The sequence below is a fragment of the Buteo buteo genome, chromosome 2 (genome assembly GCF_964188355.1).
Source record: "Buteo buteo chromosome 2, bButBut1.hap1.1, whole genome shotgun sequence".
In the NCBI taxonomy this organism is placed as follows: Eukaryota; Metazoa; Chordata; class Aves; order Accipitriformes; family Accipitridae; genus Buteo; species Buteo buteo.
This window is the reverse complement of record NC_134172.1, coordinates 28641235-28785413: the sequence shown is the minus strand read 5'-3', so window position 1 is coordinate 28785413 and position 144179 is coordinate 28641235. Positions and strand designations below refer to the sequence as shown.

The window sequence follows — 144179 nt, the reverse complement described above, 5'->3', positions numbered from 1 at the left end:
CTCCTTTCTAGTCGGCCAGAGACTGTTCTAGGAACCGCAACACCCAGCTTTTTTCACATCTCTTCTGTGCCTCCTTGGTGCATAAACAATAAGTGGGCTGTGGGCTCTGAAGAGAACATGCATCTTGTCCATGAACAAAGACAGGAGAAGAGGTGATGAGAGAGACACCTTGATAATCCTCATTGACAGCAGGGTTTGCAAGCTTTTCTCCTGAAGTTCTCCCTGATGTTCAGGAGAGAGCCCCGGGTGATGATGTGGCCCATCAGAGTGACAATAACCAAAACATGCCTTGCAAGGACTTGTCTGAAACCTAACGCCGCCAAAAGCTGCTCCTGCCTCGGGTTATTCTGCACAGCCCTGGGCAGGCCACTGCCATTCACATTGGTGAAACTGGTGTAGTAATACGTATTTTTCACTACTTTGGGTTATCTCGTCCAGCCATAAATCTCTTTGGCTTCCCAGGGGCCCAAGTCAAGGAGATCTGTGTCTCCACTGAGAAAAAACAAAACAACAACAAAAGCAGAGAGGCATAGAAAACTAAAAAAGAAAAAGTAGTTCTACCAGGATGCCCTAAACCTCTTGTTTAGAAAACCAAAGCATCTTAGTGCATCACATTTTATTTTAGTGTGAAGAAACAAAGAAAATTGAGTTTAATGCCAAGCCTGTATTTGTATATCCCCCTGTCACTCAGGAGACTGTTCCTATGCTGTGCACATCAGGGGGGATCAGTTTTGTCCAATAAGCCTCCTTCAGGCAGCATGTCTCTAGTGCACATGAATAATGTAAAGGAAACAAACTCCAATCTGTGCAGCTTTTTATTAAATACATATCTTAGAGCCAAAATGCCCAAACAGCCTGAAATCACATTGCTTTTGCCTAGAGTTGTACTCAAGTGTTCAGTACCCTGCCTTGCCATTCACTAGCAGAGCACATTGCAGTGCCTAGCATCCTCCAGAACCTGCTCCAAAGTGTTTAACTACAATGGCTGAAAAATAAAATAAGGAGGAGGCCTGAAAAGCAGATAGAGATAGAAGGGTGCCTTTGAAGGCATGGAGTAACTCATCAGGGAAGCACAACATGAAAAGCAGGTTATTAAGCAGAAAAGCAGCTTATTAAGATCAATACATGTCCTTGACTGTTGTTTAGAGATCTGCTCTTTCTGCAGAAGTCTTCAGTGTACCAGGACTGAAGCTCATGAGATGCTCAGAGCCACTAACTCAAAGATGATAGGACAAAGTTTTCCATTTTAAGACGGAAATAACAACAGCAAACAAAATTGTTGTAACAACAGTAACTGTGTATCTGTGTTTCAATAGATGTCCACAAACCCAGAAAGGGATCTGATCCTTAAAGTGTGCCATCACTATGGTGTTTCAGTCTGTTTCGCACTATGTTTAAATCTCCTGAAGCTCAGTGTTATAGGGAGGATGCATCCTAGTCACACTGTTGTGTGGGATGCTCCCTATTCATTCACCTAAGGGATCTGGAGGCTCTGTCGCTACTGGCAAACTTATTTTAGCTGTAGGAATGCATGATCACAAGCAAGGTATCAGCCATGTGGAAGCGATGGGGTCAAATCTAGCAGAGCCAGATTTGTTCACAGTCAGTGAGTATAGAAGGCACTTTACCATGACATGCATTGGAGAGGCAAACTGCTTACTGCCCCCAGGAGCACTTGTTTCACTCCACGTGATCTCCCTTCAGCACATTCTACACCTGCAAGAATAAACAGAAACTGTGCTTGTATTTTTAAAAAGTAAAAGTTGTTGACAGTTGTAACACAGTAAAGGGAGATGACTGAGAAGCAGGCTAGGAACGGCAAGGGGAAAACGGGACAAAATGTGTTTACGCCCCTCCTGTTTCATGTGATCACCTCTCTGACACAAAGAGCCCAAATGTACAAGGAGTTTAGAGATAAGGAGACTCTTTAGCAACCTTGACTTCTTAATGTACTGAGAAGCTGCTACAACTGGCTGCATCCATGGTTTTACTTCTCAGTGCTGAAAAGAACTGTTTGTGGGTGCATTTAGTCCCTGGAGGCTAGTTCTTCTTTTTCCCTTTCCCTGCCTAGGTGCTAACTGGCTGTCCTTCCTTGCCTGATGCCCAAAGCTAGAAGCTAAATTAAATCTCTGAGGTCTAAGAAAGTTTGGCAAACACAGCTTCTGTTTTGTCACGGTCATGTTTCTGTCCTCTTTCTGCAAAATTGTGTCACTGTATCAGCACAGTGGATATCAGCCAATGCATCACTAGGGATTGTTTACCTTTGAAGTATCTTCTCTGTATTCCTTTTTAGACCTGAAACCTCAAAGGAATCACTCTCACTCATTGTACCCAGGTGTTCATTGGCTAAAAAGAGCACAACATTCAATCAGTGATATGTACTATTTTTCTTGCTGTGGAAAAGATCACCAGAACTGAAATAGAGTGATAAGGAAGAGAGCTGAAACCTTGTGAAGCTTTGGGAGCCCTGGACCGCATGTGAGCTTTGGCTCATGCTCTGGATCAGAAGCAGGGGAAAGGAGGGAGAATGCATTTCCATGGATATGCTCACAAGGTCTTTGTGTAAAAAAGGTCTCTCTGCAGCACTTCTGGTTAGATCGATGCAGCTAATGCCAGGGGAAACTCACTGCAGAGCTGCTGTAGCCCCCCTGCCAGGTTCCTCTCTCCCAGTTGCCTCCCTACTGCTGGTCCTCCATAGCCTCATCCCTCTACCAGGGCATCTCCTGCCTGGATTTGGTTATTCTCATCTGAGGATTTATTTTCAAGCATCAATAGTTCAGAAAGGAGACACACTGACTGAGGGAAGAGTTGTGCAAGTGAGAGTGTAGTAACTGAAGCCCAGGGCTGAGCTGCAGGCAGCTCCCTGAGATGACGACCTCAGAGCAGGACATTTCACTAGTGCTGTTTTCAGGAGACGATGTGCTCTTTGTCACCACCTGTGTGGGTATCATGACATGAGCAGGATATCCTGACTTTTGGCTGCCAGTACTAAGCTGTTCTGGTTTCAGCTGGGATAGAGTTAACTGTCTTCCTAGTAGCTGGTACAGTGCTATGTTTTGAGTTCGGTATGAGAAGAATGTTGATAACACTGATGTTTTCAGTTGTTGTTAAGTAGTGTTTAGTCTAAAGTCAAGGATTTTTCAGCTTCTCATGCCCAGCCAGCGAAAAAGCTGGAGGGGCACAAGAAGTTGGCACAGGACACAGCCAGGGCAGCTGAGCCAAACTGGCCAACAGGGTATTCCATACCATGGGACCTCACGCCTAGTATAGGAACTGGGAAGTGGGCTCCGGGAATCACCACTCGGGGACTGGCTGGGTGTTGGTCGGCGGGTGGTGAGCAATTGCCCTGCGCATCATTTGTACATTCCAATCCTTTTATTACTACTGTTGTCATTTTATTAGTGTTATCATTATCATTATTAGTTTCTTCTTTTCTGTTCTATTAAACCATTCTTATCTCAACCCAGGAGTTTTACTTCTTTTTCCCGATTTTCTCCCCCATCCCACTGGATGGGGGGGGAGTGAGTGAGCGGCTGCGTGGTGCTTAGTTGCTGGTTGGGGTTAAACCACGACATAAGCTATAATGAACGTATCTCTCTTCTGCAGGTGATGACTTTTTAGGGCAACAATAAACAGTTCAATCTCTGTATTGTTTCCAATCAAATACATCAAAGGACAGACTTTCAGAACACATTTTACGGAAATAAATAAAAATCCCAGCCATAAGGAAATCAAACAAAATAATTTCTTAATACATTAAATTCTTAACTTTCCTTTCTTCCAAAGGTTTCTTTTCAGTGAATATCAAATGAGGATCCCAGCAAGGATGTATTTCAGGCTGACGTCCTCAGAAGTGAAAAATGATTAGTGAACTTTGAAGCAGAGCTAGAGTATCCTCTGTGCTCAGTATGCTACTTTATTTCTTCCAAAGCCTTTGCCTCCTCTAACACGTCACAGGAGGTGGCCTTATTCATTGTTTCAAACTATGAGAAAAGAATTAAATTTATTTAGCTGAAATCCTGACATTCTCTCTAATTTCTGTTCATCACCTAATTTCAGATTACGCTTTACTTTCAGCACTTTATTAACTGGTGTAAGTAATCACTTTTCATTGCCAGCCTAGTGTCAGAAGGCACAAAATTATTTGAATCAATACTGCAAAGAGCTTTTTCTCCTAACAGTTTCCTGGGCACAGAAAACACTTTGAATGAACTTATGAGGGGAACAGTTGGCTATGAAAATATCCTCATTGATTTCCTTTTCACCACAGAGCAGTATTCACTGAGGATTTTGAACCTATACGGAACAAAACATGAAATTGTGGTATTTGGATATCCTCTGTTGATAAGCAGGCAATGTGCATCCAGCAGATCTTTTTCTGCTATCCCTGCCTGGGAGTCTGTGGGTAATTAACTCTTAGATATACTCTGCTAAATGGGATATTTTCACACTGTTCCAGAAATTATTTTAAATTTCAATAGTGCCACATGGTGACAGTCTACAAAACTAATACACTTCTATAAAATGGAGAGTATAAATTCAAATTACAGAAGACCAAAAAGTGGGAGAAGGTACTATTGTGTATCAATACGTTTGTACTTGTCCTCTCTTCTGTTCCTGTGCCTATCCTTGTGCAACAGAGTCCCAGTCCTGGTTGGAGCCTTTAATAACACCAGGATGTAAAGGAGCAGGCTGAGAAGTAAAGTGCATTAGCGACAGGAGCTAGGGTAGTATAGAAAATGAGGGGTGGCCACAGAAGACCTTGAGAAATATGGTTCTTTCTCGCAAAAGGCAGAGGAACCTAAGCAGATGATGTATAGATGTTGCATGCCTGTGATCCAGGCTATTAATTCAAAACCTCTCACCAGCTCTAGCTGTCACTGCTCCTCTTGCATATCTTCATTTTATTGTGTATTCCTTACCAACACCATATCAGTCCCTTTTATGTTCTCACTACTCCTTGTTTTTGTGCTGATTTTGCTACGCAGAAGTCCTGTGGATGACTTGATGAAGGTAAAATGCTGTCCCAGAAGACGTTTATTTTCCTTACTTTCTAAGTCCCAGCCCATGTAAAGAAAGAGAGACAGAAGATGTTAACACAGCATTCATAATGTTCTTCACTGTTTTTTCTCCAAGTCTCCCTGGCTGCCTCTCCCCTGTCAGGAAAGTATACCACTACCTGGTGATCAGACCTGAAATTCAGACCAAAGTCAAAAGAAGACTCATTGTTTTCTCTCTGACTTTCAGCTCTTGCTCTGGAGCTCCTTTCCAAAAGGTTGTCTGCAAGATAACACAAGGCTTCATGGCTGCCAAGGACTATCCATCCTTTGAGATGTGCAGGTACAAATATTATGCTGAATGCCCTTTAATCTGTTTCAGTGAAAACACCAAATTAGCACACACCTAGTAACTGAAGTTTCAGTTTTTATTATTCCTTTTCTCATTGCTGATACAAATATTTTTCAGTGAAACGTAACTGAGTGAATACTGAATATGTATGAAGCGCAGGCAACTTTGGAAGTGCAATGAGTGACGTATCTGTTAGGCATATATCCCTTATAATTGTGGAGCTGTCGTACCTACAATAGTCCCTGGGTTTTGTCTGCAAGATGCCTTTGGGAACACCCTAGCACATGGCAGACATGAGCTGCTTGCAAATCTCTCCTCTAGACCATGGCTACTTTTCACTGGAAAAACAAAAACACTTTAACTGGGTAGAAAACTACTTATCTCACTAACTGGGATGAACCAAGCCTGTTTCAATCTTTTGGACTTCAAAAGGCATTTTCATAATAGGTCTTGTCAAAACACACTATAATTAACAGATTTACAGACCAAATGTACATTGGCCACACTTTTAAGTCACAAGATAATGGAAGTAAGGTAAAAATTAAAAAAAAAAATGTTGAGGAAACCAGGTTTGTAAAATCTGACTGTGATTTTACCACTGTAAGAAGAAATTTACAGATAGTATAAAAATGTATTTAAGATAGATACTTCACTAACTCTGTTCCTCGAGATCTCAGGAGCAACAGAGCCAAGGGGGTTAGAAGGTAACAAGCAATCCTGGCTGCCTAATGTTCCTCACTTTTTCTTTCCCAAAAGCCTTTCTTCTCTAGACAATGCAAACAGTTTTTCCAACCAATATCCCATCAAGACCTCCTGCTGCGTTAAATGTGTCTCACCCTGAGATTCACACTTTGGTGCTATGTAGCAAAGTAATGCCATCACTTCGCTGAATCAAAAGTCTTTCATTGTTCAAAGGGGTTGTCACCTCTTTGACAATGTCAAAATTAACTGCTTCACAGCAGGGGAGGTCTTAGAAATAATGAAAGTTCCTGCCATCGCTTAAGTATAAGCAAGATAACAGGCACTTAAGACGTGGAACTGTTAATACCTGACCATTTTTATGAGGATTTTCACCTGTAAGAAAAAAAAATACAAAAATTACCGCTGAGATGAGGGAACAAATGTTCTTTAAAAAACTATCTGCTCTTCTTTCTTAATGCATAATAGCCTGTATTATTTCAAATATAATGTCTCTGATATTTAACAGTTGCCTTCTTCCTGCATATTGGGGCCCAGCAGGACCTACATGCCAGAGAACAGCACAGTAAAAAGTGATTGAGCTGTTACAAGCAACTGCCTCTGAGCAAAGAAAGGAGCATGCTGCGGAAACTAGCTTCCTTTTTTTTCTCATGGAAAACATGTGGTTTCCCACTTGATATTAGTTAAGAAGAGAAATACTACAAAAATGGTATGGATGCAGCATAAACTCCCATTTTGGAAAGGGGATGTGTATGTAGATTCAGTGACCCAGCAACCACCCTTCCATAGTCTTAAGCAAAGTTTATTTAGTTTGCAAAACTGAGATTTTTGCTGCAGAAAACAGGCTTATTTTTTTGAGCTCATCTGTGACATCTAACTTATGATGTTTTGCTCATAAAAGGAAATGGGACAGAAGTAGAAGAGAAAATAAGAACACTTTGAACCACTGAGGGCTGGGGGTTTTTTTCTGCTAGGCTAAGCAACAGATATATTACCATGGTGTTGCTAACAGCTGGTACAATTTAAACCATTCTCCCTGTTCTGTATACTCAGCGAGTGCCAAACAAAAAAGCATCTATTCTGCAAACAGCACTGAGCAAAGTCAGCACAGGATAACACACTCTCCTGCTAGGACAAAATGGGCTGTCTTCAGAAATACACAGTATAAAGGACTCTCAAGGCACCAGCAAAATTGCAATTATATTTGGATCCAGCTTTCCACGTTCAAAATGCCTTTTTATGGACTTACATTGCAGAAATCTGATGTTCCCTTGATAATGACTGTTTGTGCAGGGCATGCATACTTGCTTTTTAGCATGGGTTCTTACTGTGACCATGCTTGTACCGGCAAAAGAGCTTCAATCATTCTGAAAGCCAGGCCTCCGGTCCCCATCTGAGCACACTCACTTCTCTTCACTTTTGTCTCAGCAGTTCCACATCCCCAGCATAAAAAAATGCACAAGGGGAACATCGGCTACAGCTGCAGATGATCCCAGCCCTGTGTGTATGTGTTCAAAATAGAGATACACATAGACATTTACGTATGTACGTGACCAGAGTTTTCTGGGGCCTCCGTTTTTTATATATCAGGTTCACTTGGTACATTTCTAGCACAATAAATTTAACATGAAAACCGAGAACAGTTTAAAAAAAAAAATCTTTTTACTTCATTTTTGCCTTGACTGTTTGGTAATATTAGCTATTTTTGTAGGTGTTTAAAATTATCCCCTTTTGTTAAAAACCATAGATAGGTAAAGAGATCAGCACAGTTGCCTGACAATCCATGTGACTTAAAATAAATATCAATTATGAAAATAGATATACCCAGACATAGGTATATATACCCAGAAATAGATATAGCGCACATATATATATATATATATATATGTATGACGTGGCCATTGCTGACACACTCACGGCATGACTGGGAGTAGCAAGAGAAAGCTGTTGGGTTTTTTCAGAAGAATGGTGGTGAAAAGCAGCATGACATTTTCTCTGCAATCTCTGTTTCTGTTTGAAAGGGACGGTGGTACCTGGCCAAAGGAGCCAACCTGCCAGCGCCAGCACCCACGAGGTGGTTTGGGGATGGTGCAGAGGGAGCGTCGCCCTGATGCTACCCCTGGGCTGAAATCACCACTACATCTGAGGATAAAAAGTCAGTTGTTCTTTGGGTGCTGATCAGTTTTCTGTATTGCCAGGAAAAATCTATTTATAGTACACTACAGGCATGTTTATCAAGTATAAGGAGGAGACAACAGAAAATTATCTAATCCGCTACGGTAAAATAAGATATTGTTCTTGCGTCCAATCAGAGGGAACAAAAGGAAGGCAAGTAGATAAGGAGGGAAAGGAAGGTTTCCTTCCATCCTGGGCTAGGGGAGGATGGGTCACCACCTTTGGCAATAGGCACAGCCCACCAGCCAGCTGAGATGAATTTCCCTTGTTAAGTGTAACCATAAGAACACATTTTGCTGTTTTGTATTTTCCTATCTCTGCACCTCTGCGTTTACAGCTGACCCCAGATCTCATCATGAGTTGCACGGTGTGCACGATGCTCCCTTCCTCGGGGAGGCACCATCCATCCATTTATGCATGTCCCGTTCCAGCGTTGGTATTACATGGGGCTCATGTCAGCGAGACACCCCTGAGCACAAGTGGGTCCCTGGCAAAAAGCAGAGGGGACAGGGGCTCCTGGGGGGCAGCGGCGAGGTCTGTGCTGACACTCAGCAGAGCAAGGGGTCACCCCGCCTCACCCATAGGCACCGTCGGGGGTACGCACCCGTGTATCCCTCTCGGTGGCACTGATGAAAAAGGCATGTTGCTTGTAATCTTGAGCTGTTTATAGTTTCGTGCTAGTCCTTCAGGTCAGGGGCTGTAATTAAAAAATTAAGGAAGAAAAAAAAACCCTACCATTTTTCTGAACAAAACTGCTCTTCTAATGCTCATTAGGCTCATTTGTGAAGCAAAACATCCCCAGGGGACAATTCTGCACTTATAAAATAAACATTTTCCATGCATGTGGTTAAGGACCCTCATAAAATATGTAACGAGGCATTTCTGTTCTGAATATGCCTAGCTTCCTGGCATGAAAGCACTTGCAGAGAATTGAATGCAACTGTGGAAAGATAGGCGAAAGAGATTATAAAACATCTACGGATTAAAGCCAGAGATTGGCAGGGAATCCAACAAGAGGTTTCTCTTCTATTGGTATACATTTCCACTGGGAACCAAGCTCTGAAAAGGATACAGGTTGTTTTCTCCAATCTATAAGTCAGAGGAGAGCAAATCTCAGCAGATCATTACTTAAAATTTCTCTATCTTTTGACTCGCTATAGAAATCAGAATATAAACAGTGTATGCTTTCATTTTTGGAGTTTTTCCCCACAAGCGCTCTCTCTTCTGCAGGCTTTGGGGAGTCTTCCCTATAGCATAAGCCCCTCCGAGCACATTAAATTCCTCTGTTTCAGGATGCCTTCTCCTCTGCTCCTCAGAGCTGCAGCTTGCATTTTGTGGAAGAACAGAGCTGAGTCAGCCTGCTGGCATTTTCAAAAAATCAATGGCACTTGTCGAAAGAATTGCCTTGGACTGACAGCAGGAATATCAGTGAGAGCAGCTCCCAGCTTCACAGATGCTGAAGTGCTCCTTCACCACGATTACAAGGCAGAACTCTCCTGTTTTATCATACAGCACTTTTAATTACTTGTACTCTCCTTTACAGATCTGTGGCACACCACATTGTTAGACAAATATTATTATGGTATCAAATGTGATGAACCTGTATTATCTTTCACAGAATTGCAGTCTTTTTTTCTCCATTTTTGCTGTCTGCCTGATGTGAAGCTGAAACACCAGGGCAATACTAAATAATTGATACATTGTATTTAAGCTGTATGAATAATTTATTTTTATGTCTTGTAAAAGGCAGCATCCTCCCTGTCTCTACAAGTCTTGTCCAAGTTGAAGAAACAGTTTGTTCAACCTCAAATTGAATGGTTTTTTTTCAATTTTGAGGTGGAATTTTTAAAATAAATTTAGATACCTTGGGAACAAAAAATCAAACTGCCTTATCTGAAAATTATTAAATAAATGTTCTGACTTTTATAGTGCTGCTGCTTGTATTTTCATGTACAATTTGATATTAATTCAGGAATACTTTTAAAACTTAAATAGTTCTGAAATAGAAATTTTTACTGACTTGTGAAGAAAATGTTTTTTCCAAAACAGTGCTCTCACTTCCAACATTACTGTATGTCCCTTTGTGAGTACAGCATATCTGATACAAATGACCTGGCAAACCCAGTATTTTATCATATGGTACAACTTAAATCTGTTCCAAAAAGTGCTGAAGACTTTGTGCCCCTCCACAGAAGGCTCCCTGTAGAAGGCTTCCACAGCCCAGGTGAAAGCATTACCCTGTACAGTAAAAGGAAATGCATTTTTGACCTAATAATCTGGATTTTTAGTATTTTTAGTATTAACTATAGGGGAATGTTATAGAGTCCATGGCAAAATACATTACCAGCATAGAGATGGTGTCTTCCTTTATGAAAGATGTATTTTTGTGTTCGTCGAAGAGGTCTAAAACAGCGGTAAGGTTGCAGAGGCAGAATGCCACTTGAAAGAATCCCAGCTGGGACACCAGTCAGAAAACTTTTTCCTTTTCCAGTGATTGCTTCCTTAAGCAAAAAGTAAACAGCTTCATCTTTTTTAAATGCGATACAAAATGCTTTGTCTTTTCCTAGCTTTTCCTACTTTTCGTTCAGTTCTTCCTTTTTTTCTGGATGAATCAAAGTGAGAAATACCAGCTGAATTTGCAAATTAACCTATCTCAATTTCCATTTTTGGTCAATAGGGTGCTCAAGCAAAACAAACCAAAAAGCATGCTGCTCTGTCGGAAGGGATTGTCTGGGATCCCTTTCCCATATTCATTTTCACTTTCTTTCAAAACCCAAATGTGCATGGCTATTTAGCCATATCTTCTTGCTAATTCTCATGTAAAAGGAGCTGATACAGCTCCTCGTCAAGGTACTTTGGGTCAGGCTTTCTGCTCTGCTTTCTGAAACTTCCCTAGGAGAGGCTTTGGATGAAGTATTAAGGTCAATTCCATAAAATCTACCCCAGCAGAACTATATCACTCTAATTGTACAGCAAAACACACAGAAATTAGAGAATGTCAGCTAAGGATGCTGATATAACTCAAAAGCTGGACTCATTTGAACACATCATGATATGACTTTTCATTACCTGAGTACAACATCTTTTCCACAAACTGCTGCCTTCAGCTCTGCTGCGTACCGCTCACGGTGGCGTAGACCATGCTTCGTGGAAAAGCCAGCCATGCTTCCTGGCTTGCAGCCTGCATCCCTCCCAACGGAGTGCTCCTTTGGGCATGGGACCTGCCTTGCTGCTCTGCCCTGGAGAGAATGCTTGGGCAAGAACTCGAGCCACTGGTGCACAATGGAGAAAAACTGTCAACTTGTCCATCTGCCCAAGCCTTTTCGCAGCACTCTATCCATAATGTCTGAGTGTCTTGTGGGCAAAATTCTGGAAATTGTTATAGTGAGAATCCTTGAGTGCGAAAGATGTTAATTTTCAAACTCTATTAATATATATATATATGTATATGTGTTGAAAGCATTTAGGCAGTGCGTGGGTTTCCAAGAGTACTAAGTGCTTCTAAAAACTGACACTTCTCTGTCAGTTTTTGTTTCACAAAAGCCCTTTAAAGCCCTTTCATAAGTAATTAAAATATATTTTAATAATTATTATATGTTTTAGAGAAGCAGTTTGCTTTTGATCAAGCTGACACAAAATGCAGCACTCCCCCATGGCAGGCATTTCGCCCTCTCACTTTATTAGTATCTTGCCCTGCCTCTACAGTAGGTTTGAGCAGACAGAGTTCAAGATTTCAGATCACAAATTCAATAGAGCTGCCTGCATAAGAAAGAGATAAAGGAGGAATCAGGACCACAGGACCAAAACACACCTGCTGTGGATGAACTAATATTGAGGAAACCAGAACATATTCTTTACTTCTTTCTTGTTGTGAATATTGCAGCCATCATTTTGCATTGGCTTGTCTTTCTTTAGTTTCTCATGGCAGAAACCCAGTGACGCCAAGTGATGCCAGCAGGATTTGGCACTTTGCTGGAAGGAAAAGGCAAAATGGTGAGAGATGAAAAATACCTGTGGAAATGCGCTAGTTCCCTGATAAGTGCAGCGTTATTTATGGTGGAAATAATTTCTGTTCATCTAGGGCCCCGAGCTTTGCTCACTTATGCAGCTTTGATATGCAAGGGCTGAAATTGCTTTAACAAAGCAAAGGAAAGAGATATTTTAATGTAATATTTCATATCTACATGCTTCTTATTCTGTACAGATGCGGCTTTGCCAACCCACCAAATGGAGTCCTTCGAAGTGCCTGTCTTCTAGATAGATGGAACTGCTAGAATATCACGACTGCTAAAATTGCTTCAACATTAGCTTCAACTAATATTGCCAGTGCTCAGAGATCATATTCAGAGGAAAACAGCAGATAGATGTTAATACCCTGCCTTTCTCAAGAACTTCAAGATTTTACAGTAAGGATGCCATGTCATTTGTTTGTTTACCTATGAAGGTCTAATCGATATTAGATTTGAAAAGCAGCATGAATATGAATAGCAGGCAGGAAGCAGAATACCATCCATGCAGCACCTGACTCCTGAAGCTCTTTGCTGTGGGAAGACCTCATTTTGCCCTCCTAAACCTAATTGTGAGAGGTGCCCCTGCTCACAGCCAGGCTTATCAGCCAAAGCCAAAGTGATGTGACGTGGGCTATAGCTTGGGTGCCCCACAGCATCCCAGCCTCTCTTCTAGTCTGCCCTGGCTTGCATTGTACCACCCATGTAGCTGTGCAGACTCACACAGTATCAGGGAGCTGTGTAATGCCTGAAGAGAGTCCTAAGAAGACTCCTAAAAGAAAAACCCCATGAATAAGCCAAGTCCCAGCCCCTGAGAGCCTGGTCAAGCACACTGGAAAGATGATGCACCACTGAGCAGCAGGAGAAAAAAACGCCCTTCAGACTCATGGACTGGGGACATCCTCCCTGCATCTCACAAGGAGGGAGAAGAGCTGCTGTTTCTCCTGATTTTGTTGTCATAACAAATTGGAGGAGTACTTCAGTTACCTCCCCTGACCCATCTTTTGACCAAAATTGACACTGCAGCTGAAGTGGTACAATTTAATTTTAATATACACAAGCTGGGAACATAGTAAAAGCTAGTAATTGAAATTAACTGAGCCTTCGTCTCCATTTCTGAGGTCTTCAGTGTATAACAAAGACAATACATGCCCATCTATATCTTTCTGAAATGGTTGGCTTCAGCCACCAGCACCATCTTTCATCTTTGATGAATTTAGATACATAAAGGGTATCTAGATTCAGAGCTCCTAAAGTTTCAGAAGCATCATCTCAGTTCCAGCAAAATAATGGCTGCCTGTAGCTAGTGGCTGGAAGAGTTTTAGAAATCCAGCACTTGCCTCTGAATTCATAATTTTTGGAGATGTGAACTGTGTCGAGGGAAAAAAAGGAAAAGAGAGAATATTTTATGAAACAATTATGCAGTTTGGTGCTCCCCAGTAGAAGACATCAACATACTGGAGAGAGTCCTAAGGATGGCCACCAAAACGATTAGGGGCCTGGAGCATGTGATAGATAAGGAGACACTGAGAGATTTGGTTTTGCTTTTCCTTAAAAGGGAAGGCTAAATAGAGATTTTACTGCTCTTTTCAGCTGCCTAATGGGAAATCATAGAGAAGATGAAGCCATACTGCTCTGAGAGCTGCACAGTGAAAGGAAAAGAGGCAACAGCCACAAGCTTAAGAAAGGGAAAGGTCAACTGCATACAGGAAAAAAGATTTCATCATAAGGGTGGTCAAGAACAAGAACAGGTGTCCAGAAGTTGTGGCGTCTCCATCCTTGGAGAAATCCAAAGACAGACTGGACACAGCCTGAGCAACCTTGACCTTGGTTAGAGCAGGGGCTTGGAGAGGATGGCCTCCCTTTCAGCCTACACGCTTCTGTGACTCTAAAAACCAATAAAGAAAAGATTTGCTTTTTGCCTAATATATTCTGATACCCAGCAAAAGGCTTTTAAAATTATAAATATAACATTAGGTAAATTGACCTTCTTCAGCTTTTCTGCTGCTTATTCAACAACAATAAATCTGTTAAATGCTATTTTTCATTGGAAGACCATGAATCAATGTCCTTGAAAATAACCTATCCGTTTTGTCAACAAACCTTAGTCCATCTGGTTTATGTTAGATACGCTGATTTTATTAAATTAAAGCTTGGATATGCTATCTATCCAGCAACAAAGAAAAACATTGCTAAAGACAATTGGTCCAGTCTGATCTCTCTGTGCTGTGTAAGTGAAGAGGAACTTCACTGAAGTCAAATGAATTTATGCTGGTATAATAGTGGTTCCTAGGGGAGCAGAATTAATCTTGGCTGCCCAAGGCTGTTTGACAATAGAGGAGAGCAGCTCAGCAGAAGCTAATGGTTTTATAGTGTTTACTTCTGTAATCCCTGGGAAGGCAGAATACCTCTGCAATTCAAGATTTCATGCATAGCTACATTGGGTCAACGGCACAAAATCACTTCTGGCAGAAAAAAGACCTGTTCACCAGGTGGTGATGGGAATTGCTGTCATAAATGGGCAAAGCATTCAGAGTGTTTGGTGTAGGGTTACAGTAATAAACAAGGGCTCAGGAAACAATCTAGAATTCATCTATCTTTATTTTATTTTCATTTTTGAGTCTGTAGAAGAGTGAATTAGCTCTACTACTACCTGAGCCAATAGAAATGCATAAATGCAACACACACCTGCGACCACCACAGTGATCTTTGAGGACACCAGAAAGAAAGCAGATTCTGGGAGCTTGTTCCATTTTGTAGGTGAAGTTTAATGAAGAATCTGCTTGCAGCCTGTTGATTAATTGCTTTTCTTAATATGAAGGGAAGGATTACTTGTGTTATATTTTTAGGGGGGCAGCAACAGGAGAGATGTAAGGACACAAGTATGTGATATGTTTCTGGATTGGTTTGAGTTTTCTGCAAACATTAAGTCTGGTCTTAGTTTATGTACTCATTATAGTCATTATAAATCTAATCAACACACTAGAATCAATGAGAGGAAAGGCAATTTAAGGAGATAAAAAAATTTTCTGGTAAATGAGAGCTGAAGCAGAATGCAGTTCATTTCCAAGCTGATATAGACAAAAAAGTTTAAGACTAGAGCATTGGTAGTATGCATACAGCCTCAAGAAAGCAGAAGAAAATGCTTTTATTATAGAAAATAAAAGAACTTTGCCATTTATTAAGATTTCACCTGAAATGTAAAACCTTCTATCAATTTAAGTTCAAGAAATGCACTGCTCTGAAACTTCTGTAAGCCTTCATAAGGAAAAGAAAATATGTAATGACTTCAGAAAACACAGCTGAAAATAACCATTTTGAAGATTTGTAAAAGCTTATTTGGAGGAGGGAAGAGGGCTGTAGAAGATTGCCTCCATGAAAATTAGCCTTAGAAAAATAATCTGCGTTTCTTAAATTAAATCAGCTGAAGTTTTGTGTGCCTTTAAGAAAAGAATCCAAGCCCAGTCTTTTTAAAATATATGCTCTTTCAACCATATTCAGACTAATTTAAATTACAAAAGGTCCTTTCTGGTTGAACAACAGCTTTCAGTCTCGAATATCACCTTTGGTTCAATAGACTTTTGTACAATTCAAGGTGGGTTTTTTGTGGGGTCCAGAACTAGGTTAAGTCATTACTGGACCTTGCAGAATGAATCATGATGGTATATAGAAAACATAGGTAAAAATATATATAAATATATATATATATATTCTTCCCACTTCTGGTAGAAGTTCTAGAACTCTCTTTTTTTGTTTAAATTGTGTCTTTTGTTATTGCCTCACATTACACCTGATATTTTTCTGCTTCTGTGCTCCTTCAATATTCAGTGTGTAAGAAGAGATGAATCACCACCATGAGTGAGAGGGTGGCAGATGGAGGGGGTCTGGCCCATGCAATTCTGCCTGGGTTTTGCCCCATATCCCATGAGGGGCTGGTTTTAGGGCACGAGCAGGGGCAGGATGGGTTCCAGAGCCATTTACCCAATCCAGCTGTTAACACGCTGAGTGGGTACAAAGAAAGGGACATCACTGGCATTCATCTGCCAACAGCGTTTTCCTTCCTCACAACACCATGGAGCTGGCAGGGATGAGTGGCAGGAACACTGCCCTTGAAGCTGGGGGTCTGTTTGTTGCAATGGTCTATAGCTGAAAGCACCCTCTGCCCCCTTAAACTTTGCATTCATCTACAGGTGAATGGTAAAGTTAGCAAAGTACTGGTTAACCTCGTTCAAAACAATCCAGTTAAAAGCAAAAGCTGAATGGCAGCATTTGCATAGAACACCTCAGATCTCTTTTTAACAATAAGGTACTTTTTAGAAAAACAATAGCATCTTTGAAGTAATTCTTGAGTGCTATAACAATGCACAGGGAAGTGGAAGAGCAATTAAAGTAGGGATCCATTTGAGACTGAGTAACGCAACTGTGCTGCTGACAGTGTCAGGGAGCCATGGAGAGCACGGAAATGGACATGTTTTCTGTCTTCATAAAGGAGAGACAAGAGAGCCTTGATTTCCAAAAATAGAAGGAAGTTTACTGACATCAGGAGCTAATATGGGATTATTGACCAGCGTAGGACCAATTACTGATCAATGTTCCCCTCCATCCCTATTGATGTAGTAGCTGGAAACCTGCCTTTGAAGTTCTCCAATGCCCTCCATTATAAACAGTCCAGTTTCAGCCATTGGCATCTTAGCCTCACCCAGACTATTTCATCTAAAAGGTTGCAAGGCTCTTACAGGCAGGAGGAGGGGAGAAATTGTAATGAAAATGATACGGCCATTCCTGAGAGCTGGTTTGCCTGTTCTGAGAATTCAGGCAACTTTTCCTTTTGGATTTGGCTGGATATTGTATGTGGCAAGGATGGCTCTCCTCCCATCCCCTAAAAGATCTGCTCAGGTTCACCCACAGTTGAGAAGCTTTGGTTGACAGAAGTTATGCCATATGAAGTGTGGCATTGTAACTTAAAATTAGACATATCACGTAGCCAAATGGGAACTCATTGCAGTTGCATAGGCATTTCCTACCTTGGTGGCTGGTGCTCTGCACCTCTCTGAGGGAACCTGTTACGAATCTGAGCAGCAGTAGCAGCTAACGCTGTAGCTTTGCTTTCCTGCATTCTGTTCCATTGTCCCCGACTCCCTGCTCAGACAGAGAGTCCGGCGGAAGCCGATCTCCATCCTGGGGCACAGCAGGGAAAAGCACAGCCAGCAGCAGTGTGAAAGCCCCACAGCTGTGTCAGTAGGGTGCCATGCTCCCTCCAGCACCCCCTGACTCCCAGCACAGCCCAGTCACTTGAGCACATGGTCACCAATTTCTGGGTTGGAGCTCAGGCTCAGAGCTCAAAAATTTCCTCGATCAACTATCCTCTAGCTTCCTAAAAAGCAAAGATGGTCTCTGAGCTCACACCGGTCTGGAAAAAGTTTCAGTCTCAAAGTAGGTTTTACTCTTCCCAAGTTACACAGTCCTGTGATTTGAGAGTAGCTGATGTTTTGTATGCAATCTTAGCCTGCTCTGTGAATGCCATTATAGCTAGAAACAATCCTACACAACCGATAAAATAAGACACTAATTGTTGTATTTATTCCCCTGTGAAGACACACTCTGGCACTATTAATTGTACTTAGTCACAATCTGTTCATCATCTAATTGTTCTCCACAGAGCTGAAGAGAACCAAATATTTACCCCCATGAATTTATTAATAACTAGTCATGAATCATAACCGCTCTACAATGATATTTTTTTAGAGGCAAGAAAAAACTGCAGAAAAGGAAACGTGCAAGGTTGAACAGAGTTTGGATGTCGGGGTTCCACGTGGCGGGGGGGGGGTCCCTGCGGACCAGGAGCCATGGGGGCTCTCCGGATATCCAGGGTCCATCCCATCACCCTGGCCAGGAGTGGGGCAGCCCCATCCCCAGGCATCACTGTGGGTGCTGCAGCCAGCGGGCATGGGGGGAAGGGGCTCCATGCCCCACCATGGGGGCACCAGGAGGGGCTGCAGGGACCTCTCCAGCCTGTCGGAGCTGCGGGTCGAAGACCTTCTCTGAGGATGCAAGTCTGGCCTCAGCTGGCATCTCTTCCAGACCTTGCTTTGCCCTCTCTGCATTCTCAGGATATTTCTTTAATGCAGAATAAGCTTTTCAGTGGCGCTGCTGGAGACACACCTTCTTTAAGACTAGCCTGAATTAAACACATGAGCTGGCACTGCACTAATCAACCAGTAGGACTAACTGACTTTCTCAGCGTGTCCTAGAAGAAATGTACCAATGTACTTTCCTGATACTATACTGGATACTTTCAAACTCTGAAAGCAGAGTCCTCAAGTCCCCCAGAGAACTGCCTTTGTGGCAAAGGTCAGGGGTGTGAGGTGGGCTAGCGGCTCACATTAATCCTTGTTTCTTCCAGATAGATTTGCCCCTTTAAAATGTAAATTATTGTGAGCATAGATGTGATGGGTTATTTGATCATCTTGTAGGGAGAAAAAATATCTGACTTTTCTTTTAGTGGAAAGGGATAGTTACCTTTCAACACACTGTAAAATATGTAAAAACAATGTGGTTTTGGTCACTCTGTATTTTTCAAAGGATTATAAGAGTCAATTTCATGTTAAGAATTACAGGGGTGTTACAACTTTTAGGTCAAAAATAATGCAAATTCTTTCTCCACCTGAACAAAAGTCAAGTTCAAAGTCAGAAAATTGGTACAGTGGTATCTGTCTGTACTACAAACTGAGTCTTATCAAGGCACATGTACATCACCATCATGAGATGGGATCCTCACTGTGGTTCCACCACACATTTCATAAGAGACCTGAGCATACAAAATGATGCCTGCAATGCGGGGTGTGACTGCGGAGACCAGGATCTACAATGATCTCCCTGAGATCCCCGTGGACCCAGACTCCACGGCGATATCCAAGGAGGGCTGCAGTGCCTGATCTGGCTGTATGAGAGCAACACTTTTTTCCACCTTTCAACTGGAATGACTGAGGCTTTGAACATTTTAACACCCTTTTTTATTGCTGCTACAGTTTCGGAATACAAATATGTGATTGCCAATTGAGTATTTAACCTCTGGGTCTAATGAAGTTCAAGACAATGGTAGACATAAAATATTTGGTATGAAACCAAAGGATTCTGCTCCTCTTCAGTAGCATTTAATGGCTAGTCTAAGATTCATGCTCCAGTCAGATGGGTTGGCACTAAATGTCTCCTTTTGAAAGTAAACCAGACTTAATGAATATGCAATGAATCCTATTTACCATTATTTCTGCCACTTAGTAAAATTTTTCACTACGTTTCAAGAGAATATTATCACCACAGAAAGCGTCTTTTAAAGTAAAGCTCTTACAGCCTTATTTATTAGGGGATTAGTCTTCATTTACTCAACCCATGGCATATTTTACAAAATAAAACCACATTCCTATACACAGCGTGGAATATAAATGTCCTGTGTGAGTTTAAATTTGGTAATTCAAGCTCTCCCTTAGTCCCTTGGAAGCTATGCAGCTAGCATGGAAAGAAATGTCAAGATTCTCCTGTGGAAAATATCTTCCCCCTTGTCCTGGTGTTTGATAGCCAAAATTACAGATCTAAACATGCCTAGGAATATTTTTTCTATAAATCAAAGTTAAATTTATCTTGTTAAATTACTTAAAACACAAAGCACTATAAAGTTGATTGTGGATCCGTGAGAAGTCCAGAAGATGAAGTACCTTGCTTGGGAAGCTTGAAAGCATGAAGACTGGTAGCTTTATAGTCTGATGATACTTCAGAGAGACTGCCTCCCCAGAAGCAGATGAACTCCAGAACACAAATTTATATTTGTAAAGACTGGAATCACCTCATTAACAATGTACTCCTTGGGACAGTATCTCAAAGCATCACTAAATATATTGAAATACAGTTTTCTTTCACCACTGGCTGTGGCCAGTTGTGTAGGATGTCTGGATAGAATTGCTACCACACTACACTTGACGACAAGAATGTATCACCAAAATAAAATTTCCTGGCAGTAAAAGCTCACTGTAACAATAAAAATCATTATCTTAACAAGTGATATCCTCATAAAAAGGGGGGAAAAGTACACTGATAGCTTTGAGGATAATTTGGAAGATACTATAAAATCGGGGTGCTGGCATATCCAAATGATTGCACACCTCGTTCACATATTTTTGTTGCATATTCCTTGCTATGTTACTAGAATACTGGTTGACTGAATAGTCCAGCAAAAAGAACAAAGCATGAATAGCATCCACAGAGCCAGTGGACATCTCCCTCTGTTAGGGGTCTGTGCTCTCAGCTGGTTGCTTGATCTGGATCCTGCTGAATGCCATGGTATAATTATCACTCATTACAGTGGACACAGAATTGCAATTGTATTTCCACATTCACATCCAGAGACATAGCCATGAGCCACAGCTTCATTCTGTATGTGACAAGTATGAAAGAATAGAATTTGGCTGTGAAAGTGTAAAACCTGCAAGGATTTATACCATGTTATAAAAACAAGCACACTACACAAACAATTTAAGAATTTCATGCTTGAAATAAAGACAAAGGATTCACACTCCTGGGCAAACTGGAATAACAGGAAAAGCAGTTGTTCAAGATCATACTACATCTCTCAGTTGAGGGCTGCCTAGCTCTTCTGACTTGCAGAGGGTTCACAAATCCTTCCACATGCCCTCACCCACCGTCTCTCAATGTAATAACAGCAGAAGTCATTTGTGAAGCAGACGTTCTGCTGTGACAGTGACATTTCTGACATGATGTACAGTCCCCCACTCGACCTAAAAAGCACTTTATCACTGTGCCCTGTGTGGTCTGTGCTGGACCACATTCTGGTGATCAACGACTGATTCTTTCTCTAAACCTCAGTGAGAGTTTTTGTTGTGAACAGTATTGAGCTAGACAGAGAGCCTAAACACAAAATGTGCGCCCCCCCCCCCACCCCCGAGAATTCAGGTTAGACTTGAAATCAGATCTTCAGATCAGACCAGTGCAATCTGATTATGCCATCTTCTTTCACCTCCTTTTTTTTGTTTTTTTCATAACACCAAATGGTATATTCGAGGATTTATTTAAAGATATTATTCTCTCTGAATAAATCCTCTATTACTGCCACCAAGAACTGAGCCAATCACTGTTCTCTAATTCAGTGTTGACATCCATTTACTGAACTGTGTATGAGATGAGGAAGCTGGAAGATAAGTGAGAATTTTTGCTAACTTATGTTATTAAGTGGATTCCATTAGGCCTTGCATCTTTTCCTTCAGGGACGTCGATTAGATTCTTCTGAAATGCAAAGAATCATACTTCAAGACAGGAGCCATTTAAATGTGAAAATTGTTTGCTGCTGAGAGAAGCCAGAGGCAATGAAGAATACAAATTGTCACAGCACATGACACAGATAAATCCTTCGTAAGATTCCTCTGTGTTGCCTTCACCTGGATCAAAACCACATACTGGGTATGTAAGTTATCAAGACATCTCTGCTTTTTAATAAAATACTAAATCATCTGGTAAAAAACCAGATACACCTTAAAGACTCCTGATAATGAGAAGGCAGTTGAAATGCACAGGTAATGCATGTTGGCAAAAGAGAAAAAAAACAGCAAGACATATTCAGGTGCTAGGGTGGTAACAGGGAAAGCGGGCACAATGTGGAATAATGCTCTTTAAGATCAATAAGTATGCTCCAGTTTCGCCCTCTAGGAAAATAATTCAGCATCTGGTCTAGACTTGTTGGATCTGCGGTCTGGGCTAGTTTTGCTTCCCAGTGCTGTTCAGGAATTGCTGTGACAAGCTGTGTAACCAGAGCATCAGTGCAACTAGAGCAGACTCAGGGCAGCAGTCTGAGTGGAGACTGGGAGCGGAAAGCCAGACTGTCCAGCTCAAACCTGACAGTTTAATGAATCTAATCGAGTCCCAGTGTGCATTTACTTTGATAAAATGTAAATTTCTTTTTTTTTTTTCCAAAAATCAAGGGCTAAAATTTTTACATTCTCTGCTTTTTTTTTTCATGATATTGTATATTACAGTAGTCTCTATAGTTTACAATTTATTCAGAGTATGCCTAGTACCTTCAAACTGAGGCAGGCTGTTTCATTAGTAAGCAGCATTGCTAATGAGATTAGCTTCTTTCTCAATTCTTATCATTGTTCTTATTGGAAATGCCAAATTTTAATGTCTAGAGCCAAAAATAATCAATTTGTATTTAACAATGTTCTTTTTTGTCCTGTCATGTTTGCAAAATATGGCTTTTCTTGGGTGTTTCCTTTTTCACTGTGGACCTGCGATGCCAAATGAACTGCAGAGTTTCCAGTAGGTTCCATGGTTTCAGTAGCTTGTGATCCTGTATAGAGGTTTCAACAATGTTTCAAAGGTGGAAGAAGAGAACAGAGTTTTTCTAGATGTCAGATAAAGCTGATTTTTTTCCTGAATACCTAGCCTTTAAAAATAAGTATTCCAGAAAATTGCTACCTTTCGATATTTATTTGAAAAACTGTCATATATGAGTAATGGCTGGGTTCATGATCCTATACCCAGGCTTGGCAGGATGCCACAGAGCACCAGAGTTGCATGCTTGACCACACCTTCTCTGAGAAGGAAACCAGAGGGAATTTGTAGGGAGCCACCTTGTTAATACTATTGTCTTGCATCAGACAGTTCAGTGTTGTGACCTGTTTGGGTAATTTCTACACCTGAACGAACAGGGCAATGAAAGATGAAACCTCCATGCAGCACCAGCTAACACCTAAACTCCTCTGATCCTGTCTGCCTTGTCTGCGGCATTGCTTCTTCCCTGCACAGGTACCCGACAACCACAAAACTTCTTAAAATTGATATGCTAATGTGGAAGGTAAAGTCCATCAGCTCCCGAAAGGTATCAAAATAATCACAGTGACGCATGCAATAAACCGCAGTAACTTTGATGTGGGCACAGTGCTGTTGTTGTAGCATCCTCACGGATCAGGTCAGTCATGATCCACTGCCCCCGTCCTGAGTGCTCAGAATAAGGCTATGCCCCTACCATTGATAGGGAAGCAAATAGTGGCAAACCAGCATTCAGCACAGGTTTCATTGTTCCTGGCATTTTCCAGGCTAAGCTTTGTTAAAGGCTATTAGAAGATGGCACTGAACTGCAAAGATGAGATTTCACTGTGCTATGAAACTCCCACAAAAGAGTGGTAATTGAATTTGCAGGTTTGCATGGAGGCCTATTTGTTAAGATGCTTGGCTCCATTCAGAGGCACGCCTTGCAAGAGAGGACTGTTGTCAAAAAATGACCCTCCCTCCCTTTCAGCTGCAGCAATTTAGGGAATTCAATCCGCTGGAAACTTCTGAAGATTTGGGGTTCTTCATGCATGTAGCAGATGGTGGATACTTGAGTGGGTGCTGCATAGACGGGAAGTTTGATGGAACTTTGCGTGGAAGAAGGGCAGGAGCTAGAAATTAAGCAATTGTAACTCTAAGGAAATTTATTGTTCTGTGGTTGACTTGGGAAACATTTGTGGAAAGTGAAAAACCAGGGTGGTTCCACGGGTAGGCTGTGGGCATCACCCAGCTCATGGAATTTGTCCATCCATGATGACCCCTTCGCTCTGAGGAGATGAGAACCATTTGTGAGGGCAGCAGGTAAAACCCAAAAAGCCCTTTGTAACTGTCTATAACTGAGTGTTTAAAACCTATAAATCACAGTCCCCACAACTGGCATCCCTCCACTAGCCCTGAGTAAGGTTGGACGACCCTGAGTCAAGAACAAAAGAAATAGATCATGGCCCGAATCCAGCATCCTTTCTCTGGGCCCCACTCAGCTAGCCACAGGAGACGAGTATGGAAACCAAAATCACTGCAAGGCTCCTTCTCCGCTTCTTTCTCTGAGCTGGGATTTTTACATCTCCTGTTACAGCTTGCTTGCATGGAGGTACTATAACCTGGTGACCACACTTTGGCACCTAAGTAACAATTCTGGTCAGAAAACAAGGGAACAGAAATAAGTAATCTGAATGTTTCTATGTTTTTATTCCTTAAAAAAAAGGAAACACTCTACCACAATGACAGCATTCCTTCCAAAATCCTTGAGACACAAACCCACAACAGTGGGTTGTTCCCATTAGGCAAGCTCCATATATTTCCATAAATCCGTATTTCAGTAACTGTGCCAAGCCACAGGCAATGGCAGAAAAAACATGAGCATCTCCACCGCCTTCAGCAACCTACCTGTTCTCTGCAACTTCGGATCCCTTGGAGCTTCATTAATCAAACCATTTACTTCTCCAGATAAATGAAGTTCCTGGAACCCCCATAACAGGGGAATTTCTACCTTTGAAGGCATTTTGTGGAAGTTTAGTGTAGCCTTACGCTTTTTTTGTTAAAGAGAGACCTCAGAGTTTTCTCAATAGAAGTGAGGTGCTTCAACAGAATGCTTATAAACTGTTTTATAAAAGAAGGGAAAACATTAAAAGTGTAAAATTAAGGAAGTGAAAAAAAGCTGGGGAAAACTGAGCTAAACCCTGAGCCCACCAAAGTCCAGAGCAGACCCAACTGACTCATTTCAACCAAGTCATACTCATCAAAACACCACATCAGAAATGTCAAACATGACTATGTAATGAACACCTTAAACAGTTTTGCGTTACCTTATAAAACAGCGTGTGAATCTGTTAATGACTCTTTAGCTCTTTTCCTTTCCTTTCTCCCTCATTGTTAAACCGTGCATAATAAGCTTTGATTCTGGGAATGTCTGAAGTTATTTCCATAAGGCTACAAGTGTCTTCAGTTTGTAAGCTGCACGATTCTCCACTGCAGAACAGCAGCCTGTAGCCTGCCTTTTGCTTCTGCACCTTTTCAGATCATCTCCTTCTTAGTGTGGGTGTCTCATCACCTTGTAAATGGAAAAGATGTTCTATCATTTCAAAACTTAAAGTACTCGCACCTCTACCTGCTGTCATGAGATGGGGTTTACGTGGCACGGGAAGTCCTACAACTATTTGAAAAATAAAATTATAAGAGACTTCGGAAAGCAGCATTTGCAGTAGGACTTCCCAAGAGATGGGGGTGTACAGATGTTTTGGACCAACAGCCAGACAAATATGGGAGTAAACAAGCACTAGCAGCCTGTTGGAGGATTTCAAGAGTACTGTGGCGTGTAGGTTGCAAGAGTGGCACACTTATTATTTTCTATGTTAACAAGTAATTGAAGTATTGATTAAAATCTTGAGTGGCAGCATACCAGGGTGACTCAGACATCTTCATTAACTCATTGGCTTTTTCTGCATGCTGAAGATTAGCTGCTAGCTTTGTCCCTCCATTGCATGGCTAGTTGTAGTAGGCTCATTTGTGCCACATGGGAACAGTGGGCTCAGCTGCCCTGCATCCCCCCACGAGAAATCCCTTAGGCACAGAGTCTCCCAAGGCTCCCAGTGGGACCATGCAAAGGGAATGGACAGTCTCAGGTCTTCCATTCCCTTTGGAAGAGCCAGGTCACACCACTGAAGCATGCCTCTTATTAAGGACTATATGCGGGTTAGGCACTTTCGCTCTATCCTCTTGTCCTTTTTCTCTGTTCAGAGATGCTGTGCAGCACTTCAGCAAAGGACAATCCGGCAAAGATGTGGTACCTGATCACTAAAACTGTTAATATCAACATGGTTACTGTCTCCAGCTGGAACACAGTAATGCATTTATTAGTTACAGGAGCCTAGTTAATGACTCACAAATATTTCCCACTTTCAAAATATAACCCAGAAAGAAAAATTTTACAGATCAATGACAATTTTTAGTTTTCTGGTTTTTTTCCCTGATTTCCTTCCCCTTTTCTCCCAAGAAAATAGGTTGTGGTAGATGGTCACGTTTTTCACGTTCATCAAAGCAAGTAAGAAAATGAGACATGAGTTGACAAATGTTGTACAGAAGGTAAGTGACTGGTATTTTGCAGCTAAATATATTTTATGGAAGACATTAATTTACATTGTAGGAGATGCAAAACTCTCCAGCTTTTAAGGGAAATGAAATTATATACATTTCCAAGTCAGTACAGAGAATTCAGAACCTTTTATTCTTTGTTTAAATTGTGAAGAATGAGAGGCCATCAAAAGAGATTTATGTTAAATATAGAGAACAATCTACATTCCCTGATTAAGTCTGACCTTTAACTAACAGGGGAGAAAAACAATAGATTGAAAACATATTTCAATGGAGACATCTCCACTCAGGTTTTCTTTTCCTTTTAAGAGCTTCATCTACAAACCTTTGAAGGCCCAGAAGTCTTAATTCATTGCCATTAAGGAACACAAGAAACTTCAGAAGGATCCAGAGATAAATAATTAGTCATTGTGTGACTGAGGAGAGACTTTTTTACTTGAATATAAGAGTTTAAATGTGTTATGTTCAAAGAAAGCATGGCATAGCACCGAACAATTCATATTATATTCCAAAACCACGGCATTTTTTTCTCCTGATTTACATAATCTGTTGTAGTTCTCCCAAACTTTCCGAAAATACAAGCCTTTCATCAAGATTTTGGTTTTGTTCTTTTAATCTCAAGTGACTTCTGCAAGGTTTAAAAGACAATACATGTCCTTGTCACATTGTATATCAGTTCTGATATTGCACTGAGCCCTTTTTAGGACACATGGGAAAAAAACCCAGCCTGTGCTGAGGAAATTATTGTGACTTCTAGCTCTGCCACTCACAGTTGGGAAAAGGGTTTAATCTGCCTTGCCACAGACTGCTCATGTTTTGGTACTTCCAGATCTACTGACTCTTTACACATACTGTTATAACCTCTTACAGCACACAACTTAGTAACTTTTTCGTGGTCAACTTCTATGTGTTGTTCAGGAGAAAGGGGAAGACCCTGTCTCATTATCACTTTAGTGCTCCATCACCGGAGGGAGTTGTCTTCCCTTTCTCTTGGGATGTCTCCCCATCCCACGTTTGATTGCTACAACTCTATATGGGTTGGGAGCTACCATTGTAAAAGCTGGAGACATAATCCTACTTTTCAGAAGGAACTAAGAAGTTCAAATCTGGACATGACTCTACAAAACCTAACTTCAAACTCAGCCTGAGCTTGTTCTAAGTTGTGAAAGGGCTGGGGTCTTTTTATTATTACAAAATGTTTCCATCTCTGAATTTCTGAGTTCAAATTAAGCCATAAAAAATGTAATCTTTCAAGGTAAGCTACTCTTTCCAGATTTCTAGAATATTGTGAAGGACCAAAAATCTTGAGATGGTTTGGCTAAGGATTAGCTGCAGAAAATCATGATTTTGTGTGTGTCTTGTCTTACTGTCACTCTAAATGTTTCTTGCCAGGAGCAGGAATCATCTCATAGAGCTGGAATCTGAAATATTTCCTCAGTGAGAAAAGGTCTTGACCTATTGGGTGGAGACATTTCTGTCATTTGAAGAATGTTATCAGAGTCTGCCTTAACCCACCAGGACTCTGTGTTTGACAAAGATGGTTAGACTTAGTTCAAGACAAGGTTCAAGTCAATGAGTTGTAACAAAAAAATGTCATGGAAACCAGTGGCACCACTGGAGAAAATAAGCAGTATTCACCAGGTGAAAGAGTTTCTTTCTCAGACCATTAGGTAGGCAGAAATGCTCAAGTAAACCTCATTACATCACTTGGTGATGTAATCCATGTGCTAACCAAAATGCTTCAGTGGTGATGTAAAGGTAATTGAACTATATTAATTGGGAGTTTACTTGTTATGTGATGTCTTTATATAATTTTACTGTATAGTGGTAAGAAAACAGAATTTAATTTACCTACACACAATACAATGATGCTTATTAGCTGTAATCACAACTACTGATGAATACACACTATAGCACATTAATGAATACTAAGGGAAATACCAAAAGCCAAACAATTTGCAGTTATGGAAACATCCTATTTTACAGCAAGGCCATAATAATTCATACAATACTTTTCCATGCTGCACAGAGGAAGAAGGCAGTGTTATTCAACTGACATGCAATCACAAATGAACTACATGGGGTTTTTTTTCTGTTAATATTCAGTACCTTCCTGTTGTCTACTCCCATAGTACCAACGTATCTCCCAAAGTTTTATGAGCCCATCTCCCAGAGAAAACTGATTTCTAGAAAGACTTACATCCACATATCTTAGCCTCTCATCTTTGGGGAGGAGCCCTCTGAAGGTGCCTGCCTCTTCTCAAAAACCATGCCGAGAGGGGAGATAGCTGACTTATGCTAGTGCCCTACGTACATGACAAAGTCAGGCAACAGGACTCCCTCTCTGACATTTCCTCAATCACCTCATACCCACATCTTCCCTTCTCCACTCTCTAGATGCATCGCAATGAGGAATGCTGTGAATGAGGTACAGCTGTTTAAGCTGCAAATGATGCTATGTTTCTTCCTGGAAAAAACTTTTCTTCCAGTTTCTTTGAATTGCAATCAAAAGCTTAGGCAAAAAATCCTTTCTTCCTCTAGGAATGAAAATGACAACCCTTTGAAAAGTCTCATAAAAGCTGTGTTAAACAATTTCCTTTATACTTCACACTACATACTATAATTCTGAGGATCCCACACTGCGTATATCTATGTATGGGGAAAGCCATTTACCACATGCCTGCAAAAAAACCCCAAAGATCCTGGAAAGAGAGAGATTGTAATTTGCGATGGATACTGTGGTCAGGCTGGGCATTGTATTGGACCTTCTTTTCTGCTGCTGTTTTCTTGCTCTTTGCTCTTAGCATTTATTTTTGAATCAACTCTTCAGGATATATATTTAGTGTACTTTGTTGGGGCTGTTGTCTGAAAAAAGAAACCTGGATGTGAATTTTGCTGAAAGCTGATCTGCTTAAGCAAAGAATTTATCCCATGCCATTTTCTTAAACTTCTGTGAAAAAAAGATATGAGTGTATTGCAAAATCTATGCACTCTTAAGGTCTCCCTGCACTAGTTTATAGGGAGCACAGAACAGGTCTGTAGAGCATAACAAATTCTTCCCTTCACACTTGCAGTTCTGGTTGTCACCAAACAGTTTATTAAAGGTCAAGCTCCTGAGTAGTTTCAGCTCTGCATTTTGTCATGTGAGCTAGGTTCCTAATGGCGTTGAAAAAAGATACATCTCTTACTTCCGTTCAGTCCCTTCCTCTGCCTGCAGAGATGTAGATGTGCATCTTCCCTCAGGGTGCTCCTGCGTTGTTGCAGGAGAAATAAGGAGCTCTCAGTTCCTCCTCTTAATGTCTGACTTTGGATAAATATCTGAACGATGACTGAGACAATATCAGGAGTCACATTTCCAAACATGCTGCCCAGCCTGAAGAACCCTTCCCTTGTCCTGACACGAGAGGACACTGTCCCAGTGTGCCTGAGGGCACTCACTTCAGCATTGGGAGATCAGGTCTACCCTACTTAACCCAAGCAAGGATCTTAACCAGGAGCAACTGCTTTTCAGCCACCATTTTATGTGGAGGAGGGCTTTCCCAACAAGCCTTTCTCATGAGCTTGGTCTACATTATGTAAAGTAAGCCTTCACTAAGACATGGAGTGAGACCAACCCTTTAGGCTGCTGGCTCGGGCAGGCACTCTGAAGAGGCGAGCACCTGGTTTTCACCCTGGGTACGTGAATGCTGCCTTTACGCAAGGACAGTCAGGACGGAGGTGGATACATTTCTCAGCACCTCAGCTAACCTTTCATGAATGGCTAAGGCTCTCTTCTTCATGACGTGAGGTGTGAACGCAGTCTGTACAGAAGCAAAATGGTCTCCCAAGGTTTCGGTGAGCGTTATAACCACTTTTTCTCCAATTTACTTTTTGGTCCCTTTCAGTTTGTCCTGTTAAGAAACAAAGTGCAAGACCTCATTTGAAAAAAAAAAAAAAGATTAAAAATTCATCTTTTCATTTTTTGAAAAATATATAATTTTGCTTTGAATTGAGGAGCAGAAGGCAAGAGTACTTCATAGTGCCATAGTTGTAAGCTGAATATAACTTATTTTATCATGTACCACTGGACTGCCAGTTGCGTCAGGGCTAGATGTTTCACCCCAGAGTTTTAGGTTGTTGCTCTCACTGAACTCTTTTATACAAAGGTTGAACTTACCACCTGCTGTCATGCCATTAGTGATACTGTTTGACTTTTTCTCTCTGCTGCTCTGTTACCTTGCAAGGTAATAATTACAGATACTTTTCCTTCTGTGAGTCTCAATCTATAAGGGCTTTTGTACCGAAGACAGTCCTGTTTTCATGGAGCTTCCTGTGCTTCACCGGAATAAAATCTTCTGGACCCAGTATGGGGGAGAAAAGTGAAGTGCGTGAAGATCTGCTTCAAAATTTGTTCAGACCTCTAAGTTTGCAATGCAAGTTCCACAGACTGTAAATTAGACCTTTCAATGTAAGTGTTCCTTTTATTAGTTTTAAAGGCAGTTGAATTTGCTGCTTTGAAAAATCTTTAAAAATAAATCTTCTGAAAGAAAGACTCAAGCCGATGCTTGGTCTGTGTCTAATGATCTGGAAAATTGCTGGTTCAGAACCACTCTCTCCGTGCATACCAGTGAAAGAGATGCTTGGCCAGGCTGGTGAGAGAGGCGATATGTTAGTTCATAGCAGAGAGAAAGGCTGTCCAAGTGCATCTTTGACTTCTTTGGTGTGAAATACATTTTACTGTCACACTTTCCATGACATATACAAATGGGGTCACAGGTCTCACAAGTTATTTCACTACGCTGATATTCAATCTATATAACACATTGGATTGAAGGGATTGCTTTTCACTTCTGATTCTTAAAAAATGCACAAAGATAGGGTTTTTTTCCCTCACTTAAGTGTTTTTGTCTAGTTTTACTTTCACTGGGTTTGCTCACATAGAGCTGACATCTCAGGAAAGGGTGGGTGGGGAAGATCTGAATCTGTGGCAACGATACTAGCAAAATCCGCACCTTATGTAAAGTAAGCAAGGGGGAGGCAGGTGAAGTAAAAACAGGTCCATATAGATGACTGAGATTCAGGATATTCTGGTTTTGCTCTCGGCTTAACCACAAAATTCATATCTGATGTGAGGTACTTTTCCTCATCATCTTTTTCCCCATTAATGCAAGATATTAATTCTATTAATTGTTCCATATAAGAAGAAACAAGAAAAAGATTTCAGAAACCAGACTAATGAATACCAAGGAATCACCTGCTATTAAAATAAATGTAAATTAGTATATCAGAGTTGGAAGAACTACTTCCAGCAAGAACCAAAAATACACATCAGTACCACAGTCATACTCAAGGGAGGTACCTAAGGATGGGTTGCAAACCATCCCTATTCAGATGTAAATGCATGTTTCACGTGAAGCACTGATTTTAATCCCACTTAATTCGGTGGGTCTTTATCTGAATGAGATCTTACAGTTAAAATTGGTAGTTGCCAGTGATTAATATCCAGTGCTTATTGATATCAGCTTAAGTATGTGCAATTAAGGATCCTAATATATAGCAGCCTCCTGTCCTTGTCTGTAAATTGTGCCTGGAGTCATCTAAAATGTAGCTGTCTATTAAAGACTAAGATAATACTGCTTCTCATGATAGCATAAACCACCGTTTCCCATGGAAAATCTGAGTTGAAGAGGCTGGGTACAGGAACAGCAACAAAATACCAGAAAGATTTTGTAACTCAGACCATAATATTTCAAAGATTTTTTTATGAAAGCCTTTTTTAAATGTTCTTTTTAAGTCACTTATATAGTACTCTCTGGCAGTAGAAAACAACACTCTTCTGCGTGTTAAGTATCAAAATGCATGAGGTTAAAAGGGCATGTGCCATTTTCAGTAGCTACCATTTGCTTAGAAATTGGATAAAGAAATAATTTTAATAACTCTTCTTTATTCAAGAGTAACCTCTCATAAAAGGTCTATTATTTATTTCTTCAGACTGTATTAAATATAAAGCATCGCTTGCATCCTGCAGGTTACTTACTACAGCTCATGATTAGTGAGAAATGCAATTATCTTTAAAAAAAATTGATACATATATACATTTTTGGAGCATATAATCATTGTTGTTGTGCTGGAAAGCAGAATTAATCACAGGTTCTTCAAAACAGAACTGCCCAGAGATAATCACTTTAAAAACTGATGGCAGCTTGACTTCGCTCACTGACTTTAAGCCAGTAAATAAATGTAGCTAGAACTGTCTGTTTAAGTACACCTTTGGGTGGTGGGCATGAATGGCCACGTTGCAAGGGCTTTGGTATGTTTAGACTCTTGCGTTATTAAGAAAATAAAAAAAAACAAGACTGAAAAAAATCTGGGTCAAACTGCGAATCAGTGGGTCTTCTTTCCTTTGCAGCAAAAACTGAGTAAAGATTTCTAGATATTGCTTAAATGATTAATATTTAAGACTGTAGGTAACTGACTCATCTCTCTAGATCAGAGCAAGTTGTGTTCTGGTGTCGGATGCCTGGCTCCGCACACCAGTTTTCCAAGGATCATTACATGCCTGCAACTGTTACAAGTAATTTCCACAGTGGGATAAGTTTTTCACTCTTATGCCAGTGATAAATTTCCTGAAATACCTGTTCCTGTAAAACTCTAATTTAGTGAAGTCGTTTATCAATGGCAGACGAGGTCCCTCTATATCAGACTTCGCTATGAGCAAGTTCCACTGTGTACATTTATCTTGCAGCTTCATTTCATGTTATCGATTTTAGAGTAACCATAACTGTTTCATCCAGCCAAGGTATGCCACGGTACCTCTCACCTCCCTGTCTCTGCATCAGTCTGAATGCTCAGGAGACTTCTCCCTTTCTCTCATTTATAAACTCAGCTATAAAATCCAGCGTGGCAAGCCCAGAGCCTTGGTGCGTTCGGTCAAGGAGAGGAAGAGAGGGACACCAGAGGGGACACGAGGACTCTGCAGACAACATATGAGTCAGTCTGATCCTGGTTTCCTCCTGAACACCAGGAGGGAGAGCTGTGCCTGGAGCCTGGATCGCACACTCCTCTCAGGATATCTCTGGTCACTAGTGATGACAATACCACCTTCACCCAGGCTGCTTGAGCCTGTCCATAGCATGCAACAACCCCAAACTGAAGAGGCGAAAGCATCCTCTTCCCCAGCCACCAACATCCCAAAGGCTGGAATTTTGCCTGGAATATGGTTTTCCCGCAGGTTCCTGTACTGCCCTGCACTAACATGCCTTCACCAGCAGCGGACCCAATGGTACATTTTACTTCTTCTTCGTTCCAGCCAGCAGAAGTTGTCCTGGGCTGTGAATATTTCAAGTTCCTCAGGACAGAATTCATCTTTCACCTGTGTAGTTGCCTCACATGACAGAAGGTGGATCTATTAGAAGGTGTTCTCCAAAACAGACAGCAAGTCATCTTTGCAGGACGGTGCAGTCCCTCACAGGCATGAAGGATCAGGGTGCGCTCAGTGCTGCCTCACGGGAAGGAGAAGTCCTGCCCTTGAACCCTACAGCTACAACCAGGTCTGCATCCCTTGGCCTCTTCATGTCTTGGCCTTCATGCCCTTGTCCTGGTTTCAGCTGGGATAGAGTTAATTGTCTTCCTAGTAGCTGGTACAGTGCTATGTTTTTGAGTTCGGTATGAGAAGAATGTTGATAACACTGATGTTTTCAGTTGTTGCTCGGTAGTGTTTAGTCTCAAGTCAAGGATTTTTCAGCTTCTCACACCCAGCCAGCAAGAAAGCTGGAGGGGCACAAGAAGTTGGGAGGGGACACAGCCAGGACAGCTGACCCAAACTGGCCAAAGGGATATTCCATATCATGGGACATCACATCTAGTATAAACTGGGGGGAGTGGGGGTGGGGAATCGCCACTCAGGGACTAACTGGGTGTCGGTCAGCGGGTGGTGAGCAATTGCCCTGCGCATCATTTGTACATTCCAATCCTTTTATTATTATTAATGTCATTTTATTATTGTTATTATTACCATTATTAGTTTCTTCCTTTCTGTTCTATTAAATTGTTCTTATCTCAACCCACGAGTTTTACCTTTTTTTCCAATTCTCTCCCCCATCCCACTGGGTGGGGGGGAGTGAGTGAGCAGCTGTGTGGTGCTTAGTTGCTGGCTGGGGTTAAACCACGACACCTATTTTTCAGTGGCTGGACTGAGATTACAGTCAGTCCCTCACTTTTTTCTTAGCCCTACTGTCTATCACATGCACTTGTAATCACTTGCTCACAGCCTGTCTATAATAACAGGTTTTTGTGTTATAAGCAGGAGGGTATAACAACCAAGAAAAGGACTTAAACTATATTATTTCTAGTATCTGAGGAATATTTAGTTACTTGTAGAAGTGAAACTTGTAACCTTCCTCACTTGGAAAATCTGTCCATATGGTGCTTATAGATGACATACCCCTGTGGAATAACAGTGCTGCCTACAAGATGTACTTACACATAACACACCCAGCACGAATGTTTGCTATCCTAAGATAACCTCATAGCAATTAGAGCATCATAGGGTGGTAGCTATACTAAAATTATGCAAACAGTGTTTGCACTAAGAAAAGCTTGCTAATACTCCTTCTGTCCCTCCTGGTTTGCTGTTATCTCACTGTTCTGTGAGTGGAGTCCCTCGCTCACCCACACAATGAGACTGAGCTTGAAGTGGCTCCACCTCTGTCCTTTTACCTTTCTTTGTATCTGGCCAAAAGTGATTGGTTTAATTAATTACTTTATGTAATCTATTAGTTAGCACCTGTAGATTTATCTCTAATTGTATTTAAGTCGATATTCGTCTGTGATACTAATGTCCCTGTGTGGTGTTAAATTACCTGTGGAATACTATTTTACAGATTCTGATGGAAATAATGTGATTGGTTAATTTGAAATTAAGTAAATTGTATTTGGTTTTATGCATTGATAACACGACCCACTAAAAATCCCATCTCATTTGAAATGCTATACTGAGCACTGAGGACACACTACTTGCTGCATCAGCACAGCTACTAGAGTTAGCCAGATGAGTTTGTATAATGTTCCCCATTGCTACTGCTTTGTGTCCCTTGAATAAGTTCGAACAGACTTGCCATAAAATATGATACTTAGAGATGTAGCTTGCAAGCACTTACTGTGGCTGTCATTACCAGAAACAGACAGGCTTGATAAGGCTCGTTAAACATCTCCAGTATGTCCTATACAAGTTTTTGGATCACTGGCTTAAATGTAGAAAACAAAATCAAACAAGTTTTGGGTAATCTGATATCCAGATATCTTGTTTGACCCAAAAATGAAATGGCCAGTTTAATTCTCAGGAAGGATTACCTTAAAAAATATAAGGAAATTGTGAAATGAAAGTCTGAATATGTTTTACTTATCTGAGAAGTCACCAAAATGAATTAGACAATGGAAACCTTGAACAGTTCTTCCTTCAGAGGAGCTGCTGTGCAAGCAAGCCATCAGAAAATTAGATGGAGTGTTTTTCCTACGAGAAATTCAAATTGCACTGGGCATTAGTTTGTCTCTTCCACACTCCTTTATATTCTCATATGTATGTTCAAAACATAGACATCAGCTCAAAATCAAAATCAATTTGCAGACTAAAGCTAACTACAAGACATGAACAGTTGCAGTGCACAGAGGAAAGTCTATGCACCAGTGGGAATATAAATGACTTGGAGTAGCGAAAGCTCCGGTGGCCAAAGGCTGCCCCTGTCCCCTCCCGGGCACCGCGCAGAGGAGCCGGCTGAGCCGCAGTAGCGGTGATGGGGTGAGCTTGGAGATGGGGCTTCTTTTTTCCCTTGAAGGCTGATCCCGGCTCTGGGCGCCTGCGCCGGTGCTCCCAGCAGCTTAGCTGGCACTGCTTCGGTCCTGGGATTCGGCCACCGCTCAGCACTGCTCCCTGCTAGCTAAACCTCAAAGTTGACTTTACAAGGGGTAAGCAAATGATGAAAGACTAGAGGAGGGGAGGACAGGACAGGTACTTCAAAATTTTTTTCTAAGACCTTTCTGCAGCTGATGGCTGGTTAAGCTGTAAAGAGCCATGCAGAAAGCCACAATGTTTCCCAGCTCTTGTTTCCAGGGCTTCTGTTCCACTGTCTCAAACAATTAGTAAAACTATGGATAAAACTATGCAAGACCTATAGGGGCATATGCTGATGGATATTGAAGGGCTATAGAGAGCACAAATAGGACACCTACTTAACTAGATTTCCAGAATTTCTGAGGCATAGGTTACAAATGGAAGTGTTTTGAGGGCCGGCATCCTTCAGAGCTGCTCTTGGACGGAACGTGAGCCAACAGAGTGCTTTCAGCCATGAAAAACTAGTACACTCATAAGAAACTGATTAACGAGGCATGCATGTGTGTTCATCTGTCTGATCAAACTCATGTGAAATTTGGGGAAGAAAGTAATCAATAATTCCACGTTTTTATACATCTCAGTATCCTACCAATGCCAGGTTCCCCATGGAGCAAGCCAGCCCACACCACCTGTCAAATACTGGTACACAATGATCTAGAGCAGCAGTGAGAGTACTTCCCAAAAGAAATGAAGTTGCAATGAATCACTGTGATGAATATCCTGGGGCAACAGCTCGTCCTGTGAAGGACAGTTTTAAAAATGTTTTTCTTTTCCATCCCTGAAATATTGTCCCATCAGTAAGCACTGATGAAAGAGTTACGCTGGATATGACCCATCTCTGCAGCAAGATGAATCTGCCTTTTCCCAGCGAACACAACATGAGGCTTAGCGAGCCGTTCCGTGAACCAGGGCACTTCTGAAGGACTTTGATCCAGACAAGCATGCAGAGCAACCTCTGGATGGCATGGCTTCAGAAGAGCCAAGCTACCGGCTCCCTGTGCAGTGTGCTGCAAGAGTCATCAGAATCATCAGGTGCAACAAAAATTTGCTCGTATAAGAAAAAAACATCGGGAGCTTGGGGCTGTAAACCAAAGCAAGGGACTCTAAACCTGTTTCTAAATGAGCTGACCAATACAAAATCAGGATCATGTCTTCCAAGGGCATGATGATGTTTCACAAAGGAAATTAGGTCAGATCTGCGTTCCTCATCTTAAGCAGAGTTGGTATCTGGTTACCAGGGCCCTACTCAGAACATATGTGCCTTTGTCATACATTTCATGAGTAAAGCAGATTTTGAAAAGCAGATCAAAACAGGAAAAACATGATGCTTAAAAGACTAGGGCATGTTTCATACAGTTCGGGTGCCTTTAAACTCACAGCAAGAAAAACAGGATGAAAGAGTCTGCTCATGTTGCAGAGATGGCTCCACTTTTGGAGAACCTTCTCTATCTAATTTGAGCTAGACTGGATCCTATGAATCTACAGTAGGGTGGGGCAATTATTCTCATGTCTCTGAGAAGCTACAGTTTAGAAAGAAATCACTGGAAATGGGAAAGGATGGGGCCTGTGTCTGTCTCAGGACAGCAATATTGGACAAGTTCTTGACTATAATACCTGTACCCTATCTAACTCTGTGATTAACAGTCAGTCACCACTGACTTTAGGTACAATTTGACAGTGCTAGGTCCTTTTCTATTTCTTTTGTAAACTTAACAAAATGTTAACCTGCATTCTACCACAAATTTTTAATATTCAACCATTTCTCATGACAGTCCATACTCTGTTGTTTCTGGGTGTCCTGGCCAGGATCCTTGAGCTGAGAAGCAATTACTGTTTTCCATGTCTGGAAAGATGGATGTTTGGAGAACTTAGCATCCTTCACACTGCAGCTTTGGCAGAGGAGAAGGAGCTAAGATCGTCTGCCCACCCTCCATGCTCCTACCCCAGTATCATCCCCACAGCTTCTGCCCAGTGCATCCTAATGACACGCTGGCATCCCTAAAAGTCACTGAATGAGGCAGAAAATATCCAGCCTGTCTTTTCTAGTGAAGCAGCAGAATTTTTAGATGCATGTCAAAATTAGTATTTTCTCCTTTTTCAGAGACTTAGTCCAGAAAGAATCAGATTTACGGTAGCAGCTAATTGCATCTTCATAATAACCACATAAAAACATTTTATAGTTCAGTTACTAGCAAAGATATAAAGGATTTGGATGTAAACTTGGACTCTTACAGGGTTAGGATTACTAGGGATATTTAAAAGGTACTATGCTTTTGTAACAACACTGACAAGAAGCTGGTATCAAAGATAATTACAAATATCTTCATATTTTGCTGCTAAAAAGAGCCTTCCTCATAGGGCTTACCAGCAGACGATGACAAAACTTCTTCCCTAAGACCACAGGCTTGGGACCCCAAGCATCCTGCATCGAAGGAGCTCACCCAGCCGGGTGAGCAAGGCTGAACGCTCCAGCCCGGCTGCCTCACTGCTGCAGGGGAAGCCGTGCCGACACCGAGGGGAGTTGTGAATACGAGTGTTGGCAAGGGCAGAAATGCTCCCAACGTCCATGTGATTAATGCAAGCCATGCTTACAAAAACACGACAAACCCTGACCTGCATTAATCATATTAAGAAGGCGAATTATTTTGCCTGTCACCATGATTAGGCTGTGTCAGAAGGAAACTTTTTCCACGTTTGCAATTATTAATATTTGCTGAAATGCTTTAAAGCATTATTTAATTAAGCTTCTTTTCACTATGAATAAGGCCCTCTCTTGCACTTTTCACCCAATTGTCTGTCTCATGCTGATAAGGGTGCTTTTGTCCCACCCATCGTTGTGGGGTTTGAGGGGGGTTTTGCTAGTTATGGAATTTTTAGTGAGTTTTGATGAAACTTAATTCTGAGCCCTTCTAGTCTCTGAATTGTTTCACTCTGCCGTACAAACAGGAGGTAACAATGGCATGCAAAGGATCTTTCACAGCATCTGTGTTTCCCCTTGCCTTCCTGGGGGGAGCTCACAGCTGGCCAGAAAGCAAAAATCACACACACACACAAAAAAAAAAAAAAAAAAAAAAAAAAAAAAAAAAAAAAAAATCACACATGATCAGGTTCCATGCAGAAGTGACAAAGAGATTTTTCTGGAAGGAAAAAAAAAAAAGACACATCAGAGAGAGCTTAGAAAAGCCAGTGAGGTTTAAGATATGCAGCATCAGCAGGAGTTTGAATCTGGGTCTGCTGCATTTCAGTCCTCAGCTCCCTCCCTCCCTCTCTCTGACCCCACCAAAATTAAAGCAAAAGATTTTATCTAAAGGGACATCCTTCTGCAGGCATCTTCATCTTCAACCAATCTACATTTTGCGATGGAAAAAATGTTTCATACACCAAACCTTCAGTTACTTGTGATATTTCCAGGAAACAGGGGGTTTTAAATCCAAAATTATTCTGAATCAAGCTGGAGACTTTGCTTCCAAAGAAGATTTTCTTTAATTCTTTTTTTTTTTTATTTCTGCACTGATCCATTAACTTATCAGGGATAATGGAGAGCATGTTGCTTCTTGTGTTACAGTTTTAATGTATAGCATTTGTCAGATTTGGTAATTTTCTGTTTACAGGAAGCCAACATTTACCAGTCATTAGTCTTTATCCTTTTCATCCTTTTGCAGCAAGGAGTGATCTGTATTTTCTCCAGTGGAGTCATTGAGATTTGTAAGCCATGTAGTCTTGAATCTGATATTATTCACAATGGGAACACTCTCTCAAATTAACTTATTGGAGAAAAATGTAAATCAATTATGTTTACAGCTCTCAACAAACAGAATTAAAATGTTCCACCAGTCTGCTTCGAGTTCCTAATCATTTGTGTGATTAACCCAGTGTCTGGGATTTGCAAGAGAGCATGAGATGAATTGGTTTCTCTTAATAATCTGACATAGTTCAGTTATTCTGGAGGTGTCCTAAAAAAACCAGGCAAGCAAACACCCCCCCCCGCTTCAAATAATGATCCATCGAGAAATGTATAACACTCACCGCCGTTCCTCAGGACCATTGCGCAGCGTATATGCAAGTCGGAAGGTCACGCTCTTGAGACAGCAAATGAAGCAAAATCAATGACAGGCCAAGAATAAACGTATGACCAGCCTGACTCTGGTCAGCCTGCTCATGAAGGACTGTGAGTGAAGGCAAAAGAATTCAGCATATGATATATAGAAATGCAGTTCTTAAAAATAATGAGCAACAGCTGAAAAGGTGAAGCTCAAAGTGCCACTCACCTCCTCACTGCAACATTTTAATACTGTCCTCTGCAGTGTCCATCTCCCACCGATTCCACTTGGTTTGGACCGGTACAATAAGGAGGCTTTGATGATCCCCAGGCTGCGGCTGCTTTTGCAATCATGTTAAAAGACAGTCCCTAACCCGTATGTGTGATTTGGTTCCCAGCTCTGAAGAGCCCTCTGGGGCCGGAGGGGTCTGCCTCACAGCCCCCCACAGGTCCTGCTCCCAGGCTGACAGCCATGGGGGTTGCACCCCTGCTCCCCACCCCTCTCCTGCGGAGAGCAGGGGTGTCTTCGGGCACGTCTGAAAGACGCACCACACGTCTTTCAGACGTGCCCAAAGAAATACGGGGTCTGGAGCTCTTTACCTTTCTGTACTGTGATATATCACCATTTTTAACACTATTATCACTTCCCAGCACTCACGGGCAGCAGAAGCTGTGCCATCGTACGTATGGGAGATTGAGGCAGAGCCCAAAGCCTAAGCACGTGAAGGCTCCCTAGGTAACTGGCTTCCACAAAAGTGCATTATTTCAGGAGAATCTGGTGTGCCGATAGCATCCAAGAGCCCAGACAGCTGTTCTGAGAGGCAATGGCTGGGTCAGCTCTGCACGAGAAGTCAGCCTGAGCAGCGGGGCCGGCTGTGCTCGCTCCGCTGCAGGAAGAGTTCAACCAGCCAGGAGGGAAGGGACCAGCCCTTCGCCCAGAGAAGAGACGAGCCTCCAGCTCTCCAAGAGCCCCGGCACATCCCGCTCTCCACACGCGCGGGCTGCCACGGGACACGCGCCGCAAGCCCCTGCACCAAGATGCAGTTGCATGCAGCAGGAGCGCGCTGTTCTTAGAAAGAGCGTGCTGCTCTAGACAGCCTTCATCCACCTCCGAATTTCAACAGCCCAGATCCTTCACATCCTTATGTAAGTCTCTGCTCAGTCTAGAGTTTGACAAAATACACACCTTACGCACAGGCTGTACCGATACCTAAAATCCAGCATTTACTGGCTTGAAACACTGATAAAACATCACATTATTTATTCCAACCTTATAATCAAAAAGTCAGAATTACAGTAAATGGAATCGTTTCTATCCTGTGTTTTAAAAGGTCTAATTATTTTATTATTCAATGTATGTACATGCAGATAAGTAATAATTATTCTGAGTATTATCCTGCATAATAGAGCCAGTTAAAGCTCAGAGATAATAGCGCTGAGACAGCTCATTATACCAATTTGTACAAAAATAACAGAATTATTTTTTTCTTCTGAACAAACTTGGTCTGGTTTGATAATAGCAAGTTTCAATCACTTCTTTATTTGCTGAAAGATTAAACTATGTGCAGCCAGTATAGTGATTGTTATTTTAATGATGAATCACCATGTGCTTTCCTATGTGATTCAAAGAGGAATTAGCCATCCAAAGGAGTTGAAGACAAATTCCTGTAAGGCTACACTAAAATAAGGATGATCCTGAAGTTATTCCACATCTGTTTATAAACAGCCTTCTTACAGGAAATGTCACTTACAAGTTCACACTGCTAACAGCTGAGAAAGTCAGATGAGTGTGGAAAGGAGGAAATGGTGATGTTTTCCAGTATCTCAGAACCACGCACGCTCGAGGTGCAGAAAACCAGTTCCGCCATGGAGCGTGTTTGGTTTTGCCAAGGCTGAATTTATACCCCACAGCAGGACAACTGCAACACAGCAGGTGGCTTTACTGCAAAAAGAAGACAGCTTTATTCCCTGATAACCCAGCTGCCCAGAGTACCCCATGCTCTCTGGTGGATCTCGCAGCATGCTGCCCTCAACATGCCTATGGAAGGGAAGTTCTGTGACGAAGCACGTGTTTTGTTTTTCCAGCCCTTTTTTCTTTCATCTCCCCTCATCCAAGCTCGCTTCACTCAGCTCCTCATCTAATCCCTTACTCCATTTTTGCCCTGAATTAAAAAACTCAGGGAAAAAAAAGCAGAAAATATAAAACAAACAAAACAATCGCTTGGCACTCTTGGCTCCTTTCTCTCTTACTCCGGCTTGTTTTTTCCTGCCTGGAGGCCGTAGGCTTGACATGGCCCAAGGCCACAGGCAGGGCCACCGCAAGACCGAAGGATCCAGCCCAGGGCACTTGAAGCATCAGCCAGCCCCACGATGCACAAGCCGTAGTGCTGGGGAGACCCGGCAGGTTGAGATAAAACCTTGCCGGCAGCCCGGCACATAGCGCTGCTGGTGAGGTACAGCGAGGGCTTGGGTTTCCCTAGCACCAGGAATTCCTCTTACCCCCCAAAATGAGGGCTGGAGCAGGGGTAAGGGGTGAGGCTGCCCACCAGTGCCGGGGTGAGGCCAGGACGGAGCGGGACAGCCCATCTGTTCCGTCAACAAGACGGGTTGTGTTTCCCAGCTGTGACCCCCGCCTCACCCGCAGACAAGTGCGATGCAACTGCTGAGCGCGGGCACCGGAGGAAAGGACCAGGCACCTCCGCTGGCACCGGGCAGGGCAATCAAAGCAGGTGGGTGGCCGCAGGTCCTCAGGGGAGACTGCGCCAGCAGCAGACACGTGTTTCTGACAAATACCCGCGTCTGTTCAAAGGCATGACGCTTCTCTCTCACATTTAGCCACCACCTTCTCCCCATTAATTGTGTTTAGGAGGGGCTCTGCATCATTGCCATTGTCATTGCTGCTTTTCTCAAGTGAGTTGTTTATCACTCTAAATGTGTAAGATTATAATCATTGTTAATTTTGACTAATTACTAAGGCAGTTGTTTCTTCTTTAATACCAGCTTGATTCAGAGAGGGAGTTTGTAATGGGATTCCGGTTGGAAGCAAAAGCTGCTATTAATGCTAAGCCAGCCGATGCCGGCTGCTGCGAGTTACCAGCGAATTGGAAAGCGTTCAGGAGGCTCGCTGCTTCCGACCCAGGGGACTGCTCGTCCAGCCCCTGCTGTTCCATCAGTAACGCCCCCCCGCATCCCGCAGGCAGGCGTGGGAGCAGGCAGGGCACCACACCAGAGCTCCTGGGGGGAGACACCCCACCGCCTGCCCTCGCTGCAGCTCTCACCTCCCCGGGCTGGCAGGGGCCCTCGTGACACCAACACCATGCTCTGTTGAGGAGCAGGGTCCCGGGAGGACTCAGGAGCTGTAGCCACCTCAGTGACACCCACAGGTCACGGTGCATGGCCTACAGCAGAAGAGCTTGGTCAACATTCCCGACGGATGACCACCTTCATCCCACACCATGTGCTGCATTACCGGTACATAGAGCTTCCCGCCGAACTCCCAAAATCAACCTCACCTGCCAGCCCCTTGCCTAAAATCCCCACTGAGAGATCCCTACAGACAGAGCTAGGCTTACCCATGCCCTCCAGATGATGGCTGGTTTCTCATCTGGATGATTCTGTCAGAGATCAGCTAAACTTGGCTATTTGAGACTTTGTACAAGTACCTGACTCCTTTTCAGTTTGCATCCAAATATTTCAAAAAACCTCCAAACCCAGCAAATCTACCTGTGGGAAGAGCTTGGTCTGCTTCTGATTGAGCACTGAGGACCACAAACCTCCTTGGCTCCTGGGGGCAGTTTTGACTGGAGGATCACCAACTGCAGCATCCCGCAAGGTCCCCCGGGATGTCTCCTTGAAAGGGAGGCAGCTTACTCCGCCACCTCACAGACCGACATGGGGGGTGGCTGGGGCTGCAGCTGGCATCTCCCCCAAAGTCAGCTCTGCCCCAGAGCTGTGTCCTGGGAGCAGGGCATGGCTGGGCCGGGCAGCAAGGAGGGGACTGAGCCACTGCCACCTCCTTTTCTCATGGGATGGGGGCTGCTGGGGCAGTGCCAGGAGCTTCTGGAATGATGACTCACTTTCAAGGAAGGAAAATAAGGCACAGAGGAGGAACTAAAATAAAATCTCCACGGAAAAGGAAGAATTTCATTTCAAGCCTGTCTGTCTTGCATCCCTTGGAGTCTTGTCCTGCAGTGAAAAGAGAAAATCACTGCTATATTGAACACAATTTCATAGCTCACTTCTGCTTTTGATGAAAACTCATTCGTGGGTTTTTTTTCTGCACCAGCATTTATGCGTGTGCTCAGGGAACGGGAAGGTTCCCTTTAACCAAATGAAATATTGTTCCTGCCTCTAGACAGACATTATGGATCCTTGCAATTTCTACCTTCCAGCAGAGGAGCCCGAGACTGTGAATTTATTTGTCTGCGGCTTTTGGATTTTTTCTACGCCAGCTACACGAGGGTGAGAGATGCTGCTCCTCGGCCGCGATCTGTCACTGCTTTGACTGGAAGTCCAGGTTCATTCTCGGGCCAAGGCACTGACCCCTCTCCATCACTGACGCAAGCAGAGGGAGCCTGGCTCTGTGGGCGCAGGTGAACTTTGCCATCTTCTCCCCTGTATTGGGGGTTTATTGGAGGAATGGTGCTTGCCCATGTCCTGGATTCCAGCTAGTCGATGACGCTGCCGGTTGCAAATCTTATTCCTACAGTGCTGATGGGTTCCTTTGCCATAGATTACAAAGGGCATTTTTATCATCTGAATTGCATGAGCCAGCAATACAATTCACTGGAATATAGTACCTCTATAAATGTCTCATAGAAAGATGCCAAGCACTATAAATCGTTTCACACAGCCACTCCCGAATGCCACCAAAGCATGGTGCACCAAAGGCATTGCAAGGCCTGTGGTCCAAAGCCTAGACAAAGGAGCTGTCTGTCCCATCTGTTGGCAAGGGGAAGAAAATACACTTAAAACCTTGCTCAGACAAGGTATTCACCAGCACACCACCCCAAGGCTCTGTGACACCTCTGAATTGTCATGGCACGCAATCTGGGCAGAACGTCATGGAAAGGGTAGGAAAAAACCTTCGTATTTACGGCAGAGACTGAGTCTAGTGATAAGCCCCATTGCTGGGGCTCGGGAAGCCTTCTCCTGCGTGCTGAAGGAGGCTGACCAGGGATGGCATGGGGCAGAGCGGTGCAAGCTGCAGGATGCCCAGAGAGCCGCTCTACCGAGTGCCTCTTAACACCCTCCGCAGCCTCGTACATCTGTTTATCCCCACCCCTTACCATGCTCTCCAGGGGTGATCTCTGTGCCTGCCCCCTTTCCCCCTGCTGAGCAGCTGTGCTTTTTACACAGCAGATGTTGGTACTCGCTCTGAGATAAGTAATAGATCTTTCCATTGGCACAGGGAGTGAGAATCGTTTCTAAAAAAATAAAATAAGCAGCCTGTTTGGGGGCTTATTGCCAATGTTCATTAAAAAGTTCATTTTTTATTTAAAGATGTGGCATTTTAAGGCCATTCTCTTTAAAATGTTGGTGTTACAGGTCTTACGCACTGCCCTGAGGCTGAAAAAACCAACGTGGAAATGCTTTGATCTCCAATCTGTAAATGCCTGAGGAAAGGCAGCAATAGCACATTGGGTCCTGGGCTGGTGGACGAACAGTTCACAGGAAACCAACATCTGAGCAGCCTGTCCACAGCAAAGACTTTCTGTAATTTCCAGAAAGGCTCACTTGCAGTCCAGGACAGAGAGATGGTACAAAGTTTCCTTTCTAATTCCCTCTGTGGCATGTTAAAAATAAGTCAGAAAACCACACAGATGCCTTGGAGTGACATTGGAGGTCCCTGCCCATTCGGACAGAGGAGACCTTTTCTGCAGAGCCCAGTGCAGTGGGTCTGAAGGTTCAGACATTGCAGTAAAATAGCATCAGTTTTAATCATCTTAACCACGTCTGCAAACCTTAAGTAGGTTGGCTTACCTGCAAAGGGAAAGAGCTAAGGACTGCCTTTTTTCCAAGCCAGTCTTTCCATTTTTGCAGCTGAAAAGCAAACAGTTCTGGTAAAGAAATGCCACCTTGGGACTGGAAAAACCACAGTCAGAAAAAACACAGTTGGGACCGGATTTCGTTTGATGCCATTTTTCAGTTTCTTCCAGTATTTTCCCCCCAAGGGAAAGGTAAAGGCTAGCTCTAGCTATGGGCACACCACTGCAGTCAGGAGATGCTTCACTGGTATGTTAACAGGGGGAAGAAGTGAACCCTTTGCAGTCCAAACCTCAGCTCCCTGAGGGCAATGGGCAAATCCCTGCAGGATAACATCAGGATTTCCCTCAGTGGCTTTCTGTGTCGTGCCAGAAGTGCCCTTCCCTGCCACGCGGAGGACGGAGGTGGCTGTCCAGAGCCCCCTGAAGCTGGTCACACTGCGCAGGGAGGTGCCGGGAGAGGGGACCACAGGGAATGGCCCTGGGCATGGGTTCCCCCTTTCCCATATGGGGATGCTCCCCAGCTCCCACGAGCACAAGCACTCCTTTGGGCCCTGGAGGATGCTGCAAGGGTGCGACATACAGTGATACCTGATTTAGAAAGAAGCCAAATGAAAGCCAGAGCATGTGGTTTAGCTTTTAATCACAGCTACACATCATGCCTTGCATTCCTGTAAGCATCCGTGCTACAGCAATATGCTATTAGGCATCACAGCTATTGGAAAACAAAGGGTTGAATTAAGCATAGTCAAATACAAAGAACAGCAAAGCTGATCATCTGGGATTCCCAAACCAGAAGTTAATTTCAATTTTGTAGAATTAAACAAAACCACCACCACAGCTTGATAGGAATAACCAAGAAATCAAGCTGGGTCAAGATGAAGTTACTTACCTGGAAATTCATGCCACAGCTTGACTACCACAATTCACGGAAAGTTGGCAAAGCAGGTTTCACCCTGCAGTTTGGGATTTGCTCTCAGAAGCCCCTTTGAATCCCTGGTCACCTGTTAGCTGCAAACATTTGTCACAAGTAAGAGCAAAAGAGACAGCGGCTCCAGCCCGCGTGGAATCTGCTCTGCCTGGATCGCACCACAGAGGAAAAGCACCGTACTTCACACCGACAGGCAAGAACAACTGACTTCAAGGTAGCATCAATTTCTGAACTTGCACTTGGCATTTGAAGACACCTTGGGGTTTGAAGGACCTCCTGCACATCTCCCACATCCCCCTTACAGTTCTCTAGATGTTTTCTCAGGAGCTGCTTTACTGTCCCTTCGAGATTGATATTTACACGGACTTTTAGAGCTCATGCAGTTTTTGAGATGGGGGAGATTATATTGTGGCCTATAAACTTGCTGAATCTTGGTTTCAAAATAACTATCCACATCATAGGATGTTAATAATATCTAAATAGCTTTTACAGGATTGCCTCTAACTCCAAGTACCCCCTTGGCACTCCAGGTCCATATTTCTTCCTTGCTTTGTCTCACTGTATAGCTTTTAGTGAGCTTTTATTGTGATATCTAGTAAAATCCCTCCCACAGTTTGGGATTAGGGAACAAACTAGTAAATTCCTATAACATGTCTCCTGGCATTTCACTTCTGTTTGGTTTTTTTTGATTCTGAAAGCCATTAGCTAGTCTTTAAATAACTGCCAGTCAGCACAGAAGTCCATACACCCTCAGTCTGGCTGCTCTTAATGCATGGAGGCTATAGAAGATGTTTACGAATAGCCAGGGCACCTCTTGTTTTGGGAGCCAGCTGTGGCCTTGCAGAGCCAGTGTGAACAGAGAAGAAGAGAAAATGGAGAAGCTAATTCCATCTGATTTACTTGTCCTGCAGCATCTCCACTTGGTGGGCTGCTGTTGCTGGACTAACACACATCACTCTTGGAAAGCACAGGGATTCAGGTATGTCCTGAATCATGACAACCAGATGTTGACTGCTGACAGATCTGAACAGTTAGGAATGGGGCCGTGCAGCCACCTTCTTTGCCTCTTCAGCACAGGACTTCAATGCTCGTAAACCAAAAGGGGTAATTCTCCATGATGCTCTGAAACCTGTTTGGCCACTGTGTCAGGGATGCCTTGTGCCTCCGCTCTAGGGCTTAAATCCTGTGACATCAAAATAGCTTTAGTCTGGCAGAGTCTCACTTTTTGGTGTGGATATGTGGGTTTTTTTGAAAGGGCACTCTATTATGGCTTAAGAGGTGTCATTTTTTGAAGTTTTAGAGCTGCTTTCAAAACTATGCCTAAGCAAATACTGCAATAATCTATTTATTATAGCAGTGTGATCAGACACACTTCATGCTTTGATCTGCCATAGAGCAGGGTACAGACTTCATGCAGTGCCATCATACCCATACTGATCCTGTGCAGACAAGGAACAGGTAGGTACGTGTTTGTGCCTCACTACACTGCCATGCAGTTCCTGCAGCAGATTTTGCCTCAGATAGTGGACTAGCAAGGGAAAATCTCACCCACGGCCATTTAGGAGAAGGTAAAGTCCCAGAATTCATATCCCTCTTGTCCAAAGACATGGATTACAGAGGAAAATGTGGGTAGGTCTTATTCTTAGAAAGTGTCACGCTGTTCTCTGAGCATCTGATCGTGACCAGAGTGCATAAGCTGAGGGGCTGGAGCAGTAGCTCTGGATGAGAAACACTGGATCCTCCAAAGGACCTGCAATAGGTGGTGATTTTTGCGTCCACTATGGCCCTAGTTCCTTCTCTAGCCTCTTCCTAGTTCCTTCTCTGCAAAAGAAGACTGTCTTACCACAAAGACCTTTTTTTTCCTTTTTCTGTCATCTTTGTTTTCCTTTGCAATACTGCTGAGAGGTCACTCAGATTGTAATCTCATGTACCAGAGGTTTTGTCAGTGATTTTTTTGTGTTGTTCTCTTTTTTTGGCATAAGATCAAGGAGATGGGAAACAGAACAAGTCATCCCTACATAAACTCCAGTCTCCATAGCAACAACGAAAAGTGTTTTCCTTCCTTGGTTTTACAATTCTAACCCTATAGTCTCACCTGAGGCCCAGCAAGAGGTTAAAATGTTTCCTAAATTACTCGCTCGCTGCAGAGTTTTAAAAGCAGGCTACTGGGATGAGTAGCACAGGCCAAGTGAGACCCGAGCAGCTTTCCTGAGCTCCAGGATGTGAGACAGGGGCTTGGGAAGGGCAGGTGGGAAATAGCATTTTCACCTTTGTAGGACTTGCATGCAGTAAGGCATGCTCCTGTGGCACAAATTACCTAGGGCAAAGAAAATGATGGAGAAGAGAAAACATAACCTTATACAGTGCCATTCTTCCTCAGACCGACCGTCCCAGCACGGTGGGATCAGGAAGGCAACACTGTACTAACTCCCCCGAGAATGTGGGGCCGCATTGCTGCATCTGCACCAAAAGCAAAGCAACTACCTTGTCCCAGGCTACTGCTGTGAACCCACCACAGCTATGCAGAGCGCACACTGCACACAGGCGATGCTGCGCACCCGAGCTCAGGGAAGCCGAGAGCCATCGCCAACTGCTGTCTCCTGCAGCCACGTGGTTTTCATACTTCGTTGTGTGTTCATGAAATGCTAAAATTGCTGAACATTCAGGAGAAAAATTCAAGGAACCTGTGATGGACAAATTGAATTTCCCAGGACAGATTGGAGAATTTTGAGCCTAAGGAAGACTGGACGCCACAGTCCCAGTCAATCTCTGGCACCAAGACCTCTGCCGTGGCTTTGGTGCTCTGCATGGTGGATTAGTGCTTGGCAGAGGCCTCTCTAGGGGAAAATACCTTAAAGTACCAAGAGGTGCTTGGAAGACCTTTCTATTTGTTTGTAAAGCTAGTTTTTCCTAAACCTTCTTTCCTTGCCTGCCTGCCAGCCTCCTGTGCAGGGGCTGCTGGCGAGCAGCAGGCAGGGGCTGCGGATGTGCAGTTGTATGCGCCGTGCTCCTGCCCGCGCTGCAGCAACGCGTTAGTCACACGTCATTAAGGCATCCAAGGTCATTTGTCTAAAAGGTACTGCTTCTCACAATCTGAGCAAAGTCCCACCATATGAAATCAGCAATTAACAGCACGACAAGAAGGACGACAAAAGCAGGCTGAAATACAGATGCATGTGAACAAACTTTATTGTATCTCAATGCACATAAAAATGTACTTAATTTCTTTTCCAAGCTGATCTTCCAATTGACTATGTTAATCTGGAATAGCCGAACTGAACAGGAATTGCATAATTTATTTCAGAAAAAAAAAGCAGAAGAGTTGAGTTTCATTGTTTGTAAAGAAAAGCCCCAAATAACTTTTCCTTTTAACTTTTCCTTTTTACTGTACCCGAGGGTACATTCTGGGAGCACCGTACACCACCACCTTAAGTTGAAGTTTTCCAGTGGTAAAGGATTGCAAGATTTTGACCAAGAGGCTAAGAAACTGTCATTTTAAGATATTTAGATCAGGTCAATTTTCCCATCACCCAGTAGCATGTGTTCATATTATAAAATTAAATAGAATTAAATAGAAATTCTCAAATCAGTTCTAACTGGGTCTTTGATTAACAGGATATATTTTTCAGCTTTGAAAAGTTCTTTTAACTTACTGGATCATAATCAAAGGTGACTTCACTGAGACAGCACGGTATTGTTAACCTGTACTCGAGTAGTAGAGGGGATGTAGTAGGAGGGAATCCCTCTGTGAGTAGGAAACGTAGACTGTGATCAGCTGAATTGCTCCGCAGCTCCTTACTGCCTCTCTACAGCACCCAAAAAGAAAACTCACTCTTTTAACAGCCGCCTTCAACCCCAGCAGGGCCACATGCCTAGGATGGGATGCTGGCAGACAGCATGCCTTGGGGTCGGCCACGCACAGGTTAAACCCCAGTCTGGTTGGCAGAGCCTGTTGGAAGGATCTACCACGGACCATCGTCCACTGGGGTTACTCACTGATTCCTGACTTCACCATCCTATTTTTGATGTGGGTCTACTGTACAAGGGAAGAGCATGGCCAGTTTCCATTGCTCTGGTGGACTTTCTATGCTGTAGATTCTGTACATTATTCCACCACAGTAAAGCTAAGTGATATCCTGCCTTTGGTACAACCCCAACAGAGTACTGCCAGCTTACTTTCCTCTACATATCTTACTGGTTTTGCTGTTAGTCTCTCAGGATAAACATATACCACTATTTTAGATTCTGTAGTAGTTGTTTTTCCAGTCAAAACCAGAAATAGGAACCTTTGGGGAAAAAACAGTAAATATGTTAGCTCACTTAACAGATGATTTAAATTTCACTTCATCCCTCAAGGAGCGTAATTGGCATAAAACAGAAGGCTCATCTGTGCTGGAAATGGTGTTGCAAATGGTGGTATTTCAACAAACTGCTTATTAAGGGCTTTACAGTAGTAATACACACTTGTCTCGATGTTCCTCAGCATTTATAACAAGTTGACAGATACTCAGTAACTAAAGGTCATTTTATAAATAACAGATTCTTATTTTATAGTCTCAAGTACATGCTTTGAAATTGTTAGAGAGCAGATTAAACACTGAACTCCCCAGACACAAGTATCTGTTGCGTAGGATCATATATCATGTAAATGGGCTTGTTGAAACACCTGACATTTACTCGTAACACACACTGCTAGAAGTGGCAAAACCATTCAGTTCTTAGTCATTTATACATTGAATTTATACGTTGATTTATAGCTCTCAATTTCAATGAACAAAGAATACTCTGTATTATATAACGGTTGCATGCAAATAAAATTAAATTCTGTGATCTCCATGTTCCTTAATCAGTAGATACAAACCACTGGAAAAGCTGGAAGGACTCAGCACTGTCAAGTCTGTTCCCAGGGCAGAGCTGTGGCCACTGAAACTGCTGAAAACGTTCCTACCAAAGCCAGTGGTTTTGCAGCAGGTACGTAACTTCCATGCACAAGAGCAGATCACTTACAAATGCAATTATATTCACTTCTAACACCAGCCATTTGATTTGCATCAGTCTTTACAGTGAACTTCCCAATGCGGTTCAAAGGGGAAGAATTCCCAATACCAACATTCCCCACCACGAGGCTCTTGGGTACCAAACGCTGGCAGGTGCACCAAGCCCGTTCCAGCACCGGGTCACGGATCGGTAGGAGGTGGGTCAGGCAGTTCTGTTATCACACAAGCCCTGCAAAACCTGTGTTGCTGCATCTATAGCCTCCAGAAGGAAGAATTTACCTTGAGACCCTTTCCCAGAGGTCTGAAAATCAACAGTTAAGCAGGATGGCACGTAGAGACTTCTTTTGCCCTAGAATGGGAGATGCCTTTTACAGCGATTCAGCAGAGCAGTACCCTCTGTGTTTATAATTGGAGTAAATCAGTCTGCTGAGAGATTCAGCCCTTCCTCTGCTATTAGTTTGGCTATAGAGAGTAAAATTAAAACAGATAATAACAGGCAGGGAAAGGCATGGTATTGCTCCTTCATTAATTGTTCAATATTTTTACCTAGAAGCCAGCGAAAACTTGGCCACTGCCTCATCAGTAAATAACCAGCCTCTCATAAATACATACCAAGATGAAGAAATGGAAAGTCCTCTAATAATTCAAAAAGATTAAAGTCCAAATAGCTGAGAAATTAAACTCCTTCATAAATCCTACCTTCAGTATGTTAAATTTTTAATTTATTTTTAAGCAAGAAACATCACATTCTAATAGCTCTTGCTGGACAGCCAGTTAAAAAAAGCATAAACCAACATCAAAGAAATAATAAAACACTGAAAGAATGACATTTTTATTTGTTCTTTTTAAGATGCATAACTTTGTATTTTGCATATCAAAACTGGTAATTTCTAATGAGGCAGGTTTCTGAAAATTGTTTGCTTGTTGACAAGACTTCGGCTTATGCCTTTTCCAGCTATCTAAAACTTCAGCTCCCTCCAACTCCTACCAGCGGCCAGGCGATCACATAAAGTGTTATCACAGATAAGGTTTAGCCAAATTAACCAGTCAATTTTATCACTCTTAGTTCTAGAAGAGCCAAATGGATCTAAGATCAACAAAATACAAAGGATCTTTCTTAATGGATAAGCGGAATGGAGAGAGGTCTTTTAAGGGTGGTAGGTGTTTTTCAGTGTTAGTTGTATACCAGCAATCTCTACCAACACACACAGAAAGAACACAGCTTATAACTTTGTACTCATTTCTAAAGTGATCATAGCTATTTTTCATTATAAGGTGATTAGTATCTTTTTTCTAAGCAACTCTTTTGCCATTTGAAATAACAAGCTGCTTGTAGGTTTTAAGTAATTTTGATGGATACTTTCCTCTGTTCATCATCCATCAAACCCTGTGTAAAATTCCCCACAAAAAGTATCCTGTATCTTAAAAAAATAAAATTTAAAAAAAAGCATCTTTGTCACTCTACCCTTCTGTGGACAGAATGACAAGCCCATTGTCTTCCTCAACTTTACTGTCATTAACCACCCTCGTAAATCAAAGAATTTCACTAATGCATGGTGGTGTCGGTGCTGCAAAGCTGTGGGGCCACCCGTGCCTGCCACTTGCATAAGCACTGCTCAGGTCACAGCGTACCTTACTACTAGCACTGGCTGTCTTAAAGCCAGCAGCCTTTAAAGATGTTTCATTCCTATTTTGGAACTTTGGCTTTTGTAAGAGTTGTTCTAAGCAAGAATACCAACATTGTACAAAATACGAGCTACCGTTGGGAATGAAAGAAAAAAGTTGTTGGATTTACTAGAAAAGGGACTGTGGATGTAATGATGTTTACCTTCACCTCCAGCTCACCTTAGGTCTCATTATAAGCTTAAATTTTTCACATCAAATAGCACTTTTTCATTATAAATTAATTTAGCCTCTAGAAATGTGCATCATCTAGGTACATACATGAGTAGACAGATGCAAAACAAGTATTCTAACTAGTTTCATTGAACGAACAAGTTTCATTGAATGTGTTGATAAAAATAACTGTGCTCTAAATTGCAGTATTTGAAATAAATTTGAAGCAGCTTGGATATTGACTGGAAAGTACCAGCAGTCAAGGAGTGGAAACAAACTCTGTTGTCAACACCCAAACATTGCTTTTTGGTATTAAAACTGAGTAGATCTAGTGATGCAAATTACTGGTTACTGTACATCTGATGGAAGTGCAACAGAATACATCCTTATGCTCTAAACTCTGGAGTTGGATTAGATTTTTACACATTTGAAGTTTAAAAAGAAAAAAGCTTTAGGCATGTGTGAGTGGTAGTACCAGAAACAATTTTCAAGCTTCCTGCATGCACACCCCATCCGCTTCCCACTTTGATGCTGGGGCAAGACCTAGGTACATAGCAGGCCAGAAGGGAGCTGCCATTCTCCCCAACCATGCCCTTGAAGCAGCAAGAACCAGGACTTGCAAACCCCAGCCCTGCAGTCTGGATGTCATCTCTGCCCTTCGATCCTGTTTGGATTAGGCCCTTGAGGCTAAACGATGTTCCTACAGCGCAGGCAATGGAGGTTGGGGTGGCCAGAGGAAAACGTTGCAAAGCAACCGTAAGCGTTCCTTACACAGGAGTCTTGCAATTGAACTTTTAATGGAAATGAGCAACCTGCAACCTAAAATCCTAGCAAAGAATTGGGAGGAGAGGTAAGGGAGAGAGAAGCAGGCTGCTCCCCAAATTGCCCCCCCCCGTTAGGATCCAGGAGCGTAGCTTTGGCAAACAGCATGTTGTTACAACTTGAGACAGATGGAAATGTGCTTACTTGTCAAAGCTGTTATCCCCCAAGAGGAAAGAAATTATGTTGTCTTGAACACGCTGTGGGTAACAGACAGGGAAAGGTCCAGAAATAGAACAAAACTAATAATACAAAACTAGGTTTGGAATATGAAACGAAAGCTGTCTTTTGCACAGAAAGGGGGGTGTTTTTTCTTAACAGATAAAAAAACCAGAACTTTTTTTAGTCCCAATAGTACGAGTATTACAATAGGCATGCATTGTCCTGGGGAAGACTTAACCTATTACAAATAAATTACTGTTTATCATACAGTATTAGCAATAGGATAATTTCTGTAATTGAGGAGTGTACAAATTCTGGTCTATATGAAATACCGACTAATATGGGATACTAAGCTTTTAAAGAGCCTTTGAATTCTAAATGCAGTACAACCAACTCATGAATGGCTTTAAAAATTTTAGATACTAACAATAATCTAAGTCTAGTTTTGAAAAAAATGCAGAATTTTCTTCATAAGCCAGTGGGTCCTTCAAGGTCAATTTAATAATGAACTGCATCTTTTAATTTAAAGCACATTTCACAATAAAGCTCAAGAAGAAAACCAACCTTCAATTTCAACAGCAGTATGTTTTTCTAACACTGCTCATTTCTTCCCATCGAAACAAACCCACTCTAGTACCACACCTTTGTTCTTCATCTACTGAATCCACATCAGAAAACAAATGCTAATTGCATCTTTTCCATTAAGGCAGAGGATGACATACAAACAGAAAGATTCTTTGCCCTATGGGTGCCAAGATAAAAGAAAAAAAAAAAACAAAACCTTTCTATTTTAAAAATGTCCATTTACTTTTACTGAATTTTTAAATCTCCACCTTCCATTAGAAGAAAAAAATATTGCAATTAACATAAAATTGTTGTGATTATTCCATTTTAACATTTATTCTTGCATAGAAAGCCAAATAGCCAGAGACATCCATTTCAGACAAGTTATGGCATCAGCAGCACCCATTATTACACAGAAACCACATTCAAGTCCAACTAGAAAAGGAAGTTTCAAAATGCTTCCATATGCATTAAAACAATTTTTAAAACCTTTTAGGTTTTGTGTTCTGAGTCTTTAGAAATGGTGACTTTTTGATTAGGTTTGGTAGCCTCGTCCATCAGTTCCTTCAGCTGCCCAATCTGTTCATCACGGAAGTCATTAAGTTTTTCTTCTGTGAGCTGGATTCCATATAGACTCTTTTCTCTCAAGTTTTGTTTGTCCTCAATAATTTGTTGCTGTATCACTGCTGCATAGTTCTAGTGAGGAAGGAATATAAAGGTCACAAAAATGACAAATGCAGGATTCAGGTCAACTTTTTTTTAATACCATTTTACCATAATAACATACTCTTAGTCAATCTTCTACAGCATTCTATTAATCAACAACAAATGACAAAAAAAATACACTTTTTGTAAGAAAGGTTATTAATTTCTAGTATCTGCAGTCAATTTTATGTGGCTAGTTTAAAATGCATATCATCTATGTACAGATTAATTTGTCATATCGTATACTACTACTGAAAACAAAACAGAATTTAATTACAGATGAAATATATTTATGTAGTTATAACTATTAAAATTTATGTTTTCTATCTAGCAGAATATCAATAGGATTCACTTTGTAAACTGATATATCTGGAAAAGTATTATTCTCAAAGAAACGTATTAGAAAAAGCAATCTATAATTGGACAAATGTCCAAAAGCCTTTCTGCCTAACCACTCTCTGCATTTCTGGGAACTGTTAAGGTCATTTGCACCCAGCCCTGGACTGCTTGCTCCAAAGGTGGTAGGAATTCAGCAACTGTGAGACTTCTCTCATTCTGCCAGTTTTGGAAGAAATTAGTTGACAAAATTGAAAGGTAGGGGAGAATAAGAAGGGGCTTCAAGGACAAATACCTCTGTATTGCGTGCTCATTCCCTGAAGGAAAAAAAAGAAAAGGATAACCCCCTTTCTGTACTGCTTTGAACGTAACTTTGTTCCGACTTACTTTCAATCCTGTTGTAACAGAAAGCATTGGGACCATGTTTACTTAAGTAACAGCATTTGTGTCAGTGGACAGGCAAAATGGTCAGTACGTATTACATCAATACCAGGCTGAGGACCATTATAAAAGCAAGACTTTCTCATGGGCAGAAACGGAAGTGACCAACAGGTCACAGCAGTAATGTGGGCATAGCTGGAAAATTGCTTTCTCACTACTTTGGAGCAATCTTTGACCATTACGACTTTTCTAAATTACAATACTCGAGGTTCTGCAAGGACAGCGGTTCTGCAAATTGAATTCGGCTAGCGGTGCTACCACTGACACCGCTGTGTTCAAAGCCCATCAGCACGGATCCTGTGTGCTCCTCAGCTCCCTCTGCCCAGCACCAGTCCTGCTGCAGCAGCTTCCACAGAAGTTGTAGTGAGTGAATTTGTCAAAAGCCTCATGGTGTATGTACTTACTGAAGTCAGTGAACCTACTGGGATGGTTAAAAGTTAAGCACAGATTTAAACACTGGGTTGGAAGGGAGCTTAAGCTTTCATTTTTCTTAAGAGGAACTTAAAAACAAACTCCACAATTAAGAAATTAATTTCAAAAGTTAATTTTTATTGGAAAAAATACAGGCTTCTCTCCCACTTTAGTAAGACATTCCTTAAAGCGCCCTTAAAGTTTCAAGCACAACTGAATATAGTATAAGAAAATGAGCTAAAAAAAATATATTCTGAGTAAATAAGAATGGTAACTGTGTTACATGGAAATGCCCTTTTTTTTTTTTTTTAAATAAAGGGTCAAATATTGGGAGTATTCAAAAGCACAGGATTATAGCAATGAAATAGAACCATTATTTTAATTTCCAATTTTCAGCTAAAAGAAGCCTTATTATTGCATACTGAATTGTTAATCCAATTACCAGCAAAATAACTAAAGCCACTAGTTCAGCTGTATGTCTAATAATTCCAGAGAAGTGGGTGAGAAGGAAAAATATTATTCACGAGCGTGTGATAAATTTCAAAACAACAACATTTACTAACATAAATACACTACATTGTTTATGGACCATGGCAAGCCTCACTAGTCAGCAGGACCTTAGCAGTCCTCCTGCAAAGCTTAATTCATAGCTACTTAAAGAAAATAGATCAAACAAACTGGGGCAAACAAAAGTAAATCTTTAATACAGACTCTGAACTAAACTGATTCCTCATTTCTACAGAGATCTGTAGGGGTAGCATGTTGTGTTAAAGTTATTAAATAAGAAAAATAACAAGAGTTTCATAATACTGAGGTGGTTCCCCCTACATCACCTCTCCCCTTTTTACATTACATATGCATTCAGGAACAGTGACACTACAGTTAATCCCTGCAGCAATCCTACACCTCAGTGGTATTACCTTATAGCAGAGTTGGTCCAAGGTTTAGAAAGAACTAAATACAGGGGTTTTTCCCCAATGACTGAAGAATCAAACAGTAACAACAAGGTAAAAAATGATAATGGTTTAAAAAGTCTTCAGCTTCATGGTTTACAGAATTTATCAAGGCAGATGGATAAATGTGATCTCTGAAGCTGTCAGCAGACAAGTAACACACCAACATGTTACACATCAACTATTTCACCTCATTCTGTCTTCAAATTTCTGCACAGAACAATCCAGTCAGTATTGATTCTGGACTCCAAAAAAGAAACTCTCATTATACCAAACAACAACATTCAGAGCATGTAATTCAGAAACAATACTGAAAGCAAGCAACGTGAAACTCTCCACATCTTATCAAGAGACCTGACTAAATGTACACACCCTGAGAACCCCTCCATGTGATGTTCTACCAGTGCAGGTTCCACAGTGGGAGAAAAGTCCTTCCCACCATTAATGATCAACCACCTGGGAGCAGCCTGGGGCTACTGCTGCAGGCATGGGCTATGGTACCTAGAAATAACTGAAGTCCATTTAAAGACAGGTTACAATTTTACAAACTTTATTGACTAGAAAATCATATTTTCCAAAAATATGAAATTAATTACTGGTAAAAAGGCTGCATTATTATTTTTTTTTAATCTAACATCAAAGCACCACGTTCACAAAGCATCAACATTAAAGAATCCAGATCTCGGAAGCGATGGTCCTCAACAAAGCCGCAACGCCCACTCTCACAGATGCTCTCCATCCAGACACACAGTGATGGACTGTATTTCCCTATTCCTTGATGCCAGGTGTTCTGCTTTGCAGCACTCCAATGTGCTCCCATCTGAACGTGTCACCACTGGCTCTTTTTCCCCACTCATCTTCTAGCTGAACAAATGTTTTGTACATGCCAGAAAGCCTCAATAGTAGTGGTTTCATATCGATTTGTAATGTGACCAAAAATTCAAAATTGGACCCTTAAAACATGCTGAGTTTTGGTTGGCTCATGACAGAAAATGTAACCTTCTCACCTCATTTTACCAAAAGGCAGTGATGCACCAAAGAAAATATGTTTCGTCCTTTACAAAAGCACTGGAGAGATCAGCTATATGGCTTATCACACCTTCTCTGCCTGTGATGCGAGATGAGGAATGATCAAAGCTTGGGACATTTAAATGTTTAACACATTACTGTTCCCTCAGAAACTCATACTGTTATTATGTGATCAGTGATTTGTGGAAAGGTACTACATAATTTGCTGGTACGTAGTTCTGTAATTTAAGATTTGGCTTCTATACAGAAAATGCACCATTTTGCTCAGTGCACATGAACTTTAATATGTTGAACTCCAAAGTTCAGTAATAGGTTTAAAAGCGTAATGAAAACAAAACAAAACAAAAAAAACAAGCTAACATTTGTTCTTTCAGTATACCTTTGGTCACAAAATATGATGATCCCAGTCCCTCTCAGGCAGTAAGGAGGAGCAGCATGTTTGCGTATGCTCTGGTTTTCATTAAACCTTAATAGATATGGAATTTAACTACTTCCTAATGTCATCTTCCCTACCAGCAGAACTGAAACAAACCCTTGCTTAGCTTTCCCAAACAAGGGAAAATTACTTTGCTTCTGCCTTTCATTTTATTTTACATATAACTACATCTTCCAAATATAACAAAACTCCTTTGTCAATCATAACACAAATCCCTGGCAGATTTTTCAAGGGCATCTGTCGTGGTTTAACCCCAGTCGGTAATTAAGCACCACACAGCCACTTGTTCACTCCCCCCCACAATGGGACAGGGGAGAGAATCAGGGCGGGGAGGGGAATTAAAACTCATGTGTTGAGATAAAGACAGTTGAACAAACAAGTGATGCACAATACAACTGCTCACCACCTGCTGACTGATGCCCAGCCAATCGCCAAGCTGTGGTGCCCCCTGGCCAACTCCCCCCAGTTTATATACTGGGCATGATGTCACATGGTATGGAATACCCCTTTGGCTCATTTGGGTCAGCTGTTCTGGCTGTGTCCCCTCCCAGTTTCTTGTGCACCCCCAGCCTCTTTCAGCATGAGAAGCTGAAAAGTCCTTGACTTAGTATAAACACTGCTTAGCAACCTAAACCATCAGTGTGTTATCAAAATTCTTCTTATCCTGAATCCAAAACACAGCACTATACCAGCTACTGGGAAGAAAATTAACTTTATTCCAGCCAAAACCAGGACAGCATCTTATTTCAATTACGGTTTGCACCCTGCTTACAGAACCAAGGACACAAAATGGAAGACAAGTAAACCTGTACCCTCACAGAGCCAGGCTCAGCGTCCACAAGGATGGCAGAAGCACACAGGTGCTCTCCTCCTTGCCCAGATGGTCAAGTGTGGCAGGTCAGTCAGGGACAACCTCTGCACCTTTGGTTTTCTTAGGCTGGTTGGTTGTTTCTTTGCAAGTAGCTCTTACCGCAATGATCCTCTGCCTGCACCAGCTGTACAGTTCTGGGCACCTACACGGAAATCAAAAAGCAAACCACCAGCTGAATGGTAAAAGCCTTTGCCCCATGTATATGACTGCCACGAGAAACAAAGAGGATCAGAATCAAGTTCAAGTCAAGACAACCTCTCCTGACCATTTACCATCAAAAGACAGCTGATTTATCCAGTATTCAATCCCAGCATGCCGGCCGTCTGTATCAGACACCCTCAGAGTCCCGCTCCTCCCACTGTCCATCCCAGTCCTAAAGGAGGGTAACAGTCTGAGGTGCAGACCAGCCAGGTCCCTGCATTGCCAAAAGTACACGCAACCACAGAGGCGGCCCAAAACTCTCCGTATCACCAACGCAGGGAGGCAGATGCCTCACCTGAATGCTCTGATGCGCTCCTCAGAGATACTGGTTCTGCCTACAGACCACGTTGGCACCTACAGCACGCACGCTGAATCCAGCCATTAGGCTCTCTTAAAATCCTATGACATGATAAAATACTTGAATCTCCAAGTGATTTCTACAAAAACACAGAAGGTGAGTATTTGCTGTAATCAGTAACCACAGGGGTTTTTTATTTAAATTCATTGAAGCGAATACACAGTTTTCCTCTGCTCTCTGATTCATAAGCATTCACAGAATGCACAAATTCATCAAAAGGGCAAGGCAATGGGTGACATTTGAGGTCTTAAAATACCACACATTACAGAAAGGATGTCAGCCTTGTTGTTTACAAAGTTGAGAAAGGATTAAATACAAAAATAAAAGCAAAAAAACACACAGCCAAAAACCCCACTCCCTGACTCCCAGATGTATAGACTCCCACCTGATCCAGTACATGCTGATAGACATTTATATCCCATGCAAATACAAAATGCTGATAGATGTATTGGTTTTATGTGGCAAGGTCTTGGTAGCGGGGGGGGTTACAGGGGTGGCTTCTGTAAGAAGCTGCTGGAAGCTTCCCCTGTGTTCGGGAGAGAGCAAGCCCATACCAGCCGGCTCTAAGACGTACCCGCTGCCGGCCAAGGCCGAGCCAATCAGTGATAGTGGTAACGCCTCTGTGATAACGTTTTTAAGAAGGAAAAAAAAAGTTGGGATGCGGAAACAGCCACTGGAGAGAGGAGTGAGAACATGTAAGAGAAACAGCTCTGCAGACCCCAAGGTCAGTGAAGAAGGAGGGGGAGGAGATGCTCCAGGCGCCGGAGCGAAGATTCCCCTGCAGCCCGTGGTGAAGACCCTGGTGAGGCAGGCTGTCCCCCTGCAGCCCAGGGAGGTCCACGGTGCAGCAGATCTCCACCTGCAGCCCGTGGAGGACCCCACGCCAGAGCAGGTGGGTTCCCGAAGGAGGCTGTGACCCCGTGGGAACCCCACGCTGGAGCAGGTTCCTGGCAGGACCTGCGGATCTGTGGAGAGAGGAGCCCACACTGGAGCAGGTTTTCTGGCAGGACTTGTGACCCCGTGGGGGACCCGCGCTGGAGCAGTGTGCTCCTGAAGGACTGCACACCGTGGAAAGGACCCATGCTGGAGCAGTTCATGAAGAACTGCAGCCCGTGGGAATGGCCCACGTTGGAGACGTTCGTGGAGGACTGTCTCCCATGGGTGGGACCCCACGCTGGAGCGGGGAAAGAGTGTGATGAGTCCTTGCCCTGAGGAGGTGAAGCGGCAGAAAATATCGTGTGATGACCATAAACCCCATTCCTGTCCCCCTGTGCCGCTGGGGGGGCTTGGTGGAGAAATCCGGGAGTGAAGTTGTGCCTGGGAAGAAGGGAGGGGTGGTGGGAAGGTGTTCTGAGATTTCATTTTATTTCTCATTACCTTACTCTGGCTGATTTGTAATATATTGAGCTAATTTTCCCTAGGCTGAGTCTGTTTTGCCCGTGACGGTAATTAGTGAATGATCTCTCCTGTCCTTATCTCCACCTGCAAGCTTTTGTTACATTTTTCTCTCCCCTGTCCAGCTGAGGATGGGGGAGTGATAGAACGGCTTTGGTGGGTACCTGGCGTCCAGCCAGGGTCAACCCATCACAATAGACATTTATAATTTAATCGTAAGATTAAACGGGTTAACAGCCCATTTGCCCATTTTCACTGGGAAGAATCGTAATCATCATTTCTATTTTCTTTGACGTCCTCCTCAACATCTACAATGCAACATTTTAGACAATCGCTCCAAAAAATCTCTGTAAGGTTAATTTAGATAGAAAAAGTCAGGATAGACATGTCTGTTCACAGTACCTTTCTTGCCAGATTTTCTCTTAAAAAAAGGTTTAAAATTTTTATCTCCCTTAAGCAGTTAAAGTATAAAGCCGATGTATTCATCCATTCCAAAAAGACTATCTCCGCTTGCAGTCAAATTAATGATAACACATTATCATTATGACATAACATAAACATGACATAACATAGACAACGTTACTGGGGCCAGATCAGAAACTGCTACTCTGAGACATGTTAAACAAACTGGGCACAGTCAGGCACTGAAAAACCCTATCAAATTATTTTAAACTTATTTTTCTCAGGGTGACATCAAAAAAACAAGCATGGTCTGAGAGGCCACACTCCTCACTCCCTGGAATTTCACTTAAAACTGCAGCATTTCAAGTTCTGCTGCTGCTACTAGGAGCAAAATGAAACACATGCTGCTAGGACAGTAGCATGAAGAAATGTATGTTGAATGAATTATTTTATGCACATTCAGACAGAATTCTGCAACTGATTTACTGTATTTTTTACTACAAAACTGTTTTGTTTGTTAAACTAATTGAGTATCAGCGAAAGACAAAATCTTTATAGAAGTGATTTTTAAATGGGAGATACACCTTATGAAATTCTAGAGCATCTTCACATATTTTACCTAATGCTGTAAGTATAGTTAGAAATGTAATAACAAACCCAGGAAAATTCTACCACACTTAAACTCAGCTTAATACACAATTTCAGTGGATATTTTCATACACTTGCGTACACATCAAGCCATAAGAACCTACACTTCACCCCATAAGACCACTTAAAATAGCCCATAAACATTTTAAAAATTGCATAAAATGTGATTACTGTCAAATAAACTACCTAATCTGAATAAACAGCTATGTGAAGTCACACATACTGCAACAGGAACAATGTATTATCAGACAATTTCAATCAGACAGTTTTTGTAAAGGACACACCATGATCACTTAGGAAAAAAGTCAATATACTATGAAGGGTGGTGAGTAAGCCTTCCTCCTGCTTTTGGAAACACTCATCAAACAGTATTTGAATGATACCAGGTAATGACATATGGCTGGCATTATCAGAGTTTCTTACATGGAAAATTAAAATAGTAATTGCTGGGAAAAGGGCAACAGAATGAAGATGGGAATTTCACTCTGAGGTACCCAGAAGGGCAGAGGACCTCTGGGGAATACAGATGTCCAGCTCCTACTGCAAATCTTGACAGAAGGTAAAAAAAACAACTTTCTCTTCTGGCATTTAAATCACCTGAGCATCCATTACATGCGTAAGAGCAAACCAGAGGCAACTCTTAGCAACAGGAACTTGCACGAACATTCAGCACTGGCTTAAGACTGCTCCTGCTGAAAGCCTGGAGGATGTAAGGTGAGTGGCTACTGCTGGGTGGTTTTACAAAAAAAAAAAAAAAAAAAAAATTTTATTGACTGTAGTATGAGCACAAGAAGGAAATCTCAAAGATTATTCTCTTTTTGAAAATGCTATAGGACTTTACATGTAACCCTGGAAAACACCAGCATCCAAAAGTACGAGGCCAAATGTTTCATCCACAGACGCTCCAGCTCCAGTGCAGCAGACAATGTTCACATTCTGAGGCAACAGTAAGGTCTCTAAAACAGCATGGTGCTCCAGTTAAATAAAGCATTACAAACAAGTTGATTGTCATACAAATATGGTTATGCTATAAATTTAACAGGCATATACAATAAAAAACTAGCAACAAGCTTATTTATGATAGAAACCAATGTTTTTCAGGTTCTAGCATCTCCTTCATTACCAATGTCACAGCACAGAATCCATCAACAAAATGTTTACTATCTACTAAGAGAGGCAGAGTTGTGCAAAGTAACACTAAGCTTTCGGGTTTCAAAACCAGGAAGATTTTCCCAGCACGAACATGTTCTAGAAATCCTTGATATTTTCCATTAATAATAAAGTGTTCAGTTAAGCAGAAGTTAGGATGTAACATATTAAATAGGTTTACTATCAAAGGTTTACTATGTATAAAAACACAAACACTTAAAAAACAGACTGAGTAGCTTATATGACCAGTCATAAGAACACTAAGTTGAAGCTTTAAGCACATATATGTAAGAATCAAAAAGTATATCAGAAAGAGTTACTTTTATTAAAGCTGAAACATGACTCACTCTATTTTAAAGAAAAAAAAAAAAAGCATTCTTCTTGGAAATTAAAGGGATGCATATTTTCCTACAAATTTTTTTAAAAGAATGGATCATGTGAAAGAACAAAAATAAAATTTTTAAAGCATTGTTTTCTAGTCCAGCAGCAGTGCAAACTGCATTCCTCCGAGGACGAGATCCCTGTCCTTCCCCTGTGCATCACCACCTCTAGAGCAGGGTAGTTGAGGAATCCCCCAAGGGAAAAAAATCCCCGAGCAGGGCTAAACCAGAGTTGGTAACTCACAGCCACTGTCCCTGTCCCTCTGCTGAGGCAGCCACTACAGTGACACTCCAGAAAGGGAAGGAAAGACAGGGAGAGCAGAGCAGCACACAGAGTTAATTTAATCACAAATGGTACAAAAATGACATGGTTTGCCAGAGGCCAAACTGGTTCCTCAAGCACCCTTCAAGACCACGAGTGTGAAGAACCCATCTCACTATGGGATATATCTCCTACCCCCAAAGAAAAACAATGCAGGTGAAATAAAATCCTCCCTTTTCTAACAAAGATACCCAATTGTAATTAATGAGGAGTTCTAAAAACAAGTTGTGTGAAGAGCAGTTTGGATAAGCTATTTTGTATTTCAGTCCATTATTAGATGGAAAGATTTGTAGAGGCCATTTCAAGCCAAGGGGATAGTCTAGCACTTGCAATGGGATGTAATTTAGATGCAATGATCTAAAAGTTACAGCCTAATTGAAGCTAGAGATGGAGGTTGTCTTTGTGCTGAGCATCAGAGAGAGAAGCTTCTGTCTTAAACATGATGTGATGACTGGATATGCTGTCCTGCAGAGATGCAGGTCTCATCACCGCGAAAGCAACTACGTGTCTCTCTCTCTCTCACTGGCTGTAGATGACTGGCTTCAGTCAACTTCATTCCTTTCTTGTGGTAAAAGGAAAGTGTTCATCAGTTGTTTTGGTTTGTGTTTTTTTAATTACAAAAGGCAACAAAAATACCATTTCTCCTTGCATGAATCTATAATCTCTCCCCTGGAGTTTGTTTTATCTTTGGTTAACACTGCTGATGTCAGACTCAACAACATTCTGAAGTGAAACTCATGATGCAAAAAAAAAACTGTAGTACCTTTTTACCCTTAGAAAACTTTGAATTATGTATATTTTAATTTCTAGGGATGAAAGACCACGTCACTGTTTCTAATTACAAAGCACAGAGGTAAAACAGATTTCTCCAGGACAAAGTCACTGGATCATAAAGAATGGGAACAACCAGAAAATTTCAAAGTTTTCTAAAAGTTAATCTGAAAGGAAAAGCCATGAGAACCTTAACAATATCATGTTTTCACAGGAGATTCAGGAAGGATGCTAGAATACATGACTATCAACCAAATTTCAGGGTAGTGATCACAGTAACACAATTATGCACATACTGTAACTATACAGAACTGCTACCATACAAGGGGTTGCGGGTTTTTTTGTTGCTTGCTTGTTTGCAGTTTGGGAGGAAAGAATGAAAAATTGTTTGGCTAAAATGGAGCCAGGGAATATAATTATGTAATACTTAGTAATCAGCACATAGAATTATTATTTGATCAGGAAGGTATAAAATGGACTTTTTTTTTTTTTGAACAGTTTACTAATATTGTTAAATTGGAAGAAATGACATTTATTTAGAGGAATGTAAAAAAAGCTCAAGGACTAACTCCTGTTTATAGCTTAAATAACATGTTATTTTAATGTTCTTTTTTCCATGTAAGACTTGTAAGATCATAATTTGAGATGAAAGTGGGAAGTTTGTGGCCTGACTGTCAAGGTAAACATATATAAATGCTATTAAGTCCAAAATGGAGCACAATAGCATTACAATACATCAGAATGACTTTACTGTCATTTGAGGAAAAACAAGCTGTGATTAATTATTTCTTTCTGGGTGCACAATACTTACATCACTATTGTACATCAGGGCCAAAATCTAGGTCACTAAAAGCTTTTTGCATCATCTGATAACAACCATAGTCTTTAAGATCCTCACCACTTACATTAATAAGCTTCATCTCAGGCCTTAAATAGAAAGCTTGAGCTTGTTCTAGGGAAGAAGAGAGGGGGAAAAAAAATCAGAACAAACTTGAAGGAAAAGCAACATTTAAGAAAAAATAAAATGACCAATTACATTCTGAAAAGAGAGATCAATCTGAAATGTAGATGCAACACAAGAAGCAGGGCAGGAGGAATTGATGGGAGGTAGAAAGAAAGAGATGGTCACACAGATGGGTTCCAATGGATCGACAAGATCCTGTCATGGTTCTCTTCCCTTGGACAGGTTGTATCATTCAAAGTGTGAGCTCCACCAAAAATAAAAGACTTCTTTTATGAAAGAGTAAAAAAAAAATTCTTCTCTGAAGTACTTAGCAGTATTTGAGAATCTTTTAAATTGGTACTGGAGACAAAAATAGTTGGAAGAGAAATATATTAAAAACCCCATTAGAACTTAATATAGTTAACAATTTAAGAACAAAACACGGACCTTCAGTTTGGACCTTCATCTGTAAAAATTATTATGAAGTTATGATGAAATTACCCTGTTAGTAATACCAACCTCTAAGACGGCTGTAACAGGACAAATAAGCTACAGACCAGAAAAGTTTCTTTCAAGAACATTGTCTCATATTTTCATACAAATCCTAATAAATCCTCAGCAATTTGAAAGACTGTTATTTCTTGACTCAGTTTCTATTTTGCTTTGACATCTTATGCTGTGCATGGCAGCTCTTTGGCTGATAAAAAAGCTGTCCCATGCACTTTTGTCTACTACTGATGTTTTGTCTGGCAAATAAAATGCTACAATCTCACAGAATATACAAGGGTTTATCACCTGCTATTAATTTAAAGCAAAGCAAGGGAAAAGACTGGAAGTGATACTATCACTTCATTTTTAGGAACTTCTTCAATGCATCAGTTATACTGTAATATTTGTATTTAAATATTAAGCTAGGAAACCTCGGCAAAGTGCTTCACTGCAGGTAATTCCCAGATAAATATCAACACTAAGTACAGGCATTTTACCTAAAAAAAACCTAAACTGTTTTAACAACATAATCACACAATTATAATTAAAGTGCACAATGCAAACATCACTTATAGACTCCTGTATCGATTCTTTAAATAGAGGATACGCATCTTAAATTTGCAGTTACTTCTGTCAGAAGTATTACTTCCAGATTTTCAAGGAAGATGATGATTTTACATCTAGATATTCGCAAAAGGAAAATAAACCCTGTTTCCAAGACAACCACATTAGTTTCCAGACTGCTAGATACTAAGAACATGCAAAAGATTACATATCCCAGATGATGACACTTGAAGATTTTCCACACATGTTCTTCTACTCAATTTATACCCAATGAAGCATTTCAAGTGTACATATATATCCAAAAGAGACTCAGTATTCTTATTTTTCCATTACTCACATTCCTATATGCTCATTAGAGCCAAAACCTTAAACTAATACAGTAACGAAAAAAACCTCAAGTATAAACAAAAATTTAATCCACTAATAGGCATCTTGCATTGATTTCCCTGACACCACAAATAACCTTTCTGCTGAAGGTGCACTGAATTTTTTACTTTAATGGACCTGTAGAAGAATAATGTGCTTGAATGAATTAAGTAAAAAGTCATGGGCAATATTTAATAAACAGACCAGAAGGTCATTAGTTTAAGAGTCAGATTCATCCCTTAGGAAAAACAGACAGAAACTTCCCCAGTTTTAAGGGAACATATTCTACATTCACTGTTCCAATATAATACATGGGATACTAATTTAGCAGAGCTAATTTGGCAACAGAAAATACTGAGTGAAAGGCTGATTTACTTGGCCAGTCTTACCAGTCCTTCTAGTAACAGGGGAGAGAGACAAGCCCTACCTGGGTGCTTGTGGAGACGTTTAAAACAGACAAGCAAGGAGTCATTAAAGTTTATCTACCTGCTTCTTCAACATGACACAAACATTTTGAGGTGTGCTCTTCACAGAGCACTACATAGGGGACTGGCCATCAATAAAAGAAAGCCTACATACAGGTGGATTCCTATTATTTCAAAAATTTAAAAATACTGCCACTAGGAAATACAGGTAAATTGTTATAAGGGCGTTACTTCACTAAGTATGATGTTTAGTCCAGTACTTTTGAGAGTCCTACTCTATAGAAATAAGTCAGTGTATTTGACCACAATCATTTGGTTACAATTCAGTCCTTCTTGGATTTAAATAGCAGCAATAGGGCATCTCTATGAAAATAAATGCATACTGATGTAACTGACATTTTCCTTAAGGCAACTAACAACATACTGGTTTATATTTGTCAACTCACTCTGTGGAAAGAAGGCTTATTACAGCAACAAACATGTACCTCATAGTACTTAAAAGGCAAAGAAGATTAACTCATTAGTCTCTGTGCTAGATCCAGTGCAAATTTTTAAAGTTCTTGTTGCTGCAGCAAAAGATGCTAAATCATGTTCAAGTTTTAGACCAGATATATACTTTGTATACATATAAACGTACCTCTGACAAATGAAGTCAATAATATAAATTGTTTAAAAGGTCTTCCATATCCTCCAAGCAATAGAACAAATCACAACATTTCCTTCTTCTTTAGTTTTACTGCTCTCAAAATTACAACAGAAAAGTTTCTTACTCTGTTTTGTTTTCCTAAAATATTGTGATATAACATATAAGCAGCCAGAAAGTCTTCTGATACAACAGGGTAGACAAAAAAGGTCAGAGAAATTAAAAGTTCCCATTCTAAACATAATTCTAAAATTGTGTTGAATTTTTTAGCAGTTTCTTAAGGTCAAAAAACTCTAAAGCATACAAATTTATGTATCTTACTAAGGGTTTTTAACTTGCAAATTTTTACACAATCTCTGAACTACTTCAGAAGTAGCCACAGAAGTTACCTGAAGAAAACAAACCTGTCATCAGTATGTTCAAGTGCTGCTATAAAGGAGCGTGCATCTCTACTGACTACATCACACACCCCAAATCTGAAAAACCCACAAACTTCTGAAATCACCTGCAAGTCACTATCTATTTATCGCTTTATCCAATGGTTCTGACATTTAAGAGGATTTTTATAGCATTTGTCACAATACAGCAAGTATGGACTGGGCTGTCACAGAAGACTGGAGGGATTGCGTACAAAAGGAAAAAGGAAAATTCACTGATCTGCTGAACAAGTTTCAAAATTCAATAAAGTACTGTATAGAGACCCAACTGGAAAGCACTTCTGAAAAACTCCATAAAACACTCTGTACTGTTCTTGGGGAGATCGAATACATATCAAATTCAAGCCTGAACACGTTCTCCTGTAATCTCATGTCCTGGTTTCAGCCGGGATGGAGTTAACTGTCTTCCTAGTAGCTGGTACAGTGCTATGTTTTGAGTTCAGTATGTGAAGAATGTTGATAACACACTGATGTTTTCAGTTGTTGCTCAGTAGTGTTTAGACTATGGTCGGGGATTTTTCAGCTTCTCATGCCCAACCAGGGCACCTGACCCAAACTGGCCAACGGTGTATTCCATACCATGGGACATCCCATCTAGTTTAGGAAGTGGGAAGGGGGGGGGGCAGTGATTTGGCCGCTCAGGGACTGGCTGGGTGTCGGTCGGCGGGTGGCGAGCAATTGCCCTGCGCATCATTTGTACATTTCAATCCTTTTATTACTTACTGTTGTCATTTTATTAGTGTTATCATTATCATTATTAGTTTCTTCTTTTCTGTTCTATTAAACCGTTCTTATCTCAACCCAGGAGTTTTACTTCTTTTCCTGATTTTCTTCCCCATCCCACTGGATGGGGGGGGAGTGAGTGAGCGGCTGCGTGGTGCTTAATTGCTGGCTGGGGTTAAACCACGACATCTCAATACAACAAATACTTCAAAATTAACTCACCCGAATCTTGTTCTATTCCTTCTTTTTTATTTCTGCTATTACAGGAGGTTTCCCAATTATTAAAGGGGTCTTCTTTGAATTAGCAAATGACAGGGAAAACAGGGTAGGGGAGTAATAAAGTGATGGAAATCAAGTAAGTCAAACAGCTTAGAGCTGTGTACTTCATTTTGAAATGAACACTCAGTTAACAAAAACTTAAGCTTTTGCAACAAAAATCCAGACTGTCTACTTATTCCTAAAATTCTCACCCACCTAGAACCTCTCTTTTTTCTCTGTGCAACCACAGGCTGTCCTGTTCCAAGCAAAAACACATGTTGAACTGGAATAGAAGTTAATTTACCTCAATAATTTAAAGGAAAGCATCTTAAAAACAATGCGAAAACACCAGAGCCAGGAAAATACCAAGGCAACATTTCAGAAACGCAAATGCACCACATTAAGAGTGGTCAAGCCAGCTTAGCTCTGTGTTCTGGCTGCCAGCCTCCCAGGTGCTTTCACAGCCAAGTACCATGGTCTTCAGCTACAGACAAAGCATTATCATTTGGAGCAGAAGCAGCCTGCTTGTAGAGAACATATCAAGAATGGAAAGTGTAGCATATTAGCTCTGCTTCTATGTCAAAAACCCCGAGATAAACTACTTCTGCTCTGAGTTAAGTGGTACCATTTAATTGTTTTGTTATGGTACATCTGCATCCACTCAGATGCTCTCTCCACACTAATACAATGATACTTTTATCATTAGCATCAATGTCAAACTGCTGCACTGTTTGTTTATACTGTATTAAGAAACAAGTCCTTTTTCTATTACATGTGATCAGGATGAGTTTTCAAACTGACTAGATAATAAGTTCTAGAAAAATCTCTGCTTGCCATCCATTGATGATGCGAATAAATAGGTTACCTCAAGGTTTCTACCAGTCAGAGAATACTAAAACTATTCAAGAGATTTCATTTGTGTTTCAAGACTTTTCAACATTAAGGAATTATCTCAACTTACATTTGCATGGCTTTAAAATTACTCTGGACTTGTTTAAAGCCATGCAATGCTATATGAACAATAAAAACTTTAATTAATTTTTAGTTGTTTATATGTCAATGAATTTTGCTTGCTAGCCAAGAAAATACAGAAAAAAAAAGTCTTGTGTACCTCTGCCTGCAAGCAGGCAGTTACATGAGAATCAGGATGACTTCATGTCTCACTCTCCACTCTGCAAGATGGCTTTTAGAGCTAGCTATTTAAGGTAAACTCCCAATTAAGCTACTCTGCTTTTTAATTTAATCACAGGATTCACTATAGAGTTAGGCCAAGATAGTAAACAGGAAAAAACTCTCAAATAAATTGCCTGAAGACACCAGCAGAATAATCTTGAATAACATTTGCATCACCTACCACCCAGCAATGCTTCCCCTTGAACCATACTGATGGTAAATTATGGGGTCTTCATGAGCAGGGGTTTATTTCAGTCTTAAGAGGGAGATGAATAACAACACGCTTTGCTGTCCCGCAGAATGTTTCATGTGCCTCTGAAAAAAAAACATGCTTGCTAAATGGGGGAGGGCAGCAAAGCGGGCAAAAATAAACCTCCAAGTAACATCAATCCTATTGCATTTATGAAGCCACCAGTCCAAGGGAGAGTTTAGACTAGTCAAACTAAATCTGTTTAGTGAGGTAGTGGAAATGCCTCCCGCTCACCAGTATCACAAAGATGCAGCAGGTGAGCACAGCACGCAGATGCAGCGGGTCGCAGCTCTGAGCGCTGGCCCTGCCCAGGAACGCATCAGATTGTGAGGGTTCCTCTACCCGCACCTGCCCCATTTCTGTCACAGAAAAGATGGGCAGACTAGAATAAACAGTTGTTTACACCAAAACCCACTTGTGGGCTGCTCGCTGAACTGTCCCTATGGGCTAGACATTGAAGGCATCTGCACGGGCTGGTCCCAGGGCCATGGCCACAGCCAGGCATCGCTTTGGTGTCCTGACCATATTACACTTCCCAGCTCACCCCAGCTCCCTGTGGATCTCTGACCCACAGGCACGTGCACTACAGTAAATTCAACCATAAAGTCCACCTGCTCTTATAGTGCAGGACTAGCCTTTACTATTGACTGCTGCCCTAGAAAACCAGCACAAAACATAACCTATCTTCTCTATGTCAAAACATAACATTTTAACATTAATTTTTAATTTCTTAAGAGGAAAACACTAAAAAGAAGACTGTACACCAATAGGGAGGGGGAAGCAATGGGATCATTTGTATTCTACTGTATTTATTTATGGGAAAAATACAACAGATCTCCTCATCTTCACTGAACTGCTTGCTATATTCAGTATAGCAGTGATTTTACAAATAACACCTTTGCGAAACATCTTCCTTTTTAGAACCCAGCTTAGTAATGCTTTATTTCCTCAGGTGGGTGGAGAATTTTCCTGGGTAAGTTCTGCCACAATTGCTGTCAAAATTATCATACCTATTTGAAATATCTTTAGGATCCTATCTTCCCTCAAAAATGCTGTCTACAAGCAATCTAATCACAAATGAAAACAAACAAAAAAGTCCCATTACTTGGGAAAAAGAAAACCTTTGGCAAGTAACTTGGTAACTTGCCAGTGATGGAGGCATCACTGTACAAAAAGCCTTAATCAACAAATGGGATATGCTAAATAGTACAAGGGGTCACGAGAACTTCATCTCACACCACAGAGTTGAACATCTGAAGGCGACAAAAAAGACAAAGCCAAATAAAACAAATTCAAAGTGCTCATTCACACTGCAATTAAATCCGTTACACACCGCTGCATGCTTTCTGCTAGACTACTAAATAAATTCAAGTGAAGCACTGTTAGATACCAATTCAGCTAATGCATCCTAAGATTGTAATGCCATGAAAGACTAGAACTAAGTCTTTTGGATACCATGGAACTGATTTTCAAGAGAAAAAGCTGCACAAGCTCATACGCTTAATTTATTCCTACCTTTACTTGTTACTGTGCATTAAAAGTATGTATTTGTGCAAATAAGTGCACAATCGATTAAAAAAAAAAACATAAAAATTAATAATTATGTAGACACCATTCACACCAGTATAATACTGGTTTCCAATCCCTTGCTAATTGCCATAAAAGTCTTTCCATCACAGTTAGACTTCATAATGTCTAGCACATTAACCCTCACTTCAGTCACATATGTAATTTATATGGCTGACTTGCGTCTCAGTGTAACATCAGATAAACTAAACTAAAGCACACTAAACATATTGTTGAAATGTAAACACACAGCCAACATCACACCTACATAGTTACAGTTATGTATAAACTAAACAAATTATTAGGCAAAACCCAACACAGCATGATTTTCAATTCTTCAGGACATATTACTCTTGGATTGAAAACAAGCAATTAGATATATGGCAAAGGATACCAATGTGTGTCAATGATCATGTACTTTCAGAGTACTCAGCACTTGTACTTCAGTACCATTTAGTTGTGAATGTTGATTTAAATTACGACTTTCTGACTTTTATCATAGTAATTAGTTTTGCTTTGGGAACTTTCTCAGCTAACGTCTGAAAACTATACTATAAGTCGAATCTTTTCTCCACATGCTTTACACCAAACAGCAAAAATCACAAAGATTTGTGACCAGATGAGGCCGCCAAGCAACCTGATCTAAGATGGCCCTGCTCTGAGTAGGAGACTCCAGAGGTCCCTCAAACCGAGGTCCCTCAAGCCAAGGTCCTCCAGGCTACCTCTGCTTTATTACTCTGCTTGTTAAAAAGCCAAGGTTAGTCCAAGTTATTATATTTTAATGATATCCCTAAGTAAAAAAATATTTAAAATACAAATCTCAGTTTACTGACAAGAGCTGACATTATATTTTGATGATTACCAGATTTAAGATTTTTTTTAAATGTTCCAGTCCTGAATATATTTTTGTATATTTGTAGTAAATCTGTACTATATAACAAACAGCTCTTTTGTTTTTATACATTTGCCTTGGGGGGACAACTAAACCAACTACAAATTTCACTAAGACAGACAAGTTCACATACTTAAGAGATTAGTAATAGAATATTATCATCGTTCAATAATCAGCTGATTTATTCAAACTGTATCAGGACACACGCTTTTACTGAATGCATGCACAAGCTAGTTTCCATCCTATTCTTTCATAACAAACACAAAAATTCATTGGCAGCTATTTCTCAGAAAAGAAACACAGACTGCATTTATTATTTTCCTCACTAAACCAAACAGTCATTGAAGCTTTATTTGTACAATATGCAAGTGAAAAGAACAAAACCTCCTTTCCACTTGAAACACAATACACATTATGCAATAGCACCCAAAAAGTATCTGATCAAAAGTTACATGCAATACATCTTAAAGATATCAGTTCACCAAATAGGCTCAGCAACAACAACAAAGCATAAATTAGAAATGCCCTAATCCACAAACTGGCATTACCCAAAAAGAAACAAAGTGTATTTTCTGTCTACTTGTCCTTGACATATTGGGTAAGATGACAGTAGCTCTAGTTTTTCCAGGGAACTTGGGAGTTCTCTACACCCATCATTACCCAAAAAAGTTTAACTGGGATTCTTCAGGCTGCTCTTCACCCATTCAACACTCTTTTACAGGCACTGCACACAATGGACTTCACAATGTCATAGCCTCATCTTCTGTGGCCGATGAGAGTGTAAACTTGGCCCATGACATTTCAGAAGGTGGTCAGTAAAACGGAATGCAACGGTCTGACAAATCATAGTCAATGTCTCAAACATTCATTAAAGAACTTTGGTGGAGAAAACGGCCTCTGTAAAAACACTGGAGTTTTGTGAACAGGACAATGTGGCCGGAGGAGAGGGCCCCATGGAGGGTGGGACCGCACTTCTCCAAAGTCACAATTCCTTATCTTAAGTGACCAGGAGAAGGAGCACTGTGTATGCGCCTGGAGGAGGAGGCCCCGTGGAGGATGGGACTGTGCTTCTATCTTAAGTGGTCATGCCAGCAGAAAAAGAGAGGCAGCTCTACAATGAAAGCCCCCCTGCAAAGCTCACCAACTGATTCCAGAGAACCCCAGGAATGGGAACTGCGCATGTCGAGACCATTGACTAACACACTATAAAAGAAGAGAGAACGTGTTCTCAGCATGCGCCCTCCGGAACTGGATCTCTACGCTGGCTGGACCAAAACTGGACCCAGGACTGGTGAAACCCTTCTCTTCTCTCTTTCTCTCCCTCTTTTCCTTCTCTCTTTTCCACAGTCCCTACACCTCATCCTTTTAAACATAAACCGTTGACCAAGTCTGAGACTAGGAGTGGATCTAGCTACCCTTGGGCTCCTCTTTGAGAAGGAGTCCAGAAAGCAAGGGGGTCTGCTCTGAACCTCATGACTCAATGGGAGGGCTCTCCTTCCGATACATTTCATGTTCCTTTTTCCTTTTCTTTTTCTACACCTCCCTTCTCTTCTCAAACAGCGGCTTAACGACATGTTGCAAGGTTCATATTGATAAGTTCACTTGTACTTGGGCAAGGTTAGCTAGGTTGAATAAATGTTGATTGTTGTTTGAACTCCCCTGGAGTCATTTCACCTTAACTCTGACAAAGGAAATCCACGAACCTGAGTTGCTCCAACTTTAGGACACAACACAGAATGATGAAAAAGTGTGCTTACTTGCCTTATCAATGCAAAGAGCAAGTATGAATGACAGCTGACACTCACTGAAAGTGTTAATACTAGTGAATGCTCTCACTGAACTGAAGCAGAAATGAGATCTTAAAGAAACAGTAGTTTTCAAATAACATTTTTCAGATCTAGGATGCAGAGTAACAAGACACATGTCTGGCAATCCCTCCTGGCTAGAAAGACAGCAAGGGGTTTGGTTTTTTTTGCTTTCTTTTCTTTCCAAGAATATATTTTCCACCTATTGAGAGCAGAACATTCACAATTGCTGCTGTACAGGCATAGCGCCCAGCTTTGACATGCAATGTCATAAAGGCCTAAAGAGTTTCCCCTTATTTTACCAGACCAGCAACAGAATAGCACTAGAGAGTTCAGAACTTGTTTCTTAGAACAGCTCAGATCTACACACTGTTCCAGAGATGACGACTCTTGATTTGGAGAAAGTTAGATAAATATAACAGTTGATGAGAATCTGATAATGCAAGAGAGAAAGAATCCAGAAAAAAAGCAGCACTTGCACTTGACAGCAGAGAAGTCAGAGCTCTGCCTGCAGTAATGACTTAAAACACTGCCAGGGAATGCTTTGAGAAGGTACCAGACCTCAACCACCCACCCTGGGAGCTTGGCGCCACAGGCCCTGGCACAGGTTTTGATTAAGGATAACTAGCTTTCTCCCAAACAACTCCCAGACCCAGCCGGAGAGCTGGCACAGATCGGGGACTGCTCCCAGCAGGCAGTTTGGATGTGGCCACCCTGCTTTGCAGGATAAGAGTTTAACAGCATGGACACAGGCTGTTCCACTGCCAGCTGCAAAGCAGCCCCAGGCACATCAGTTCAGCAGTACAGACACAGCTTCAGCCTGGCAGTGCTGGGGCCAAACTGTCAAACTAACAGATCCCACCGTGCTCTGCAAGAGGTGTATTCCCGAGTTAAATGCTTATTTCACACACTGCTTGGTTTTTTGGCTTAGAATCTCCTCTGTGATGTGCAGGTTTTGAATTGGGATAGTTTTTTCCAAAACCTTTTCACTCAGCCTGTGAGTACTCTGGGTGGCAGAGTACATTGTCTGAAAGGGACAGGATTTAGCAATATGTTATCAAGCAGAATTAATACAAAGGTTTACCTGTGAACAGGTAATGCTTGAGTCCTTCAACTGCAAAATTCAGACTCCTTTCTCCTAACCAAATACTCTGATACGTGAATGACTTCACCTTCATACTTCAGTAAAAGAGCTGAAAGGAACCTCACCTGCAGCAAGTTCTCCACACCTGCTAGTGAGGTAAGCAACAGCGAGAGATTGGTGGGTTAATCCTTACTATCTTCCTCCTTACTATTGTACAGCAATGCCTCAACTTACTTCCAATTAAAAAAAATCCACTATTTTCTTTTTTCTATTTTCCCTCTCTTTCCTTGTCTATCTAGTTTTCTGTCTCATCCATATGCAATAGTTATGAGTAGTTTAGATAAAAGTTACTGTCTAAAACTGTGCTGTACTGAATACAACAAAAAAAAGTATTTTACTTCCTTAAGCAAGATACAAAGTTGTCTTCTATTTGCAAATTTTCAACTCCACTTAGTAAGTGTTCAGAAACACTATTTCCATGTTTACCCATTTCTTACAAAACAGCTTAATATCTATTTATCTGGAATCAGACAATATACAGTCAGGAGAAGAACATGTAATTGTCAACACTGACCTTCTACTTTAATCTTTCCATTTTAATTGTTTTGCTATTCTCTACTGGACTGAAACATTTTTAAGCATCCCTTTATATTTTTCCATGCGAGTAAGTTGAATATAAATGACCAGAGAAATTAATCTTTACCACTGGAAAAAACATACACTTAAGATAATTAAAACATCCTAGTTTTGAAACATCTCAGAGACAGAAAATTAAATTTTAAGAAACAAAGCAAAACAAAACATTTTCATCTTACAACTACAGCCTTTCCAGAAAATCAAGAGCTATCAATATTGTAAAACCAGCAGCAAGGACCAGACAGCAGCAAACGGCCATGGGCCGTGTCTAAACTGATACAAGGTCTGCTCCGATCCTGCAGGTTCTTGGGCTGCGTTTCTAGTAGAACCCAAACTACAATTTAAAGGAGACCTTTCCCAGGAAACATGCAGGAATGCAATGATACTGGCAGAGATGGCTTTTTTCCACAGTTAGTTCTCCAGGGTTCAAATGGCATCCCAGATCATCACGGGTTTCCCACCAGGAACAAGAAAGTGGTCTGCATTATTTTTAAAGTGGGGTGTGGAATATATATATATTGTTAACAGATCATTTCTCACCTGGAAAATAAAACTAAACCCTTTACAACAACACACACAGGTGGATCATTAGCCATACCAGGAAGCCTTCCATTACTGGCAGACTGGATCCATACAGACGGAAGGTGTCAGGGCTGGAAAGACAGCATCCATCACTTTAGTCCAGGGTCTGCTGGTCCAACCATATTTACCAATTATCAAAATAGTCTTCTAGTGCAGATGTCTACAGAGGCCAAGACAGGCCTCGCCCACATCCAAAACATCAGACGTTAAAAAGATGGTTGTTTAAAGTTTGGAGACAGCAATATGCCATTATTCACGTCCCAGGACATCTAATCACAGGATAATGTCTTTCCAAAATTTAGAAAAGACAAACAACATAATATTCTTGCCCAGGATTCCCTTGTATATTTTCATTGCGCGGTTTCCTAGTTCTTTCTTGGCAGGTACACGTACAACTTGGCCAGGTGTTTTTCAATATGCCTAAAGGTTTTATAAGGATTTGTCCTATTGCAAGTCATTGAGACTTGGGCTTCTAAGTCATCCTCCTCATTACACCTTTTCAGCAATCCCAATACAGACACCTTTCCACCACCCAAAACCCTTCCATAATGAAGCTTCCTGAGTCCTAAAAGATTTCTGGGTCATCCTCTATTCAACTAAAATACTGCTCTACACAAAACTTTGAAGAACAAAGGCATCTTACTCTATGTATTGCCATTTTTCCAGCCCTGGGGTTTAATGCATCAGCAGGAAACAAAACTTTAAAACAGCTCCATTGTAAAATACAAATATTTAATTGTTTGTAGCATAGGTTGTTCTTATCAAGGAAAACAAAGACAATCCCAGGCAAACTGCCATCAGTGTTTCTAAAAACAAAGGTCTACCACAACTATTTTCCTCTTTCCAGTCAAGTTTGGAAAACTAGTCTCCTGCTGAGGAGACGCATCTGCTGGCAGACAGGCATTCTGCAAAAATCAGATTCACCAATAAAATAAAATTTTAAAAAAAAGAAAGAAAAAAAAAAAAGGAAAAAATCAGAGTTCATAGTATTCACAAAGCAACTTTCACTTGCTTCTTGACTGATAGGATGATGATGTTTTTCTTAACAATGTAACTCCTTTCAGTTATAGTGATGGTACTGAATTGCCCATGAACCAGAATGACATTGCTAGCTCTGCCTATGAAATTTCTTTTCACTAGTCAATCAGCAGCAGAACTAGTGAAAAAAAAACCCGACAGCTATACAAGATCTCATCTTTGTAAACCACTAAAGACATAATATATGTTTGTTATTTGATTAAAACTCTTCACATCATGGATCTCTTAAATAAATTCTTACAATGACTCACTGTAATGGATGTTAAAAAGCTTGCTAGCATGCTTCACTGCAAACAATCAACTAAATTTAAAAATTCAAGAGACCCAGAAAGCAACGGAACATCATGATTAGCTGTACACCTTAAAATTAGTTCTAAGCATTACATCAAATTTAAACTACTGTAAATGAAGTACATACACAGAACAAGGCATTTCAACATGAACCAGAATATCCTTAATTTTAGAGCACCTTGCTTGTACCACAGCCTAAAGCTGACCTACCCTTTCCACAAGGTGCTATTCTTATAAGCCATAGTTCCTGTAACTGTAGCAAACTATAGCTTTTTGGCCTAAAATATCATGGTGGATGGCTGACACACACCATATTGGTCTTGGAAGGGACAGAAAAAAGAGAAGGAAATTCAGTTTAAATGTTTCACCCATGTCCAGAAATGAAAGTAGGAATAAATACAGTTTTATACTATATTTATTTTCATTTTTAAAGAAAACTTTGTACTCTTAATAGCATCGTGCAATACCAATGTACTTTGCAAGAGCATCTAAAATATGGCATTATTAACAATAAAGTTTTTCTTTTGGTGAAAAAAACATGCACATTGGGCTATTACTGTATGCTTCCAAAAATATAATCACTTTAAAACTCAATAGAGCCCTTATGAAAACAATAAAATAAATAAAATACAACTTTGAAAAACAGAGTTTTGTGTCTACATACCAAGGCTCCATCTCCTCTGGGCATACTCTACTGGGGGTTAGCATGGCTGATCAAAATTTTGTAATGACTCTTCTCAGCTGCCAGGTTAGTCGAATGAAACCAGACCAGAAAGCTACTGTGATAATTATCTCCCTTCCTGATACCATAGTAGCAAGCAAAGGTGTGCTTTTATGTCACGTATGCCACAATATATGACATCTGACATCAGATCTGCAGCTAAAGAACCAGCTGGTTATCCAACTACCATCACCCAATGTTGATTTGAAATATTAACAATCATCCAACTGGTAGACTTTTAGAAATTAAGGGAGGCCACCACTAGCAAACACAAGCCATGCTCATGGAAAGACTCAGCCTGGTGTCCTCATTGCTCCACTGATGACCTGGTCACAGCACTTCCCAACCCCCTTCCAGCCCCACATCATTCGAAGCCTACAGGTGAAAACCAGGGAGTTGCACACCTCAGTGCAGAGTCCAAGACGCAGCCTAGACACAATCATTGATGGAGGTACTACGGGTATTTCATTGGGCCAAGAACACTTGCTGGAAAATTTACATTACTGATCTAGATTACAAGATGAGAACTCAGGAAGAAAGACTGCAATGGGGAAAAATAAAGAATAAAATACTATACAGTATGTCTAAAATACACATCTATTAAGGAGTACAGGAAGAAGAAAGTATTTAAGCTGATAAATGTGCCAGAGAAAAGCCTGAAGCTAAGTGAATGAAGCAAAGTTATCATGTTGGACCATTTAATCACAAGACTATGAGAAAAAGACTTTGAAGAACTCCAAGAACTTTCCAAATGCAGGAAAAAAGGGACTTTTACCATGCCAGTATCTGTTGAAAAATGTAGAGTCATACGCTGGCAATCTATAAAGTTCCTAGAATGTGATTAGGACATTTTTTTAATTTTTTAAATATTCTCAAGGCTAGTGCAGGGTGTTTATCTTAGGCTGGTTCTCCATCGCAGGTTTGACCCATCTACAAATCCAATTGTTAAAAGCAATTTGAGTAAAAATCATCACAAAATGAGAGATCAGCACTCTAAAAAAGGAAGCGTGAAAGAGGAATACATGATATCTCTTTGCAGAGTGATCAGATATATTTCTCCAATAGAGAAAAACAAAATTGGGCTTCAGAAAAGCAAACTTCAGCACTATTGGGGAACCAGATATGCCAGGACAACACTTTGAGGGAAAACAGAGTGTTGTAGGTGCCCTTTTCCCTGCTACGGTATCAAAGTGTAGCTATGCTAAACACTGCAAACTATTGGGGTAGCTGCTGCGTTTCACTACCTGGGTAGCAAACTACCCCAATGCAAATCAAAACTAGAAAGCACGTTATGAAAATATTATGGCTAAACCAGGTAGAAACCATGGTAAAGTTTTTGAATTAAAAAGCCTTCTCAAAATCTGCAGCAGTGCGTTAACAAATCTCAATATGTATTTTAATAAATAATTTAACAAGAACTGAATCTGTGAAAATTCTAGTTTATATCAGAAAATTCAATAATCTACCTGTTTCTAGTACAGGAACAAGACTTCTCAATTTAAGTATTTGCTGCCATCATGTGTACACTTCAAAAACTGCAATCTTATGAAGGGTACTTTTCATTTATCAAGTCAGAAATCAGCTATCACACTACACATGAGGGCATTACAGACTTCAGTTAGAAGGTGATGAAGTTTCAAAGGTTGCTAATGTAATATGAATTCTTTCCTCAATACAGATTGCATATACATCAAACAGCTTACAAATTCAATTCAATTACAAAGACCACATGCTTCCGCTATGCAATCATAAACTGCAAGAAACTGATTATGAGATAAACGGTATTTGGTGGTCCTCAGAAAATAAACCAATTGCTCTGGTTCATTCCATGTATATATCAATACTACCAACACAATTCAATACCTTCAGTCATGGCATCTCCAAAGAAACGATACTGATGGTGATTCAAGTTCAAACCTTTCCACCAGGCTGCTTCTGGTTCAGATTCAGAAAAAGAAAAGGAAAAAAAAGAATATTCCAGTGACCTAATGATCTGTTAATTTCCTCTAAATTATGGAACAGAATAGTTCAGGAAGAAGAAAAAAATAGTATAAAATAGCATAAAACTAGTGTATCGATTTTACATCATTCAGGAATTCCCATGGAGCAAGGGAATATGCACCTACATTTTAAGATCAGTTGCTAGCCAGTCTTGAAAGATGTGTGCGCAAGATCAATTCAGAAGGTATTCTACAGATTTGGCTAGTTACTGCAGGGGAAAAGAAGTGCACCATGCTCTCTTTTGCCTCAGTCTGCTCTGTCTCTCACTAATATTCCTGAAACAACAAAAAAGGACCATATTAACAGGACCCAAGCTCCCCACATACCACTAAGCCTGAAAACCAACACCAAGTAACTCTACTTCTAGTATCACTTCTAACTTACTTTTAGTATAATGAACATTTCATCAGAAGTATCTCATTAACATTACTTCTGGAAATGACCTTTAAAAACCTATAAATGCAAACATTTTATCAGACACTATGATTAAATATGTTTTCCAAATCATATCCTTCAAAAAATGCAATTTGAAATCAGCAGCTTTGAGACACAGAAATAAAAGTATTTCAGCAGAAATTTTCTGCTCATTGTATTCCCAGGAGCAAGCTGTATAAACAGCAGTATATCAATTAGAAGATGTATGGTTATAGATAGTCAGCTTCAGTGTTAAAACAGCTAAAGCTCCTGGCATTATGAAAGACAGCTAAAACAACATGAAGATTGATAAAGATGCTACTAAATACAAGATTATGAAGTCAAAATCTGAGGTTCAGCTTTCTGCAAAAAAAGGTTTTGATTAACTGACTTTAATATAAGTGAACTGTATAAAAAAAGCCTTCATCCCTTAATAGGTCCAAACACATCAGCGTGTCCTAAGTACAGCTCTATATTCTGATGTGATACACACATCTGAGGCTTTAAAAATCCTCCAATTTGTATAACGCTACTTGTGCGGACACCTCACATTATGCTGAAAGAAATAAAAAACAATTCTGAAACAATTATTCAGATGTGCTCCAGATTCCATTTTAACTCGCAGAAAATACCAATTTTGTGTCTACACAGGACAGAAAAGCACATCTATACAGTATGCGCAATTACAGCACTCATAATATTATTGCAGTAATTACAAAATATGGTACTTGACAGCACTTGTGGAAAGTTGGCAGTGTTTATAGTGTTGACAGTGGAAATGCACTGAAAACATAGTAAAACCTACCATGCTTACAAAACACTACAAGCTGACAATATTCACACAAGTACCAAACAAATGCTAGAAGGAAGGTGTCAATAAAATATAATCCTTATAAATTTGCAATTCCAATTCACACTGTTTGTCTGTCTGACCCACAACATTGTTTTAAAATACAACAAAGTTCAAAAGATTTGTGGATTAGTTACCTCAGTATTATCTTCATCTGAAAACCTAACCTTCTCTAAAAGTTCTCTAAATTCTACTGTAAAATACTTTAAATAATAAAAATAGGCAGTGCTGGAACATCAGGACGGGGCCAAAGCAATCAGAATACCTATCTCCTCCTCTTTTTTTTTTTTTTCTTTTTTTTTTTTTTAAGTCTAAGAGGAAACAACAAATCTAACAAGACTCATACTTGCACACATACAACTTAAAGACAACTTTTTAAGACACAGATTTTCTTTCTGTAACCTGTCCCAAGTTAAACTTTTTGAAATGGCTGTCAAGGAACACTGAAAAAGCAGTATCAGGCTAATTTGCAGCAAATAAGATAAACTGTTAGATTCAAAGCGTACTCAGGGATCTGAATGTGCACTGCCAAAATAATGGATCCCTGATCATTACAGCTCTAACTCAAAAAACTCTAGAGGCCCTGAGAATTACGTACTATTATGTATATAATTTATACATAATAAAGGCTTTCGATTTCCTAAGATTCAAACAGATACACAGGTATTACGGTGTGTTAGCTAGCATGGTTATGCATATGCTGTCTCATGGCTTGGACAGAATTTTATACCACCACTAGATGGAAACCTGAATTACCTTTTAAACTGACAATTCTGTAAACGCTCCATTGCTGGTTCTGCTTCTACTGTGTCTGACCATTCCTATTTCTTTATTTAGGGATCTAATCACACACTAGCTCACAAACCTGTACTCATTTGGAAAGTCCATGAGCAGGCATCCACAAAACTTCTACAGTGTCTTCGAATCTGAGAGCATTAACAAAAATATGCCCTGCCCATTTCCCAAGCCAGTGCTACTCAATGCAAGGAATAAACTGTTAACACATATTAGAGATTTACCCCACTTCTAAAGCAATTTAAACTTCTCAATCTAAGTTATAACTAATAAAAATTGCTGTACTCTGCCAAGAAATTTCAGTTGAGGTCTAATTAATGCCATACTTGGAAATATCAAAGGCATGGTATATATTTTACAAATACATGCAATGATCAAATCATCTGAAATTTATAAACCTATTTGCACACCAAGTACTTATACAAAGTTCCCTCACTTCAATAGCATTTACCATGCAATGTATTATAACCTGAGGTGACCGGCACATGCACGTGACTGACATTACTGTCTGATCTGACTCATTGGGGTCACATATTATTTCCCGCTGTGTCAGAACAGTTGTGAATAAAATCTTCAACTAGCAGACATGCACAGTTATCAGGACAGCCATCTGACTAGCTACATGCAATCACAGATACAATAATGTAGAGATAATTGGCATAGTAACTGGACAGAAGCATTGAGAGTACTGATGCCACAGCTTATGGAATTCTGAATTTGGAAAATACAGTAAAGGTCTAAAACAAAACCTCACATTTGCCTTTAAGTCTTATTTTCCATCAACCCCAGACCACACCATTTTTGAAACACGAAAAAAACGCAGTGTGTTTACACATAAGTTAAACAAAAGAAGTTAATCAAATGCTTTCTCACACCAATATGTACACAGGAAAAAACCAAGAACAAGAAATCACTGGCTTAGCAGTGAGCAGATGAATCTGAAAGAGAATGATGCTGGTCCCCAAATGAGATGTATCAAATGCCCCTTCCCATGATGGGCATGCACCACGTACAAGCCAGCGGGTACCCACCAGGTTACCCCAGGTCTCTCTGCATAAGTAAGCTCCCAGACCGCCTGGATTCTCCATGGAAGAGGAGCGGACACCAGGTCCTGTTTCTAAACCCAAATTTGAAGGAGCACTGAAAGGATGGAAGTGATGCCATAATATGAAAAGGATGTTACTACCGTGAAATTTTGCTATAGGGATCCATGGTCAACCTTTATTTTTTTGGCCAAACGGACAATTGCATATGAATGCTGGTTCAGGAAACTCACCAAATCATGGGTGCACCAAGGCACAGTTGCCATCTTACACAGGTAGACTTCAAACCTTACAGCAAAGCAGGCCACCAGGAACGCCAGGTCAGAGCGGTAGGCTGATTTCCTGCAGCTGGTCATACCTGAAACCCACATGCTCTTCAATTTATGAGCCACAACTCCATGGCTCTCAGAAAAGTGAGAAATTCTTTCCTGCCTTTTGAGAAATATCAAAGAAAATAGAGGAAATTGTCTCCAATTTAGTTTTTACAAATTAAAACCCAGTGAACACCCTAAGTGGGGGCTAAATACATACGTCTCAGTAGGAATTTACTCTTAATAAGAAGGTTTTCATCCAGATAGCCATAAAAATCACTAAAAGCAAATTCCAATGTATCCGGTAATGTTACAATGAAATACTACTCTTAAATCCTATTTCACAACTTTAATAAAAGTCATAAAATGGCAAAAACCTTAAAGTCATATTTCACTTCCAAAGAAATGTATTTTTTTGTCAGGCAAAGAAAAGATCACTTTATATAATGTACTTCACTGAAACTGAGAGCAGAATACAGAAAGTCAGCAGCAGTTTCAGACTTATGCAACCTATATATTTGCTGAAAAACAGTACAAAGGGCAACCCAGATGTCCCATTCCCATCCCAGTCTGACTCCAGTACTGGCCACAGCTTCCTCTTCCACCCATCCCAACCTTCTTTGGCTATCTGCTCTTCAAATTCTCCTTTCAACATCTCAATGTATTTTTGAGTGCCAGAAGCTTAAAAATAAATCAAGAAGGAAGGAAAGATCATACTAACCCAAGAATTAAGAAGCAAAAAATTCTCTGAGCGTATCCACTCACAAGCAGAAAAAGATGTATCAGGACAACTAAGTCCTGGGAAATATCATGAGATCATCCCACAACCATCCCAGCAAACTAAATACTGCAAGTGACATGGGCAACTGAAAACAAATTTGATGAATGATAATTATTTGTATCATATCAAGTATGAGACTGATTTAAAAAAATAGCCATTCTTGAGAGGCTACGTGACCAGGTTCCCCAGACAGAAAGAGATACAGTTCTGCCTTAATTTTACCAATACAATGCCTAGATTTGTTATCAGGAATGAAAAAAACATCACCTTTCTTCTGAGTATACAACTGCAGATGCCATCTCCCAAATAAGTCTCAGTTCATCTGAAAGCTTATAAAAAGGCTTTCAGAGTCAAGAGCAGCCAAAGCATTTCAAAGGCAATTTATTCAATCTATTAGATGTGAGAAAGTGTCATGTAATTCTGCAGAATTATTCTGCTTATCTCAAGATAGTTCAGACCTTCCCATTTACAGGGTCAGGCTTTTTAAACAAGCTAAGTACAAAATGGTCATTTTCAAAATTAAAGGAAGAATTAACTTAAATGATGTAAAAAAAATGATTACTGAAATTACTTAGTTGAATATTCTACATTATATCATTTGTAACCTGGAATAAAGTAATCAATATTATCTTAATATTACCTATTCTTGAGTAGGCATTCTCATCAGCCACCATATGATATAGAAGACTGTTGAACTAATTCACTTGTCATATCTGTCAACATTAATTCAATAGCATCCCGAGGTAATAATCACTATCAATCTAATTATATCAGCCATCTCCTGTAAATGAGTACCAATTATTTTAATTAAAATATTAAATATTTAGAAAATAGAAAGGAACATTTATTAATAATTTATATACTTAATTTGAATCTACCTGAACAACCATAATTCCTGAACAACAAAGCTTGCTTTCTTTGTATCCTCCTTTAATACTTTCCAGGGAGTTTTAAGACACAAACTATCAATCCAGCACCAATGAAAGGAAAACCACAAAATTTACATTGTTTTGGTTTTATATAAATGTACACATACTTGCAGACTACTTCTATTGGTCTTATTCACTTAAGAACTCTTCTAAGAATATTCAAAGGATAGTTGCCCTATTTTGTAAACCCGAAGAGGTCAGTTTTTCCCATAAAATTACATTAGCCATCTACACAGTTGGGTTCTAACACTAAACCCCTGAATTCTTGTGCATGGCAAACAAGGGGATTCCTTTTCATCTCCCTTACATGAAAACAATACGAAACATTCACATACTAAGACAACATCATTTGGGAGCCTTTTTACCTCTTTTTTCCCCCATTTCTTTTAAAAGTTAATCTTAGAAATCTCCCTTTAATTTTCCACCTGTGCTTTTGTGGATTATAAGGATATTCAAAATGCCTGTACCCCTGTTTGAGAATTAGGCTGAGTATTCAGGTCCTGCACTGAGATTTGGGTTCTTCCCAAAAGCCACAGAACAGAACCTAATATCAAAGAATGACGGCAATATTAGAAGCTACGGTTGCTTGAATGCCCTGTAAAATTAAGCTTCCTTTAATAGTTCTTTTTAATGCTTTTAACAGCAAAATCCTACAGGTTTTTCACCATGTTTCACAAGAAATAAAGGGTATTTGTTCAGCTTTTCTCTGACAAACAATCAATATGCCCAGTTCCCTTGAATCAGCATGATTTAAATACCAAGGGGGAAAAAAAATCATTTCGTACAACCATAAAGCAATTAAAATGCCAGGCCAGTTAACTAAACAATTAGCAAATACAAATTAAACTGGAGGACAAGAAACCATACCACAAACACAGACTATGAGCTAGTATATTCAAGCACACACAGAAGGTCTGACTATCCAAAAAAAGCCTTAAGAGTTTTAACAAAAGTCAAGTAGTTTCATGTTAAAATAAGTCATCCTTGGAAATTTTCATTCAAAAAGCATATGGGGTGGCTTATTAAGATTACACTTCATATTGAAGTTCTTATTCCAAGTCAAGAAACATCAATGCAATCATAATACCCATAATCTTTGCCCTCTGGTGAATATACATTAAGATATACTATTTTAATATAAAATTATGAATACTATTTTTCTGTACCATGAGACATCATACCACTCTGTACCAGACACCCTGCATGCAACAGAAGACATGAGGAAAGGACTTTTCCAGATGGAAGTTGAATACCAACAACTACTAAAGTGCATACAGCAAGGTATACGCGTACCTTAATGAGCAAGCAAATTGGGAAGAAAAGTGCTTGACACATGCAACATGTCAAAATACTGTTAACAGAGCTGTAACTTTGCATTTTTCCCTCCAAAATGGCTAAAACTTAATAGGGAATATGAACATCACTTTGTATTAATGTTGTAGTGATTTGTTTGAAGGGGCTTTTTGTTTGCTTCGTTTGGTTTGGTTTTGTTTTGTTAATGTGGTGGGTTGACCCTGGAGGCAAGAAGTATAGTTACGGTTCATGCATGTGAAGTAGCACATCACAGCTTCGCGCATTGCCAACTGTGTGGTTCATACACCCTTCAAGAACTGGGGGCTTCGCAGGTACACTGGTGTGTTCTGCAAGAACCACTCTAGACCCTCCAGCCTATTTCTGATTAAAAGTGTCCTGCTGCCCAGAAAGGGTGCAAAGAGGACTCCAAAATGAATTAGAGCATCTTTCTCTGTTACCTAATCCAAGTTGTCTGCAGTCCACCTTCCTCAGTTACCAAGTCTTCAAGGGACTGGGAACCACAGCATAGTGTAAGATGCAGAGTGAGTCCCACAGGCCAAAAATGTCAGAGTCTGATTTAAATTCCACCCTTGAAACAGATTATCATTTGAGGCAAAAAAAATCCCTGAACAAAACAAAAATCAAAGATGAGAAGACCCACATTAACTATGTGCTAATATCTCCCAGCATCTTGTTAGAAGACAGACATACTTGCAAAGTTTTTTATATGCTCACACTCAAAACGGTTACTAGTTTCCTTTCCTTGAGCATGTCATAGCTAATAGCACTAAATGTCAGGCTTCAAAATTCAACTTCTGTTCCTTGTAGTCTAATTTTTTTCCCAGTTTTCCCTATAATCTACTTTTAAAACATTTTAAAACCAAGAAACATTTTCACTATCTGTTTACTTCACAGAAATGGCTAAACATATTTAAGTGTAAACATTTTCTTCCTTTTCTAAAACTACTTGAAGGAAGATTTTAGCACTGAAAATAGCAACCTGCAACTTGTCTTTTTAGTTCATGTTAAAATTGGAAGCAGCGATGCAGAAACATCTTGGCAATATGGAGCAAATGGCAACTGAGAATTACAACAGTATCAGGCATTTGAGAGGTAGATACAAACTTTCCCAATTTCAGGATCTATCAGTTGGCAAGAGGCAATTAAAATACACTTATCCCTTTGGTCTGAAGAGAATACCAGACAGTGTTCTCCCTCCTGGCTCCTGATGCCCTAGCACAAGGATAACAGAGCTGCTTTACCCCCAAGATTTCAGCCACAGCGGGTAGAAGGGAAGGGTCAGATCTCCCCCCCTTACCCTTCTGCTGGTAGACAGGGAAAGACTGGGCACTACCTATGCTAACCAGCTTCCAGGGCAGAGCAGAATACAATTTTCTTCCACAGAAAGGAAAATAGTTTTGAGATTCAAAAATATTATCAAACCAGTAGTTCAACGAGCACGAAAATTAACGGGAAGCTTGTCTGTAGATCTGTCTCTTGCAGTTGTTTTCCTGCTTTAATTGACGTTTTTCCTCTGCAACGTGTCTGTAACATTTGCCTGCCATGTGGATTTTTGGGGGTCTGTTAATATGCTAGCATCTGCTGGAGTTCAGGCACGTGGGGAAAGCACCTCAAAAGCCTCCCTCCTCTGCTGCTCCTGAAACTTGTTACATCCGAACCACTTGTGATCCATCTGCTTTTCTGTCGCTGGTGAAACCAGCCACCGAGTTCAGGGCGGGGGGGGGGGGGGGAGCAGAGAAGCAATGTTCACCTAAGACTTGTTTCCTTAGGAAACACCCTGAAAAACTTGTCACTCAAAAACTAAATACAAGTTCATGGGGAAGCTATTTACACCTATGTATTTAGCTTATTGTAATTATACAATTAGCTACATATGTAGTTAAATCTATATATGCACATTTATATAACGTATTATTATAAATTATACAGAACATTTCACGTAGATATTTTATACGTGTCTATATAGCTAATTATGTAATTGTAGTCATTCTGTCACATACACTCGTGCGTGCACAGTTATTACAATCGCGCATAGACGAGGCGAGGAAACGAGACCCGTAAGAGACCGCCTGCCCAGAGACGCCGAATCCAGGGGATTTTGTACCCCTGCAGCGAGCTGCCCTTCAGGGGAGCGTGCAGGGGGAACCCGGGCCGAGCACACGAACCCGCAGCCACCGGCCCCTCGGCGGCAGTGCGCGGCGAAGGCGCGTTTTCCACCCCCCTGTCCGTGACACGCGTCCTTCAACAACGCCGAGCCCAGCGGGCTGCTGCTGCCGGGGCCGCAGCCACAGGTAACCGAGAGGGCGAGCGAGGCTCCGGCCGCCGCCTGAAGGGCGCCCTGCGAGAGGCCGGTCCCCCCGTAGCGAGGCGGGCGCCTGGGCCTCGCCCGCTGCCGGCCGGGGGAGGCGGGAGGCGGGCGGCGGCGGCGGCGCGGCGCCCGCCGGCAGCGAGGGCCAGGCTCGGAGCCGCCCGGCGGGCCGGCGGCTCGGGAGGCGGCCTCCCCCCCCCCGCCAGACCCCCGCGGGGCGGCGGGCACTTGCCTCCCATTCCCGCAGGAAGCGCTGGGCCTCGGCGGGCCCGGCGGCCTTGTGCTTCCTGAACTCCTCCTTCACGTAGCGGTCCCCCAGAGCCCGCAGGGCGGCCGGCAGCGCCCGGTGCAGCAGCAGGATCCGCCGGTACAGGCCCCGCGCACCGCCCGGCATGGCGGCGGAGCCCTGAGGCGGCCGCACCGGGGGCGGGGCGAGGGAGCGCCGGGGCGGGCAAGGCCGGACCGGGGAAGGCCGGGCCGGGCCGGGGGTCTTACGGCCGGTCGGGTCGGGTCGGGCCGGGCCGGGGCTCTTCTGGCGGCGGGCGGAGCGTGGCGGTTGCCGATTCAGTGACTGCACGCAGAGTATCAGCGCGTCTTGAAACTAAAGCTCTGCTTTATACGTCAGGAAATCATGCCGAACGAACTCGGAGACCGCTTTCTGCGGAAAATTCGTCTGCACCGTGTTCATCTGCACGGTGCTTAGAACGGTGCCGAGAAATTCAGTTGCAAATACTACTTTTAAAGAAGGTGGAGGATGAATGAGCAATCCGCATTGTTTCAAAAGGGTGCGTGCGGATGGCAGGGATCACGGTAAAAATAAAAAAAAAACGTTAATTTTTAGCTCCGTTTTCACCACCAGAAGAACAAACTGTGCACTTTATACCTGGGTGGAATTTGGCACGAATGAATTAGTCCACTAAAACCAAGCTTCATACACTTAAACTTGATTTATCTGCATTTTTAAGCATGGCTGAGACACAAGATGCAGTAAGAAATCTTACTGCCTCCGTGGGCCTGCTGGGGGCTTTGTGCCACCAGGTCGTTGTTACCACCGAGCCTCCGCTTTCTGTTACCTCCCACCTACAGCCCCAGCTGCAAGTCCCCAGCTCTGCCTAAAGGTTTTTCAGCTGTTTGACATCACATCCTACCCACCCACATGGAAAAATCTTCAAATGTCAACAGTCATGGATATTTTGAAAAAAGCAAAGAGTCTTAAAATCAGGCGGTGGCAGCAGTAGCAAAAGTCCTGCCTCATCACGGGTGCCTGTTAAGTTCCTTCCGGCCAGTCAAATCACTGATGCTTCAAAACAAAAAAGAAACATTTCTATAGGCCCAGGGAGCATTAAGCTTCCCCAGGATACTGATAACAAAAATGTACTGCATCCTGAAAAGCCCAAGTCATTATATGTGAGCAACAGAGGGAAGAGCAAACTACAGACTATTTTGCTCACTACCATTTCTTGATGTTTATTTATTCTCCCAAAGACTTCAGTGTTGGAATACTGAAGTTCCCAGTAACACAAAAGTTATCGAAATAAAAGAAAACAGTTATAGTTTCACTTTTTCTTACTGGCAGTTTCCAGGTCTCTTCATGCCTGTGATGCTCTCAGGGTGGGCGGACGGCAGGGGAGGCCTGATCCTCAAATTGATTGGTTTTGCTATATTTTCAAACTGTATGTTCTGCAGATGTTTCTTTGGGGAAGGATTTTTGGACTTTATGCATTTTGTCTACCCCTGTGTCCTTCAATATGTTCAAATCTTTAAAAGACTGAAGTTAAAAAACTAATTTGCTTTATCCATTTTATTTGTGGTGATGCAATTCCACTGAATTATCTGAGGGTGCATTCATTTACAGAATTTATTTAAATCTTTTGAATATAATGACTACCGTACTTAATGTTAACAGCTTTCTCCTTGCTGTATCCCTACTATGGGTTTTTTTAGAAGTCCTGTTCCCTTAGTGGCCTGCTTAAGCCCTCTACTGGGCACTTGCTTTGTGGCTTAAATGCTCAGGATGCGTCAGTCAGCTCTGTAACCTTCAACATTTTTTACACCTTATCTTTCTGTCTACAGAGACCAAAAGCCATTTTGCCCATCCTCTGGGGCAGGTGGTTCCTGCCTGGCAGAAGAGGACGATTCCTGCAACATCAGTGCACCTCTGGACTGCTTCAGCTGCAGCTCTTGAGCCTCCTCCTTGCACCTTCCCTAGGCGCTGCTGGAGGAGCAAGGAATTTGCCAGTAAATTCCCCATGGAGCAGAAGATAGAGCTGTAGGCTCAGCAGGCTGTTTGATAACAGGCTAAGTTGTCAGCCTTTGCCCATTAACAATTTTTATATCCCAAAGTCCTCAAAGGCCTCTGCACTATCAGGGAATGTGGAGAGGCTGCAGAGGCAGTTGAACGCCATATCCAGTGTGTATGGGCACAAAAGGACTCTCCATCAGAACTCGTTAAGATATAATAAGATATTAGAGGTCTTATTTCCATATAATGACCTCTCGATCATCAGTAGTCAAAGTATCTATGCCACGGCTTGAGTCCAGACACGATTTTAGCTAAAGTGCATGAGTGCAACTCCTCTGCTTGCCTCTTGCAGACACCTGCCCATGCTTCCAGGCAGCACTGCTTCTGTGCGGGGCACTGGGGCATCTGTGCTGCTGCTGCTGGTTCTCCGTGGCCTGGGAGTGCCTCTCAGCTTACACCAAAGAAAGAGGTACCTCAGGAGAGGGATTCATCCCACCCCTTTTGGGCAAGTGGAGGCAATTAATCCCTACTTTTCAGCTGTCAATAGAAGGATGTACTGGGGTATATGTGATTTAGATACCCCATAAAGGATTCTTCTGTATCCAACTGGGCTTTTGAGCACTGGCTCAGTGCTAGTTATGCTAAAGTCGGAGTGGATCCTACAAAGATACCAGAGTACCCCTGTACCATCATACTCCATAGTGCCTTTGGATCTGGAGAGGCAGCATCAGCTCTGCCATAGGACAGCACAAAGCCAGGCAGAGTGGCTTAGCTGATATATGAAATAATTATTTACATGGCTGGGACTGTGTGAGTAGCATCTCAGCCTTTTTTCAAGGATACACTAGAAATCTGTGGTAAAGCATAGATGCAAAGTGCTCTAGCTGCTTAGCCATCCTTCTGAGCTAGCAGCAAATCAATAAAAAGTAGAAGACAGATTTTGACCCTGTGAATCTGCCAGAGTAGCCCTGTTGTTTGCTACAGTCCTAACTCCAAATGTAGAAAGACTGGAGGAACATTTCCATGTTTATTTTTTTCTTTTATCGGTAATGTGTTGACTAAAGAAGATGAAGCTGAAGTATTTATTGAGCTGTTATAATTGCTGTAATTTTTAAAATTATCAAGAGCATCCTGAGAGGAGTTCTTTTTGTGAATCAAAATTAATGATTAAATATAGAATGCAATGACATGCTATTCCTTTCCAGAGCCATTGGTAGTCCTGAAGAAGCCAAATTGTATTGTCATCTGTTAAAAAAACAGGAAAATCTGCAATTTTCTTCTCTAAACTGTGGGTAAATGTTAAAGTACAGTCTGATTTCCTGCTATTAAAAAAAAAAGAGCATGTGGTCCTGTCCCATGTTTCCTATTTTTCCACTGTAGAGATCACAACAAAATTGCATCCCATACTTCAGAACTATGAATAGTTCTGTGAACTATGAAATGAAAGTATTAATAAACTCCCTAAATATTCAAATAGGTTCAAGACAGTTCCTTTTTGCATGGTATTCCAGACGGAGGTAGCCATTTCTGATTCAGAAGCCAAGCCAAAGATCTGTTATGATGGCACAAATTGCCTGCTAAATATTTTGTGGCATCTTCCAGTGTGCCTCGTAAACTATAACAATGCAGAATTATACCTTCTTTGTGGGAAACAACTGCAAAATGAGTAGTTTCATAAATGACTTAGGAAAAGCTATGGGTAACTAGAGATTCACAGGATGCTTCTGCCTCTATCGAAGTGGAGTAGAGCTTTGTCCTTGATTCAACAGGAGCAAAACCAGTCCTAGCATGGGACAGTCTGCTTCAAAACCCACCAAACAGTTGGACGTGCAAATTATTATACACGGATGCTGTTAAAAAATGGACCGGCTTTTTCCCCAGGGCTTGGGCGAACACAGGCTGATGAAGATACCAGCCATGTTTGCTGCTGGCTGCAGAGACAGCGGCCTGTCCATGTCTGGCCCAGGTGAAAGCAGTGTTCTTCACACAGGCTATGCTTGGTGTGCCCCAGGCTGGTCAGCAGGACAGAACAGTGAGAGCAGGACAGATGGTTTTCATTCAAAAGCGCCATTTCAGTGAGGAAAAAAGATGCCATAATAAATGCTGATTGGTATAACTCATCAGGATGGCTTCAGGTACTCATGTATGCCTCTCATAGTAGGATGAAACCAAATAATAGAAAGTATTTCTTATGAAATAAATACAGTATGTGACAAGTTTGGAAGGAAGAGTCAGCCAGCTGTTTCTGGACTTCAGTCAATTGCATGCTTGGCGCGTTGATAGGTTTTGGACATTAAAAGGAAGTTCTGCTTTGGTTCAGCTTATGCTTGAGCTGTTCATTCATTGCAGGATTTCTTGTTCTTTCATCTGAAGCATATGATCTGTATCATCCAAAACAGATTTTTTTGACAGACAAAAGAAGCAATTCCTGAGGAAGCTCTGCTTGCCTCCTGCAGTCTTGAAAGATGCCAAGTGCATTGAAAATCTTCAGAGAATTTAGCTGCCAAACTCTATCAAGTTTATGCTTGAACATGTGTGAGCAGAGCTTTGCAGCAAGCCAAATGCAGGCAGCTTTATGCTGGAGGAGTGGCAGGCTTATACGTGGATCCTCCTCCTCACCGTGTCCCCACCTTCCTCTCTGCAACTCTCCTCTCCCTAGTCCAGTGCCAGACTTCAAAGCACAGAGGCACCAGCATTTCTCAGGTAAGTGGCTGTGAAAGAAAGAAGGATTGTGAAGAACCTATGAGGGTTTAATCTCATTTTCAGAAACACCTACTGTTCAGCTGAAATTTTCTAAAAGAGTTCAACTCAGTGAACTGATCCGAAATTAAAATTTTGGCTAGAAAAATTAAAGAGCATCAAAACTCAATGTAAAGACGGGCAAGATATTTTTAGGGGAAAAATCCTCCACCTTCATTTATAGGCAGTGGTGCCAAATCAGGCTGTGAGCTGGAAATCTTTTTTTGTCCTTGAGCTATTACTGTTTTCAACATTCAGAGAAAACACCCAAAAGGTAGCCTATATTACAAAACAATTTTTCTACTTTTGAAAATTCAAACAGAAACTGAAAATGTCAATATTTAGAATCACTGTGTGTCTTCTCCTTTTATGAACAATCTTCTTGGTAAATACACTACTAATCCACTTGGTTACTCTGCCATGTGCTGTTCTGTTCAACCGCATTAAAATTCTGTAAAGGATGCAATATACTTCTGTTAATTCACACAAGTACAGTTTGAAAGAACATGTTTTGTTATTTCAAATATAGTATAAAGTGTGCTCCATTCATGGGTAAGCTTTGTTTTCCTGGTCTACTTAGTCATTGTAAAACTTAAAGCCATGCAAAGATGCTTCCACAAATCCATTAAAATTCCTTCCAGAAGAACACAAAAAGAGCACAGAAATTGTTATGTTGATGGTTGTAACAGAGGGGGAAAACATAACAAGGGAGAAGATGGCCAAACGAAATAATATTTTAAAAAGCTGCAGAAAAGACCATATGTGTGTGAATGGAAAACCATAGCTCAGCCTCAGAGCATCAGGAGGGGAGCACAAGTGAGCTGCTTCTGAACAACAGCGTCCATGGATCCTGGGAGCTCCAGGCAACGCGCCGTTGGGCCCCAAAGTCTAAACTCGGGGAACAAAACTAGCTAGGCTACATCACTTCTAAGATTTTAGCCCAGCTTCACATTAACCCAAAGGGAATTTAAAACACAACATAAACATGTGTTTAAACAAAGTTAGAAGAAAGCTTGTTGTCCTGTCTCCTGTTTTAATTAAATATGTTTTATATGAAAAGCATAGCTTACAAATGCAAGCTATGTGGTTTCTCTGGCAGCATTGCAGCTCTAAGTAAACACACTATAGTATTATTTTGTTTGCTTTCTTCCCTAATTAAGTTTTAAAAGTTTCCTCAGCTCTCTGTGTGGCTGCTTCAGTTTTGGCAGTAGTACTGTGGCAAAGGGGACTGGGAAGAAGACTATGCTTTCTCTTCCTCCCTCCCTCCCTCCCTCCCTCCCTCCACTGAGTAAACCAATCACAGATCAATTGGAAATCCCTTCTCGTTCTTTTAAGATATATAGCTGACAGAGGACATGCCACAAGTGAAGCATGAGCCCTATGGGTCATACCAGTATGAGAGTCCATACCCTCCCACTGGGAGAGAAACGAAGCAGTTGACTACACTGATCACAGGACATGCAGCTCAAGCACCCAGACTGTGCTGCACGCTTCACAGCAGAAATCGGAGCTGAGCCACGAAATTTGAAGCCAAAGATTAATTTTATCATCCTTTGAGGATGCTTGGATTTCTCCTTTTACCTTCCTCAGAGGCTATGGGTTTTCAGGTTCGAGGCTTTGCTATAAAAGTGTTAGCATTTCACAAATCCAGATCATTGTCTGCTCTTTAAAATGAAGCATGCGTAATCCAACATCATTCATCATTTTGGCATAAACAATATGCTATCAGCAAAGCAATTTCCCATCTCAGGCTCTTCCTGGCCCTTTGATAGCCCTCTGAATGCATCCAGTCTGTCCAGGACAATTTAACATACTGGCCAGGTACTGGAATACTTAACTGGCCTTGCATTAAAACACTTGGCATCACCCTTGATGTGAAGCACTGGATAGGCATCTCTTGTCCCTATTCAGTTTCTGATGTTGTAATCAATCAGGAAAATAAATCCAACATGAAACTGTGTAGCTCTGTAACTGTTCGTGTCTGTTTGTTGTGTTCCTACCCTGAAATTCAGCACCCCACTGCAGGCTGGGGAGTATCTGGATGGTTACTCATCCTGGGTTTATTATTCACTGGATCTGGTAATATTTGGGGTTACATTTCTTGGTAGTCAGGATTTTCCTTTGTGGTTTCTTGATATTACATCATGTATTAATGGTTGAGATTCAGGATGGAACTATAGGATACCACATGAAAAAAGGCAGCTTTAACATAAATACTCGAGGTTCCTTAAACCCGTTTCATCCAACAGCGCTATCACTGTTCATCAATTCCACCCTCCGCCCCCTTCCCAAACCACCTGAAGGCAGGATCGGTAGCGATCAAAAGACATGCTGCATTTCTTAGTATTGAAATGATCACATCTGTGAAATATGGGTTTTAATAATGAGTTTATTGCTGTTTGCTTTGTGAATTATGGCTTTGCACTTCTCCTAAACCAAAATAAAAGTTATTTACAAGGTGCCACAGGAAGATTTTTTCGAATGAAAAACAAGTAAGTTAGCAATCACTAACTCCTCACTGGTTTGTGAAAGTGGCATTTGTTTTTTTACTTCTTTGAGCTTTGATTTTACACTGAGATGTTGAATGATAATTTGTTCTTGTATGCTATGGAGCAGTAGTAGCTCCAGGTGCTATAGAAAGCACAAAGCCCTTCAACTGCAAAAGCAAGCTGTAGGAAAAAAATCATCAACTGTTTCAGTCTACCATGTTAGATAGTAGGATGGTCACAATCCCTTCAAAGAAAAAAGTTGGAGACTTTCCACTGATTGGAGATAGCAACTACAAAGTACAATAGCGTTGTTTATTCTCCTAGTTTGGTTTTTTTCACCATATATAAATTATAACATTTTTATATTAACTAATGGCGTAGAAAAAATAATTTATATTTTAAAATCCTTGACAACGAGTCTTGAAAGCAAAGTGTTTAATGGTGCAATGATGTACTTCTGGAGCTTATAGTGCAAACAGCATTCTGTAGGACAGCTGATAGGGTACAGTCTGTATTTCAAATATCAGGTTGTTTAAGAAATGGATACCCAAAATGAAGCCCAACTTTAAAAAATATCCCAGCATTAATATCTGGCAAGTCTTACTATGTTCAAGGGATCATTTTTTATTTTTTATGCATGGAGGAGCACAAGCATACATCTCATGCTTCATGAGCCTGAAATTCTTCAAAAGGACAAGAATTCTATCCATTCTGTTGTTCAGCTTCATATATCAAAATTGTGCTCTTCACAGCTTCCAGAGGGCTTTGCTGTGACTCATTTACTGTCTTCCTGCACTCTGTTTTCAAAGTTATGCCCTGGGAGCAAAATCTCTCATTTAAGACCTGGATTTCAAAGTGCTCTAAAATCCACAGGCATCTCTGACATGTTTTGAAAATTGTTATACCTCATCAGAGCCAGGGGCAACATTATCCATGCAGGTCTGAAGTCAGTTGGTCTAGCAGGTCTTCAGATAATGCTCATTCTTTTCAGCCTTCCAAGGAAGGACTGCATTTAATATGCTCTGAAATCCACTGGGATATGATGATTGTCTTGAAAACTCAGTTGTGACAATGATTGCAGGACAGTTCGCAGGGCAAATTTGGGGTCATTCCTCCCTCTCTGTGGAACTGCTTATAGCAATTTTTGATTCTTGTTTTTTCATGAACAGCTCAGCAAAATCTGGAGGTATGAATCTCATCCAATAGGTGTATATATTGGTCTGATCCTGAGCTCAGCTCTTGAGCTTACTGAATGACATTACTGAAATTTGGTAAATAGACAGTTTAGAAATATTTAACACTACTGATTGATTAGGAAAAGAGTAAAACAAAGTCAAAAATTGCTTTTCTGATTCTAGAACACAAATCACTTTTCTTGCCAGTAAATGCTTTCAATTCCTGCTCAGCTATTGTCTGTATGATACACGTGCTGTTGTAGAAGAAAACTAATAGGTATGCCACAGATATGCCACACCAGTAGTGTGTGCATATATATGCATATACATATTTTTATATAAATGTATATACATATACATACACCCCCATGCCCCTCCAAGCACACATATGTATGCTCATACACACACACACATGCATGAGTGCACACAAAACCGTTTTGTTATTGTAGCGGTCTGAAGTAATGTACCAAAAACATATTTCCCTGTTTTACTTTGTAATCAGATTTTTTAAGGTTTTTAATATGGTGACTTTTTTTTTCTTTCTGGTAACTCATCCCAGTACTTCCCACAATATAAACTGTACCCTGTACATGTGTACTTGACACTCACCGATTGCTTTGCATGCTCGCATTTCAAAATGTGCCTTCAGCTACATCGAGACTGCCTGTGAGTACTACATCCTCATTCAACAGATGGGAAACTTGAGAAACTGAGACATCCTGCAAAGCCAGCATTCAGTAAGACAGTGGCAGAGACGGGACAATAACTTAAGACATTCCTGGGTCTCAGTTCAGTGCTTTAGCCAATAGCTCATACTATCTTTGAGGTTTGCACAACTTTGTATTAATTCACACTGTGTCAATGTGACAGCTTTTACTTAAAACTTTTTGGACAATACCTCATCATCGTATGATAAGTTACCCATACAAAACCAATGTAAAGTCTATGGGAAGTTTAGTAAAATCTTTCTATATACACTGCAGAGGCTCTTTTGACAAAGGGAACATGCAGTTATTGAGGTTTGAAATCTTAACCCTAAAATGAACTGAAAGATGTTCCCGCAGCAGAGTTGCAAATGCCCCTAGCAGCAAAAGACTTGAAAGATACTGATTGTCTCTGATTGATGTTGAGTAACAGAAATATGTCTTAAGGCAAAATTTAAGCATTCATTAAAGAGGGAAAATAAAACAGCATTACAAAAAAATGAGGTTTCCCCCTTACAGTTTAGTAGTTACAAAATATTCTTCTGGCTCTTTAATTGCAGCTTGCAAAGGCTCTATACTGAGTCATTTAGTTTTTGTAACAACCCTGTCCTAGCCTTCTTATTGGCATTTACTCCTATGCCACCCACATTGAACTCCAAATCTGGATCCAAGGATTGCTGAGCTGTGAAGACTGTATTTGTGTAATTCTGCCAGTAACCACCCATATAACCTCAGAAGAATCAAAGAGAACTAAAGATATGCTGAAACATTCAAAAGTCGTATGAACACCACCAACCAGGAGATGCTCACAAGTTTAAGGATATTTTATATGCATCCTCTTCTGTTCTCTGGTTGGTCTTTTCAGGGTGGAGAAGGATAGGAAAGGATCAAAGATGGCTATTTGTGTTTGGTCATTTAGCAAAATAGAAGTTTTGTATTCCATCCATCTCACCTCCAGGCGGTGGTAAGTCAAATCTCAGCACTGCACCACACTGCAGGACCAGAGGAAGGCAGCTGAATGTTGCCACAGGGCAAAAAAGCATGTTTAAAAGGAGATGAGGACTGAAAACTGCTATGAATAATTAACATGGCTATGCTGTTTACCCATTCCACAGTTTGCTCATTCACTACCTAGTAATCATCCCTTCCTCAGTGGGTAAGTGTCTCCTTTTTGCCTGCTTGCTAAAGAAAATGAAGAGATTTACCCAGGGCCAACAAGAGGTCAAGGCGAGAGCAGAGCAGCCTCAGCAGCCTCACCTCCCTCTCCTGGCTTCACCCCTCACCCTGGGATTTCCCATGTCCGGTTTTGTGTGTCCCAGAGGAGTTCTGTCTTTTGGCTTGGCAGACGATGCTCTAGGGCTGGAAACAAAGTGTTCACCACTTCTAGTGTCTGAATTAAGTGTCCTAAGGATGGCACAGGCTCTGCTTCCGAAAAGCAGGTTCTTCCAGGATGTCTCAAAGTGAGCACCCAAAGGTGAATAACGCCAGCTTGCTCCTGAAGTGTGTCCGGATGGAGACTGCAGCTCTGCATGCAAAGCTCTCTGATTCATCTCTACACATGTATGTGAAGAATATACATCTTTATACATCCACATATGCAAGCAGACCTCTGTATTGAAAACAAGAAAACAGAAAATTATGTAAAAGGCCCCTCCCCACTGTTCAACCGGCTGTAGCAGTGATCTGGCACACCTGAGGACAAATGTTGTTCCATCTGTGTTTTTAACCAAGGTGCTTAACCCTCCCACCTTTATTTTCTGAGACTTTATGAATATTTTTCAAGTATTTAACTGCCTCTCTGTATTTCCTCATTCTCCCAACTCAGACAAACAAAATGGGTTGATTCATTTCAGGTTTAAGTAATTAGTTTCTCATCATTTTCTCTCCCTGACTCCCATGCACAAGCATAAGGCTGCATTGTCTGGGATGCATTGGCTGAGTGGAAGATGTTTATTTGTAATAAAGATACACCAAAATCTCCTGTATCCACTGGAAATGATAAACATAGAAATATGTCTATGAGTCTTCAGTTTGTTAAAAAAAAATGTGTTTACAATTACTATCTTTAGGTCTCAGTTTGACGTCACGGTGTCCCTTTAAACAAACAACCCAGGCAATGCAATGCTTTTCGGAGGGGGAGCAAAGGTTACCACTGACTGTTTTCTTGCTGGTCAAGAGACTCAGCAGATTTTGGGGGTTTGGATGAAAAAAAACCCACCCTTTATTATCTGAACAAATATTTTTTTTAACAGTTCCTGCGTAACCAAGTACATGGAAAACGTAAGTCAGTCAAATGAGAGAAGAGAATAACTAGGAGGACTCCGCAGAGTGTTTATTACCCAGAGTTATTGTGGAACACACCCGTGGACACATACACATGTGCACCCACCTGCCAGCATAAAAGGCAGAGGGTTTATATTAGCACGAAACAGGGACACAAGTGTCACGCTTATAGTTTTCAGGCTTCATCTTGTTTAGTTACTGCAGTAAGAAAATCACTAACATACATGACCACTTGCAGAAGTCATGGATGGCATGGTAACATGGGACAGCAGCCTGGAAATCTGCATCTGATTTATTTTTTATTCATTATTAGGTGTAACTGTGTTTAACATGAAAGTCCACATCCCATAATAGCTCTATTTAAAGAAGTTACACATATCAGAAAATATGGAAGACATTTTCTTGCTCTTGATTTTTTTTTTCTGAATACAATATAACTATTCAGAACCAAAACCCAGGATGTGATATCCAAACAAGCAGCTTCGCAGATACACACATTCCTGTTTTGTCCTGTATCCTGAATGCTGCCAGTCAGGAATCAAATGCCAATTCTGACGCTCTGAAATTATTTGAGGAGGGAAATCCAGCCTACAGCTGTCCCATTGGTAGCGTCCCTGCATCTCCTGCGGGGCATGTCTAAATTCGATATACAGATGGATACATCTGCTGTATATGGTCTGGTAAGAACTTTCTGTAATATTTTGACTGTCAGATCATTTTTATCACTGATTTCTGTTTTATTGCTATGAGGAAGACCATTTTTAGATCGGTATAATCACAGACTGAACTAGTAACACCTTACCATTTTTTTCTTTTCTATGTTCTGCCTTTTCTCCTCCTGTGTCCTCCCTCTCCCCCCCACCCCATCCCCTTTTCTTTTCTTCCTTGCAAACAGCACTGTGAAAAGCCCATTGTTGAGCAGTGGGGTTGTGACATTAGGGTCAATTCCCTACCCCTTTGCTCACATTCCCTCTTCTGCTCTCTAAGGGATGAAATCTAAGTGAGAGAGTAACATACAAAATTGTACAGAGCTTTGGACCCTCGCTTATAGTATAAACAGAGCCCTACAGGATGATGCTTCACTTTGAGCACGTTCTTGACTCCCACTAAAATCAACGCACATCGGTAGTCAGGTCTCCATGGATTAGGGTGACTGCCTTTAATGCAGAGCTTTATATCAACACATTGTTCATATTTGCTGCTCTTGCTTCCATGCACAATATTGGCCCTTTTTGGACAGCCTAGATTTTCTTCTCACCATCTAGAAGCCTGTACAACCCTGGACTGGATCTAGTCCATGCTGTATCCCTCAGCTCTGGATTGATTTGCTTGTATTTTAGAAATCAAGTATGATGATTTTCAAAGGTGCTTGTTCCCCTGAACTGCATCATCTTGTTGAGGCAACAGAACTAAAAGTTATAGGAGCAGAGCTGATGGAAGACAAGGGATTTCAAAATGATACACTTTGAACACCAGAAGTGTTAGCTGGTAGGAAATTTATTCTCTTTGCTATCGTTAGCATTCACATCTTCAGAAACAGACATGTTTTGATTGCCTCCTTTATTTATTTTTAATAAAACTATTTGCAAGAGAAGTACCTTACTGCTAGAGCGCCGTGCATTTGGGGTTGATTAGGTATAATTTTCTGCAGAAGACTTACAGAGATTGCATCATGTTAAGAGAAAAATGCACTAATAGCAGTGCGGTGCAGAAATCAGGACTGTGTCGTTTATCAGAAACCCCTGCTTACATGTATCTCTTTTTCAAGAGCAGAGGAGGCATGTTTGTGCATTTTGGTTCTTGTTTGTGGATTTCAGCTGGTTGCACCCAACGTAAGTTGCTTTAACTCCTTTTTTCATCTGGCAGCCACTCCTGAAGACAATAGGGAAGCTTTGCACCATCATAGGATTTGGCCAGTGTTTTGCTTGTTTGTTTTTCAACAAACAATAAACAAGTGGTACATAAGTAAAATACCTTGTATTTTCAGTTTTGCAATTTCCATTGTATTACTTGAGATATCTGCAGATGTTCTTCTGATTTATCATCCCGCCTTTCAGACAGATGACTTCCCCTTTCCTCACAGAGTCGAATCTGCACTGTTTTCTGCATAGAATCCTCCTGCAAACACTTCTACAGCCATCTGCATTGGCCAGTAGATGTCATTGTGTTTCCACCGCAAGAGCACATCAAACATACTCATCTGGCTGCAAATGCATATCCAGTCCTGCAAACAATGCTGTTGACTATTTAGGACTTTTTCTACCCTGCAGCAAAATATTTGTTAAAGATGCTTAGTCATGGAAGAGTGAAAATTAAGTTCCAAGCATTTGATAGCTGTGACTAACTAGCCAGAATACCCTTGGTCTCAGCTAATATAGTGCCAATGGTGTTATACAAACACAGCTTACTCAACAGGACACAAATCATTGTTAATAAACTATTACAAAAGATGCCAACAGAAGAGGACAGAAATAATGTCTCGTGGATTAGCCAGCTTCTTTAAGTAACTAGCTTGCTTTGCTGTGAGGTAATCTGCTCTTCAATACTCGAAGAGGCAAAACTGAGGATTTATACTTCCAAACTTTTTAGACCTTCAGAGTGTAATGAAAAGTGGCTGCAGCCTGTTATTTTTCAGCTATTTTATCCTGGACTATGTTAACAGCTTCCTAATTTGCATGATACAATAATATTTGTGATGTAATTAGAAAGGTCCATTTGAGGTCAAAATATGGTAGCAATAGAGAAGCAAACACTTGGCAGTCATCCCAGAGGTAGGGTTTTCCAGAAAGTCTAACATATTTTTTATCAGCAAAAACTCAAGATACATCATTTTAGGTTTTATTTTTAACCATCATTTCATAAACTTAATGAATGTAAATGGGCTTTGATACCTAAAAAGCTACATTCTCAATTGCAGCTCATTTCTCAAGCTAAAGAAGTAGCACAAGATGAACAGAGGGTGAAGTCAGCTTGCGACTTCTGTGCCAGAAATGGCACGTAGGGCCAAATTCCTCACTGGCAGCAACCAGCGAGGCTCCGCTGGCTCTAACAACACAGGAGACCCTTGACAGATTCAGGAGAGAACTGGCCTTCTGCAATGTGTTTTGAGTCCCAGGGGCCGGCCACAAAACTGAGTGAAGTCAATGGAAATCTTTTGCTTGCTGGCAATGGGCCGTGGATGAAGCCATGAATCAGGTTTTCTGGAGGCTGGGCGCAGCACATCTGTGTTGGGGTGAGGCAGCTGAAAGGCGCGGGCTTGGATTTGCAAGGACAAGCTCCATCCCATGAGTATGTCTCTGCTCAAGCTTAAGTAGCTCAGGAATAACCTGAGGTGATGCTGTGATAAATGACATTCTTCGCTCGCAATGCCTATGGGAGCTATGAGGACAGTGGCTTGTCCTCTTGCTTGCTCACGGAAACACCAAAACCCCTTTCTGGCCTGGGAGACTTTTGCACTGGGAGCAATCACAGAATGGTTTGGGTTGGAAGAGACCTTTAAAGGTCATCACCTCCAACTCCTTGCTATTGGCAGGGACATCTTTCACTAGACCAGGCTGCTCAGAGCCCTCTCCAACCTGACATTGAACACTTCCAGCGATGGGGCATTCACAACCATGGATGGCAACTGTGGCTGTTTCCAAGTTCAGATACGAGACATGTGCTGTAGGCAGAGAGGCCCTGTAACTGAGGACCCATTTGGCCATCTAGACCACCAAACCTTTCTACCAGATGAGCAGAAGGATGCTCAGTGGGGGCCCATAGGTACTGCAGTGGTTTCCTCTGGGCTGTAAGATGCATGGGGCATGTTTAAGGATCACAGCAGCATCACCTGCTGTTCTACAGATCAACTCACTTGCAAATACAGAAGCCATCCACAGCATAGAACGTGTCTTTAATAATATGCCAATGTCATCCCTTACAAAAAAAAAATAATTGTGTGACAAAATATAAGCCTTATATGAGTCCGGCTACAGGTGACATGCCCGTTTCCCTCACACAACTCCACACTCATGTCATACATCCTACTGCTGCTCGCTCTCCAAAGCAGGTAGAGGAATGTCTGCTGAGGCTGGGCTTGGGCTGCTGAGCTCCCAGTGCTCTGCTTCCAGACTTTCACACTTACCTGGCATTTCTCATCGGAATTGCCCTCAGGTAACTTTTTTGATCTACATCGGCTGAGCCGTAAATATAAAATAAGAAACATGCAGCCACTGTCTTGAGCTGTATTCCCAGATCAGTGCTTCCCCATCTGATTCCTCTCATTCCTGCTCCCTGTCCCTTGCAGCCAGGGCTCGCTGGCACATTTAACTGAGGATTTAACTGACTAAAAGCACATCAGGAAGTTTTCTACTTTTCTACACACTGTTTTCAGGCAACCTACTACTTCATTACAGTGTGACACTGTCAAACATACACAAAATGTAAAGGAGAAGAAAATAGGCCCTGGTTTTCTGTCTGCCTGAGGACATGCACACAGAGGTGGAGACAGTGGCGTGTATGCTGGTGGGATGGATGTAGGAGCCCAAAGAACTGACTTTAATCTGGACTCCAGCAAGTCTCCTCTGTCTCATTTTTCCATCTCAAACAGGGGAGGTAATGCTATTCATTATCTTGTTTCACCTGAGGAAAAATGTTATCAAGGTTAGTAAGGCACTTACATACAACAGAGACTAGAAAATTCCCACGCCTGCAAATGATCATGAAGAAATGACTGACTCTACTTGTTGTACCAAATGCAGTAGCTAAGGGAGACGATCACTGATTTTAAAATGACAGTAAAAATACTGACCTATCTCACTTCCTAAGCATGCCTTGGATATCCTCACCAACACAAATGTTCCAATTAAAAAAAACATATATATTGGTTGATGTAATTAGGGCCTGTGTTAGAACACACTTCTGTAAGGGAAATGAATGAAGAGTTTTTGAGTCTTGTACATGTTGATAAATCCAAGGTTTTCTGTATTTGAGCTGCCACTAAATTAATATTCTTTAACTTTTAATGTAATTGTACATAAGCTTGAGTATCCTTCCTTGCTTAGAGCAGATCTGAGCATGGGAAGAGTCAGGTTCAGTTGGAGGTTTTGCAGCAGAGTTCAGGGAACCAGAGCCACCCCCTGCAGTAGACAGGGAGACATGCGATCCTGGGGTGGCCGCGCTGCTGGCCTGCGTGGATGTCACTGCAAGAGCATCTCCGGTGGGATCAATTCCCCCTTATCACAGAGGCCTCAGAGAAGCACCTGGCTTTGACTTGTCACCTGGGACTCCTCCGCACACCACAGAGGCAGCTCACTCCCTGCACACCCTGGCTTGCACAGCCATGAATCTATAAGACATAGCACTGAGAGGCATAAAAAGAGATGTGCTGGGGTGTTTCAGGGGTTTTGGTGTTTTCTACCATGGTATTTTTCTCCAGTTGCCTTTCTGTACCCCTGTGGGTGCCACTAGGTTCTCCTAACTTTGACTGCCTAAAAGTTAGGCAGGGACGCTAATTCACTTCTCTAGGCTCCTGCTGCAGTTGGGACCACCACGTCCCAGCAAAATCTCATCACGTCTTAAGAGACAGGTCTAACACTGACAGATCAAACCCCCTTTGATTCCTTCTGCTGCCTGGGATGGGAGCTGAGGCTCCTGGGCACCTCACTGCCCCAGCTCAGGCAATTGACTTCTGAGGGCGAAGACGATGGACTGACTCCTGGTGAGTGCTGTGCCCACCTTTGCTAGCCATAACGGCAGGCTGTGCACCCACCAGGCTCTGCATCCTCCAGCCTTGGGGTAGATTCACCTGTACCTTGAATCTCTTGGCCATTTTTAAAAGAAAGAAATTATCAAACTTTGCAACAGCAGAAAATCTAAGCAAGAAAACCTGATCATGTTCATGCATAATAATTACTCTTCAACAGGGTTATTTTGCATTCTAACTGTTCTTAGCATAGTATCATCACAAAACTCTCTTGGTGTGCTCAGTGTGGAAAGTCAGTTGAGATGCTATAATGATGTCGAAATGAAATGCTGTCAGCGCAAATCCATAAAATGACATAACGGTGTCAGAAATGAAAGGGAATCATATCAGAGTGTGTTCCAGCACCACTCAAAAATTTGTGAGAGGAAAGGGTGCCACAATTTGGGGACAATGTTTGTTATGACAGAAATGCTCAAACAGCTTAAAAGGGAAACGGCGTTTGCCAGCCGCATCACTTTTTAATCCAACAGATTTATCAAGAAGTTGTGCTAATTTCCTCTATAAATATCTCTGTGAGCGGAATGGTGCTTTGTGTTGCAGAAAGTGGTTTTTAAGTAGTCAGAATTCCAGGTTTCTTCTGAAATGGAATAGGAATGTTCATTGCATTGTTTGCTTAAATAAACAGTCATTTCTCTTTTGAGAGAAGGAAAGACAAAACACTTCTCATCCAGTTATACTCCTTAAATAAACCCACATCCCCATGTCTGTAATACCATCCTAAACAAAGGACCCTTGAGTCATCACAGGTAGGAAAAATCTATCCCTGCATCTATTTTTTTTCTACCTTGCAATGGTTACAAGTGCCTAGAAATTCCCACACTCTTTCAGGAAGGATCTGTATTTTGCAGCTGTTCACCTCCCTACCATGTAAGGTCATGCTCAGCACCAAAACTTGAGGCAGAAGAAGGAGGGGTGGGGAGCTGGCTTCCAAGGTGGCCTATGTTCACCAACTGGCTGGGCATCGGTCTGCCTCTGGGAAGTGGTGGGTCGTTGCCTTTGCTTTGCCTTGCTGTTTTTTCCTCTTTCCTTCACCTATTAAACTGCCTTCATCTTAACCCAGGAGTTTTCTTGCTTTTGCTCTTCCTATTTCTCCCACCGTCCCACTGGGTAGGGGAAGTGAGCAACCGGCAGCGTGGGTGCTTAGCTGCTGGCCGGGGCCAACCCACCAGGGAGGTGAACTGGCTAGCTGAGTAAAACACTGCCCTCCCAAGCTTTTGTAATACTTTGCATTTACCTTAAGTCTGCAACATAGGCTTTGCTAAGCTACCTCAAAACTAAAACTCTCTCTAAACACTTCTAAAAGTCCTCTTTAAAGCCAAGTGCTGCAGAGGACATAGCAAAGGGTGAAATAGCATGCTGCAAGAACAAGCAGCCAGCCTCATCTGCTGCAGCGCACAAACACAAAACTCCAGCTGGTGGCTCCTATCCCTGCCCCATCCAACGACTAAGCTAGAGAACATCACGGTAAGCTGAGAATTTGCAAAGGCTCCGTGCTGACCTGACTTGGCTTCTGGGGAAGCCCTCTGGCACCAATGGGAGCAGCCTGACTCCAAAACACTTTTGACTTGATTTGCTAATGGTGATGAATTTGCCATGACCTTCACTATGGTGTCTGAGGCTTAATTACCTTCATTATTAAAAAGGAGTGGTATCGCTTCTGTTTGGAGCACTCTGACTTCAGCTTCTCTTGGGACTACACTTGTCCCTGTGTTTGAATACCCGTCCATAGTGCTTGGAGTGGCAGCCATGCCAGGGGATGCTCTGGTTACCTATGAGTTTGAAGAGTCAACCATTAAACTCATGGCATATGCACACAGAGAGTGAAACCACTTTTATCTGCTGATTCTCAGTGGATCTCCTGGATTACATGCAGTTACAGTGCTAAATACTCAGACTGTATTATAGATGGTCTGGAAAGTGCTCCTGACAAGTCAAATTCATACAGCATGCAATGCTTATATTAGCATCCTAAATACCGGAGATTGACAGTATTCTTAGTTGAAGCAATAGGTCAGGTATGTAGCCACACAGCTGTCCCATGGTGTCTCTCCTAGGAGAGAGTGATCCCTCCTCGAGACACTCCCATCTTTCTCCACCTCAGCACTGGAGGCTGAGGATGCTGGCCTAGACTTGAGACCTGGATTTTAGGCAGCTAAGATAAGGTGAGCTGCAAAGACTGTGTTAATGAAGCTTACCGACCAGACTGTGTCCGATGTTCATGGGTAGAACCTTCAAACAAGACAAAAGAGTTTGCCTGAAATTTCAGCTGATGACAAGAATTTTTCTAAGTGCCTGTCTGCTGTAGGGGCTTACGCTACATTTGCCAGTGCTTGATTTAAATAACAAAGTAGGTTCTGATTACTTTTTTTCAGCCAAAGTTGTCTTTTAACAAAAACTAAATTTGGTTATTCAAAACTATTCCATTACTTGATTTGAGAGGCTTTTACCTTCAACTGCCCATACTGAAAAAAAGACAAAATAGTATGGAAGTCTAAAAAGTCCACACTGGTGTTTTACAACACATTTTCATTCTGTGGTGACAAATTTCTTTCATTTCCTTTCTACGGAACCAAAGACCTTAAAGAAACACTCAAAGCTGAAGTAAACTATTTAATTTCAGGTCAAGAAAAATGTATGTTTTACATGACCTGAAAAATTTTTCAGAATTTCTGATTTCTACTACATTCAGAATAATTATTGAGTGATCATTCAAAATATGTTTTCAAAAGATCCATCAGACTTTCCAGTGAAATAAAATCCTACCTAAAATGCTTGGATTTTTTGAAAAGTGGTTACCTCATATCAGCAATGGCTGAAAACAATATTGCTAATTTCAAGGGAAAGATATTTTTCTACAATGATTTTGCAACTTATTTCTGCTATAAAAATGGTGATAAGAAAAATTTCAATTTCATTTCTAAATAGATATTCATGCAGATTGAAACTCCTCAGGAAATCTCTGAAGGTGCTGCTGATTTTGACTAAATAACATTATTCAGATATTTGCAATTTTGACAAAATATTTCCTTTTGACTAGGAATAGGACATTAGGCTTTCATTTGTGTAAAATACACTCCCCAAAGTAGTAAAGAAAGTGGAAAATCATGTTTCACATTATGGTAAAATGGTGATATGTTTTAAAGCCTTTCAATTAAAATTTTGATTTCTTCAAGGAAGGTTGAATATTCTTTTTTTCCCTGTATAAACAGGATTTTCACTCAAAGAAATTCTCCAAGATCTTCTGTACATTCATATATTTTAAAAGTAAGTCTATTACTATGTCAAATGTGTCTCACTGGAAAAAGCTATTGACTTTTCCATTCTATTGCTTTAATTTTCCACTACTCTTGTATGTTGGAATACTCCAGGTGGGAGCTGCGTGTGCTTCTGATTATGCTGTGTTACACAGCAGGGAAACTTCTTATCTCAGACTGGTTGCCTGGCTGAGAAAAAAACACATTTAAGGTAGTAAACACAGCTGTGGAAGAAGTATTTTCTATTTCCTTGCTGTTTGTTTTAATGTACTAAAATGACATAATTATGGAAGTTTGCAAAAATGCCAAAATGTAAAACACAATAATAATGTGGTCTGTGTGTTTCTATTATAGTCTATATGTCTCCAGATATAGCTTTAAACAGTCTAAGAAAATCTTTAGAAATGTCTTTTCTGCTTTATGCTCTGTTTTGCCCCAATAAATAAAATACAGGATTTCAGAGAAAAGGAATTTAAAAGTAATCTTGTGGTTACACTGGTATTAATAAGTGTTCAAATCTTGTTCTTGCCATTTTTCATGCCAGCTTGGAACTTTTGGCTTGAAGATTTGTGTTTCTATTGTTTTCTTTTTGACTCTGTGCAAACACTTTAAAGATAGGAAATTTGCAGATCTGTGGGGGAAAAAAAAAAAAAAAAAAGAATAGAGGTTTTGTAAATCTAACCACCACAACTTCATTTGAAGAAAATGAAATCTGAACTCTGAAAGAGGACAATGCCTTTTACTTATTTTTTTTTCAGCTTGCAAAGAAATAAAGTAATACAATCCCTTTTATTTCCTATTTAAATGAGGCTGAAGCGTTTTCATCTGTGGTGTGTAAAGTCTGCTTTGCAAAGAATAAATTCAGAGCACACATATTGTAAGTATTTCCCGAGAGCACCAGGCTTATATTGGTTGAGTAAACAGCACTACAGTATTACAATTATAAAAATAAAATGTGCAGAAATATGGGATCATCACTTTTTTTTTAACACTCCATTACTTTCTGAAGTCCTAGTGGGAAAAGGTTAAATGTGAAGCCCTCAATAAGGAGCTCTGCTCCATTCGAGCTGTGACCGTTCTCCATCACCTATTATTTCACCAAAAGAAGAATCAGATTTTGCTAGAGATCCTAAAACACCTGAAGCCATCTCCCCTGAAATCCTATGTAAGATAACACTAACAACGTCCTGGCCACTGCGGTCTATGGAGGATTTTGTCTTTTATATCATGATGTGTAAGCACACAAAGGGCTGCATAAAGTTCTTTTGACTGTGGCTGGAAAGACTCGCACTGGCACCAGCGTGCCTTTGGATCACACTGTACCATCTTTTCACTCCATCCACAACTATTATTTCGCTGCCCAGAATTGTTGTAATATGACTGCCTCCCTTCATAATCTCTGCATTTTATCTAGCTTCTTTTCCAAAGCCAGAGAGGATAATTGTCATCTCTTGTATAACACAGCAAAAAGGCCGAGGACAGGCTTCGGGGCGATGGCTTTCTCTGCTCACCAGTCCACCCTGTACCTTCTCCAGACTGTAAGTACGTAGAGGCAAAGAGCAACAGCAAGCATGACAAGGATTTCTGATCTGCCTAAAATCAGTAACAAATGCCAGAGGAAGAAAAGATTTCAAGTCCAATTCGTCGGAGCAGAATCCTCCAACAAAGCGGGATGGAGAAGAAAGAGGGCAGGGGACAGTAACTAAAGGTTGGGTACCGAAATGGGTAGGCTAAGGCAGAAGCTACAGCTCTGTGGTTCCAGGTATGGAACCAGGAGAGGGAGCATGGGCACACAAAGCATCCATCTACCCCCACTGAAGCCGAGAGGGACCCTTTCTGTTGGTTTTAGCAGGACCTGGATCATGTTGGTGGTTTGTATCAGGTGGGTTCCCCATAGAGACTGGGGAAAAGGAAGGGGCAGCCATGCACACCTTGTTGTAAAGAGCTCTAGGGTTAACTGCTGGTCCTTCAAGTGATGAAGAGTCCCAAGTCCAAATCCAGGCATTGTCATGCACCCATTTCTATCAAAGAGGGCTTCTGAAATCAGGGTGATGGCTCATTAACCATGAGGGCTTTATTTGGCAGCACGTGAGGAAAAAAAGTGGGATTTTTCTATGAAACTGACAAAAAGATTACTGCAAATATACAGATTTGAAGGCCAGAACAGCAATCATTTGCTCTGATTTCCTGCACAGCACAAGCCATACAACCTAATTTGGTCGTGTCTGCATCAGTCATTCATTCTCTGCTTGATCTGAAGATCTCCCTTGAAAAGCCAGGCATCTTCATGAAAAACTACAATTCACGCAGAAGCCACCGTAACCCTTTGGGGTTTTTTCCAAAGGTTAATTTACCCTTTTTGAAAGAGGAAAGAAAAAAAAAAGATAAAACATGTCTTACTTCTAATCCAAATGTGTTTTCAATAAATATCTTTAATGAAAATTCTTTTCCTTCCGTAGGTATTCACCCAGGTGGTACTTTACCTCAAAATACATGCCCGCCTCAAAGTCTCTTGAGAAAAAACACCTTATTTCTCATTCCCAAACCAAGGCTTTTTCCTAATAATAAAAGAACTAGCAGGCTCTCAGAAGCACAAATGATACAGCCCCAAGAGCTATTTTTCAGTCACTGACTAGAGAACATTGTGATGAAGAAATCTGAGCTGAAGAAGAAAATAACCTCCATTTTTCCAATAAATGAAGATCTTCACAGGAATGTAGAATGAATCTTAAAGCAGAGCATCTTGATGCTTCTTGCAGCAGGGCCTCTTTCAAGGACAAAGATGTAATTCAAACATGGAAACCAGAAAAAGAAGAAAAGTCTTTTCCTCTACGCTTATGAATATGACGGTGACCTTACAGAGCCCCTTGAAGAGACAGCACTGACAACGCAGCCAGTGACATCCAGCTTCCCTGCAGGGCTGCTCACAGCTGCAGGCTGGATTGTGAAAGATGAAGGAGGAGAAGGTTCCCCTGTGCTGCATAGGAAAATTTTAGGAGACCAAGTTTGGATTGTGGCAGCGTACGTTTTAGTGAAGGACATAAAAGCTAAGGCAGAAGATGAAATAAAATAATATAGCCCTGGAATTGCAGTCACAGGGAAAGTCTAGCATATATTTATTTAAAAAATAAGGCTAAGCTATAACTGAGGAACTGAACGTCAGGTGGGTTGTATGACAGATGCAAGTTATTAAGTCCTTTCATAGATATTATCTACCTCTAGCTAGCATACATACTGTCGGTGAGTATACATTGATAAACCTAATAGACGAGGCCAGACAGACCACGTAACATAAGTAATAAGGACAGGACCATATGACGAGACGTGCTTTTGCTATTTTGATCTTTAACCTGCAAGGTCTCCTGGCCCCTTGTTCAGTGTCACTTCTCGTATTCACTGCTCCAGCAGCCTAATTGCTGTGGTTTATTTCTGCATCCATTCCTATGGTTTAATGCTGCCTGATTCGAGCTGATTGCACAGGCATGCTAAGCTCGCACTAAACTTCGCATTAGCTAAACAGGAGTTTCGGAGAGTTTTTCCTAAGGCTGCCATCATCCGCAAATCCTTCAAGGTCTAAATTATAGAAGTTTGGCTGACCTCTGTAGGATAACAACATATTAGATCATTATTCAAAGAGGAAGATTGCAAGCTTAATTCCTGAGTTTTGTAGGGGAAAATCTGCGTGCTGCATTGCACGAGGGCCCCCGCGGGCGGGCTTCCCCGAGCCCCTCCGCCAGCAGCCCTGCCCTGCCCTGCCCTGCCCCGCTCCGCTCAAAACACACCAAAGGGCCTGAAGAGCTACGCCTCAAATTCTTTGACCGGTCATCTTTTAACAGGGATGTCAGAGATCTGGGAAAGCATTCCTGCGGCATTGGGATGCAAAGGGATTTATCTCACATCTGAAGTCCCGCAGAGAGGCAGCGACCCTGCTCCTATCTGAGAGGCTGAGAAGTGAGTTACGGCTGAAGGAGATGTGACAGGCGGGAGAGAATAAGCAGAGTGAATGGCCATACTGGAGATGAATCAACCCTCTTCCTTAAGGAGCAACTGCCTTTGGCTACTTGGAGCTAAAAGCTACAGTAATAAATTTTAAGGCCTGAAAAGATCATTACAGTCATCCAGCCCAGCTGCCCACTCATCCAGGATGCTGAATTTCCTGAAGTCGTTCCCTCCTGCCCCTCCTGCCGCCACAGCTGAGGTCCTTCCCTCCTCTGCTTTTGGTCGGAGGCCCTTCCCAGCGTGCCACGGCCACCACCACCACCCCCTTCGCCGTGCCAGAGCTCTGCGGCACCCTGCCCGTGGCACCGCAGCCGGGCAGCGAGGGCAGCTACGGCAAGTATTTTCTCAGGAGCGTTTCTGGCAAGGGGAGCTTTTACATCCAGCCCTCCGGCGGTGCAGGCTCGCGCTCTGCGTCAGAGCAGCACCTCCAGGAGCAGTTCTGCCCATGCAGCTCCAGGTCCGTGCTCACACGCCTGTAATGGAAACGTCAGGCAACTGCACAGGGAGCCATGCTCCTGCAGCTCTTGCTGCTGACCCAAACTGCAGATCTGAAGATGGCTCCGTCTGGTTTGCGTCTTGTCTTTCTCGGAAACCGCTGAGCCTCACATCAGTCAAAGTACCTACAGCTCCTGGAATAACAATGCCCAGCTCCCTGGGGAGCGGGCAGGTAGAAAAACAACTCGGGAGAAGTTGGGTTTTCTGATGACGTTTCTCTGCTGGCCTCCAGGACCTCAGAAAGAGGCTGGTGTTACACCGCGATGGAAGCAGATGGGCTGGGAATGGGAAAAAAGACTGGGATGGGCTTTCCCTGAAACATCCCACCCAGCCCAAAGCAGATCTCCTTATTTATAAACATGGGTCACGTCCACGTCGAGCCCTTGAATCGAAGGACAACGGGAGGTCCCCATCAGCCCCGTGAGCTCATGTGGACAGAGCTCCAAACGGGAAGGGAATGGGTGAGTTCATTGAGTATTTCCCAGTCTAGAGGGGCAGGGCCCGGCTGGACTGTGACTGCCAGGCAGTGGCCTGCCTTGGGAAGATTGTGATGCATCAAGAAACAGCTAAGCAACCCCCCAGTGACCCTGGCAGGCACACCCCAAGAAAGGAGGGAAGGGGGGCTGCAGGCAGGAGTCTTGCGTCTCTAGGAATCTCTTAACATCATCTTGTCCCACACATTCGGCTCAGTCCGCTACAGCTGACGCTAACAAGGAGCCCTGGCTCCTCCTTTCAGTCATGTCGGTGCAGTGTGGGGGCAATAGGTGCAAGTGCAAGCTCCTTGTGTCAGCTCCCCGGCAAGGAAAAGAGAGAGCCACAATTTGCCCTAAAAAGCAAATTCTAATTCTTGACATTGTACGTCATGGGTTTTATGCGCAGTGCAATTTACAGGCCAGAGGAGCGAGGCCAGCAGAGCCCGGGCTGCGGCCAACCCCAGCAGTGAGTCCATCAGCCGTGGAAATGCCGAAGTGACAGGTTCACTTCGTTAACTAGAGGCCCGGCGTTTCCTGGGCACGCTCAAGCAACTGGAAAAGAAAAGGCTGTTCCAGGGGTGGGAGACGACCGGAGCCTAGAGATCACTTTGGAATGGAGGGCAAAACCAACGCCTACCCCAGTGCTTGAGAGGCCAGACAGGCTTCGATCCCGAAGTCACATGTGCATCCTACCATCAACACGAATGGTGACCTTCAGAGGAACACAAAACCTCCTTGTTTTTTGGAGGGACATAAGTTCTCCAAAGCAGAGCATGTCATGCTTAGGTGGAGAAGTGCCCATTTTCCTGTCCCTGAACCAGCTGTACCCACAGCCGGTGGCTCTGCAGAAAGCCACTGAAATTCGAGCAAAACATCCTAGATTCTTCCCTGGGTTTTCTGTCGGGTTTATTTCTCCTCCCCTTCTCCCAAATGTTGGGTTTTTTTCAAAATCCCTTTCCTGCATTTTTCCCTTTTATCACTACCCTGTGAATATCTTTCTGGGTAGTTCACTGGCCCTCCCCACTGGATTGCCGCTAGCTTTTGCCCACAATGAACATGACAAGATTTTTACTTTGGAGCAGATGTAATTTTTTTTGCCCAGCCTTAGGCGAGAATACAAGGACTTTCAGTCCCTTTGCCTCTTCATTCCGAAAATACTCCCCTAGGTAAACAAGTCCTAAGCCTAAGACGATGCACTGGAGCGCCAGGAAAGCCCTCAGTTGTCAAAGTTGTTTGGAAATCACCGTTTTCTGATGCTGTAAAACAAGAGTTAATCCCTGTTTCCACTGTGGAGGGCTGTTTGGGATTTTTTTTTTTTTTTAAAGAAGGGAAAAAAATGCCTTTCATTCTTCGCCAGCAATTTCCATGGAAATAACGTTTCCAGCAAAAACTCAGTGCCCGAACGAGAGTATTTTATGCAGAAAGTGAAAGATTTTCTCTGAACAACTGCAAGATTTCATCCAAAAGTCTGAGAGGCTTCATCTGACATGTTTCGCTCCTTGACTGGAAACAAAGCACGGCCGAGCGGGAGCGGAGGGAGAACCCCCTGCAAATCCCCCCCCCCCCGGTCCCCGGTCTCCGGGCGGGCCTGGCGCGGAGGGTTCGGCCCGCGGGGATGCTCCCGAGCCAGGAACGGGGCAGGGCGGGGCGGCCGGCGGGCACCGGCCGAGACACAGCGCCCCGTCCCGCCGCGGGGCTCGCTCGGGGGGCCCCACCGCTGCCTCCGCGGCAGCCCGTCCCGGCGCGGGCGGCGGGAACAATCGCCGCGTTGTCCGGCCGCGGCCGCCGGCCCGGCGGCTCCCGCGCCCCGGTCCCCGTGCCCTGCGGGGAGAGCGCTGGCGGGGCCGCCCGGCTCCGCGCCCGCCGCCGCCGCTCAGTCTGGCCCCGGCGGGGGCGGCGGCGGCGGCGGGGAGCGGAGGGGGGGGGAGCCGCGGAGGGCGGGGGGGGGAAGCGGGCGGCGCGCAGGTAGCGCGGCGGCGCTGCGCCCCCCGCGGCCACGCCGTGGCGCTCTTGTCACGGGCACGGCCGCCGCGCGCCTCCGACGTGTCCGTGGCCGCGGCTGCGGCGCCCCCCGCGCCCCGCGCGCCCCGACCGGCTGCAAGCGCCGGGCGAGCGCACACGCACACGCGCACCCCCACCCCGTCCGCGGTTTAGCGGGGCTTGGGCCCGAAAGGGCCGCGGCTGGAGGCGGGGGCCCCGGGCAGCCGCTCAGGCGGGGCGGCGGGCATGTGCCGGTAAACAATGACCATATTGTGAAATAGAAAACAGACTCCGGCTCCCTCTGAAACGCTCGCTCCCCACCGGATGTGTTAAATAAAAACCGCTGGGGGAAAAAAACAGCAGAAAGTCAAGAAAATCGGGTTCGGGCTGGGAAGGACGAGGGGCAGGAAACCCGCAGACGCCCGGTGATCTTCGCACGGACTGCGACGGCCGCGGATGCCTTCAAAAAAAATCCGCGGCGGTATCTGCTGGATTTCCCTCGCCCTCTTTTTTTTTTTAATTTAATATCAAAAGTTTTGTTGGTCGTGTGTCGTGTGTGTGTGTGTCCCCGCCGCCTTGCCACTGAATAAAACAAGAGCAAACTTTCTCTGCTGCAGGAAACCGATCCAGATTTCCCCGGTGAGCTGCAGGAACGGCTTGGCCGGGACCCGCCGCGGCTCCGGACGCTGCCGGGGCCGGCTGCGATCCCAGCGCCCAGGTCCTCTCCTGTTTTCTCCCTTCAAACGGCACCTTCCTGCCCGGACGTGTTGAAGTGCGGTGCCCTGGAATTTATGACACAAATGGGCTTTCCCCCCACCCTCTCCCCCTCTTCATCTGTTTAAAATCTCTACCGTCCCTTCCAACTGGATGCAAATTGGGAGCTTTAATAAACTTACTTCCCCCCCTCCCCAGTCGTAAACATACATCCCTCTCCGGTTCCTCTCTTTAGAAAAAAAATAAAGGCGGGGGGGGGGGCATTTCCAATGGGTTTAAGTAAGTGATTCATATAATGAAATGCTTAGGGATTTGTTTAATGCGATTTTATATGAGCTGTGGACATTTCCAAAGCAAACAATAAGTTCAAGTACAACATGCACGGTTGTGTTACAAGTGTTACCCAGCTGGCTAGGAGATCTTCGGTGAGCAAACAGGCTAAATCTGGAGAGTAAACAACTTCAGAAAAATCTACAACTCCAGGTCACTGAAAACAGCCTTTTATTTGTTTTCCTTAGTGTCTAGTAAAATCTGATCCATTTCTTTGCAACGCTGCTGTAAAATCACCAGGGTCGGGGCATCACCAGCCCGCGGTTCGCCCCGGCCCGGCCGCTGAGCCCATCGCCTGGGACTTGGGTGCGTAGACGGGCGCCGAAAACCGGGTGCTGCTGGTCGGGGTGCTGCGGCGGCCACGGGACGGGGACACACACCCCCGCACAGCGCCAGCCCCTTCTGGGGGGCTGTCACCCGTGAAGTGGGCTCTTGCGACGGCCTCCAAGCGGTGAAGCCCCGCGGCGGCCTGCCAGAGGTCCTGCTCACACGTAAGGGTGTCCCGAGCTCCCCTCGTGACGGGGATCTGGCCCTGGGACCAGGTGGCGAGCATCGCCAAGGGGCGGCGAGGAGCGGCCACGCGTGGGGCTGAGCGGCCACGGCCGCAGCTGGGGGGGCGCCGGCGCTGGCAGGGGGAGGGGGGGCGGGGGTTCTCCGCCCACGGGCGTCGTGCCACAGCCAGGTCGCCTTTCGCGACACCGGCGGGGGGGGGGGTGCCCCTAGGCCGTGCGGTGCCACCAGTGGCCCCAGCAGCTCCCCCACACCCCCGCGCAGGGCGTCCTGCCGGGAGCCTCCCGCCTGGCTCCGGGCCGTGCTTGGGTCTTCGACGCAGGAAATGATGTAACTAAAATTCAAGATTTTGGGGAGGGGGGGTGGGGGGGTGTAATATGATTTACTTTATTTAACGCGGAGGTCCCGGCCGGCGTCCCCCCGGAGAGGGGGCACGATCCGAGCGAAACAACCCCGACTAGACGCGAGTGGTTATCGCCGCCGGATCAGAAATCGCGTCGGGAACCGGCAGCGCCCGGTGCGTTGCTCCCAAGCCATCAGCGTAGCCGAGAGGGACCGGACGGCAAATCCGAGCGGCGTGGCTGCGGCCCTCCCCCGCGGGGCTGCGGGCTGGAGCCGCGGGGGCACCGGGCTGCGCGCCCGCGCGGCGGCGGGGCCGGCCGAGACCCCTCGCCGGCTGCGGGGGGGGCGGGGGGGAGCCGGAAACCTCCCGATCGCGACGCTCCGGCTCGGAGATCGCTGTTGGTATTCTCTTTAAAAGAGCTTGAATGGGACTTTTTTTTTTTTTTTTTTTTTAAGCCAAAGCTTTGTTGTGCTAAACTAGTTGGACGAGTTAGGGTGTCGCTGCTCCCGATTGCTCTGGCCAATGGAACCCGATCCACCCTGCTGTGCGTAAGAGCGCAATTAAGGATTTAACCAAGCCTATGCTGCGCCCCAGCCAGCAGTCTGCCGGAGACAGACACAGCGCCGCAGCCTCCTCCCCCAGACATGTCTGCTTAGACCCGAGCAGCCCCAGCAGCCAGCCCCAGCCAGCCGCCGGCTCCGAGCTATGACAGGAGTATTTGACAGAAGGGTCCCCAACATCAGATCCGGCGACTTCCAGGCTCCTTTCCAGACGGCCGCAGCCATGCACCACCCGTCCCAGGAATCTCCCACTTTACCCGAGTCCTCGGCTACGGATTCCGACTACTACAGCCCGGCGGGGGGAGCCCCGCACGGCTACTGCTCGCCTACCTCGGCTTCCTACGGCAAAGCGCTCAACCCCTACCAGTATCAGTACCACGGCATGAACGGATCTGCCGGGAACTATCCTGCCAAAGCCTACGCAGACTACAGCTACGCCAGCCCCTACCACCAGTACAGCGGGGCTTACAACCGCGTACAGAGCTCCGCCAGCCAGCCAGGTGAGAGCCGGGGCCGGGGGCGTGCGGGAGCTTCCGCGGCGGGGGGGAGGCTGGGAGAGCGCGCCCCGGCAGATCCCGGCCCCGTGGACCGCGGGGATGCAGCTTTCCCCCATCCACGGGGAGAAATAAATTAAAAAAAAAAAAAATAAAGGGAAAAAAATTTAAAAGGAAAACTAAAGAAAGTGTAAAAAAAAATAAATAAAAAAAAAGGTGGAAAGCCTGTCTAGTTTTCCCGACCAGCCCGCACGGTCCGAAGCACGAATCCTAGCACTAGTGCTTTAGAGAAGGGAACGTCGGTCAGCTGCCCCGGGCCCCCACGGCTGCCTCCTTCCTCCTTCTCCCCGCAGGAAGAGGGGGAAAAATAGCCAAGCCTTGTTGCGTGTCTCAAACTCAGGTTCGCGGTGGCAAAGAAAGTTTCCTTCCCCCTGTGCTGGAGGGGCGGGGGAGGAGACTGGGAGGGGGAGCGCAGCCGTGGCGGGGCTGCGAAGCCGGGAGGGATTTTTTCACCAGAAAGCGCCGCGGTTTTAGCGCTTTCCATGTACTTCTTTGTAAGTTGTTGGGGCGGGGGGGGGGGGGGGCGGAGGAGGGAGGGCAGGGGAAAAAAATAATAAAGCAAGCCCGTAGCCAAGCCGAGCGGCTGGGGCTCGGCTGGGACGAGTGCGGCCGCGGTGGCGCTTGGGGACACGCCGGCGGCGGCGGGGGGAAGGCGCGGGCGTGCGGGGGAAGCGGTCGGTGCTCCTGGGCAGGTCTCGGCTCCGGGCCGGCCTCTTCCCAGCACGGCTCCAATAATCCTCCTCGTTCCCGCGGCGGGCGCGCATGCCCCGCGCTCCCGCCCGCGCCGCGCTGCGCGCCCGGCGCCGCCGCCGCCCTTCGCCGAGGATGCCCGGGGCGGTCGCGGAGGCGGAGGAGGGCCGGCGGTGGCCAAGGCCCGGCGGCCCGGCGCGGAAGGAGCGGGCCGCCCCCCCCCCCCCCCCGCCTCACCGCGGGGAGCCGGCGGAGGGTGCGCGGGGCCGCCGCCCCGCGGCGGCAGCCCCGGGGGGAGCCGCGGGGGCCCGTCGGGCCGGCGCCGCTGCGTGGCCCGGCCCGGCCCGCGGGCGGGAGGCGTCCGCCGGCGGCGCAGGCTGCGCGGCGCGGAGCGGAGCCGTGTCCCGCGCCTTAACGTCTGCGTCTGTGTCTCTCTCCCGCCCTTGCGTCCGTGCAGAGAAGGAGGTGGCGGAGCCCGAGGTGAGGATGGTGAACGGCAAACCAAAGAAAGTGCGCAAACCCCGGACTATTTATTCCAGCTTTCAGCTGGCGGCGTTGCAGAGGAGGTTCCAGAAGACCCAGTACCTCGCCCTGCCCGAGCGGGCCGAGCTGGCCGCCTCCCTGGGGCTCACGCAGACACAGGTACCGCGCTCGGCTCGGCTCGGCTCGGCCCGGCCCGGCTCGGCTCGGCTCGGCCGCGCTCGGCCAGGAGGGCCGCCCCCCCGGCGCGGCGCGGCGCGGCGGGAGGGGCCGGATCGGGCCCCGCGGAGGGGCCGGGGGGTGGCGGGAAGCGGGTCCCTCGCAGCCGCGGAGCTCCAGCTTGCCAGGCGGGCATTAATGGTGTCGGTTTCCCTCCGCCCTCCCTCTTTCCTCCCCTCTCCTCTCCTCCCATCTCCCTCCCAGGTGAAAATTTGGTTTCAGAATAAAAGATCCAAGATCAAGAAGATCATGAAGAACGGGGAGATGCCCCCGGAGCACAGCCCCAGCTCCAGCGACCCCATGGCCTGCAACTCTCCACAGTCGCCGGCGGTTTGGGAACCTCAGGGCTCGTCCCGCTCCCTCAGCCACCATGCCCACGCGCACGCTCACCCTCCAAACTCCAACCCGTCCCCTGCATCCAGCTACCTGGAGAGCTCCGCTTCCTGGTACCCCGCTGCCAACTCCATCAACTCCCACCTCCAACCCCACGGCTCCCTACAGCACCCGTTAGCGCTGGCCTCTGGGACAATTTATTAGAGTCTGACCCTTCTTTTTTTTTTTTTTTTTTTTTTTTTGTTGTTCCTTGGACTCCTGTGTTTTACTGTTAAGGAATAATAACGAAAGGAATGCATATGGGGGATTTTTAAAGGGAAAAGAAACAAACAAAAAGATTAAAATGTGTAAAGCTTGTGCATGTAACTTATTGCATTTCAAAGGAAACCCTTTTTTATACAATACGGACATTTTTTGGCTCAGCTGTGGACACTATCAATGGTGCCTTGAAATCTATGACCTCAACTTTTCCAGAGACTTTTTTTCAATGTTATTTTAACCCTGTAAATAATTGTAGATAGAGGAATTAAACTGTATATTCTGAATAAAATAAAATTATTTCGACCACGAGAAACGTTTCCAAATTACCCCTTCTTCTATTAATAAGAGGGGGGGCAAAAAAAAAAAGCCAGTTTGCTTGCAGAGAGCGAGCGAGGAAAGAGGGATTTTGAGGGGCCCGATCCTGGGAGCTCACATTCGGTCGCCGTGCCGTGCCGTGCCACTGGAGCCGGGGTGTATTGGCAGGATCTGTCCCTTGTAGGTCCCCACGGGCGAGCCGAGGGGCGGCGATGCTCTCTCCCCACTGGAAAAGGGGCTTTTGCAAGACCGTGTACACCTTATCGCACAGTGATTTAAGCTGAAGCGAAAGCTGCCCATCCTGACGCTAGAAAGCAAATATCTCGCCTTAAGCCGCCCTGAATCCTTTCCTGAGAGCAATTAGCGTCGAGAGCTGCACACTCCACAGCCCATCAGTCGCCCGTGTGCGCTCGGCTAATTACACAAATTACGTTTCCGTCAAAGGGAGCCACTAAATATGAGAAAAGGATAAAATGAGGGCCCCGCTCCCCTTCCTCCTGGTAAAAGCCTGCGGCGGCTCCGGCTGAAGGAGGGACTTTGCAGAGGTACTTTTTTTTTTTTCTTTTTTTTAAATCTCTTCTCTACACGATTTAGGGAAAAAGCCGGGTGGCGGAGCCTCCGCGAGCGCTGCCCGGTGCCGGAGGCATGGCTTCGGCCAGGTGGCCGCGGCGATGCCCACGGCCGCGCAGCACTCAGCTGGCGGCACGCACGGAGCGTGGGCCCCTCTCCCAGCAGAAACCCCGGGCTTTCCCCGGCAGCAACCGGCCCGCGGGGCCCCCACGGCGGCGCACGTTCCCGTGGCCCCCCCCCCGCCTCTCCCCGGCAGTCACGGGGTGGGAGGGGGGAGCGGGGAGCCGCGCTGGGAATTCACGGCCGTGTGGGGTGAGGCAGCAGCGGCGAATGTGACAAAGGCGTCGCTTGAAGGATCCCCGAGATAGTAAATTACCCCCTGCCACCCGAGGACGGTGGGGAGAGCGCTGGCAGGGCTGGGAGCGAGGCCTGAAAAGGCACGCTCCTGCCCTGGGGTGCATTTACCTGTCTCTAGTCTTCCTCCCCGCTGCCCTCCCCCTCCTTTCTTCTCCCTCCGCTCCTGCCTGCCATGTTTTGTGCGTGTGCGTGAGTGTGAGTGCGCGTGTTTTCTCCCCAAAGAAAGAAGCCCGGGGTTGCTGTTTTGTAACAGGTTTGGGGGTTGGTAAATGGCTTGCAGTACAATAGACCAGTTTGTTGGGTAAAGCTGCTCCCTGCACGCCGGGGAGGGCTGCGTGGGTGCCGGAGACAGGGCGGTGGGGGCTGCCGCCGGCTGCCCACCCCTGCCCGCTGCCGGCTAGCGGGCCGCCCTGCCGCCGGTGCCCCGCCAGTCCCCGCGTCCTCGCAGCGGCTCTGGGCACCGGCTCCTGCTCATTTCACCCGCAAGGTTTCAGGGATTTTCCGCGACTCTGGGGCTGCTGAAAAGCTTGGCTTTGTCTCTTCTGCTAACTTCCACCCCCTGCAAAAAAGCAGCCCGGCCTTTTCATTTTCTTCAGTTCTTTTCCTCGTTTCCCGCTAGACAAGCATTAGTATTTTTTTTTCAACCTGCATTAAGAGATTCTCCCCTCCCTGAGGTCCCTTCCCTTTGCAGAAAGGCCCGGGCACAAGAGCTGGAGGTCTATTTCCCAGGTCGGTCCACCCACCCTTTTCTTTGAGGAGCTGCCGCGGGGCTGTTTTGTTACGGTAACCTGCAGGGGCCGGGAGGGCTCCGGCGGACAGCGCAGGAACAGCTCCGGGGAGGCGGGATGCTGCCAGGCAGGATGCCGGGCAGGGATGAGAATTCACTCTGCCGGCGCTGGCCGGGCAGCCTGGGCTCCGGCGGCTCTGGCACCGCTCTCCTCTGCGGGCCAGCCGAGTCAGCTCCGCTCGGTTTCACGCCGGTCCCTCTCCCTGCTGAATTTCTCCTCCTCCCGGCTCGGGGTGGTGGTGGGCAGGTCGGGGAGAGCCTGGCACCCCTTCCCGGGAGAGGGTAGCCAGGCCCGGTTAGGCAATGCCCCTCGCCGAGGCTCCCCGTCGCCGTGGCCCCGGCCCCAACGCGCACCCAGGGTCTCCAGCCGCCCGCCCCTCCGTGAGAGCCCCGGGCTGAGGGGGATGCTCCCATCCCCGTACGCATAGGCAGGCGCACCCCGGCGCCTCTCCCCGCCCGGGCGCACCCCCGGGGCTCCGGCGGCGGTCGGAGGGAGCCTGGCTTGTCCGGGCCTCCCCCCTTGCCTCCCCGGGAAAGGGATGGGATGAACTGTCCTTTGTCTGACGCTGGGTTTGGGCTCGGCGGATTGCTGGCTCGGGGCTTTTTTTCTTTTTTTTTTTTTTTCCTCCCCCTCTCTCTTCCCCTCCCTTCCCTTTTCCTGGCGGCCACTTCCATGTGGAGCCGGGGCAGCTCGGGGAGCCGAGAGGAGCCACATTCCTGTGGGTGCAGAGCGGCTCCAGGGCTGAGCCACAGGGCCTGACACACACACACAGACACACAGAGCTGCCTGCAGCCCCAGCTGCCCCAGATCGAGAGCTCCTGACACTGCCCGCACCCCTGGGGCTCTCCCACCCGCAGCAGATCCATCCCTCCACACACATACACACACTGCGCTCGCCCCCGGACGGGGCGCACACCCACACCCCCCATACCCAGACACACACCCACAGAGCTGACTGCCCGCCACCCCCACCTACGGACACGGGGGGAACACCTCCCCCCGCTCCCCCAAAGAGCCCCCCCCGCCCCCGCTGCTCCCTGCCCGGGCACCTCCGCACCACTCGGCGGGGAAGAGCCTCCATCCGGGGGAGGGCTGCCTCCTCGCTAAGCCACCCGGTTTCCCTCCCCCTCCTCCCCGGGGAAGGAAAAAACCACCCCCTCCAACCTGTCACCACGTCAAGGCAGCCCGCTCGTCAGGCATTTCTGTCGCCCTCTCGCCCCCCTCGGTCTCCCCCATAACTTCATGCCCCCGCGGCGCGCGCTGCCTGCGCGGGCCCCCGGGCGCTGCCCGCTCCGCTGTCGGCAGCGCTGTGTCCCCAACGTGCGCCGCACATGTGGCATCGATTAAAGGTTTCTACCACGCGATTTGGCGACTGACAGACTTTAGGTGGCTCGGTCGTGGATCACGGCAAGGAGAGCAATTGCTGCAGGAAAGTCGGGGTTGGGGGGAGAAGCCCCTCTTCTTGCTCTCAGTCATTTGAGCGGTTGCCTGCAGTAACGCAATAACCTGTTTTATAGGTCAGACAAGAGCCGTGAAAATCGGAACGGCGGAGTTTACGTTAAGCCTCCCTTTCTCTCTCTCTTTTTTTTTTTTGTAGGGAGACTCTGTGTTACATCAATTAAATCTTTCTGCTCTTTGTTCGGCGGTGCGTCTGTTCACATGCCATTTGGGAGGATAAGCAATGGTTTATCTGCCAGGAATACAGACCCGATAAACCCCGACACTCCCCCCCCCCCCCCCAGGGTGTCTCTGTGAACACCTTCCAGGGACACGACCTTCAAGGCCGCGGCCAAAACTCCCAGGCCCCCTCGCCTCCTTATTTCCCTTTAGGTGAGCGGGCCCGGCCAGAAGCCGCGACTGATTCAGCACTTGGCAAGGAGGAGCCGGGGGATGGCTCCTCGCTCTCCTCCCGCTGCCGCCTGCCCCTCGGCTTTGCCGGAGAGGTTGCCTAAACCTCAGCCTGGGCTTCGCAGCAGAGCTCAGCGAGCCTCGCCGGGCCGGATCCTGACTTGGCTCCGTGCTCTGCAGCGGCATCGCCTGCCTGACTGCGGAGCTGGCCCTCCATCCCAGGCAATCTTTACAGTCTCCTCGCTGTACACCATATAACGCGTTTTATAGGGCTTTCGCCTCGCGGTATCCACTGAGCTTTCTTTTCCCTTTCTTCGCGTTCTTTGTATTAATTCCCGCGGAGAAAAGCGCGCAGAGGAAGGCTGCGGGCTGCCAGGCGCGGCTGCAGCCGGGGGAGGCCGGCGGGGGCCGGGGCCAGCACCCCTCCTGCCCACGGGGCCAGCCCCGGGCGCTGCGCCCCCCCTCGCACCCGGACCCGCCGGTACCTGCCGGCGGGGCAGCAGCAGCGCTTTGATGATTTGGGCTATTAAAAATCAAGCGGGTTTGTGTATTTCGTGTCCAGGGTTAATAAAAGCTAATCAGGAGTGGAAAGCGACCTAGCCCAATGAGTTAACCTCGCGAGCTGCAGGTAGTCCTGTTAGCCAGGCTCTTTCGGTTAATTAATTACAATTGAGTCGGTTCTGTGATAATTTCCTTAAGGACCCCTGACGACTGGTCCAGCGGGTGCGCGGGAGCGCAAGAGGCCGCGGGCTCCGCAGCCTCGGGCGGAGGGTGCCCGGCCCCGGCGTCCCGCACGCCGCGTCCCGCACCCTCCCCCCGCCCGGTGCCGAGGCTCCCAGGCTTCTTGCCCCAAAGTGGCGCTCCGCCACCTGAGAGGAGGCACACGAGAAGGGCGAGCCCGCTTTTGGGGATGTGGGGGCGAGCCCGGGGCTCCTTCGGGCACCGGGGAGAGACTGCCGGGAAGAGCCGAGCCGAGAGGCGGACGGATGCAGGCGGGAGCCCGCAGCATCGGCCCCTGCCTGCACATCAGGCTCGCACTCGTTGAGATTTGGACACGTAACGCTGCAGACCACTGATTTGCTATTTTCTTAATTCCCGCTCTTCTCATTCCCTATGAATCAAACAGTCTTTTGTCCTTCAGAGTTTGATTTGATCGCTACTGTTCACATTTCACTTTTGTATTTTTCTCTCCCTATACCATTACTCATTGAGTGCCCCGTGAAATTACAATCGTACATTTTCAACTCAGCAACCCATTTGCAGTGCAAAAATAGGGTCTAAATAATGGCTGAATTAGCCCTACTGGACAGTTTCAGATGTAACACTCTGTAATAATTATATTGCAGGCTGGATTAGGATGCTATTATCATAATCTGGACGTTTACAATTATCTGTAATTTGCAAAGATGCGCCAGGTCTTGATTACAGCAGTTTTTTTTTATCAAGCTAACCATCACTAAACAGTGACAGTAATAACAGCTAATTTTGCTGGCAATATAAGAGGTGCTGGGGTGTGCAAACAATTTCACACCTGGATGTGCTCACTCAACCAAGAATATAGAGAAAGAGCTTCTGCCCTGAGACTCAGAAAAATATTCTCCACTGCTTCTGTTCAGTGTAGATTTCTAGACCCCGATCCTTGCTTAGCAGATTTTCACAGGGGGTAAGTTTTGGGGCTCGCTCGGGTTGGGGCTCGGCTTGTGACCGCTTCGCGCCTTCCCCTTCGAGACACGCTCCGTCCTTGCTCGTTCCCCCGCTTTCGCGGTCACTCTTGCGCCGGTGGTCTCCCCCTCCCGGTGCCGCCGGGGGCGGCGGGCGGCGCGGGGCGGCGGGGGCCCCGCCGGGCTACCGGAGGGGCGGCGCGGGGTTCGGCGGAGAAACCCTGAGAGCCCCGGGGCCGGCCCCGGGGCCAGCCCCGGCCGCCCGGCCCCGCGGCGGGGCGGCGACAGCGCGCCTTTCCGCGGCGCCCACCCCGGCGGCCCCGGGGCGGCGGAGCCCGGCGGCGGCAGGTTTGGGGGCTGGCGTGGGGAGCTGCCGCCGCTCCATCCATAGATGACGCTGTTTCACGAGAGTCTCCCGGGGCGGCCGCCGCGCGAGTGGGAGCCGGCGCTGCCGCTGTTGCCGTCCATTCGCTCCCACCCCGCTGCCGGAGAGGCCTGCCTCTCCCACCTTCTCCCACCCGCTTGAGCTACCGCGCTTTTTTTATCATTACCGTTCGCTCGCTCGCTTGCTTGCTTCTCGCCTGGCCTTTATTTAAGCCCACCCGAGACATCACTCGTGGGGGAGGAGGGCACGGCGCACGGAGAGCCCTTCCGCGCCGCCACCCACGCGGGCACCGGCGAGGCGTGCGGGCGAGGGCGAGCCCCCCGAAAGCCCACGAGAAGCAGCGAGCCCCCTTCTCCCACCCCCCCCCCCGGGCCCGCCAGCGGGGGCGGGGAGGGGGGACGCACACCCCGTCCGCCGCCGTCTCCACTCGGGGGCTGCAGCGAAAGGGTTAAGGCGGCTGCGGGGGCCGTGGGGGCCGGGACCCGCCAGGCTGGGCTCGGCCGGGCCGGGCCGGGCCGGGGTCCCCGGGCTGCGGGGCTCGCTCCCCGGGGCATCCGCCGCCTCTCTGCGGGGGCGAGGGTGAGCCCGCACGGGGGCAAGCTTTGGGGGGCGGGGGGGGTAAAGCAGGGTTTTCTGAGAGATGCGCGCACACACACACGCACGCAAATGCTGTTGGTTTAAATGTATGGTAGCTTTCTCTCCAGTGTCATTTGAATAATTCAGTGAGCCCCACTACCAGCTGTACTTCTGAAGCCTCTTCCATTCTTTTCAGCATTATAATTTTGGTTAATTTTCAATTTTAGGCCCTACGTCTCTGCAATTTGTGTATGAATAACAGAATAATTTTCCTCTTTTGTTTCGCCTTTCCTGTTCCTGAATCTAAATAAAGATGGCTTTTTAGTATTAAAAGTGGAAGAAAATTACAGGTAATTATCTTTGACGGTAAAAACGCTGTAATCAGCGGGCTACATGAAAAATTACTCTAATTATGGCTGCATTTAAGAGAATGGAAAAAAACCTTCTTGTGGATAAAAACCTTAAATTGTCCCCAATGTCTGCTTCAAATTGGATGGCACTGCAGCTGGAGGCTTTGTTCAGAATTGATCCTGGGGAGCTCTGAACCCAAAGTTTCACAGTGGGAAGGGGAAAAAAAGAAAAGAAAACATTTTTCCTAATGTAACAATACGAATGGTAGAAAATGACAAGACTGATCGGTTTTAAACCACTCTGAAGACTGACTGAGCGTGGAAGTTGCTCAAAAAAAAACAAAAAAACACCCCCCAAAAAACTGGTATGTTGGTAAGTAGTCTTTGCTTTGTGTCTAATTATAGTGACTGTCCTTTTGCACGACTGTATGTAGCTGTCATTATATGGAGCACTCTGAGGATCTCTATTGACTTCTGATAAATGGCTCAGTGGTTTCAAGGTTCATAATTTGAAGGATGCCCAGGTCTCTAGCCATTAATTCTCGCAGTATGGGGCACCCAGCTTGGATGAGGAAAGGGCTTTTCATTGTCAGTAGTTGCTGTGCTTTCCACAAGCCGGTGAGGCTGGAGCTGGCTGGACAGCGTGTTGTGTGCCTGGGCACCTCTCAGGGCTTTGCAAAACATTCCTCAGCTTGCATTGTCTGCTCTTTAAAAACAAAGGAGGGCGCCTCCTTTCTTAATAATTTGGAGCCTCCAACCTTGGGGAAGAAAGGCAGGGCTCTGGGCTTTGCCTCGGCGAGAAAGCTCAGCTCAGCTGAGCAGCGGAGCAGCGAAGTCGCAGCAGAAATGGCCGGGTGATGGGGAACTTCTAGGCTTATCTTTGCGGTCTCGAGGTCTCCTGTCTTAGCCGTAGCCTTAAACCCGACCAAACCACCAGCTGCTGCCCCCCAACCTTCCCCCCACCCCCCAGCTTTTCTGTCTTTGCTCGCAGATGCATGTGCAGGTAGCGGTGTCTGTGCGCGCAGGCGAGCGGGGGGACAGCGTCCAGCTGCCTGGGCTGAACTGGGGGGGCAGGTCGGGGGAGGTGGGCATCCGCTACGGCGGAGAGAAAGAGGAGCCAGGCGGGCGTTTTGTGGCTTTTACTCTATATATGAAAGAAGACAAAAACATACAAAGTATATGTACAACTAAAATTCAACAATATATACAGAAAGGTTGCTCGGGGGAAAGGTCCCTCTCGCTCGGGGTGGGGGGAACTGCCGTCAGGCAGCGCGGAACCTTCCTTCCCCGGACCGCGGCGGCCGGTGCTGCCGCCGATCCCTCGCTCTGTCTTTCCTGCTCGTCTCCGGGAGGCTGTCCGGCTGTGTGCGGGTGTGTGCGGGTGCGGGGGCTTTTCGCGGGAGAGACGGTGGTTTCTTCTGAGCCGCAGCCCATTGCATTTTGAGAAAGCATGCAGGTTTTGCTTCGTGGTAATGTTCTAATCTTACAGTATATTTTCTTTTTTTTCAACCAGTTCTCCTTTTTTTTCCCCTCTTCATTGTTTTTTTTTTTTTTAAATCCCTTCTTCTCTCTTTTAATTTATTTTTTTTTTTCCCCAGTCCGGATTTGGTGAATAAAAATGAAGGAGCTTTGACTAGTCTCTCTTTCATCATGTAATGTCTTTAGCTCATTAAACAAGTAAAAACGGCTGCCATGGTACATTCAGGTTCTTCTTGTGGGCAAAGTCTGTAAAAAGTTTGTTTTGACGTATACTCCACAGAGAAAGAGGCTGGTGCCTTGGAGTCCAAAGGAAAATATCCTAAAGAGAAGTGTCTTCTGTGCGCCAGAATGAAAATTGTGTCTTTCTGTTCAAGATCAATTGCTGAGGTTACTTAAAAAAAAAAAATAAAATAAAATAAAGCCACTCTGTCTCTTTGCCGCATCTACAAGTTCACACAGAGCCTGTTAGCTGGCACGGCTTGGCAAAGCAGGGGAACTTCTTGCCATGTCGAGACGAGGCGTTCTTGGGAGATTATTTCTCTTGGACAATTCACATCATTTGTGGTCTCTGCATTGTGTCTTGATGTGGAGAAGAATACCAGTGAGAATAGCCAGGCATGTAGCTGTTGGGAGGCATATTGACTCCCTTGGCAGAAGCTGAAACGTCCCAGACTGGAGGCAGAGCCGGAGAGCGAGGGGAGAGGGCGGCGGAGCCGGGCAGCGGGTCGCTCTCGTGGGGGTTGCTGCCCTGCTTCAGCAGCTTCTTGAATTTGGAGCGCTTGTTCTGAAACCAGATCTTCACCTGTAAACCAAAACGCAGCAGGTATTAGGCTGCCGTCAGCACCCAGAGCACAGCAGGGGACACCCCGGGGAGGCCCGGCTTTTCTCTGGAGAAGGTCTTGAGAGCCCACGCCAGTCGGGTGTGGAGCTGGGGAAGGGGGAGAGGAGAATGAGGATGAGCTACTGCTACTCTCGGGCTCCGGGTGCAGCTGGAGATAACGGGAGAGGCAGAGCGGAGCTGGAAAGCGAGAGGGGTGCAGGGTTTAAGCTGGAACGCTATTTTCCCTGGGCAGGCCAGACTGATCAAACTGCGACAGAGTAGGGTGCTCTGAGCTCTCCCGCTTTAACACCTCATTCAGAATTTTGGAGGTCATTTGATCGTTTGGGCAAACTGTTGTCAAACACGGGCAATCATATGATTTTGTGCCAGGAGACAGGAGCCAATAGACAAAGGGCACTTACAAAGAAATCGCGCATCCAAAAACATGCACGACCAAGTGGTCCTTGCTGATGTGATGGGGAAGGAGGCACAATGGAACCAGGATCGTGGCTTTCTTTTCAAAGTTGTTTTTAAAGAAAGGAAAATTCTCTTTTCTCGGCGAGTAATGGGCTATTCAGATCGCTTTGGGTCTCATCCTGCTCCTAATCCAGCAGAACTCCCAAGGAGGGAGCCTACACTCGATGAGGTGTGCAAGGATCGGGCCCACTCCGGCAGATCAGCATTATTATGGAAATTATATATATGCAAGACATATAGACACACATGTTCCTTAAAATCAAGCAAACAAAGAAAACACCTCCCATACGTGTATTTGACCTTGCAAACTTCGCAGCCGTAATGTTAGGGCATAAGCAGGGGTGCTTGTCGAGCTGCATGCCCAGGATCGGGCCCCTGAAAAAACTAGGCGTGCGAGAGAAAGCGAGACAGCAGTGAGACAGAGTGTGCATGCTAAGGATACTAAAATTGCATTTGTAAAACTATCAGGTCTATTCCCGTGATTAATGTTTGTTGAGTATTTAAAAATCGCTGGCTGGAAGCGACTGCTATCAATGACAATGATAAAATCCTGCAGTCATTTGTTAAGCTCATAAATTCACATGATTACATTTTACCCGAATTGATCCCATCTATCCATGCACTTCTCCACAAACCCCAGCCTGGGAAGCCTGTAACGCCTCATGTGTCTTTCAAGCTTAAATTAGCAGAATGGCACAGCTACTCCAACCACACTTAACTATGGCTTAACCTGCTATAATTTTGTACACGGCTGTCTTTGATCTTCAGATCTATTATCACCTTTCGTACATTTTGCCCAAGGGTAACCACTGCATTTGCGTTAGTCATCCAGGGTGAATTAACTATTGATTTTACAGGTATTTCCTAACATGTTCCTGCTTCCCCACTACCTATAGCTCGCTACGAGGCAGCTTTGCTTTTAGCTCTACCTCGGGCCCAGCGACTCCTTGCCTTTGTTTTGTTCTCCTTTTCACAGCTGGGCAACTGCATCTCGGTGCTGGAATTATCCAAAAAACAGAAGCAATTTTAAAATGTTATGTGTGGCATCAAAAGGGAGCATTTGCTCGCCAGGCGGCTGAGGGAAGGGCGCGTTCAGCTCCTTCTGCGGTAGACCGGTCTCTCTGTCGTGCATTAGATAAGTCCTATCACGTATAGATGGGGACCGTGTGCGTTACCTTTTCGAGCGTTCCCGTACAGAGGCCAGAACGTTTAGGGAGCACCGTACTTTGCTTGGCCTTTATTGCTCGAGCAGGATTTCAGTGATTTGGGATTCCCAGTAATTACCTGTGTCTGGGTAAGTCCTAATGAAGCTGCCAGTTCAGCTCTCTCTGGAAGTGCCAGGTACTGAGTCTGCTGGAAGCGATGATTTAAAGCCTGGAGTTGTAGACTAGAGTAAATGGTTCGAGGCTTCCGAATCTTTTTCCCTTTTCCATTGAATCTGATTTCACCGTTTTCAATCACCGTGGTTTTTTGCTGATCTGCAAGCAAAACGAGGCAGCTGAAACATCACCCTCCTTAGCTATTTAACGCGCGTGTTTTGGCTGCCACGAATCCTAAAAACCCGGCAGCCGGCCCCGACGCCCCTTCGACAGCATCGCGCACAAACAGGCTCCGGCTCCTTAAAGGTACGCTGCGACGCAGGCTGCTGCTTGGGAGCTACCAGGAGGAAAAAAAAAAAAAAAACCAAACAAAAAAACCCAACACAACTGTCCGGGCATAGTGGGCACGCCGCCTTCCCCCCGGGGGAGATAAAAAAAATAAAATAAAATAAAATTAAAATGAAGTGCAGCGCTGGCTTCGTGAAGGGATGCCTGGTTCCAGGTCCATCCAGGTTTTACCCAGCTAATTGACTTCGCGTCGCCAGTTCGGTGGTCCGTGAATCACCGGTCCGAGACTTTTAACAATGCTTCCCCCCCCGCCCCCCCCCGCCGTGCCCCTCCGGATGAATACGTACAAAATGAGCGGCTCCCTGCAAAAAAATACATAAATCAGACGGCCCCCGAGCGGAATGCGACCCGCTCGCCTGGAAACTTTCACTCCTCAGGTGTTAGCAGGAATTTTGCCCAAAGCCGGTCCCGCCGTAACAAAGGAGCGCCGAGCGCAGCCCCCTGCCCGCCGGCCGCGGGGCGAGCGGGGAGGCGCCGGTGCCCAGCGCCGCGGTACCGCCGGCAGCCGCCGCCGCCGCCGCCGGCCGGCCGGGGCGGGGGGGGAGCGCGGCGGCCCCGCCGCCCGGTACGGCGGCAGCAGGCCCGCGGAGGGGCCGCGGAAGCCAGCAACCCCCCCCCTCCTCTCCCCGGCGGGCCGCGCAGCCCAGGGCCGGCATCGCCCTGGGCAGGAGCGGGGGCCGCGGCGGGGGTCGTTACGCAGCTGCCCCGGGGGTGGCCGGGGACGGAGGGGCGGGGGTCGGGGAGAAAGAAGCTGGCGGCGGGTCGGGGAAGCGGGTGCCGGCTCACCTGCGTCGTCCGCCCGCGTCTGGCTGGCCGCGCTGCTGTTGTGGTAGGACTGGAGGTACGGGCTGTGCTGCGAGTGGCTCACGTAGGGGTAGGCGGCCAGCGAGCGGTGGTTGTAGGAGCCGGCGCTGCCGGAGTAGGGCGAGCTGTGGTGGTGATGCTGGTGGTGCGGGTGCGAGCCGGCGGCGGAGTGCAGGCAGTGCAGCGGGTAGTGGGCGCCGGCCATGGCCGGCGAGCTCTGCTGGGAGTGGGGCGGCGGCGGCGGCTGCGGCGGCGGCGGCTGCTGCTGCCCGAACTCCATGAAGGCGGATTTGGAGGAGTCTTGCGCGTCCAGCCCGTCAGCCATCGTAGTCATGGTCATCATCAAAGTTTGGGAGGGAGAGCGCGGCGCTCCCCGGCTCGCCCCCCGCGCTCTGCCTCCTCTCTGCCCAGCCACCGCCGCTCCCCTTACCCGCCGCGGCACCGCTGGAGAGGCGGCGGTGATTTAATTTAATTTCTTTTCTTTTTTTTTTTTTTTCTTTTCCGCCTTTTTTTTTTCCTTCCCCCCCCCCTCCTCTCCAAGGAGCCGTTGTGCGAGGGGCCTCGTTCACTGAGGGAGGGGAGGAAGGGGAGGGCGGTGTGCGGGGTGTGTGGAGGGGGAGGGCGGGCTACTCCCGGCGCTTTTTTGCGCCGCTCTTTTCCTTCATCCCCCCCACCCCCCCTCCGGCGCGTGGGGTGGGTTTTTTTCTTTTTTTTTTCCTTTTTTTTTTCTTTTTTTTTTTTTGGAGAGGAGGGGGGGAGGGCCGGGCGTTGAGGGGGGGGGGGGGTTTAAGGTGGGAGCCGGGAAAGTTGGGGCTCCGGCGCTTCGACTTGAAGGGCAGGGACGCGCACAAGTCGAATGGTTCGTCTCCGGAGGGCAGCGCCTCCCTCATTGGTCACTCAGCCCCCTGACGTCACCGCCCCGCCGCGCCGGCAGCGCGCGCGCTGCCCGCTCCCGCCCCCCTCCTCTTCTCCCCCCCCCAACAACCTTTTTTCCCCACCCGCGCGCGGGGCGCGAAGCGCGCGTTGCGCGCTTCGCGCCCCGCGCGCGGGTGGGGAAAAAAGGAGCGCCTGCCCCCATCCCCCCCCCCCCAAAACCACGCATCCCCCACACCGCACGACCCCCCTCCATATCTCCCCCCCCTCCCCCTCCGCGCTGCTTTGCGCGGTATTTTCGCCGCGGCGAAGCGACGCGCAGCGCATTTTTTCGCCGCTGAAAGCGGCGGCGGCGGCGGCAGCTCCCCGTAATCGCTTTCAAATATATGCAAATGGCTACGTGCGGTTGGCGGTTTTGGCAAAAGCTTGATTAGGATATAAACGACCCAAGGAAAAAAAAAAGTGCCTGCGCCCTAAATTTGTCTTTAGATTACAATTCCAGTTGATTTTATTTTATTGTCAACATTGTTAATGATAAAAATAGAGTCGTTTTACAGTTATTTTTACTTTCTGGAAGGAGGCAATTAGACTTCTAATCAGGAATACACAAAAATCTCCCATGATTAACTGCAGTACTTTGTTCAAATTGCTGCTATAAAATTCAGAACAATTTGCCTGTAATGATTATGGACTGGGTTTATTTTGGGAGGTGGAATAAAAGTGGATATAGCATAAATTATCCTCTAATTATACACCAGTGTCGCCTCAATTATCCTCTTATCAAAATGGTTGTCTAACTGCCGCATTTAGTTTCAATTCTCTCCTTTTTTCTATAAAAAGAACTTCATACCTTGTTATTATTAATCCATTTATTATTTGCAAGGGGATTTATATCCGAACATCCAGGTGGTATTACCACTTCTCTTTCAAAGATGGACTAGGGAAAGACATTAAGTTTGATCCAGCGCGGCGGAGGATCTCTCTCTCTCTCCCCTCTCCTCTCTCTCCCCTCTCTCTCTCTCGCTCCCTCTCTCTTTTTTTTTCCCCCCCCTTTCCCTCGCTTAAATCTCCTCGCGTCCAGCTAAGCATGAACTCCAGAGGCAGACCCCACCGGAGAGGACTGAGGTAGGAAGGACCCGACGGAACTCGCTAAGCCTAGAGAAATCCCAAAGTTGCTTTAGATGGGGAAACGGGCTGGAGGCTTCGGGCTTTGAAAACCAACACCGGCACCAGCAGCCGCCGCTTGCCAAACCTCGCACAGCCCAGAGACATCCCCAGACCGAGCACGGGTCCTGACACTGCCTCTCACACCGACATTGCCTGAGGATTGGTTTCTAGATTTTGCAGATTTTTTTTTTTTTTAACGCGTCGCTTTTGGAAACATTTAGAGGGTTTTTATTTTTCTTTTTGGGACCCCCCCCCTTTTCCCTTTCTTCACTGATTTGGGGGGTTTGTTTCTCCACAGCCCGGTCATTAGCTCTGGGAAGCCGGGGGATGCGAGCCCCCTGTTTGCATACCGCACCGTCCGGGGGGGGGTCGGAGGGAAGGGGGGTGCGAAGCGATGCTCGACCGGTGGCAGGGGATAACCCGCAGTCTGTCGGCGCTTAGAGTTCAGCTGGCTTATGTCAGGGGGGTTTGGAGCGGGTGTCTTTTTTCCTGGGCGGCTGGGCTGTTTTGTGCCCCCTTACCCACCCTCTCATCGTTGTTCCACTTCTTGAGCCCTTGGAGTCGGTTCAGTAACTCTGAATGCGGTTGTAAGTGTCTTGCCTTGTTCTCCTGCTTTTAACAAGAGTTCCACTTTAACACGCGAAAGGGTAACCCGAGACAGGCGTTTACAAACCTACGATGAATAAAAATATAGAGAAAGGGGAAGAGAGGGGAAGGAATTCCTACTGCGACTCTTTATTCATAGGCGTAGGTCATGGACTCAGTAGGAACAGGTACATTTGGCAGTTTTATTGCTTTCTACCCTCCAGCTTGCTGTTAACATCATGAAGGCGTTTTTTCGCAGGTGCACATACTAGCATTTTCTCCAGCAGCAAAAGCGTGCATAACAAAAGGTGTCAGAAAGCGGGCTGGGGAGCGTTTGCAACACGGTGCTTTCTTATTTCGAAATAATTCCTGCCGCGTAATGGATGCTAACCCGGGAATGGGGGAGAGTTGGGCAGGAGAGGAGACACCTACATGCCGCCTCGGCGAAGGGAATAAGGCGTCTGAGTCAGGCAGCGCGAAACAAAAAAAGGAGAAGAAGAGAAGGCAGGGAGAGTCTGCAGGAGCCGCTCCCTTCGATAGGCAGCAAACGGAGTTACATGTGTATCCCTCGCTCAGCCTCGCTGAGGGACGAACTGCGGCGGGGCGAGCGGGTGTCGCACCCGCGGGCAGGCGGTGACTCGGAGGGGGGGCGGGGGGGGCGGCCCCGCCGGGGGGGGGGGCAGCCCCCGCCGAGCCGTCGGTGGGCGCCGGCGGGAGGGAAGCGCTGGGCACCCGGGGCGGCTCTTCCCCGCGGTGCTCAGGCATCCTCGTCTGTCGTCAGGACAGTTGACTCCATCCAGCCTCACACCGATAATTTTCCCCAATTTAATTAGGCAAATCTCTCGGTATGGAGCTGCCGGTGATTGGTCGATGTTAATGACTCGGTTGCAAGGAGTCACGCTGCTTGTCAATATTTATTGTTTTCTTTTCTTCTCCCCCCCCCCCCGCTCCCCATCCCCCTTTTCCCCGTGGCCTCTGGCACGAAGGATCCGCGCCTGCGGGGAGGGGGAGCGCGGCGTGGCCGGGGCACGGCGGGTGGCGGGGCCGGGCTGCGCGGCACGGCTTGGCACGGCCCGGTTGGCCCGGCACGGCCTGGCCCGGCCCGACCTGGCATGTCTTGGCACGGTTCGGCACGGCGCGGGTCCGCTGCCTGCCCGATGGAGCTGCTCCGCGCACCGTTGCCCCGCGGCCCTGCTCCCCCCCGCCGTTATCCGCACCGGGGGGGGGGAGGGCAAAGGGCTCCGGGGGTCGAGGCGGGGCAATAGGGCCCCGAGCTTCTTCTCCGAGGGGCAGGCAGGCCCCGGGCCCCGCGCTCTGGCGGGGGGTGCCGGGCCAGCCGGGAGGTGCCTGCCCGCCGGGACACCGCGGTGCCGGGCTCCGGTCCTCCCGTGCTCCGGCTTGCGTGCAGCCGAGCTCCGTTACCGGCCTCCTTCTGAAGAAATGAGACCTGAGTCAATAGCTCTGGACGCACCGGAGCAGTGGGGTGCTCGTTTCCCGGGTGGGTGACTCGTGAAAAAGGGGGGGGGGGGGGGCGGACACCCCGCACCTCCTAGTCTCCTAGCACTGAAGTGCCTCTGAAAGCGGGCAGGCAGCAGTCACGAGTGGGGCGCGGAGCTGCGGGGGCGGCAGCCCACGGGGGGAGCTGCCTGGCCTCGACCCAGCTCCCCGGGAACTGCGCGGGGCCGGGCGGGCCAGCAGCCGGGCCGGCTGGGGCAAGGTGCGAGTTAGGGGGGCGGCTGGGGACCCCCTGCGCCGCCGCCCGGGGGGAACCTGTCCCTCCCCGGGGAAAGGCAGCAGGAGCTCATCGGCTGTGACACCCCCCACCCCCGTCTGGCTTCTCCGCTCCTTCCGCGGCCAAACCCGAGCTCCCGGAGAAGGAGGCTGCAGCCCTGGCCGAGGGCGATAGGGATGCGCGTTGCTCCGCGCCCTGCCCGCTCCGCACCGCGGGCAACGCCGCGCCCTGCCCGCGCATCCCCGGCCGGGCTTCTCCTCCCCTCCCTCACCCCCCGGTTGAATCTTCCCTGGGGGTGCGCTCCGCCAGTCACCCTCGCTCCCCTGGAGGCCAGGGAGGCCTTTGCACCCCGAGCAGGATTAGGGCCAGTCCCGCTCCTCCCCCTGGCTGGCCGAGAGCCGCGGGGGCAGCGCGGCCTTCCCGCCCCCCGGCCCCCCCGGTGCTCCTCCGCTCCGCTGCCGCGGTGACGGGCGGAGGCGGTGGCACCGCGCACCGGGATCCCTGTGCCCCAGGACTGGGTGACTTCGTGCTACCGGTCCTCCGTGTCACCTTCAGCCACGTCGCTTTATTGACGTTTGCGGGTTATACTTCCAAAAGACCAAAGCTCGTGTACGTGGTTTAAAGTCACATTTGTGAGTTGAAAGATGTCACACGACAGACACAACAGTTAGAAGGAGCTGACGAACAACAGGAAACGGGGTTCTATTTTTAGGGTATAATAGGAAGTTAATGTAAGCGGCCAGAGGCTTCCTATATGCCTCCGAGCACCTTCTGTTCCATTCATTCATTCATTCATTCATGCGTTCAACAATAACAACAAGGGAAAACAAACATTCCCGTTCCGTTTCTCACCCCCTCCTTCCCGGGAAGTCCTGCTCCGGGTTTGCACGGGTGGGCTCTGCGAGCGGAGTCCCTCTTTCTGGCTGTTCAGCTTGTTTGTTGGTGGGGGGGTGATAGCTGATGGCGTTCCTCGGGCCAGGATGCCCCAAGATGCTCTCCTGGGGGGGGCCTGCCCGCAGAAGGAGCGAGCAGGGGCTGAGGGCAACTTCCTGGGAGTATGTAGCCCCCTCCCCAATTCACACCAGAGTCCGGGAGAGTTTTTTCTGTCCCACCCCGGGCAGGGTGGCTGGGAAGGTCCGAGGGAAGCTTGTTTCAGGAATTAAGTTAGTGCGTGTGTTTTGACGCGGGAAGCCCATGGACATGCATGAAGCGGATCTTGCAACAGGATTTTTAGAAAGGGCAGAGAAATGTTGCGGGGGGGGGCGGTTAGTGCGGGATCCCCCGTTTTTTCGGCAACAGAAGGGAATCCACAAAGCAATGGAAAGGTGCTCGGGAGAGAGTGGGGGGTCTCCTGCAGAGTGGTGGGGAGAAATCTCGAGAGAAGCGGAAAGCCGGAGCATATTCCCGCTGGCGGCGATCCGCTCCAGATGCATTTTTGCAGAGAGGCTCCCTCCGCAGAGGCACGGGACTCTCCCCGGCTGGAGCGCGGCTTCGGCGGCCGCCAAACCTGCGCCCCCGCCCCGCGCGGCCATGGCGTTCCGCGGGTGTCCGCGGCCGCACCGCGCGGGTGTGCAAGGCGGCTGCCCGGCTCGGCACGGCTCGGTACGGCTCGGCTTGGCACGGCAGCCGCCGTCCTGGCCTGGCAGCGCGGCTCTGCCCGCGTTATTTACAGCTCCCAGAGAAGCTACAACGGAATATCTCGCCTTGCATCTGCGGATGGCATTTTTTTTTCCCCGGTCTCTCAAGCCTGTTTACCCCAAAACACATGGCCTCCTTTCTTTCTGCCAGCATGTCATATTGCCATCGTCTTAATAGCAGCTGAGTGGTGAGCAAAGGCTCCCGCAAAAGGAGGTCACCTCCTCAAGCTGGAAGCGAGCCATTTTAAGGAGAGACTGGGGAATTTGAGCGCTGCCAGTCCGAGAGCAAGAGCGGAGCGGAGGCTCCTCTGGATTTCAACCCACTAACATTATAACAGACAGGCAGGCGTCAATGGCTTTCCATACCGCGAGTGTGAAGGAAGTGGCAGGGAGGCGGAGGGGGGGGTAAACCCCAGCCCAGCCTCGCAGATGGATCACACACGCCGCTCTCTATATTGTAGCCTGGGTCAAAATAATAGGAGGCAGAAGGGGAAAGATCCAGAGGGAACCAGCCACTGTCTCTTGTACAGATTTGTAGCGAAGCCTTCGCTGTAATTAAAACCTTACAGCCAGATTCATTCAATGTGTGGCTCCGCAGAGGGTCGGGGGCTGGGGCTTTCTGTTTGGTTAATGTTTTGTCGCGTTGTTGTCGTTGGCTGTTTTCCCTGGTGGGGGGTGTGTGTAGGGGTGGGGGGGTGGGCTTGGGTATCTGCTTTAGAATGGATTTAGGCTTCAGGCGAGTGGCTGCCCGGCTCTCCCCGCACCTGGGCAGGTGTGCATCCACACCGCCTTCACCCAAACGGCGGGGACAGGTCTCCTCCGCTCTGCCCACACGGCGAGCCTGGCCCCGGCATGCGGGATCCCCGTAAGGAGTCTGGGCGGGCGGGTTTGCCCTCCTCGCCCCTCCGCTGGGAGCCTGACGTGGGAGCGGCGTGGGGGGACCTTCCCCTCCGTGGGTGAGGGGCAGCCTCCCCGAATGCAGCCGCAGGTTCGCAGACCTCCGCCTGTGAGGCTTTCACTTGGCAGGCTTCCCCGCCTGCGCGGGTGCTGCAGAAATAGAGATGTTGGTTTTAGCGGGGACTTTTGTTGTTTTGTTTTCTTTTCAAATGAAAGAAAAAACAACAACAATTAAAAAAACCCTTCTTCTGGCAGAAGAAGAAGACGCCGTCCAATTAAAAAAAAAAAAAAGGAAAAAGAAAAAGAAAACCACCGCTCTCAAGTGCCCATCTTGGAAGGGCTCAGAGGCGAATGGAAACTCGAGGCTCTTTTAAGTCAGCAGAGAGGCTGCAATTTCTCCTGCGGTAGCGGCCAGTTTCTCCCCCGAGCCAAGCGCCGCGCCGAGCCCTCCCTGGCCCAGCCGCGCCGGGTCGAGCCGCGTCTCCCCACGGCCACTCGGGTCCTGTCCCGGTGACACCCGCGGGGAACATGTCACCCCGGCTGCGCTCGGGAAGCCCGGCGAGCGAAAGCAGAGGCTTTAACTGCGGCGAACGGGCGCGATGTCCTCTCCTTTCAGTCTGCTTCGCCTTCGTTTATTTTTAGTACACTTCAAATGCCTACACATTTCCCTTGTTGAGATCAGTGCAATTATTTACTCTACCTTTAGGGATGCATTTACCCAAGCATTGAATGGAAATGTAGTAAACACTGCGCAAAGTCAATGCAGTTATTGAGGTTTATTTAATAGGAAAAGAAGTAAATATCTCGGCTTTACTTGTTTCTTCA

The 144179-nt window shown here is 44.6% G+C and overlaps 3 protein-coding genes across 3 annotated transcripts; 1 reads left to right on the top strand and 2 right to left on the bottom strand.

Moving 5' to 3' along the window:
• Positions 1–50149: 50149 nt before the first annotated feature.
• On the bottom strand, positions 50150–92239 carry SDHAF3 (succinate dehydrogenase complex assembly factor 3). Its single transcript, XM_075049690.1, has 2 exons — positions 92029–92239; positions 50150–56052 (listed from the first exon to the last, which is right to left on the bottom strand). Exons 1-2 carry the CDS (start codon positions 92188–92190, stop codon positions 55849–55851), a joined length of 366 nt encoding a protein of 121 aa, XP_074905791.1. The 5' UTR covers positions 92191–92239; the 3' UTR covers positions 50150–55848.
• A 29165-nt stretch (positions 92240–121404) lies between these two features.
• On the top strand, positions 121405–124679 carry DLX5 (distal-less homeobox 5). The gene is made up of 3 exons (XM_075022475.1): positions 121405–122329; positions 123531–123715; positions 123977–124679. Exons 1-3 carry the CDS (start codon positions 121975–121977, stop codon positions 124307–124309), a joined length of 873 nt encoding a protein of 290 aa, XP_074878576.1. The 5' UTR covers positions 121405–121974; the 3' UTR covers positions 124310–124679.
• A 7667-nt stretch (positions 124680–132346) lies between these two features.
• On the bottom strand, positions 132347–137340 carry DLX6 (distal-less homeobox 6). Its single transcript, XM_075022474.1, has 3 exons — positions 136446–137340; positions 135277–135470; positions 132347–133497 (listed from the first exon to the last, which is right to left on the bottom strand). Exons 1-3 carry the CDS (start codon positions 136804–136806, stop codon positions 133246–133248), a joined length of 807 nt encoding a protein of 268 aa, XP_074878575.1. The 5' UTR covers positions 136807–137340; the 3' UTR covers positions 132347–133245.
• Between the last annotated feature and the right edge of the window lie 6839 nt (positions 137341–144179).

Bases quoted from the DNA above. Each gene is read 5' to 3' on its own strand.
- DLX5 (XM_075022475.1), top strand. From the start codon at position 121,975: ATGACAGGAGTATTTGACAGAAGGGTCCCCAACATCAGATCCGGCGAC. The intron at 122,330-123,530 runs GTGAGAGCCGGG...GCGTCCGTGCAG, and splicing joins GAGCTCCGCCAGCCAGCCAG to AGAAGGAGGTGGCGGAGCCC. The intron at 123,716-123,976 runs GTACCGCGCTCG...TCTCCCTCCCAG, and splicing joins TGGGGCTCACGCAGACACAG to GTGAAAATTTGGTTTCAGAA.
- SDHAF3 (XM_075049690.1), bottom strand. From the start codon at position 92,190: ATGCCGGGCGGTGCGCGGGGCCTGTACCGGCGGATCCTGCTGCTGCAC. The intron at 56,053-92,028 runs GCAAGTGCCCGC...CTTCCTCACTAG, and splicing joins GCTTCCTGCGGGAATGGGAG to AACTATGCAGCAGTGATACA.
- DLX6 (XM_075022474.1), bottom strand. From the start codon at position 136,806: ATGATGACCATGACTACGATGGCTGACGGGCTGGACGCGCAAGACTCC. The intron at 135,471-136,445 runs GTGAGCCGGCAC...TTTTGCTTGCAG, and splicing joins GACGCGGGCGGACGACGCAG to ATCAGCAAAAAACCACGGTG. The intron at 133,498-135,276 runs GTAATTACTGGG...TTTGGTTTACAG, and splicing joins TAGGACTTACCCAGACACAG to GTGAAGATCTGGTTTCAGAA.